The sequence below is a fragment of the Dendropsophus ebraccatus genome, chromosome 1 (genome assembly GCF_027789765.1).
Source record: "Dendropsophus ebraccatus isolate aDenEbr1 chromosome 1, aDenEbr1.pat, whole genome shotgun sequence".
NCBI lineage: Eukaryota > Metazoa > Chordata > Amphibia > Anura > Hylidae > Dendropsophus > Dendropsophus ebraccatus.
In genome coordinates, this window is record NC_091454.1 from 112,571,230 (window position 1) to 112,696,718 (window position 125,489).

Below are 125,489 nucleotides of genomic sequence, written 5' to 3' on the forward strand. Positions count from 1 at the left end.
CCCAAATGTGTTGATTTTACATTCCACTAGTTGGGTGCAGAGATGCATAGTATGACCAAACAACTTCTGGGGCCATGCAGTAAGCAACGGTGCATAGGGCACTGCTGCTTACTGTACAAGAGCTCAGACTCCCATCATGATGGTGGGAGTCCCTGCTCTCAAGAGTAGTCGGTATTAGATTCAGCAGGAAGCATACATATTTTGTCTTCTGCCCAGCCTGCCTTAATTTATTGTAAATATTTTTTTTTTTAGTTATCACACTTAGACACACTCTCCATAGACATATAATGGACACAGAAATCTGCTTCATCTAAAGTCATGGGGGAGCTAGGAAAACAGCTTTTTGAGTACAGAAGGAAACTCTTTTGGTAAATAAAACCTATTACAGAGTTTCTTAAAATCGCTTGTACTATAGATATTTATTGTTTTCAGAAAAATGCATTGATACAGCAACGATCTGCTGCCGTCGCTCCGTGGAATAGGAGTGTTGGCAGCAGACGCTGCTGTATCCTATGGGCTGCTCGGACGATCAGCAATCCCCTGGGCAGCCCCCTGTGCCCCCCCCCCCCCAGACTCACCCGCTCGCTGCTGGCGCGTGGAATAGCGGCAGCAGAAAGCGGGGAACGAGGAGCAAACGAGCGCTAATAGCGCTTGTTTGCTCCTGTCAGTTGGCACGTGAAAAGGGGCTTTACTTGTATCCAGGTCCCGTCTCCAGCTTTTAAGTCTTGTGGAAAAAAAAGAGACTAAAAGCAGGAAGCCCCAGTCTTCTGCACACTCACAAAGGAGTCATTTGATTGATGGACGCATTAAGCCATGACACTCTGTACTGGCCAGGACTTCCTGCGTTTAGTCTTTTTTTTTTTTTCAACCAGCACAAGAATGAAAAACTGCTTCTTATCAACTGTGAGCGGCAGATGTTCTCCTATAGATCATTATCCTCTGTTCTATAGTTTATTCACCTATACTCATTGTTATTGTTGTTTTTCGCTATGTATCTGAAAAAGCTAAAAGATCTCCTGTAATTGCTTACTTTGAAAAAAATAAAATACAGAATTGAAAAAAGAAAAGAATAAAAAGCTGCCTTCAGGAGACTGGACCTGAGTTTCAAGTAAGTATTGCTTTGTTTTACAGCATGATAAAAAAAAGTTAATTGCTGTTTGTACTAGATTTTCACTGCCCAACCTTTGGAGGGATAAGATGACACCAGAGCAGTCTCCAACCCCTAGAGTCTCCTAGAGGACACAAGAATGTTCAGTTGTGCTGGGAGGACAGGAGAAATAACTGTCAGCTGAAAGTTCATTTGGCCACCAGTTAGTGAAGGTATATAGGGGTGTTGGGGCCCCTGATAAATTAATTTACCCAAGACATTGTTAGTTTGGCACAGCACAACCACAGCATATAAATTTATATAAATAGGACACATGGGAAAACCACCATGGATGCTTATGTGCCAAATCACTAAAAAACAGGATCCGATATGTTACATGGTGGTTTGGCGTAGAACTAAGGTTATGCCCACAATGTAATGATGGAACTGCTTGTGTTTATTTAATCTCCACACCAAACAAGGGTCTCCGTTTGTAGGTGCGCTTCTTCAATCGGCAAGTTTAGCAATGGGTATTACAATATGTTGCCTGAGTCAACCAAAGAGGACAGCGCTAAATGTCTGGAAATAATGCTGTGAATTTTGCAATTGCCAGGTAAATGTACTACATGAACAATCAAATGGGCATCCATTTTTGTCAGCTGGTCTTTTTCTGGATATTGAAGCAGTTTTAATGCAAATGTCAATGTAACCTAAACAGTGGAAAACATGAGCTAAGGTCTCTAGCTGATATGGTATTACTAGCTGATACCTCCATGAGACTTCATTTTCTTATTTTCTATTTTAGCTGACTCTTTATTGTGACATTCCTTTAGTTAAGACTCTAAGATCTCTGTTCTAACACAGTACAGTGTTCGGTGGGAATTTTTATATGCTTGCTAGGGCAGAACTTCATTTTTTATGTCTATGACTCCTTTAGGACAAATACATGAAAGTCCCCAGGGAAAATCTTTCCTTTCTCACAGCATGACCTTTTCCTGGAACCAGCTAACTTGGATTTGAAAAATATTCTCATGAAAAGACTATTTACCAAGCATGCAAGGTGCACTAAATTATATCAGTGTTTCTCTTAGTCCTCCATGCAAAAGCACACAATGTTCTTAATCTACTGCACTTTGTATTATACATTGAGGATAAATCAGGAAAATGCCATGTCTGTGATTGTGTGTGTGTTTTACAGTCACATTTCTCTGCCTGTTTTCAGAACCCATTATAGCCTAAGGCCAGGGCTACTGCAACTAGCGCTACAAGATTTATGTTAACTATTGTATGACAACTGTAGTCCAAAGCAATACATTTAGTTGCATCCAGTTGTGTGCATTACAGCTGTAGCTCAATAGTTAAAGTCAATGTAGCACTACAAAAAGTTGTAGTGTAGCCTTGCCTCAAAAGATGAACATGCAGCACTTTAATTGATACATTAACTAATGTGTTTTGGTATTGCAATAAATATCTAGTAAAAAAAAAAATACTTTGGGTGGTCCAGAAGTAGGTGGACAGAAAATAATAACATTTATTTTGATTTAACCCCTTGACGACATCGGGCGTAAATTTACGCCCCCGCGCCCTGGTACTTAGCGCAAATGGACGTAAATTTACGCCCGATGTATTGCAGGCCATCTCTGCTCGTCGGCACGGGGGGTGATTACCCCCCCCCCCCCCCGTGCCGACGATCGCTGCTATCGGCTGATTAGCCGTTAGCAGCTGAATACAGCTTTCCGGGTCATCGGTGACCCGGAAAGCAATGGCAATTGGTGCTGTCCGGGACTGCACCAATCGCCATTAATGTCCCCAACAAAGATGGCGCCGGTGCCACCCCCACGATCGCCGTTATTGGCCGGCCAGTACCGGCCGGCCCATCACGGCGATCTAACAGTTAAAAAGTGTCCGGCCGGGTTCTGCACCCCTCAGCTAGGTAGCTGAGGGGTGCAGAACAGGTGTGTACTATATATAGTACTATATATAGTATAGTGCACTATAATTACCTGATCCTGGCCTCCGGAACTAAGATTTGTGGTCCCGCGCGTCCTCTTCTCCTCGTCGCCACTTCCGGGTTCGTTCGGTCTTCGTCGGGAATCTTCGGCTCTTCGGGCTTTTCCGTTGCCCCCATCTTCGGCCATCTCTGCCAGCTCCATTCTACTGCCCCCTAGCGGCTGATCAGTGTATATTATATACTGATCATTTGCTTTGGTGTAAAAAGATTTTTTATTTTTTTTCCAAATTTTTTTTTTTCTTTTTATTCGCCCTAACGCCGCTGAGTGCTGATCAGCGTCGCACGTAAGTGCGCTGCTGATCAGCAACTCCTCCTTTTTGGCGTAGGGGTGTTTTTCCCCCCTATATCCTATCGCCACTGTCTGCTGATAAGTGCCGCACATAAGTGCGGCATTTATCAGCAGCTTCTTTTTTGGCGTAGGTATATTTTTTCTTACTGTCAAAAAAAAAAACGTAAAAAACACTACATTACACCACACTACACAAAATAAAGTTTTACACTACACCAGAACACACTTACATACCCCATATACTATTCCCGGTATAAAGATGGCCCCCAGGGTGTCTTCGGCGTCGGACGCATATGTTATTATTGCCTCCAACACCGAAACAGCCAGTGAGGATGAATGGGGGGGGGGGGTCCTTCTTTCCTCCATTCACACTCATCATCCAGTGACGTGTCTGGGGGTAGCGTAGCGTACACTGCCCCCCAGACACGTCTTTTCCGCCAGTAACGTCCCAATAAGAGATGACGGTATGCCGTGAAATTCTACAAACTCTGTGAGAGTACCTCTGGGTACTTACAGATTTAGGGTACGTGCACACTGCAGAATGGCGAAGGATAACCCTTTGTGCATTCCGCAGCTGGCACCCACCAGCGGACTGATGCAGGCGTGTGTCTCCACCCGTGTCATAGACTCCATTCTGGATTCCATCGTCCATCCAAAGAATGAACACATTGGTCGGAGAGCGGAATCCGCCCGTGCATAAATTGGAGTCTATGACATGTGTGGAGACGGGCGCCTACATCAGTCCGCCGGTGGGTGCCAGCTGCGGAATGCGTGAAGGGTTATCTGTTGCGATTCCGTAGTGTGCACGTACCCTTAGAGTGTATGAAGGAAGGGACACCCGAATCCTGCATACCACCCCCCCCCCCTCCCATCCTCGGAGCTAGTGGGGAGATCATTCGGGAGCTGATTTCCCCACTGCTGGATAAAGGTTACCACCTGTACGGGGATAACTTTTATACCAGCACCCCCTCTTCTGGTCCCTCGCTGCCCGAGCTACTGTAGCTTGCGGCACGATCCGAAAATATCAGAAGCAGTAATACCAGCCCTAATATTTAGCAGCCATGGAGCGGACCCAGCACTTCTGGATATGAAGGACCCCGTATCGCACCAGGGCAACATTTTCCAGGTGACGTCCCCCACACTGGAGAACGGGAGACCCCAGAAGAAGTGCAGAGTGTGGCGTAACAGGGGGCCTCTGCATACTGGATTGCTTCAAGGCGTACCACACGTCACTGGAGTTCTACATTTTCTAAATTCTGTCCCTTATTCCTATTTCAGGGGTCACGTTGATCCAGGGATTATTCTGATCGCCATTATGGAGTCAGGAACTAATTTTTTCCCTGTGATGAGGCTACTGTCGTCTGCCTTACGAGGGTTTTTTGCCTTCCTCTGGATCAACACAGGTTGAATTTGATGGACACCTGTCATTTTCAACCTTATAAACTAATAATTGGCCTAATACCCCCAAATAAATTAGAATTGTCCCTTTTCCCCAGCTAAGTATGTATGGCCACCATTCCCATTAGAGGATGCCATGATGCAAATACAAAGCCTCTGTGCGGCCAGGACAGTAGAAACCCCCCCACAAGGGACCCCATGCTGGAAACTACACCCCATAAGGAATCTAACAAGGGGGGCAGCGGGGATATGGCCCCCTGGTGACGGCCATGGGAGGACGTGAAAATGAAAAAAATGGTATATTTTATTTTCCTGGCACATGTTCGACAAATTTGCCCGTCACTAGTGGGGTCCATATGCTCACTGCACCCCTTGTTAGATTCCTTATGGGGTGTAGTTTCCAGAATGGGGTCACTTGTGGGGGGTTTCTACTGTTCTGGAAGCACAGGAGCTTTGTAATTGCGACATGGCCTCCATCGTCCATTCCAGCCTCTAAATGGCACTCTGTCCCTTTGGTCGCTTGCCCTGTGCCCATATGGCACATAATGTCCACATGTGGGGTATTTTCGTACTCAGGGGAAATTACTCTACACGTTTTGTGTTCATTTTCTTTTTTAACCTCTTGTGGAAATGGGAAAAATCAAGGCTAGACCAACATTTAGAGTAAAAAATGCTTAATTTTTAAACTAAATCATTGATCTTGTCTTGATTTTTTCATTTTCACAAGGGGTTAAAAGATAAAAAAAAAAACACAAAAATGTGTAGAGCAATTTCCCCTGAGTACGAAAATACCCCACATGTGGACATAAAGCGCCATGCGGGTGCAGGGTAAGCCTCCAAAGGGAAGGAGCACCATTTGGTTTTTGGAGGCTGGATTTGGAATGGAATGGATTTCGAGGGGCCATGTTGCATTTAAAAGGCCCCTGTGTTGCCAAGACCGTTGAAACCCCCCACAAGTGACCCCATTATGGAAACTACATCCCTCAGGGAATGTAACAAGGGGTGTAGTGAGCATATGGACCGTTTGGATTTTGGAGTCTGGATTCGGCCAGAAAGGATGATGAACGCCATGTCGCATTTACAGAGCCCTCGTGCTGCCAAAACACTGGAAACCCCCCATAAGTGACCCCATTCTGGAAACTACACCCCTCAAGGAATCTAACAAGGGGTGCAGTGAGGATATGGACCCCTTGATGATGGGCACATTTGTGCCATGAAAGTGAAAAAATGAAAAATTTCCCTTTCACGTAACATTGTTCCACATTTGTGCCCGTCACCAGTGGGGTCCATATGCTCACTGCACCCCTTGTTAGATTCCTTGAGAGGTGGTTTCCAGAATGGGGTCACTTGTGGGGGGTTTCAAGTGTCTTGGCAGCACGAGGGCTCTGTAAATGCGACATGGCTCTTGAAATCCATTTCAGTGAAATTCATCTTCCAAAAGCCAATTGGCGCTCCTTCCCTTTGGAGGCTCGTCCTGCGCCCGCTTGGCACTTTATCTCCACATGTGGGGTATTTCTGTACTTGGGAGAAACTGCGCTTCACGCTTTGTGTTTTTTTTTCTTCCTTTTATCCCATTGTGAAAATGAAAAATTGAAGGCTAGAACAACGTTATAGTGTAAAAAATACATTTTTCTTTTTTCACGCCACATTGTTCTGAAAATCTGTGAAGCACCTGTGGGGTCCAAATGCTCACCGCACCGCAATAGGGCCACATATAGGGTATTTCTATAAACTGCAGAAACGGGGCAATCAATATTGGGGTGCATTTCTCTGGTAGTAGATTTATAATTATGAAAAATATTGGATTACAATAAAATCTCTGCACAGAAAATTAAAATTTTCAAATTTCTTGCACACTTAACTTTTATTTCTGTGACTCTCCTAAAGGGTTAAAAAAACTTTTTGGATGTGCTTTTGCAGAGTTTGGGGGGGTGCTGTTTCTGAAATGGGGTGTTTTGTGGGGCTTTCTAACATGCAGTCCCCTCAAATACACTTTAAACCTGAACAGGTCCCTAAAAATATCTAAATAATAATGTTTAAAGCTTTCTATTGTCTAAAAAAAAAAAGAAAAATAGTTTAATAAATACCGCCATCATAAAGTTAACATGTTGCTAATGCTATTTAATATATAATTTATGTGGCATAACCATTTTCTGTATAAGCAGAAAAGTTTCAAAGTTGGAAAAATGCATTTTTTCACAATTTATCACGTTATTTTGTTTTTTTTCATAAAGATTCGTTATAAGTATCGACTCCAATTTACCAGAAATGTAAAGTACAATATGTCACGAGAAAACAATCTCAGAATCAGCCCGATAGGTAAAAGCATCCCGAAGTTATTAATGAATAAAGTGACACAGGTCATATTCATAAAATTTGTCTCTGTCCTTAAGGGGTTAAACATAAAACTATATTTACTAACACAAGCATAACATGGACAATTAAATTTTATTCTAAACAATAATGTAAACTGTTTCCCATTACAACCAACCCAAAAGAAAGTCCTGCCTAAACAACATACAGTGCAACAAAACCATATAAAAAAAAACGAAGAAAATTGCACAATTATTTAGAAGTATAACAAAGTCCTTTATTTACATGTACAAAAAGACACAGATAACATAAGGCCAGAGGGGGAGAAAGATCTCAGTGTGGTAAACCAATGTAAAATTTGAAATTATAAGTGCTGCAATATTATGTGTACCAATTGCAACACTACCATCTAGTGGTCACTGAAATTATGGCAATGACAAGTGTTTAACCTGCAATGCAGTAACAACATAGATATAGTATAATATGATATAGTATAATGGAGGAGAGACTGTTTGTAACCCCTCAGCGGCTGGTCAGGTAATAAATAGAGCACCACAAGTAAGGCCCTACAGATTCCAATTCCTAAACGACCACACAAGTCAGACAAACCAACACTGAGATCTTACCCCCGTCCAGCCCACCAGCCCGACGTACGTTTCGCTCACTTCATCAGGAGCTGTTTCCCATTACAATTTGCACAGCTTTGAAGTCTGCCTCAAACATAAACTAACTATAAACTGTGTTTTTGACCACATACTTTGTCCTTGAGTACTCCCCAAAAGAAAAAATTCATTGGGGTCAAGTCTAGTGAACGTGCCAACCAATCAAGTGGGCCTCTTCAGCCAGTTCATTTATTAGGAAATGTTTCATCAAGATCCTTGCAGACTACTCTTGAATAATGTGGAGGGGCTCCATCTTGTTGGAAGTAAAGGTCATTTGAATTAGGCCATTTCTGTAACTGGGGAACAATATGATTCATTAGAATTTTGAGATACTTATCTCCTCTGATTGACAAGCAGAGAGGCCAGTAACGGACCTCCCTACCTATCAATCACCCCCTCCGAGCGCCTCTGCCTGCCGCGCACCTGGGTTACTACACTGCTTTTATGCTGCGATAAAGCTGCTGTTGCTGTTTATCCATGGATGCAGGGAGCCATATCAGCCAAAACAGGCTGATTGTTTCCCTTTAATATAACCGGATAATTTGAAAGAAGCTTCATCTAAAATTACTGGATTTTCTTCAATTTCTTCCCCTTCAAAACCATATTACACATACTGTTTACCTACTTTTGGACCACTCTGTGTACATATAATACAGTGGTGCCTTGGATTACGAACATTATTTATTACAGGACCATGCTTGTAATCAAAATCACTCTTAAATCAAAACAAATTTTCCCATAAGAAATTATTAAAATGCAGATAATTGTAAGGAGCTGGGGCGCCGATCTAGAGATGCCCCAGGGGGGGTAAAGGACAAGTTAATTTTAAATCGGAAAACCCCTTTAATGAAAATGGTAAACTGTGGGCCAGATTGGCATTGTAGTACTATGTGCTGTTAGTATTGTGGATGCCACTGTAAATGCCCCTTTCATACACAAGGTAACCTGAGAATCTGACACTTTATGCTGTGCTACTCACACATAATAGTTTATGAAGGTTATTATGTAGTGAATAGACCACACTAAACCCATAGCACAGTAAATGAAGCTGTCATGTCAGCGTGAATGTGCCTTTTTTCAGATGATGAATAATATAAATTATTAGGTGTTAACATATTTTATGCTTTCTGCCAGCAGCAAATGACTTTAGTTATTAAAAGCAATTCCATTTCCACGTGCAGCTTTGTAAGATGTCATTCTTAAGGTAGCAGCCATACCAATTTTTTAGCAGTTTACGTCTAGTGGGATTTCAGATTATTTTATCAGAGACCATGATAATCATTTAATGTGACCATAGAACAGGAAATAACTGCATTTAGCAAAAGCCAAGGGGAATGTTCTGAATCTGATTTTCTTTGATGCTGGACCAAGGTGACAGATATAGATTATTTTGTCATGGAAGAATAAGCATTGAGACAAACTGCTTTTAAATGGGTATTATTTATGGAAAATACACAGCAATGAATACTGGTGCAAAGAGAATCAGTGATATAGCTATAGGAATCACAGTGGTCCCAGCTGCATCTGAGCCCATAAATCCATCACCACTTTAGGGCTGACTGCTTATGCCTGACCTGCTAAAATTCTGCTTTAATGCTCAACAATATATGGAGATCTGTGCAGCAGCACTAACAGAAGCGTTACACAGGCTAGACACCAGTAAAGTCATAAAAGAAGAGCCTGCACTGACAGGAACAGAGGAGATAAAAACTGTGGGGGACATTTACTAAGATGCACCCCTGGTGTATGCCACAGATTTGCACCTTTCCCTAGGCATTCGCCAGGGGTACATCTTTTCCATGGCATATGTCAGGTGTGCATCCTAAATAGAAATAGATCTATGACATGTCAGACATTTTTACAAATGAAGTTACACTTTAAAAACAATGCATTTCGGGCTCCATTGGCCCAATCTTCAAGTCACTAGAAACAGCATCAGATGTGTGTAGCGCCTGATGCCAAGGATCATTATGAATACCAGCAAACATAGAGCTCTATATGATATGCTTGTTCTAGTTTTGTGTCTACACAACCAACTAGGGTGAGCCAGTATAACTGACCTAGTGAATTATCTATTGTTGTAAATGTACTTACCTAGTGATATGTCTCTGCTTTCTGTTTTAGCGGTATTGCATTTGGTAATGGGTAAAAGTATGGCTATATATTCAATATATAAGGTGACCATGAAAAACATTGTAATCAACCCCTTCCCCCCCCCCCCCCGAGAGGATCCCACCCTGAACTCAAGAGGAGGACATGATGTCCAATAAATAACTGATAACACAGAAGCTTAACCACTAAGCAGCTCACTGCGCAGAACAGGAAATAGCTAACCATTTATGGAATAACCAATCACAGTATTATATGTATACACTTTGTGACTTGAAACTCCGCCTATAATGAAGGAATATATAATCAATGTGAAACGGAATAAAGAGAGGGTATGTACTTCTATCTCGGCTGAGAGAGAAGGCAATACCAACTATTGGTGTCTGGTGTTATCTCCTCGTCGCTGGCACTCAGCTTTATTTAATTTGGACAGGGATAGTCATTTGGGAATGAGGATGATAAAAAGGTAAAATTCACCTTATCAAAAGCACATACAACATCATAATCTATGCAGTGCCTTTAGGATATAATAGCTCAATGCACACAGCACCTGACAGCAAGTCACACTTTTGTTGTCTAATTAGTATAGAATACACCAGAAAATTCCTGTATGCTTTCATTTCAGGACCTCCATCAATTCAACAGATTTATTATTGATAACAAAAAGTGGTGTAAATTTTAGCACACTTTTACACCTGCTCATAACAGGCATAGATTTAAAATATTTGCTAAAAAAGCCCAAGATGTGCAAAATCTGTTAGGCCCGTGCCTCTACACAAATATGTCACATCGTAATACAATACACTTTTAGGCTGGGATCACACTACGTATATTTCAGTCAGTATTGTGGTCCTCATATTGCAACCAAAACTAGGAGTGGATTAAAAACACAGAAAGGCTATGTTCACACAATGTTGAAATTGAGTGAATGGCCGCCATTTAATGGCAAATATTTGCTGTTATTTTAAAACAACGGCTGTTGTATTGAAATAATGGCCGTTATTTACTGCTATATGGCGGCCATCCACTCAATTTCAACATTGTGTGAACAGATCCTTTCTGTGTTTTTAATCCACTCCTGGTTTTGGTTGCAGGACCACAATACTGACTGAAATATACGTAGTGTGAACCCAGGCTAAGAGTAGTTTCACACATTACCATATTGCAGCAAATTTGATGGTGCGGATCCGCAGCAGATTTGATGTAACTAAACACAACATCAAATCTGCATTATCGGCTGTAGATCCTGCAAACCTGCTGCAGATCCTGTACATGTGAATGCACCCTAAGGCTATGTTCACAGAACGTAAAAGTATGGCCGTTGTTGCCATTGGCAACAACGGCCGTACTTTCCAAGGGTGAACAATACCTATTGTTCTATGGGATCCCGGCCGGAGCATACACAAATCGTATGCTCTCCGGCCGGGATCCTGCACGGGGCCGCAAATAACTGACATGTAAGTTTTCTGCGGCCGCAATTCAATGAATTGCGGCCGTAGGAAACCCTGTCAGTTCACACAGTGAAGCGAGCGGCCGGAGCTATGGAAGGTTCGGAGGCGGGTGTGCGCTGATGCGCCCGCATCAGAACACTGTGGTCGAAAGATCATCCGTGCAGATGATCCGTGCAGAGACCGGCCGTTCCATGACCCGGCCAGGGTCACGGAACGGCCGGTCTCTCACGACGTGTGAACATAGCCTAAAGCGTAACTGTCATTTAAATGTAATTTTTCAGAAATCAATAAATATCAACAGTACAAGCGATTTTAAACTCTGTAATAGGTTTTATTAATCAAAAGAGATTCTTACTGTACTGAAAAAGCTGTTTTCCTACCTCCCCCTCACTTCAGAAGAAGCAGGATTTCTGGGTCCATTATGCTCTATGGAGAGCGGAGGGGTCAAGGGGGTAAGTGAGCATGGAGAAGAGAAAAGGCAGCCCTGCAAAACACTGCATCCTGCAATCAACCTCACCAAGCTCCCAGATAAGCACTGACCTTTCTGACCTCTGAATCCAGCGTATTTCTCTGCTCTTCCATTCCCCTCAACCCCTCCCCCCTCCATAGGTTATAATGGACTTAGCAAACTTGTCTTATCTTTGCTCCTTTGTAATGAAGACGGCTTTGCTTGAAAATGCACATATAAGAAGTGAGGAGGGAGGGTGGAAAAGAATATACTAGAAAATGTACCCGGTGCTGTCAGTGTATAAAGTGTCAGTGTATTAATAAGATTTGTTCAAAGAGTGCCCAGGAGGCTAATCTGTACCCGTTTTTTGTTTTTTTGTTTAAGGGGAAATCGCCACAAGCCCTATATACCCGACAGTTCTGCACGGTTTATGTAAATTGTAGCTTATGCACATTAGAAATAAACTAAAAACTTTAAACATCCTAAATACCTAATAGCCAAACTGAGAGGTCACGTGATAAGACTGTATACATAGTTTGGTTATATACAACATTCTCAGTGTTGTATACAGCCTGGTTATATAGAACATTGGCAGTGTTATACAGGGCCTGGTTATATACAACATTGGCAGTGTTCTATACAGACTGGTTATGTGCAACATTGTCAGTGTTATTGCCAGATACATAGACAAAGATTTTTACCTGATACAACTCTGGAGCAGCAACATACAATTGTCCATGTGGAAAACATGCAGAATCCAGATTTATGCCGCCACCTGCAGTGATCAGAGCCTTGGGCCTTGTTTATCGTCTTTGCAAATGATGCTTAACAGGAAACTGCAATCCTCTAAAAGGGATTGTTTAATCTGAATTAATCAGTGGAATTAGTGTATACCTGTAGTGTATAATTGGAGGGGCTCTGTATACCTAAAGTGTATAGTTTTTAGGGGTCCTGTATACCTGTAGTGTATAGTTGGGGGGGCTGTATACCTGTACTGTATAGTTTGAGGGTCCTGGATACCTGTAGTTTGCAGTGTATAGTTTGGGGATATTGTATACCTGTAGGATATAGTTGGTGAAGGTGCTGTATACCTGTAGTGTATTGTTTAGGAGTCCTGTATACATGTAGTGTAGAGTTGGGGGGGGATCCTATACATCCGTACTGTATAGTTTCGGGATCCTGTATACCTGTAGTATATAGTTGATGGAGGTCCTGTATACCTGAAGTGTGTAGTGGGTGGAGGTCTTGTATACCTTTAGTGTATAGCTTGAGGGTCCTGTATACCTGTATTATATAGTTGGTGGAGGTCCTGTATACCTGTAGTGAATAGTTTGGTGGTCCTGCATACCTGTAGTATAGAGTCAGTGGAGCTGCTGTATACCTGTAGTATATAGTTATTGGAGGTCCTGTATACCTGTAGTGTATAGTTTTGGGGTCCTGTATACCTGTAGTATATAGTTGGTGGAGGTCCTGTATACCTGTAGTGTATAGTTTTGGGGATCCTGTACACCTGTACTGTATAGTTGGAGTAGGGGGAGTATCTGTTGTGAGCCAGCTGGCCCTAGCAACCAATCAGATTCCAGCTATCTTTGAAAATACAAGTAGTAATCATATTGGTTGCTAAGACTTCCAACTGCCATTACTGCTGGAGAGCTGCAGCACTAATTATGCCACCTTTGTGTGCAGTGTGGATATTTTTCCATTCTTTTCTATGGCGCTCTTACCCCTCCCCCCCCCCTGTACATCTGGCAAGGATGGTAAACAACTAAAAAGGGATGTAATTTGCAAAGGAAGGTCATAAGTAGTGAGTGTGTTAATTACTTGGACGGTCATAGTCAATTATTGCTGTTATTCTATATAGTGTGTACACTGCTGGTCAACCGCATTATTATATTGAAAATATGGCCATATCTTCACCTTAAAGTTTTCTTTTCTTTTATGATGATAACAGAGTGACCCAGCAGTAGGCAAGTCCAGGATTCTGCTCCATTAGGACATCTGTATGATGAAATTATGCTTGTTGAGTCATAGTAAAAATCAAATTAAAAAATTTTTATATCAGCAGCAAACCTTGCTATTTGCTGCCACCATGTGGTTACTTCTGGTGTTTATGTTTCTACTTCACACAATGTCATTTTTACAGTGTCAGCTGTTTGGAACCTGAATTACAGCTAACAGATTCCCTTCAAACAGAATGAAAACCTCAAATGACATAAAATCTGCAGAAATAGCTGAATGAACATTTATTAGAAAGTACTGTACCAAAATAAAAGACACATTTTGTTTATATTCAAAAAGGGCCGTGTGCAGCCTTTAGGGCAAATCCAATCTGAATACCAGATAAAAGGCATTTTCATCAAGTTGACAGAACTTGCTAGCCACAGTATCTTGAGTGTAGAGATGGAGTCCAATAACTTAAAATCATATTTAAAGTATATGTTAAATTGCTGTAGATCATAGATCTTCGTGCACGTCAATAGAATCTTCTGTTGCATTTGTTGTTATGTTCGGTTCACCAACCTCCTCTTCGTCTAAAGAGTAAACAGACAGTTATCAACTGGGTACTAATATCTTCACCTTGACACCGGACAGTACTTAGCCATATAAATGTATGGGTTTAGGGGTATGTCTTAGGCTATGTTTACGCGCCTTTTTAAAAAAAAAATTATTTAATTGCTGTTTTGTGTGGTCTTTTTTATTTATTTTTTTGGACAGCTGTCATCATGCCTCCAAAAAGTGTCTGATGGCCTGATTTGCATAAAACGGAAACATATTGACGCCAAAATGATAGACACCCAAAAAACGTCCACAAAACAGCCAAAAAAGACGTTGTGAGAATATAGCCTTAGGGTGCCTTCACACCTACCGTATCACAGCAGAAAATCCGCAGCGGATCCGCAGCAGATTTAACTAAAAGAATGAACACAGCATCAAATCCGCACTTACAAATCTGCTGCGGATCCGCAGCGGATTTGACAGTGCGTATTTAATGCGGTGTTCATTCATTTAGTTAAATCTGCTGCGGATCCGCAGCGGATTTTCTACTGTGATACGGTAGGTGTGAAGGCACCCTTAAAGTGAAATCCTTCTTTTAAAAATACTTTAAAGGAATACTAGAAGCATCTAACCCGATATGTCCCTATAACACACAGGGCAATGCAGATTAAGTTAAGTTTCTTACCTTCATCCTCAGTGCCATTTTCTTGATAAGTAGTTTATCCCCTACACTAGCGAGTTGTTTTGGCACACTGGGGGGGCGGGGCTACAGCCCCTAGTGCATTGATCCGCCCCCAGCCTGTCCCTCCTAATGAACATCAGCAGAGTGGGCTGGTGCACAGAGGGTGGTAGTCCCGCCCTCAGTGTAACAAAACACCTTATTGGCATAGGGAATAAACTACTTATACCACGAAAGCGGCGCAGAGGATGAAGGTAAGAAACTTACATTCATCCTCAGTACCACGTTTGCTATAGGGAGATATCAGCAGGTTAGACTCTTCTTTCTCTTTAAAGATTTTATTAAGCAATTAGGGAACTTCATAAACAGAGTGTACTATACTGTATACTTAGTATCTTACAAGTAAGATGCCATAGTTGCTCCCGACCACAGCATCTAGAGGTGTTAAACAGGTGTTAGATGGCGGCCCTTGCAGCAGAGAGTCAGCTTTCATAGTGACAATGTATGCATTGTACTTAAGTTTTAAAGTTATTTTATATACGGTATATGTGTGTGCTCTTTTCTATTTGCATTTTTTGCTAGTTCTAAGAAGTGTGTTCTATTTATTAGAAGCACCCCACATGTATTTTAGTTTTTTAATTGTACCCATCTTTTCAAGTAATATAAAAACAGTATGGATACTTTACATCACTGCATCGCCACATCTGACACAAAACAAATTAATTTATTCATTTTGCTTAGTAAATGCCCCTATTATTACTACCTTTCTTTTCTTCAATTTCTTCACATTTTCCATCCTTTTCTTGGAATCCTTCCATGCAAATACATTTATAGCTTCCAGGAATATTTATACAATTCTCATTGTCCCTTACACAAACCTTCTCGGAACTGTCACACTCATTGATATCTGGAAGGGAAAAACCATACACATACATTTATATAAAAAAAGTGATTTTATCAAGAGAGCCATTCTTATATGCCAGCTACTAATCACATCTTCTGTAATTGAATACTAACTAGCATCTATATCTTCACCATCATTTTTCATCAGGTCAACAGTTTTATTAATAAATTAATGGATCAAGCATTGTAACAATACATGTGTTGGTCTGCATGCAAGTGTGTATATGCATGGTTCAGGTCACACAAAAAGGTATAAGAAACATAACGTGGTAAAAACATTAAAAAAGGTCATGAGCAAAGAATATATAACAGATGTAAAAGAGAACAAATGTGCTGTTTTTACTAACGTAACTTACATCATTGTACTAACGTTAACTTTCTTGTTTCCTCTCTAAACTGTGTATAGACACTTTCCACAATCCCCTTACTGGCATGTAAAGTGAAAACCAACTGCTAGTACTAATGGGACAGATCAGGAGACTGCAACTGGACTGAGCATGAGGGACCCAAATTAGTGGATGCCCAAAGGCGGGTTATAGCCAAGGCAACAGGTTATCAAAACAAAGCAGGCACATGGGGGATTAGTAAGTCTATATATGTATATATATATATGTATATATATATATATGTAAGTAAATATGTATGTTTAACATAATGCATCAGTATAGACTGCACTTTCTCAGTGACACAACCCCTTTAATGTTCCTTCAATAGGTAGCAATATAACTTACCTGTACATTTGTCGTCTTCTAACAAATATCCAGTTGCACAGCCTTTACATTTATCTGGACCCTCACCAGAGCATCCTGTACAACTTTCATCACATCCTACCATAACAAAACAACTTATATTACTATTTATGAAACACAACTAATGTGTATACTCAAACTTAAAATCTTCTGAAAACTTAATATGAAGTAAATGAAATGTTGCATGAGTGGGCCTCTTTTTTATACAGTATACTGTAATTAGGAATATATTATCCTCAGCAATCTCAAAGACGATTGAGACAATGCGGCAGATTTATTAATGCAACACGATATTTGACATTCAGACTGAACACCACAGTCATGAAGTTACTGCTTCATTCCATGGCATGTATTAAACGGCAGTTCTGGGCAGGGGGATTTTTGTCGTCAGAGTGCTGGGGAGGAGAAGGAAGATGAAAAGAAACAACATGGACTTACCTCTCCTGCTCCAGCGCCAATGCCTTTATCCCGCAGCTCCAGATCCCCAGTCATTTTATGGTTACAGAGGGGAGTTGGGAATTGATGTGCCAGGCCCGCTCGGCCAGTCAGTTGCCGAAGTGGGACCCCGCTATGGCCGCTGACTGTCTGACCGGAGACCTGGCATGTCGGTTCCCAGGTCCCCTCTCTAACCATTAGGCAGCTGGGGACAGGGGGCCCAGAGCTGCAGGATATGTACATCAGCTCTGGATTGGGGGAAGGCAAGTCCATGTTATTTCTTTCACCCTCCCTGGCACTCTGACCAAAAAAAAAAAACCTGCCTGGTATTCTCCTTTAAAGGGGTAGCTACTACAAGACACAGCAACTGGCACTACGGGTGGACGAGTAAGTAGTAAATGCGGTCCTGAAGGTAATTTGGATGGCAGGAAAAATTGTGAACTAGGGGTGCACCTCACTCTTAGAAACCAAGTACATATGCAAATAGTTCACAAGTGAAGATATGAGGAGGGCACTCAATGTTTTGGTTCACGTAAACTTTATTTTCTTTCCATCAGAACAGATAAAAGTCCAATATTCGTATATGGTTACATCGGACAGCTTCCCACACCAACACCCTCTAGCTGATTGCTAGAGGGTGTTGCAATCAGCTAGAGGGTGTTGGTGTGGGAAGCTGTCCGATGTAACCATATACGATTATTGGACTTATCTGTTCTGATGGAAAGAAAATAAAGTTTACGTGAACCAAAACGGTGAGTGCCCTCCTCATATCTTCACTTGTAAACTTTACCCATCTGGGACATTTATGGCATATCCACAGGATATGCCATAAGTGTTCCCTAAATGCACGTCCTACCTCTGGAGCCCGCACCTAACTTCTTATCGTGGACTCCTCAGCCAACTCCAGCCTATTAACTGCAGTTGGAAGTGGTCAGGAAGCCAAAAATAGATGAATTTACGCAATACACTTTTAAAGGGGAAGTCGGGGCAAAATAATTTTAAGATATGTTATTGCCCAACAAAAGTTATGAAAATTACCAATAGACACTTATTATAGGACAATCACCTATAGTGCATTTTCCCTGCACTTACTACAGCATGGTGTGTTCAGGTCTCTGTAAAGTTGGTGATGTCACGTCACATAAACTGCCGACACCTGCTGCAGCGGTGGGACAGACTGGAGCAGCAGGAGTTGGCAGTTTATGTGACGTGACATCACCAACTTTACAGAGACCTGAACACGCCATGCTGTAGTAAGTGCAGAGAAAATGCACCATAGGTGCGTTTCCCATAATAAGTGTCTATTAGAAATTTTTATAACTTTTGTTGGGCAATAACAGATCTTAAAATGAGTTTGCCCGGACTTCCCCTTTAAATGTGTTTTCAAAGTCAAACTGCATTTATTAAAAATTTACAGTACTATAACAAGTAAAATGTCGGTAAATGATGCCAGGTCTGACCTAGATCTGTTTCAAGACATTTACCCACATTGACTTTAATGGACCACGACCCTGAGTCAGCCACATGTAGCACTCACCTTGGCTATACAAGAGTGGACAGATAACTTATTCCCATAATTATGTCCAATAGCATTCTTATATATGCACAAATATTCTAAATGGCTTCAGGATCAAATCTAATTATAGAAGGATGTTACAGAATAACACACTAGGAAAGGAGAAAATACTCACTTTTACATGAAAAAGAACCTTCTGTGTTCTCACAATATTGAGTTTCTTTACATGGAGGTTTTTCTGCTGCACATTCATTAACATCTAAAAGAACCAAACAATAAAAGTTTCAAAAAAAAAAATATATAGTGTAGAAAAGTCAATGCTCAATACCATCTTTTGGCTACTATTTTACATAATAAGCCTCCTAACTTATACAAATTTAATACATAAAAAGGGGTTGTTTTCCATACGCCTCTGAATATATAAATTCCTCCTTACTTTCCCTTACCTCTCTAGACAATCAAAGGACAGCACTTTCTCCTCTCATCTATGCCATGCACAGGACAAAACATGCTGCTGAGATATTTACAGGGCACTGACACCTTGCACCTCTGTTCATCAGCTTTTCAGCACCCACACTACACACTGAACTGGGTCAGAAGCAGTTGTCTCCATTTACTGTGTAGTGGATGGACCTAGTTACTGCAATGAACAGGAGCTGAGCTGGAGTAACGTACTGGCACTGCTACACAGTAAACAGAGACAACTGCTGCTGGCCCTATTCACTGTGAAGTGCAGTCAGAGGGGATGCTGTGCCGGCACCCCACCTATAAGTGACTGATGAGCTATCCAGTGGATGTTTTGCCCAGAAAACCTCTTTAAATTGTAGACTTAATTCTAGAGATTATCACAGTTTTAGCCCCCTTGCACATCCGCAATTGTAGACAGTATAGGACCACATGCACAGATCTGTGTTTTTCACTGATTCCTGTTAGGGCTGTAAACTGTTCAGCAAAAAAAAAAAAATGGGTGCAGATATTATTGGAAAATAGCCTTGTGGACAGAAGTCAATGGATCCACAAATATGGATTGAGGAGGAGGCCTTATAATAACAGCTTTACAGGCAGTCTTTCAAGGTTACTTAAAGGAGACCTGTCACCCCCGTGCCAGGGTGACAGGCTCCCGACCCCCGGTTAGATCCCCTTATACGTACCTCATCCCGCCAAGTCCCGCTGCCAAGACGGAGATATCCCAGTCAGAAGCCGGCGCGCGCGCTGTGGGGAGAAGTCCGGCATCCATAGAGAATGAATGGAGCCGGACTCATCTCTGCAGCGCGCGCACGGCTCCATTCATTCTCTATGGACGCCGGACGTCTCTCCAGAGCACGCGCATCGGCTTCTGACCGGGACATCTCCGTCCCGGGACTGGCTCCGGCAGCGGGACTTGGCGGGATGAGGTACGTATAAGGGGATCTAACTGGGGGTCGGGAGCCTGTCACTCCGACACGGGGGTGACAGGTCTCCTTTAATTAGCTTTAAATAGTGGAGTATAAATTCTCACTAACCTACACAGCCATCTTCTTCTTTGACCCATCCACTCTTACATTCTTTGCAGCCTTTATTAGATGGACCATCACACAATTTACATGATTCATGGCATTCTGCATAAAAGCAAAGATGAACATAAAACATATATAAACATTTATACATTATCAGAGGAAAAAATATTTTATTTTAAAAAAGCTTGCCTGTATGGTTCTGTATAGTTTTTTTTTGTGTTTCAGTTCCTGTCCATAACAGGGGAACCTCTAAAGAGAAGTCCAGCCAGATTTCCAACATTTTTTCCACTCTACAGTAGTACCTCTCATGTGTAACAGAGACCTGGTTATTGGCTTTTCAACAATACAGTTCCAAAATTGTAATTTGAGACTCCCCTCTTCCCATGCCCTTCCCTATCTTCTTGTCCCCAAAAATGATGTCAAGTTGTTTTGATGCTGCAAAAATGTAATAAAAACATTTAAAAAAAAGAAAGAAAAAAAAAAAAACATATCAAGTTTAGGAATCCTGGTCCATCCAGATTGCCCTCAGAATACATCATTATTATTTATATCCCATGTTTAAACTCACTGTGCATTTCCCAACAACATCTGAAGGAACTTTGTTGAAGGCATCTACTATTTCAGTAAAGTAATATTTTCGCATGTTGCTTCTAACATTCTCCCAGATTATGCCCAATCCCAGATAATGCCCGACCGCACGCTCCATTGTGTGCAGCGGTGAAATGAGATGTGGGCGCACACGGGTGCGCCAGCATCCGAATTCACCAGAAATGAAGATCATCTGGCCAGTGTTTTACAATGTGGGAACATGGCCTAAAGTACTATTACACAAAGTGATTATTGACCGTGCTTGGCCGATTACTGTACGTTCTGGCCGGTAATTGTTTTGTGTAACAGCTCAAGTTGAAAGGCAACAATCAGCCGACATGCATGATGTCAGCTGATTGTTGGCTTTCTGCATGAACCATTTTGCAGATAACGATAGCAACAGTCTGCTGGCTGTCGCTCCATGTAATAGGAGCAGTGGCAGCAGACCGCCGCTCTCTTCTATGGGATACCTGGACAATCTAAGTAACATCCAGGCAGCCCCTCCTGCAGCTTGCTGTTGGTGCATGCAATAGCACCAACAGTAAGCGGGAACTAGGAGCAAGCGAGTGCTGATCTGAAAGGTCGGTGCTCACTTGCTCCGAAATATTGGGCCGTCTGATAGGGCCCTCGGTGTCTATCAGTCCAGAGAAGCTAGCACGGGTATGCTGAGGTATACAATAGGCATACAGTTCTACTGATATGTTGCTGTATGAAGACAATGGAGGACATTTCTGATATGGTTTTTGGGCGCAGAGGGGCCAAATGCCCCTGCAATGTATGCGCACACGCTTGTTGCTTCTGCGCCACAGGGACATTTTTAAGCCAGGTGCTAAAAATGCTGGACTTAATATCCCCCAACGTGTGAAGAGGGATCTATCACTTCCTCTTAAGTTTTCCTATGTCATTTGAAAGAAAATATTGATACTAAATTAGCAGGAACAAACATGATTGCAAAAATCATACAGTAGGAATAGCAGTTACCAGTGCAAACAGCGTGGGTATCATTTTTTTCTAAGCTGTAATATCCATCAGCACATTCAAGGCATAATGGCCCAGTATATTCTGCCTTACAGAGACATGACCCATCTCCAGTTCTGGTGCCGTCACCACTACAATCTCCATTCCCGTGACATGGCCTTTCTGATCCACCGAGACAAGCTATAAAAATATAAAACAATGTATATGTAAGTATGTATGTATATATAATCACAGTTTGGTGGTAACGAATCCTAACACATTAAAGATTACACGAATGTTGTAATAACATATGGGTTCGTGTAAATCAAGCATTTTGGACATTTTATTAATATAAATATAATGCCAATGTATCAGCAATATTCCACCAGTGTCATCTCCAGTGCCCATAGTAGATAGTGGCGGTCTGCTGCCGCCACTCCTGTTCTGCGGAGCAACAGCAGCATAGCGCTGCTATCGTGATTGTTGTCTTTCAACACGGTAAAAAATCAACAATCAGCTGACATCAAGCATGTTACATGACACAAAGCGATTATCGGCCATAACTCTCGGTACTGGCTGATAATCGCTTTGTGTAATAGGGGTTCCAGAAAAATAAAGCAAAGCCACCCTCACCTGGTTCCCCAAGGAGCGACTCATGCTGGTACAGGTACAGAGCAGTACCAGCAGAGGGAATAGCGGTACTGACTACGACAGTTTGCCATCAGCCAGGAGTGAAAGAAATTGAGCGGTTGCTGTTTAACTCAAAGACAATGTCCTAAACCTAGACTAGCACACTGGTGAAAACTTACTGCTGTTAGCAGAACCAGATCAAGATGAGCCTTCATCCTATAAATATAAACAATGTTTCCATTTACCAGCAAGAAGATATTGGAAATCGTAAGAAACTAAAAATTAACAGTGTAACAGTGTAAAGTTTGTCGATTCACTAAAGGTAACACAGAAACATAGAATATTGTTGGCAGATGAAGACCACTGAGTCCATCTAGTCTGCCCTTTTAGTATTTCCTTTCTTATTATCTTCGAATAGACATATGTTTATCCCAGGCGTGTTTAAATTCTGTTGTTGTAGATTTATCAACACATCTGCTGGAAGTTTGTTCCAAGCTTCTACTACTCTTTCAGTAAAATAATATTTTCTCACGTTGCTTCTGATCTTTCCCCCAACTAACCTCTCACTGTGTCCTCTTGTTTTTGAGCTCAGTTTTTTTTACTAAAAACACTTCCCTCCTGAACCTTATTTAGTCCTTTAACATACTTAAAAGTTTTGATCATATCCCCCCTTTCCCTTCTTTCCTCCAGACTATACAGATTCAAATCCTTAAGTCTTTCCTGATATGGTTTATGTCGACACCCTCCACCATTTTTATAGCCAGTCTTTGGACCCGTTCTATTTTATCAATGTCCTTTTGTAGGTGAGGTCTCCAGAACTGGAGACAGTATTCCAGATGTGGCCTCACCAGAGCTCTATACAGCGGGATCACAATCTCTCTCTTCCTGCTGGTTATACCTCTAGCTATACAGCCCAGCACACGATTTGCTTTCCCCACCGCCTGGTTGCACTGGTGACTCATTTTAAGGCTGTCAGAAATCACTACCCCTAAATCCTTCTCTTCTGATGCCAATGTGATGCCAATGTGATACTCGGATAGAGGATTCCTCCTCCCCAAGTGCATTATTTTACATTTGGAAACATTGTACTTCAATTTTCAATGTTTGGACCACTTATCTAGCAAAGCTAAATCATTTTCCATATTACTGACACCTCCGGGAATATCAACCCTATTGCACACTTTTGTGTCGTCAGCAAACAGACAAACTTTACCTCCCAAACCTTCTCCTATATCACTTACAAACATATTAAAAAGGTAGGTTCACACTGCGTTTTTGCAGTCCGTTTAACGGATCCATTTTTAAATGGTTACTTTGAATGAACACAAAAACATGGTCAACAAATAGAAAAACTTGATCCATTTTTTCTTATATAATGGAAGTCAATAAAAAGACTGATCCTTATGGATACACACAACCACAAACATTTTTGCATCAATGTTTATGCTTCAAATGAAAATGTAAAAAAGATTTTAAAAATTAGGTACAAAGTGTGGGAACACACACACCTATATATATATATATATATTATATATATATATATATACACACACACACATACATATATACACACTGTGGTTCCTTGAGCGTTTTGGTTTAAGAGCTCACAGTTTTTCAAAATTGTGACTTGGTTTAAGAGCTCCCTGTACTGGTTGGGAGGGGGACTGGGGGAGGGGCATGATCTCTGCACAGTGGGGTCTACAGCACTGTACTCTGACTCAGGAAGTCTCCCTCACCTTTTAAATCATAGCTGTAACCCCTCTCTCCCCGGACAGAGAGTGCTGCATGTATGTGCCCACATCTGTCCTGCTCATTCCTTCATGCTCCCTGCAGTCTCTTTCAGTCCTGATTGGTCCATGCTGAGCACACACCCCTTTCCCACTGCTGTCATGTGACCACACAGACCTCTGACAGCAGCCTTGCTTCTCTGTTATAGCCTGTTGTACTACGCTACTGCATTATGGGGATCTCCAGTTCCATCCTGTATCTACAAACTGTGATGTTTTGCAGGTTTTTGCAGTTACTATACATTATACATCACATGCTGATGTCTATACTGTACAGTAACTTATAATATCACACATTCAGCTGTTTATAAATGTTTCTTTCATTTGTTTTACATGTTATTCAGAATAATAAATCATTATTTTTGGGGTGTGGAACCAATTGTCTGCCTTTTAAATGATTTCTTATTGGAAAATTTGCTTTGGTTTAACAGTAACAGGGCTCCAGACTAAAAAATTTACCTGGGAGCCATTGGCTCCTAACCTGAAAAATTTAGGCGCCAAATAGAATATTTGGTCGCCAACATTTTAAACCATGTAAAATTAATGTTATGTTAAATGGGACTTACTGTGTGCAGAGGCCACGGCAGCAGCCTCCTTTAGATTCTTTCTTTTCTTAGTTTGAAAACGTTCAACATGGAAACTTGCAACTTGACAACCATATACAGTCTGACTCAGTACTTCAGCTTCACTTGGCTAGCCTTTTAATGAGGCTTACTCTTCTGAACTTGAACTTAAAGGGAACCTGTCGACCCCCGTGCCGGGGTGACAGGCTCCCAACCCCCCTATACTCACCTCATCGCGCCGGGTCCCGCTTCTGAAGATGGCCGGGTCACGGAGATCTCAGCCGCTGCAGCCCGGCGCGCACACTGAGAGATGAGTCCAACGCTCATAGAGAATGACGGGAGAGTCCAGCGCTCCGTCATTCTGACATGACGGAGCGCTGGACTCTCCCGTCATTCTCTATGAGCGTTGGACTCCATCTCTCAGTGTGCGCGCCGGGCTGCAGCGGCTGAGATCTCCGTGACCCGGCCATCTTCAGAAGCGGGACCCGGTGCGATGAGGTGAGTATAGGTTCTAACGGGGGTTGGGAGCCTGTCACCCCATCACCGGGGGTGACAGGTTCCCTTTAAAAGCTTGCAACAGTCTATACATACTGAGCTAGACTTATGACTGCAGCCATAGTGACCCCCCACAAGATGTGTATATAAATAGATATATCTCTCACCTAGTGACTAATGCAAGTGACCCCCTACAATACAGACACCTGAGGGGCCCTGATAATAATAATTGTGCATATATCTATCTCCCAGTGTCTGCAGCCAGTTTGCCCTACACTTATAGATGGCCCCCTCCTTTTATAGATGACCCCCTCTACCCCCATTATAGATGCCCCCTCCTCCCCCCCATTATAGATGCCCCCTCTCCCCCCAATTATAGATGCCCCCTCTCCCCCCAATTATAGATACCCCCTCCCCTTATAGATGCCTCCTCTCCCCCCCCCATTATAGATGCCCCCTCTTCTCCCCCCCTTATAGATACCCCCTCCCCTTATAGATGGCACCCTCTCCCCCCCTTGAAGATGGCCCCTCTTCTCCCCCCATTATAGATGCCCCCCTTCTCTTCCCCCCATTATAGATGCCCCCCCTTTCCTCTATGCTAAGCTGTATTTAAAAAAAACAAACACACAAACTCACCTGACAACCCGCTCCCCCGGCGATCCTCTTCTTCTTCAGGTGCTGTCCCCGGCTGATGCGCGGCTGCCGGGGGTGTCCCGTCCTATCCCCGGCAGCGCGGCGCGTCAGTGAGCTCCCTGTACGCCGGGGCTGTGACTTCTGACACAGGAAGCGTCTCTGACGTGCGCTTCCTGTGCCGGAAGTCAGGGCCCCAGGCAGCTCACTGATGCGCCGCGCTGCCGCGCGCCGCAGCTGCGCATCAGCCGGGGGCCCGGACTTAAAGAGACAGCGCGCCGCCGCCGGGGCCAGTCGCAAATGGCGCCCAGATTAATAAATCTGGGCGCCATTTGCAAAATTTCAGTCGCATTGGCGACCATTTTGGTCGCCATCTGGAGCCCTGAGTAATATAATTATTGTTTGCACTGAACCTGGAAGCACTGCAAAACCAGGTCAATGCCGTAGAGGACAGAGCAAGCTCTGGTCGAGAAGCAATATACAGTGGTACCTCGGTTCTCAAACTGCTTGGAACTCAAACAGTATTTCCAAGAAAAGTTTGCTTTGGTTCTCAAACTCTTGCCCGGTTCTCAAACACTTTTCGGGCCCCCAGTCTTGAAGTACTCGGTATCTGAACGTTTTTGCAAGTGTGGATCGTCGGTTGTACATGGTGAATTTAGCACTAGTGAGGCTTCACATACAGTACAGTACTGTATAAGATTGCTGGAGTGAATATACAGTACAGTAGTAGTAGTACAGTCAGTGCACCACCATCTCCCATACTTTACAGTGGTGAGGTGGGGCTCTATACAGTAAAGGAGGAGTAAGAAGTTAGTGACTGCTGTACTATAATTGCTGGTTTTGTTGAATGTTTCTTGTGTATAATGTAATGTACAGTATAATGCTGTTCTGTCCTGTACTATAGGGATTATAGGGCACTACACAATGTAATATATGGATACTGTAGGTAATTATTGGTGGATGCTGGAACCAATTTAACACAATTGCATTATTTCCTATGGGAAGACACTGCTTGGTTCTCAAACTGCCTTCCGGAACCAATTAAGTTTGAGAACCGAGGTACCACTGTACATATTTTTTATAATCCGCTAACTCTTACCTAGGCAATCGGGTCCAAATGTACCAGGAGGACAACACACTTTAATAGTTTCTATACAAAACCATTTCAGTAAATCTGGATACTTCTTTCTCCTGCCAAGCACAAAAAAATATATATATTAATTTTAAAGACTATAGAGTAATAGAAAATTATTATTCTCTTTTTGGCTGTCTGAAATGATTATTATTTTCCTCTCCTTAACCTTTTCCCGCATGAGGACATAACTGTACATCCTCACGCTGGTGGGGGCGTTCAGAGCGGGGCCGTGCGGCAACCCCGCTCTGAACCGCCGGTCCCGGGTTCCACATGTAGCCCATGGCCGCGGCTATTAGCGGGCACGGTCCGATCGCTGTGCCCGCTAATTAAGTCTTCAGATGCAGCTGTCAAAGTTGACAGCTGTATCTGAAGACTTCAGAGCAGCTTTTCCCTGGTGTCTAGTGGGTAGATCGATGCCCCGTGCTGTTGTCACGGAGGAGCGCTCTCAGAGACTGGTGCAGGCCGGGGCCTGCGCCGTAATGGCGCTGATCCCAGCTCGGCACTCGGTTGCAGCAGCCTTAAGCAATAGAGTGCCTATCCCATTGATCTATGCAGCATAGATCTGTATGAGAGATCAGAGTGCTTATACTAGAAGTCCCCAAAGGTGGCTTCTAGTATAAGTGTAAAAGAAAAAGAAAAAAAAGTGTTGTTATTAATAAAAAATCCCCCTCCCCTAATAAAAGTCAGAATCACCCCCCTTTTCCAATGTTTTAAATAAAAATAAATAATAAATAAACAAACTTGTTTGGTATCGCCACGTGTGTAATCGCCTGAACTATTAATCACATTCCTGATTTCGCACGGTAAACGGCGCAAGCGCAAAAAAATCCCAAATTGCAAAATTGCACATTTTTGGTCGCATCAAATCCAGAAAAATTGTAATAAAAAGCGATCAAAAAGTGGCATATGCGCAATCAAGGTACCGATAGAAAGATCACATCATGGAGCAAAAAATGACACCTCACACAGCCCCATAGACCAAAGGATAAAAGCGCTATAAGCCTGGGAATGGAGCGATTTTAAAGGTACATATATTTGTTAACATTGGTTTGAATTTTTTACAGGCCATCAGATACAAAAAAAGTTATACATGTTACATATCGTTGTAATCGTAACGATTTGAGGAACATATGTAACAAGTCAGTTTTTCCATAGGACACATGGCGTAAAAACAAAGGCCCCCCACCCCCAAACAAAAAAAGAATTGTGTTTTTTTTTCAATTTCACCGAGCATATAATTTTTTTCTGGTTTGGCAGCATATTTTATGCAAAAATTCAGCCTGTCTTTGCAAAGTACAATAAGTGACGCAAAAAATAAGGGCTCATGCGGGTCTGTAGGTGTAAAAATGCAACTGCTATGGCCTTTTAAGCACAAGAAGGAAAAAACAAAAATTAGCATGGTCCTGAAGGGGTTAGAGGGAATGTATGCATGTGTTTTTTGTTTGTTTGTTTTTTACCGATTTAAAACAAGATACTGATGAACTGTATCTGTTTTTATTTTCTGACAGTATTTTTATCCACTTTTTCAATACACAAATATGGTGCAGCCATCTCGCCTGAGATGCTGTTAACAGCATCTAGACATATGCTTAATAGCAGCTAAATGGAACACATATTGTGCTCCATGCTGTCACCTCTGTCTTTGCCAGGAACTGTCAAGAACAGTAGAGTTTAACTATGGAGATTTGCTACAGCTCAGAAGAGTCCCCGACACAGACAAACATGGCAGCAGGAAGCACCTTGTCAGAGGGGAAAGACTACACCTCTTCCTGCAGGGTATACAGCAGCTGATGAGTACTGGAAGGCTTTTTTGTAAATAAAAGTCATTTACAAATCTGTTTGACTTTCTGTCACCAGTTTGTTTGGTTCCCCCCCCCCAATCTCTGGAATACCCCATTAAGGCACAAAGACCATCTTACTGGTATCACTTTAAATGCAAATAACTGTGTGGCCATTTAAATTATCCAAGTGATTCTGAGAAAGTTTTTGTGACATATTGTACATTATGTTAGTGCTAATTTTTGGTTGATACCTTTAGCGATTTAGTGAAGGTTAATATTCTCTGTTTATAAGAACGATAGTCATCTCACATGAATGAGCTAATAATTCACATTTAGATGAGGTGTACTTTAGGTAGGCATCAATTGTTAAAGAGTCACTGTCGTATTTTATTTTTTTGGGGGCAGAAATCAATAGTCCAGGCGATTTTAAGAAACTTTGTAATTGGGTTTATTAGCCAAATATGCCATTATCGGCATTTAAAAAGCCTTTTTCCAGGTCCCCACCCCTCCTTTCGCTTTTCCATCCACCGCAAAAAAATAAATCAGGAAATTGTGACTTGTTGCATCAGACGTACCCAGTCTGTTTTAGGGAGAGGGGAGGGGGGAGGAGGGAGTTAGCCGACAGCAGAAAGCAGATAACAGAGGATTGCAGGCACAGAGCTGGGTGACAGCTGTAATCAGAGCTCAGAGAGGTCAGTGGTGACTGTCAGAGGAGATAAAGGGTGAGGTATTTGTAGATTAACTCTTTGTTGTCCTGTTTTGGTCTTTTATTTAGCTCTCTCCATAGGAGAACAATGAAGACAGGGGGGAGAGCGTCAAACTGCTTTTTCATGATAAAAATACAACTTTCGGCTAATAACCCCAATTACAAAGTTTCTTAAAATTGCCTGGACTATTGAGTCCTGCAAAAAAAAAAAAAAATTCACGACAGTAACACTTTAACGTCTTAAAGAAGTAAAAGAAGGTTTAGACGTTTAATAGAAAAATTAAACATTTTCATGAAAATTTCCATAATCAATTTTAAAGAAACCAATTCATTTCTGAAGTAGATTGGATGGAGCTATAAGTTAGAAGCCTGCATAAAGTACCTCATTTTAAAAACTTCTCTGCCTGAAAGTAAATTACAAACCCATCAGTTAAAATTAGGGCTCTTTCTAGGTTTTTCTTCCAAAACAATTACAGAGTTTTACCCACAATACTATAATCTGTTGGTTTTGTGCAAAATCACTGCATTTTTTGCAGATAATAGTATGTGTATATATTATAATCATATTATAGTATGTGTTTGGAATCCTAGAGCAGTTTGGGCTCTACACAGCACATGGGATATTAGTTTTTTTTTTAATTATTTTATTTATACATAAAAGTTGAACACAATCTCTTTGAGTGCACACCTAGTATAATAGCACATAGGATGTAAGTATTCCTGGGTCTTCTATCTGTAAGGATATGTAAGGTTATGCGTGTGTGTGTGCACTATGGCTGCAGCCGGCTGTGAGTGGGTGTGTGTGCTATGGCTGCAGCAGGCTGTGTGTGTAGGTGTATGCTATGGCTGCAGCAGACTGTGAGTGGGTGTGTGTGCTATGGCTGCAGCAGGCTGTGTGTGTGGATGTATGCTATGGCTGCAGCAGGCTGTGTGTGTGGATGTATGCTATGGCTGCAGCAGGCTGTGTGTGTGGATGTATGCTATGGCTGCAGCAGGCTGTGTGTGTGTGTGTGTGTGTGTGTGCTATGGCTGCAGCAGGCTGTGTGTGTGGATGTATGCTATGGCTGCAGCAGGCTGTGTGTGTGTGTGTGCTATGGCTGCAGCAGGCTGTGTGTGTGGATGTATGCTATGGCTGCAGCAGGCTGTGAGTGGGTGTGTGTGCTATGGCTGCAGCAGGCTGTGAGTGGGTGTGTGTGCTATGGCTGCAGCATGCTGTGTTTGTGTGGTATGGCTGCATGTATGTGTGCTATGGCTGCAGCAGGCTGTGTGTGTGTGTATGTTAGAGAGAGGCAGAAATTAAAGAGGTATTCTAGGAAACATTGAAAAATCCAGGGGGGATAGGGGGATAATAATAAAGAAGTCCTATTTACCCATCCATGTACCCCTGTAGTGCAGTATCACAGCTCATGGTCCCCCGATTCTGTGAAATGCTCCGGATCCTGTGAAATGCCCACTCAGCCAAACAGTGAGTGAGGAGGGACACAGCTGAAGTCACTGACTGGCTGGGCTGGTAGTTCCTGTGTAGCAGGAATGATTCAGAAGCGCAGATGCTGACAGAGAGCTGATAAATCTGAGCCTATGCCTGATACCTATATCACATCTATTTGGCATTGTTAGCAGTGTTTCTTTGTGTATGGTGACTATTTAAAGACCTCCTGTTCCATATAGTCTAGTTCTGAGTTGTTCAGGACATGGAGGCTGGAGACTAGCTGCCTCCACTGCGCACACACGAGAATCTGCTTTAGATCTTTGCCTTATTCACTCAGACGTCACCCCAGGACCATGTAGGACATTAGGAAGAAGCTGTTGGGACAGATCTACTTTACACCAGTGTGATAAATAACTCCCCTGGTGTCTGATTGGCCAGTTATGAAGGAGCAGGAGTCGGTTCCTGATAAAATTCAGGAGTCAGTCGGAGCTGCAGCTTACCGACTCCACAGCCCTGATATGATCGCCTCACTATAACTTCATGAATGCAGATTATTTTTAAGCGGAATATGAAACAGGAAAATTACTGTTAAAAATCACACAAGACTTACATTTTAAACCACCATCTCTCAATTTGCTCCTCATGTTCTTCTACCATGATATTGCACTCAAAGTCGCTGCTGTCACACAGATTTTCAATAATCTCTACAAGGCGTATCTCACTGCAAGAAAAATATACAACCAATATTAGCCTAATATAAAATTAAAAATAAAGTGAAGGAGGACAGCACTGTTTACAGATTATAGTTCCAATTGAATAATCCCCCATTTCTGAGGAAGACACATAAATGTTTGTCTTTCAAGCTCATAAATAAAATGACAGAACTGAAAAACTTACAGATTTTTTTGTTGTACTTACAATATCTGAGCATGAGGTATACCACTCTGGGTTAACCGCATTTTGTTTCTCTCTTTTTTCCGTGTTTTGCACTCCTCCTGGTGAGACCCACATGACCGCAATTAGCAGGAGACACCTGAGTGCTTATGGTTTTAATCCCTCTTGTCTTTTCCCATTCTGTCTGCATCAGCTATGGTGAGCGCAATACCTCATCCAGGCTGTTTGGGGGCGACCTTCTCTGCCGGCGGTGCTGGCCGGGTTCTGGTGTGGTGTTGTTGCAGCTGCAGTGAGGCTCCCAGCTCCGGTCCCGCTCAGCTGATCTGAGCGGGACTGGAGCCGGCAGCCTCACTGCAGCCGCGCAGGTACTGTATGCTCTCGGCGGCGGGATGCGGGCGGAGGGCTGGGGGTGGGCTGATGGGGGGATGCGACGGCGGGGCTGCGGGCACCAGAGAGTTAAAGCACATATTCACAGCGAGATGTCAATCCCGCTGCGAATATGTGCTATCATAGGGGTGAATTGATACCGGATCCGCAGCGGTTCTCGCTTCGAATCCGCAGAAGTGAGATCCGCTGTGGATCCGGTAGGTGTGAAGGCACCCTAAAGGGAAAATTTTAACCAAAGATTGAACTGATGTTGGTCTCTAGACAGTTAAGTTACCCCTGGACCAACACATTTGGGTTTAGAGATTAAACTATATCTGAGGGTTTCTTTCAAACATAAACTGCCTACAGAGGACCGATCTGCAATCAGACACACTGGCTGACAGCTGAGCGAGCAGGAGGTCAGGCAGCATTGATTGTTCATGAAGAAGTGGGAGGAGCAAGGAGTAGTGAGGCATCCAGAGTGTGGCACAAACAACTCCTCTTTCACGCTTCATTACAGTAGGAGACCAGAGATTATGCATAATCGACTGCGCGGACAAATTACCAAAAGGCACCATGCTTACTAGGGGACTGCCAGCTACAGCACAGTCAGCACCTCAGGTAGAGCCCAGGTGCTGACACATTCCCTTTAAATATTCATGGAAACTCAAGCATATCAGGGAAAATGCTCATTGCTGGGCCATAGTAATCAGGTCTTCCTTCTAGAATTTTCTGCACTTGTTTGCTGGGTGCTTCCACCTACTACTAAAAGAACAAAGTTTGCTGTCCCTGTGACCATCTGACCTCACCTTTCCCTAGCCACTGGTTTCCACAGAAAACATGCAAAGACTATAATTTAACAACTCTATGCAGTCCTCCTGCCGTAATTAATAGCTACATACAGTGACTTCTGAGGAGGATCGCACTAAACATACTGCAAGCAGTTTATGTAAACCGTGGCTTATTGGAGTTTCTGCTGTCTCCTACTTTGGATAATTAGCCCTGAAGCAGGAGGTAAATGAATCTATTTATCCACTACATATTATTCAGTAATATACTTAAATATTGGAGTACCTAGCTTCATATTTGGATAACGTTTTTTCCTCCCAGGCAGTATTTCCTCCTCCAAAATTCTTCTTTGATGTTTCTTCTAGTCCCTGCAAAAATAAGACATAAATGTAAAAATTACATTAAAACGGTGATGAAAACAAAAAACTTACATGAACAACTAATCACTAATGTTGCTGCTGGTTGCGTCTCTCAACAGATGTTTACAATCGCTGGTGGAAGAGGCAGCAAAAATATTTCTTGAAGGAGAAGTGGTCGTAACATTTAGGGTACAAACCCACTTGACGTATTTGCTGCATGAATCAGTCTTAAAAATAAGCAGGCAAAACGCAGGTTGGCTTTATACAATTGTTCTGCGTTAAAATACGCAATTGCGTATTTTTGAAGCGTGAAGCTTGTTGTTAGCAAAGCATCAGTTGTTAACAACCTGTGCGAAAAAAGGCATGTAGCTTCACGCTTCAAAAATACGCAATTGCGTATTTTAACGCAGAACAATTGTATAAAGCCAACCTGCGTTTTGCCTGCTTATTTTTAAGACTGATTCACGCAGCAAATACGTCAAGTGGGTTTGTACCCTACGGGTACAAACACAGACAGAAGATACGCAGCAGATTTGATACCGTGTTCAGTTATTTAGATCTAATCTGCTGCGTATCGCAGCAGTAAATACGCAGCGTATAAGCCGTGTGTGTTTGTACCCTTAGAGACAGAACCCAAGTAGATCACAGCCCTGTTCTATAACATTGTGTCAATAGATTAGATACTTTTTAAAAATAAAATCTTCCAGCTGCTATAAAAAGGCATCTACTCACCCTCTAAATGACCTGCTGTTCTGGCATGATGGTGCCTTCCCTCCTCCTCTCAGGTTCTAGGAACATGGCTGCAGTAAGGACATGCAGGGTGTAGCTACAGGTGGTGGTGGCTGCAGCCAACCATGTGTCATCCCTCTGTGTGTATATTGTACAAGCAGCAAACTCCAGGATGGGGGAACAGAATACTAAGGGGGAGATTAACAAACTGTTTCCCCCCCCCCCCCCCCCCCCAATTCTCTCTAGTCTAATCTGACAGCTGTGCCAATACATGGAGCTCCCACAACGCTGCCCACTTACACAAGGCAGTCTGTACATATTGCTAAGATGCCATTGGTACAAGTCCAGTAATGAGATGTACAATTGCAGCCACACTGCTGCTGGCAAAGTTCACTGCACATTTTATGTGATCAGACACACTCACCTACATAGCATGGTGGTGAACAGAAACAGACAAGTGTGCCACACTACTGAGTGACAGCCACCACTAGGAACAATCTCTGACAACTACTGCTTGAAGTGCCCAGTGGGTACAGAAGTGCCCAAAGATGTGGTGCCCAGTGGGTGCAGAGGTGCCCAGTGATGTGGTGCCCATTGGGTGCAGAGGTGCCCAGTGATGTGGTGCCCAGTGGGTGCAGAGGTGCCCAGTGATGTGGTGCCCATTGGGTGCAGAGGTGCCCAGTGATGTGTTGCCCAGTGGGTGCAGAGGTGCCCAGTGATGTGGTGCCCATTGGGTGCAGAGGTGCCCAGTGATGTGGTGCCCAGTGGGTGCAGAGGTGCCCAGTGATGTGGTGCCCAGTGGGTGCAGAGGTGCCCAGTGATGTGGTGCCCAGTGGGTGCAGAGGTGTCTAGTGATGTGGTGCCCAGTGGGTGCAGAGGTGTCTAGTGATGTGGTGCCCATTGGGTGCAAAGGTGTCTAGTGATGTGGTGCCCATTGGGTGCAGAAGTGTCTAGTGATGTGGTGCCCTTACCTTGTGGAACCTGTTCACCAGCTCACTGCATGTGTCACACGGGTTCTTCTTTAGAGCGGTGGATGGAACGGAGCAGCAGAGCATAAGCAGCCAGAGCAGCCAGGGGAAAGAGACAGCAGCGGCTATGCTGGGCATGATGGGAGGAGAGCGGCTGCCGCTCACGTATCGGGATACATACACAGAGACGGGCTGAGAACCGCTACCAGCGCCGGACTCAACCACATCACATTCATTCCAAGCGGCATCCCAGCCTCTCACTTCCGCGTCCTGCTTGCGTTCCCTGATTGGCTGCTTCATCTAGTCAGTCATGATGTGGACCAATCGCAGTTCGCCACGCTCGGGCCAATCGGCTCTCCACGCGTACTGAGATGATGCTGGGCTTAGAGAGCCGAGCTCGTCGTCCCAACATGCTGTGCGAGCCCACAACTTCACTGACTGAACTATAACATGTGAGCTGGTGAATGGAGGCCGTACTGCGCTTACAGTAACCACTAGCTGACACACGCGTATAAGTATAGTACAGACAATGGACGGAGGTTGCAGCTGCCACTCTCCTCCAGCAGGGGACGCTGTCACATAAGGTAACTGCACCGGCATCCAAACAGCATGCCAAGGGGCGTGCCCTGCCCTCTAATATGGCGGCGAAGCGGGTATCTAGGAGACAGGATCTCCTGCTGCTCCTGTGGGTGTCGGTGGCGACAGTGCACCTGCTTATATGTCCCTACACCAAGGTGGAAGAGAGCTTCAACCTGCAGGCGGCGCATGACGTGCTGTACCACCGGCTGGAGCTGGAGCAGGTGGGCGCCCTCCATAGAGAGCTGTGTGCTGCCGACAGCCGCCCCGGGTGTGCAGGGTAACCGTGTGCTTGTGTTCTCTCCGCAGTACGACCACCACCAGTTCCCCGGGGTGGTCCCCAGGACGTGTCTTGGAGCCGTCTTCCTCGCTGCTGTCTCTGCCCCTGGAGCCTTCCTGCTCTCCCTCCTGGAGGTGCCCAAGTTCTACTCGCAGCTCTTAGGTATGGCGTATCCCGTGCCCATGGCGTATCCCGTGCCCATGGCGTATCCTGTGCCCATGGCGTATCCCGTGCCCATGGCGTATCCCGTGCCCATGGCGTATCCCGTGCCCATGGCGTATCCCGTGCCCATGGCGTATCCCGTGCCCATGGCGTATCCCGTGCCCATGGCGTATCCCGTGCCCATGGCTTATCCCGTGCCCATGGCGTATCCCGTGCCCATGGCTTATCCCACTGTCCTCCTCACACTGGAGGTACAGTCCTGTCTGCAGGAGCAAACCTGCTATGGAGCTGAGCACAGTCAGGATATTCATATCACCTTAATGGGATTATCCAGTGAAAAACTTTCTTTCAAATCAACTGGTCTAAGAAAGTTATATACATTTGTAATTTACTTCTATTAAAAAAATCTCAAGTCTTCCCATACTTATTAGCTACTGTATGTCATGCAGGAAGTGTTGTTTTATTTTTAGTCTGACACTGCTCTCTGCTGACATCTCTGGCTGAGACAGGAACTCTGTCTCGTTTTCTTTGGGAATCCCAGGGCCGTTTTAATACATTGGTGGGCCCAGTGCACAGCCCTCAAGAGTGGGCCCCCCCTTACCTTTCTGCACATTGTATAATGTACTGAATTTGCCCCCACACTGTATCAAGAGCCCCAATACATACAGTAGTTACCTTATAACACTATTTCCACCATTCAGTGATTACATATTACATAAAAACTGCACTAAACAAAACAGAAAGATATCACCATTGATACCATTACATAATACCGCCACACCATGACCCCTATCAGTACAAGCCTATAACAGAGTGCAGTTACATCCAGTGACTCACCGGAGGCGTCTTCTCCGATCAGAGTCTGTCACCTTTTCTTTTTCTCTCCATCCAGCCTGGGCCACCATGAAGTCTTCTCCTGGCTGTGAATCTTCTCTCCAGAATCTGCCAGACAAATATTTTAGGCTCCAACACATACAGTAGTTAGGTCCCTTGTACCCCTATACAGTAGTTACACCCCTCTGTACTCCTACATAGTTACACCCCTCTGTGCCTCCATAGTTTTAAGGTGTCCCTGTAGTATATAGACCCTCATGTGCTCCTCCAGTTATATACAGCCCTCCTGTGCGCTCCCCCATTAGTATATAGCCCCCCTGTGCACTCTCCCCAGTAGTATATAGCCCCCCTGTGCTCTCCCACAATAGTATATAGCCCCCCTGTGCTCTCCCACAATAGTATATAGCCCCCCTGTGCTCTCCCCCAATAGTATATAGCCCCCCTATGCTCTCCCACAATAGTATATAGCCCCCCTGTGCTCTCCCACAATAGTATATAGCCCCCCTGTGCTCTCCCCCAATAGTATATAGCCCCCCTGTGCTCCCCCTCAATAGTATATAGCCCCCCTGTGCTCTCCATAATATATAGCCCCCTGTGCTCTCCCCCATAGTATATAGACCCCTGTGCTCCCCAATAGTATATAGCTCCCCTGTGCTCCCCAATAGTATATAGCCCCTGTGCTCCCCAATAGTATATAGCTAACCTGTGCTCCCCAATAGTATATAACCCCCTGTGCTCCCCCATAGTATATAGCCCCCTGTGCTCCCCCATAGTATATAGCCCCCTGTGCTCCCCAGTAGTATATAGCCCCCTGTGCTCCCCATAGTATATAGCTCCCCTGTGCTCCCCCATAGTATATAGCTCCCCTGTGCTCCCCCATAGTATATAGCCCCCTGTGCTCCCCCAAAGTATATAGCTCCCCTGTGCTCCCCCATAGTATATAGCTCCCCTGTGCTCCCCAATAGTATATAGCCCCCTGTGCTTCCCAATAGTATATAGCTCCCCTGTGCTCCCCAATAGTATATAGCTCCCCTGTGCTCCCCCATAGTGTATAGCCCCCTGTGCTCCCCCATAGTATATAGCTCCCCTGTGCTCTCCCATAGTATATAGCCCCCTGTGCTCCCCCATAGTATATAGCCCCCTGTGCTCCCCAATAGTATATAGCCCCCGTTCTCCCCCATAGTGTATAGCCCCCTGTGCTCCCCCATAGTATATAGCTCCCCTGTGCTCCCCCATAGTATATAGCTCCCCTGTGCTCCCCCATAGTATATAGCCCCCTGTGCTCCCCCATAGTATATAGCCCCCTGTGCTCCCCCATAGTATATAGCCCCCTGTGCTCCCCCATAGTATATAGCCCCCTGTGCTCCCCCATAGTATATAGCCCCCTGTGCTCCCCCATAGTATATAGCCCCCTGTGCTCCCCCAAAGTATATAGCCCCCTGTGCTCCCCCATAGTATATAACTCCCCTGTGCTCCCCAATAGTATATAGCCCCCTGTGCTTCCCAATAGTATATAGCTCCCCTGTGCTCCCCAATAGTATATAGCTCCCCTGTGCTCCCCCATAGTGTATAGCCCCCTGTGCTCCCCCATAGTATATAGCTCCCCTGTGCTCCCCCATAGTATATAGCCCCCTGTGCTCCCCAATAGTATATAGCCCCCGTTCTCCCCCATAGTATATAGCCCCCTGTGCTCCCCAATAGTATATAGCCCCCGTTCTCCCCCATAGTATATAGCCCCCCTGTGCTCCCCAATAGTATATAGCCCCCGTTCTCCCCCATAGTATATAGCCCCCCTGTGCTCCCCAATAGTATATAGCCCCCGTTCTCCCCCATAGTATATAGCCCCCCTGTGCTCCCCAATAGTATATAGCTCCCCCTCCCATATAACATTGAAAAAAACAAACACTTTTACTCACCTAGGTCCATGCGTTCCTCTTCTCTTCCCTCCTGTGGCCGCACTTCCTGCAGTCACAAGAGGCTGCACTCCCCTTACCCTCGCGCCGACGTTCCAGTGACGTCGGGCGCTAGAGGGAGAGCGCGGCCTCTTGTGACCGCAGGAAGTGCGGCCACAAGAGTGACTGACAGGGAGGGAGCCAATGGCTCTCTCTCTGTCAGTGTCGCTGCTGCTGCAGCGCTGAAGCGCCGCAGCAGCAGCGGACGGGGGCGGCGGCGGACGGGGGGGCCCTGCAGGGGGCGCCATGGAGGGGTAAGTAGATTACCCATCCATGGCGCTCCCCCCTGACAGGCTGGTGGCCGGAGCCCTGTGCGACCGCACTGGTCGCACATAGCAACGGCCGGCCTGCTCGGGGGGGCCCCTTTAACCAGTGGGCCCGGTGCACGTGCACCATGTGCCCTCTGGTTAAAGCGGCCCTGGGGAATCCCCATAGAAAACCTTTCCTGCTCTGGACAGTTCCGGTCTCCGCCAGAGATTTCAGCAGAGAGCAGTGTGTCAGACTGAAAATAAAATAACACTTCCTGCATGACATACAGCAGCTGATAAGTATGGGAAGACTTGAGATTTTTTATTAGAAGTAAATTACAAATCTATTTAAGTGACTGTACCACCAGGCCCAGGCTGAAGCACTGGAGGCGGGCCGACCCACCCTTAGTGGGAGGAAACTCCAGCCCCTCCATGATAGGGTTCCATTGATTCTAATGGAGTTACGTCATGGAGGGGCTGGGGTTTCTTCCCACTGGGGGTGGGTCGGCCCGCCTCCAGTGCTTCAGCCTGGGCCTGGTGGTACAGTCACTTTAAACTTTCTGATACCAGTTGATTTGAAAGAGTTTTTCGATGGACAACCCCTTTCAGTCTGTGCTTTTCCATAGACCATTTTCCTGGAGACCATGGACACCTCGGTAATATCCGTAGCTCTCCACATGCTCTTGGTCCTTTTACGTTTGAAAGAAATTTAGTTTCCTGCATTTTTCTTTACAGTCCGCGGCTCTTTGGGTCTGACTGTGATATTTGCGCTATGGCAGCTGCAGAAGGAAGTGAAGAAGCAGTTTGGATCTCATGTATCTATGTATTTCTGCCTGATAACAGCCACTCAGTTCCACTTGATGTTTTATTGCACTCGCACCCTTCCTAATATATTTGCCCTCCCTGTAGGTAAGTACAGTATTATTTGTGCAATGCATAGTTGCCACATAGGTTCTCTTTAATTTCTGTCATGCTTTATATGCTGTTTGGATTGCCAAGAATACCATTGGTGAATTTAGGGTAAGAAAAACCCCAGGTGGACATGCTAGAGATTCTCCACAGCAAAATTTTCCAAGCAAAAAAACTGGCCCACTTACAGAAGCAGCACAAGTAGATGATAGATAGATAGATAGATAGATATAAATCCAGCCACATGCTGTACAAAAAATGGTGCTAGGTGTTAAAGAGTGACTGTCGTATTTTATTTTTTTTTTGCAGAAATCAATAGTCCAGGCGATTTTAAGAAACATTGTAATTGGGTTTATTAGCCAAATCTGCCATTATCTGCATGTAAAAAGCCTTTTCCCAGGTCCCCCCCTCCTTCCTCTTTTTCATCCACTCTGAAAAATCTGAAAATTGTGACTTGTTGCAGGAGACGTACCCTGTCTGTTCTAGGGAGAGGGGAGGGGGGAGGAGGAAGGAGGGAGTTAGCCGGCAGCAGAAAGCAGATAACAGAGGATTACAGGCACGGAGCTGGGTGACAGCTGTAATCCGAGCTCAGACAGGTCACTGGTGACTGTCACAGGAGATATCCCGTGAGGGATTTGTAGATTAACTCTTTGTTGTCCTGTTTTGGTCTTTTCTTTAGCTCTCTCCATAGGAGAACAATGAAGACAGGGGGGAGAGCTTCAAACTGATTTTTCATGATAAAAATGCATTTTTCGGATAATAAACCCAATTACAAAGTTTCTTAAAATCGCCTGGACTATTGATTTCTGCAAAAAAAAAAAATTCATGACAGTGACACTTTAAAGTAAAGGAAAGTAAAAATTTGCAGTAAATCTACTGTTGCAAAATTTTACTGTGGAAATGCTAGGGATCTTTAAAGAAATTATGTCACAAAGAAAACTAAATCTATACTGATGGATTATGTTACTTAAACATATTTAAATATTATATGTACATGCTTTTCTTTAAAATGTATAATTTGAGAGAGAGACTCACTAATCCCGCCATGTGCCTGTTTTGGTAGCGTAGAAAGATGGCACTCTGCTGGTCATTGGTGCACGAGGTGGAGAGATCCAGTAGTATGTATAGAAGGAACCTGGCACTAACCAGATGAATAAGATAATTTATTTAGTGCACCACGCATCACGTTACATCGAGTAGGCATTTTGGCCAGACCTGGCCTTCATCAGCTTGCTTGCAGAAACACGTTCTTGATGTAACGTGATGCATAATGCACTGAATAAATAATCTCATTCATCCGGTGAGTGCCGGGTTCCTTCTATACATGCATTGTTTTCATAACCTGTTGCTCTTGGTTACGGCACAGTGGGCATTCACTACATATTCTATACACATTTTATTTTTTATTTTACCTTCTTAATCTTTTATTTGCTTCAATTTAGTTCCCATATTCCTTGCCAGAATCCATTTAGCATACAAACCACATTAAAATCGGCACAATTTGGTGTGTATTTCCTCCTGCAAATTCTAGTAAATAACATTTACACTTTATGCTGTGTACAACTATTGATATTGATTTCCACAGCTCTTATACTACATGTGAACATACTCTAAGCTATAGCTTTTTCAGCAATTTGAACTACAGCGGAGGTTCTGTACAATCTGTACTCTGCTTCTAAGGGACATAAGCAAGCCTTGGGCTCTCATGACTGTCACTGGCTCTCCAGTTGACTTTCTTGGATCACTTTTGTTAGGAACGTTTAACAAGTCCTGCCTTCTGGGGAAGCTCGGACCTAGACATCTAACCTTTGCAATTTGGCTCTTGCATTTTTTTTTTTTTCTGCTTCCAACAAATAACGCCAAGAACTGATACACTTGCTGCATTATTTATTATACCTTGACAAGGGTCATTGTCACTATATAATCAATATTATTCACTTTAATGTTACATCAGATGGGTGTATGTCTACTGATTCTTTTGCCTCGTTTCTTGTCTTTATCAGTCTTGCTTGCTGTCACCTTCTGGATGAAGCAGAAACCTGGACCATTTATCTGGCTTTCCGCTTTTGCAATTATAGTCTTCAGATCTGAGCTATGTATACTGATGGGGTTTATGCTTCTGCTTTCCCTTAAGAAGGGAAGCATCTCGTTTCTTACGATTCTGTTGCATGCAGTCCCGGCTGGAACTTTATGGCTAAGTAAGTGTTTTTTTTTTTTTTTTTTTTTTTTTTTTTTTTTTTTTTTTTAGTTGCCTTTGTTTAAACTACATACATTACTTATCCACGTTCCAGGGTTGCTGCTGCGGTCTTCTTCTCCACGGGTCCCGCGTGCTCTAACTTCAGAGTGGCCTGTCAGCTAACAGGCTGCTCAGCCAATCACAGGCCGGGACCGCCGAGGCCTGTGATTGGCCGGGCGGCCTGTCAGCTGACAGGCCACTCTGAAGCTAGAGCGGGCAGGACCCGGGGAGAAGACCGCAGCAGCAGCCCTGGAACGTGGATAGGTAATGTATATCGTCAGTCGCCAGCCACGCACCACTATTACATGTAGCGGTGCGCGATCGGCGCCTGACGAAAATCTGTCCAAACCTATATCAACGATCAGCCAATCGTCATCGGCTGATCGTTATATTTATTACATGGAGCAATAATCCGAATAAACCGATTATCGTTCCGTGTAATAGTACCCTTAATTGAAGCAGGATTCTGATGCAACCCAATATTACCCAGCCTGGAAACACAAGAAGCCCTGGAAATAAAATAAAATTAAAAAAAAGAGAACATACCCAAAAAGTCAATGCGTTGTTAGTTTCTTAAAAAGTCCTGGAAACACAATTTAAATCATACATGTGACATATTCATACTTGCCCTTATATTATGTAGTGTTTTGGTCACATGACACAGAGCCAGGGGAGAACTACTTCTAGCAGTCACTATTTAAGTGGTCAGTGACATTAGCAATGCTAATAATGGTCTCACATAAAAAAAAGTTTGTTTTTTTTTAGTCTTGGAGCCCCTTATGGTATGTTTAGACAGAGAGATTATCTGACAGATTTTTAAAGCCAAAGCCAGGAACAGACTATAAACAGAGAACAGGTCATAAAGGAAAGACTGAGATTTCTCCTTTTCAGATCCATTCCTGGTTTTGGCTTTCAAAATCTGTCAGATAAATCTCTCTGTGTAAACGCACCATGCTAAAAATATTTGGCGAGGTAGCTTTGTTATACATCACAACACAGTAGAGTACTATAACAGCTCTGCTAACAGCTTGGCTTTTCTAGATCCTTACATGACTTGACATTTAAATTGCAATAGCCATGTGCAGTTAGTACTGTACAAGTAAACAATGAAGGTTCTGTTCTGCAGCAGCCAAAAAAGACTGTCTTAGTATGTGTGTGTGTGTGTATATGTGTGTGTATATATATATATATATATATATATATATATATATATATATATGTATATATGTATGTATGTGTGTGTATATATATATATGTATGATAAGGGCAAATATAAGATGTGACCCTGCCCCCCCAATAGAATTACTTTAATATAACATGAATTTCATACTTTAGGATTGTATTCATATTTTCAGTTTTCTAAAGGCATATTCTAGTCAGGTAAAAATACTGAGTCACAGAAAGGGGGTTTCTGAAGGCTAACAATTCTTTCCATTCTTCTTACCTTTTCTTTCTCCTTCCTCCAGTTTTAGGGCTGCAAAAAAAAGTGTGAGCTGCTCCCCCTCCCCAATCCAAGATGGCTCATGTAAACAGAGCCCTGGCCTGCTCTCTCTGTACTATATAATGCTGGGAGGTTTTCTGAGGTCATGTTGGTGACCTCACTGTGATTAACCCTACTGGCATTACAGTGCAGAGACAGCCATCTCAGGAGGGGGGAGGAGGGGGTTCAGAGCGGACAGAGTAAACAGTTTACACACAGTTTTCTGTGGCTTCAGCAGAAATCAGCAGGCTAAGAATTGGAGAAAAGGTAATGACAAGTCTGGAATGAATTATTAGTCTCCGGGGGGGGGGGGGGGGGGGACACATAGAGAGACATGTGAAAAGTTTTGACTTAATTGGGAGAGGACCTAGATAAGCGCGGTCCTCTCCCAGATCTGAGTCACTTGATCAGATAGGCTCATAATGTAAGTCTGCACTATTGACCGGGCTGTCATCGGCCCGTCTAATAGGACCCTTATAATCCAAGAGAGGCCATTCCTAGTATAGGGATCAACTCTCTGGGGTTCACCTTGACATTGTGGGTTGGTGCATTCTACTTGATCAAATGGTTTGCAAAGAACTTCGTGTTTTATATTACAGGAAAACATCAGGTTTTTATGTGTACGCTCGAGGGAATATATGCGGTTCTGACACTTGCTGGTTGCTGCAACATTTTTCAGTTCTTTGTCTACATGTTAGCCACGGCAGTGTGCAGACTGCACAGTGTGAACAAGTGTTAGTGAGTTGCTGGCTATTTGTTTGCTGTTTGGATTGTTCAACCTGTATTTTACGTGACCAGATAACCCCTTGAAGTGCAGTTATTAAACACAAAGCCAAGAACAGATCATAAGATTAAGGATATGTATAAGGAAATACTGGACTTTCGCTTTTCAAATCCATTCCTGTCTTTGCATTTAGTAATTGCAATTAAAAGCTTGAACGTATGAATATACCCAGCACAAGGAGATATTTATCCAGATGTTTCTGTAACACATTGCATGTAAATTTATCAGTGTTTTTCTGTCTTCTTGATAATATTAGGTTTAACCATAACAGTTGACTCCTATTTCTGGAAACAACTTCTTTGGCCTGAAGGAGAAGTTCTGTGGTATAATACTATTCTGAATAAAAGTTCAAACTGGGGCGTATCCTTTTTAAGGAGTATGGGTCTTGCCGTATTAGCTGTCTTGATTTTTTTTTTTTTTTTTTTATTTTTTGCATAATTTTAATATATTTTAAAATTGGTCTTTAGGGTGCCTTCACACCTACCGACTTGCAGCATTAATAACCCTGCAAGTTGGCTAGGTCCTGGCAGATCACTGTCAGTACATACACGCAGCGGTCTGAACGACCACTGCGTGTATGTAAATCTGCCGGACGCTTAACCCCTTCTGATGCCGGCCGTCTCACGCTCCGCTCTGTATACATACCTCCTCGCTCCACCGGGTCCCGGCTTCCTGCTCTCGCGCCCGGCCAATCAGTGTGTTGCCCTGCGGCAGCCATTGATTGGCCGGGTGGGAGAGCAGGACGCCGGGACCCCGTGGAGCGAGGAGGTATGTATACAGAGCGGAGCATGAGGCGGCCGGCAGATTTACATACACGCAGCGGTCGTTCAGACCGCTGCGTGTATGTACTGACAGTGATCTGCCAGGACCTAGCCGACTCGCAGCGTTATTAACGGGAAAACTATTAGCAGGTTAGATTTGTCTGCTGATAGCAACCTTAAGTGCCTGTGCACCGTAACGCCCCCCCCCCCCCCCCCCCCTACACGGGGGGTTTGCAGGATCTCTGCTGTCAGAGCAGCGACCCGGACGTCATACTATCAGGAACAGAGAAACCTCAGTTCCTGATTAACTCTTTACATTCCGTGGTCAGATCGTGACCACAACATTCAAAGAGTATGAAGCAGGAGATATGCTGCATACTTACCAATTGTTAAGTATCTCTGACCCACGTGTCTCCATGGCAGCTGGGGGGGGGGCTTCTGAAGGGCCCCCAGGGCTGCCATGCTTGTGTACCCTTCCATATCTGCAGCACGGCCGGGTACATTACCTGTGCCAATAGATGCTGATGGTAAATAGATGCTCTAATATACTGCACTAGATCACTAATGCAATGTACTACAGTAGTGATCTGCTAATCACTGTAATAATCCCCTTGTTGGACATAAGAAAGTTAAAAAAAAATAAAAAGTTAAAAGTGCAAAAAATAAAATGTAATAAAATACACTCAATACCCAATGAACTGTACTTTTTACTCTTTCTATATAAAAAAAATAAACCAACGAAACACAGTAATCACTGAACTCAAGGAGAACAGCGAAAAAAACTCCAATGAAGTACTCAATCAAGAATCTCCACTGATGCCCCCAAAAATTTAAATATGCAAAACAAGAGTCCGTGGAGCCTCGGTTGCGAGTCTCAAAACACGGGATAGTTAGATATCTCTAGCCTGTTGCCACGGGGTGCCTCCATGATGGGGAGAGCACCACACCACCCTGATAAATAGCCCCTTAAGTCCCACTCGGTTGCGAGTATTGGAACACAAACGGAAATACCGGGGTGGCCCCTTTTTGTCAATGTCTAACTCAAGATACGAGTATTGCGATCATGACAAGGGCTTGCCAAGGCAGGCCTCCATCCACAGACAGCCGTTTCGGGGTATTTGCCCCTCGTCAGTGTGGAGTAGGATTCTGGCTGGTTGGGGCAATAACAAAACAACCAACAAAACACAGTAATCGCTGAACTCAAGGAGAACAGCGAAAAAAACTCCAATGAAGTACTCAATCAAGAGTCTCCACTGATGCCCCCAAAAATTTAAATATGCAAAACAAGAGTCCGCGGAGTCTCAAAACACGGGATAGCCAGATATCTCTAGCCTGTTGCCACGGGGTGCCTCCATGATGGGGAGAGTACTTCATTGGAGTTTTTTTCACCCCGAAACGGCTGTCTGTGGATGGAGGCCTGCCTTGGCAAGCCCTTGTCATGATCGCAATACCTGTATCTTGAGTTAGACATTGACAAAAAGGGCCACCCTGGTATTTCCGTTTGTGTTCCAATACTCGCAACCGAGTGGGACTTAAGGGGCTATATATCAGGGTGGTGTGGTGCTCTCCCCATCATGGAGGCACCCCACGGCAACAGGCTAGAGATATCTATATAAAAAAATAAAAATACACATTAGCTATTGCCGCATCCTTTCTGACCCCCCCCCAGTCACCCTCCCCAAAACCGCTTGTACCGTCAGATAGCTGCTTTTAATCCAAAATTTGTCCTGGGGTCTGTTCGGCAGGTGATGCAGTTTTTGTCCTAAAAAACAACTTTTAGAGTTGTGGCCCTGTGTCAAATTGCCGTGGCCTAGAGTGTGTGTGCCCTAGGACTAAGACACCACTCCATCCCTCCTCTCCACCCTCTTCATCATTAGGAGGATTTTACCTATTCCTCACCTGTCTGAACAGTGCACAGGTGCCTTAACAATCCAGCACATGTGCAGTGTTCAGACAGGTGATGCATAGCAGAAATTGTTCTAGGGGCATTCCTACTGATGAAGGGGTGTCACAATCCTAGGACATGGGTACTCTAGGCCATGCCAATTTGACACAGGGCTAAAAGTTGAAAAGTTGGTTTCTAGGACAATAACTGCATCGTCTTCCGAACGGACCCCAGGACAGATATTGGATTAAAAGCAGCTATCTGTGGGTACAGAGTCACTTTAACGACCTGTACAATAAAATTATCTGCTTTTATCACGGACCATGAACACAGTAGGGGGAAAAAGGCTACACTGCTTGGGAGGCAACCATGAAAAAACAAAAATAATGATCTGGGCATTAAGGCCACAATGTTTGACAGGGGAAGGGGTTAAAGCAACCCCTATGGCATCGGTCCGCTAGGGGGATTCAGAGAGGGTCGTACCGTGACTGTACTCTTAAAGGGGTATTCTGGGATTTTTTTTTTTTTTAAATTAACTATGTCAGAAAGTTGGATTTGTAATTTACTTTTATTTAAAAATCCCAAGCCTTCCAATACTTCTCAGCTGCCATATGTCCTGCAGGAAGTGGTGTATTCTATAGAGCAGTGATTCTCAATTCCAGTCCTCAGGCCTCACCAACAGGTCATGTTTTGATGATATCCCATACAAAGAACACCTGTGCTAATACCTGATGCACTGAGTATAAATATATCACCTGTGAAATACTAAGGAAATCCTCAAAACATGACCTGTTGGTGAGGCCTGAGGATTGGAATTGAGAATCACTGCTATAGAGCACCGCATCAGAATAGAAAGAATACACCACTTCTTGCAGGACAGACAGCAGCTGATAAGTACTTGAAAACCTGAGATTTTTAAATAGAAGTAAATTACAAATCTATATAACTTTCTGACACCAGTTGATTTGAAAGAAAAATGTTTAAGTGTACTCTTGTCTGATAGTTGGCTTCGGCATATGGGTAGCATGTCTGTGATGCTCCGAGCGGGGGAACTGTATAAATATGCGCCGCGCTGTAATGAAGTAGCCACATATTCATACAGTTCACCCTCTCCCCTCTTACAGGCATTCTAGGCAATGCAGTCTTAGCTTTTATTCATTTGTGGCAAGAAGCTTTTCTTTAACTAGCTCTTAAGACTTCACCATTCCTGTGGTATTTCTATTCAGCAGTGCCGCGAGCAATGGCATTTAGTGTCGTCTTTCTACCGTTTGGCCTCTTTGATAAAAGGATGCGCCTACTGATCACTCCAGTTGTGGCTTTCATATTTGTGTACTCCTTCCTTCCTCACAAAGAACTTCGCTTTATCATTTACACATTTCCTCTGTTAAACATAGTGGCTTCTAAAGGATGTTCATATATGTAAGTATGAAGCATGTGCATGACTAACAGTATCTGAGCAACAGTGTCTGTATTATAATAAACTATTTAGTTTAGCTATGCTTTTTGTTGATTTATATACTTGCTTCTCTACACCTTTGCAGACTTCAGAATTATCAGAAATCCTGGATATTCAAGTTTGGTACCTTGTTTGTCATAGCCCATCTTTTTGGAAATGCAGCATACTCTGCCGCCTCTTTGTACGTGTCCCATCTTAATTACCCTGGAGGTACTGCAATGACTGAACTTCATAAACTGGTGGACCCATCTACAGGTGGTACTTTTATATGTTTCTCTTATCACACTGTCTTTTTGCTGCATGACTTGTGTTTTTTTTTTTGTTTTTTTTTTTTTTATAACTTATGGCCATTCTTTATTGTTCTATCCATTACTGTCAACAACACTGCCAACAATATTTTTGATGTTCTGTTGTACAGTTAAAGGCCATTATTCAGCCTGTTTAGTTTCCCAGTTATAAATCATCTAGGCCAGGACCAAACCTTAATGCTAATGTTGTTTGAATAAGAGAATAACTGCATAACTGTAGTTTAGCAGACTAAGCGTTAAAACGTCTATCTTTTAGATGTGTCTATCCACATAGATGTGGCAGCTGCACAAACGGGAGTGTCACGCTTTTTACAGTCTCATTCACATTGGAGGTAGGTTTGAAAGGTTATTTCATTCCTTTTGTTTCTCACCTGCTGGTGTCCATGATATTTCTCTTTCATTAGCCTCTTCACAATAAATTTGTATATGATGATTCAGTTTGTATGTTGTTGTTTTTATATAGGAGAAATCTATAAGAGGTTTTTTTTTTCATTGTGTATTTCTTTTCCCAACTGCGTTAATTTAGTGAATGGTAAAGGTTGAAAAAAATGGTTAATAAGGTTGAAAAAAAAGAGTCCATAAAGTTCAAACTATAACCCTGCTGTGGGCTATTGATCTAGGCAGTCAGCCCACCACAGCCAGTAAGTGAATACCCTACTTGCTATCACACACTTCATTAGGAAACCCCTTGAAGACCAGGCCAGTGTTGACATTTAAAGGTGTTATCCAGCGCCACAAAAACATGGCCACTTTCTTCCAGAGACAACATGACTTTTGTCTCCAGTTCAGTTGTGGTTTGCTTCAATGTAACTGAATTACAAAACCCCGCCCAAACTGGAGTCCAAGAGAGGGGCTGTCTCTGGAGCAAAGTGGCCATGTTTTTATAGTGCTGGATAACTCCTTTAAAGGGGAACTCCGCATAAGGAAAACATGTTTTCTATTAAAAGTACATTAAAAGTTATATAGATGTGTCTATACAAAGTATTACCATACCTGCACGGTTCTGCCACACTGGTAGTTGATAGAAATCCAGGAAGTGAAGAAAAGGGCCTCTGTGCCAATCCACATTGTCTCCTGCTCCTGCTGCTATGCCCCCCCCTAGGAGACAAATATTCCAGGCCTCTGTCTCACATTGTGTGTGTTTGCTGAATGCAGACAGGGGGCAGGGCGTGATGTCACAGGAGGTTTGGCTGGATCCCCCAATCCCCTGAGTGATTCACCATCTCTGACCGTCTAGAAGCAGCTGCTGCAACTTCACTGTGCAAAAGTCTGCAGTGATATTAGGGCTATGTTCACACATTTTGGCGTTTGATTGCAGTACAAAAATGATGCAGTAACACAATGGAATGATGCTAAATGGCACAGAGGATTAGAGCTGGCACTGCCAATCCTACCTGGAGAAAAAACGAGGCATAAACAGTATTTCCTATGTAAGATAATATCGGATAAAGTCCTTATTGTGGGGCTCAACCTCAAAGATAACAGATGCTTGATCATAATATGTGCGTGGAGATGAAAAGAAAAAAAAAATTCTAAAAGTTCTTTATTCCAATATCAGCGTTACATGTAGTAACTGTGCGCTGTGGGGGTAGGACTACAAGGAAGTGATAGTGATGCAAATCATTCAGTAACACAATGAAACTGCAATGTGTGAACACAGCCCAGATGTTCTGCAACAGCTTTGTGCGAGGAATAAGCAGGGTGGGGGACTGTGAGGAACAGCTGAGGGAAAACATTGCATGGAACCTGTAGTACTGAGTACGACTGCTCAACCAGGAATTACAGACACACAATACAGAACAAAACCCCCCAAACAAATGGATTATTTGTAGTTTCAAAACTGGGATAGATAGGAAAGTAATGCTGTATGCTTCTGCCGAAGGTTCATTTTTTTCCCCCTCTACCTTGAGTTCCCCTTTAGGGGTTGTCCAGGCTTACAACATGGCTGCCTTCTTCCAGAAACAGCACCACTCTTGTCTTCAGTTTGTCTGTTTTTTCCCAGCTCAGCTATTGAAGTGAATGGCGCTAAATTCAAATATCCCAGACAGCCTGATGACCGGGTTAGTAAGGTTTTCTGCAAGACAGTTTAAGTGCAGCCACTGTTTAGAGGGTTGTGGCACTGAGGTGTTTATCGCTAATGTATATTATACTGTTTATCTATTGGTATTGGCTGTGTGTATTATTTGTGGGGGTTAATAGATAGGAGAGTGGATTGGTGTACCCCAGACCTTACATGGTTGGGTGTATGAATTTCTATTGTTTTTAAGTGTCTTGTTCTGGTTGTGTAATAATTAAAGCTTTTTTTTTTTTTATATATATATATATATATATATAATTATGTGTGTTTGAGGTGAAGCCCATTTCTTACCAGCTTCCCTTCTGTGTCTTGTATGTATTGTGCTTTGAGGTTGGGGGCTGGCACTCAATGTGTAACATTTTGGTGATGCCTACAAGGATATATTCTACATTGGTATGAGTTGTCACGTGTAATTAAACTTGTATCTGGCTTGTTCAATGTTTGTATACACTGATGATATAAAAAAACAGAGATCCTCTAAACAGGAATTTGCATTAACACACTGTGTAGGGGAGCGTGTATGAAAGGCACAATAGCCTAAATGGGTTCTAGCAGGAAACTACACCACCAATATAGAGAGAAAAAAAGCTGAACCACTCAAATACAGAAAAATAGAAATAATTTAATTTAAATCATGAAAACATGAATATCCTAAATACCATTAAGAATGGTCTGTGACTGCTGACAAATAAAACAGAAAAGGCAGTGTGGGCAGTGTTCATCATGTGACTGCACATCCTCAGGTGATGGTTCACATGACTCCGGACCCGGAACTCCTGGCAGCTGTAGACACCGCCCACACTGCCTTTTCTTTGTGTCAGCAGTTGCAGACCATTGTTTATGGTATTTGCATATTCATGTTTTAATAAGAAAATTCTATTTTTCTGTGTTTGAGTTATTCACCTTTTTTTTTTTTTTTTTTAATTTCCTCTCTATTGGTGGTGGTCAGTGTGTGTTCATGTGGCTCGAAATAAGTGCACATTGTGTCGACAGAAACGTCACTGCTTTGTTGCACTAGCAAACTACTGAAATTTCATTTTGGAGTGCTTCTACTTTTTGGATTTCAAATCGGGTTCTAAAGTTTCTTATTCCTTCTTACTGTACAAACATTTAGAGACAGATTGACTAAAGTGGAAGTAACATCCTGCACCATGCTGCTCCATTTAATGTCTATGGGACTGACAAACATTTGAGCCATGTATTATCCTGCAGATTGTGGACAACCCATGCAATTGAAAGCAGCGCTTGGTATACTTTGTTGTATAAGTAGATCATGAAGAGGTTAAATCCCTATTGCCTGGCTATACTGATACTCATTTCTTGACAAAAGGCTACATTGGCTATGAGCATACGTCTCCCATTAATGGTGCGTTTGCACAAAGTGATTTATCTGACAGGTTTTGAAAGCCAAAGCCAGGGATGGATTTGAAAAGAAAAGAAATCTATGTATTTCCTTTATGAGCTGTTCTCTGTTAATAGTCTGTTCCTGGCTTTGGTTCAAAAAATCTGTCAGATAAATCTCTGTGAAAACGCACCATTACTGTGATCATTGATCAGTAAGTTTGATTGACTTACCAATGGCTGTTTTTATTTCTTCACAGATATGATAAAAGAGAAGACTTTTCACCTGAAGAAAAAGCAAGGGCTTCCTACACCTATATTATTATGGAATATGAAGCTTCAAGTTTGCTGCACTACAAAAATACTTACAAAATATTGAAAGAAATACCTGGATTTGATGGGTTCGGTTTCAATGCTTCTTTCCCACCAGTATATCTCAGATTAGCAACAAAATTGCTAATTTTACAAAAAACTCACTCTACATGATTCACAATTTCAGAACAATTTTTTTTGTAACTTCTCTTTATTGGTTTATTGTGCACAAGTCCATAAAACAATCTGTACCAGAAATCTTAAAACAAACCATTTCTACACTAAAATTTAAAGTAAGGGTTAGGGCAGTGACCTGCGGCTTTCTAGTTGCAAAACTCCCAGTATGCCTGGACGGCAAACAGCTGTATAGTTGCAGTGGCTGAAAGTTCACATTTTGAAGATCATTGGGTTAGGTATATTCACACAGATGTGTTGAAAAAAAAATCTGTGTCAAAATCTGTTTGATACACCTCAGTGGGGTTGCAGTAAGAGAATAGATTTATTGTACAAATGGGAGTCGTATACTTTGGACAGTCTCTTCCAATCACCACTCAGCTTTTGTTTAACCAGAGCTGAACTGTGATTTGTTTCTATGGGCAACTATCTTTATTTTTGTAAATTAAATAAATATATAATTTTGTTAATCTTCCTTTGTTTTATGATAATGGTACCTACCAACTCACTCCCCCCCAAAAAATAGGTGGCTACAAAAAGGAAGCATATAACATGAATAAAACATATCTTTTGTAGCCATTCATCGAAATCAGGAATCTGCCACACCTACCATATGTCTCATTTCAGCCTTAAAGCGATATTCCAAAATAAAGCTAACTTGTTCACTATCCACAGGATAGGGGACTTCTGCACCCTCCCAGTGTTCTCCATATTGTCCCACAGCACCTCTGTTTTGAATAGAACTGTGGGGACAGCACGTTACCCGCAGCTCTCTTCATTCTCTACGGAGCCACCGAAAAGAGCTAAGTGCTATACTTGGTGCGCTCTGGCCTCCCTATTAAGCCACCACTGGCTCCATAGAGAATGGATAGAGCCGCAGGCTGATATGGAGATCGCCGGGGGGTGCTCCTTCTAATGAATATCAGCAAACTGGGCAGCCCAGGGTGCTGGCTTGCAGAGATGGATTGGTGCACTGGGGTTGGTAGTCCTACCCCCAGTGCACCTGCACCAAAACGTCTTATTAGCCTAAAGATTTAATTACAAACTGCATGGAAACAGCATTGAGGCTAAAGGTAACACACTTATTATCCTCCTAATGCACAATAGGGAGATTAGCAGGTTACAACTGCTGATAGTTTCCCTTTAAGGGTAGCTTCACACACAACTTATCCGCAGCAGATTTCTGCTGATCCGCTGCGGATACTTGCCAATTCACTTCAATGGGCTGACATACTTGTAGCGGGATTGTCATCCCGCTACGAGTATGTCAAAGTGAGCGCCATTAACCCCCGCGGCCTGGGAGCATACATTACCTGCTTCATGCTTCAGGGGCTCTCGGCGCTCAGCCAATCAATGCCGCCTAATAATAAACCTGAAACCTTTGAACAGCGACTCAAGATAAAGTCTAACACTCTACTCAATCGTCTCTATAGACTTCCAATATGTTTTACCACATACCGATCAATCATCACTCTATATCTACAATAAACAAGATGATCCATCACTATCAGTTCACAGCCCTCCTTTTTTGGGATTTCATCCGCACCCAGGGTATTCAGTGTGATGACAGAAGTAATATCTTTTCTTCTTTAGGGTGTGAACATAGTGGCATACCTAGATGATCTCCTATTAGTGGCACAGTCCTTTCAGAAATTCCCCAGGACTTACAAACCTTCTGCACCTACTAGAGAGTTTAGGTTGGATAGTGAACAAACAAAAATCACACTTTGTACCATCCTCCAAGAAAGTCTTTCTAGGGATTCTACCAAATCTAAATCTACCAGAGGAGAAATTGAGTCTTATAACAAAAATCTGAAAGTTCAATAGGAAAAATAAATTGCACTATAAAGGGAGGCAATGTTAGTCTTGGGGTTAATGATAGAATGCATACCAGCAGTGCCTTGGAGTCAGGCACATTCAAGGACTTCACAGAACCAGATTCTAAAGGTCTGGAACAAAAATAAGTATGGCTTAGGGTATATTCACACGGTCGGGCTCGCAGCGAGATTCTCGCTGCGAGCCCGGCAGGTCCTGGCAGTTCCCATACACTACATACTCGCTGCGGTCTAAACGACCGCAGCGAGTATGTAATTATACCGCCCTTAACCCCTTCTGCTCCCGCCGGCTCCCCTGCTGTAAGCAGCATACATTACCTGTCCTCGCTGCACGGGTCCGGCGTCCTGCTCTCCCGCCCGGCCAATCAGTGGCTGCGGCTGGGCAACACACTAATTGGCCGGACGGGAGAGCAGGACGCCGGACCCGTGCAGCAAGGACAGGCAATGTATGCTGCTTACAGCGGGGGAGCCGGCGGGAGCAGAAGGGGTTAAGGGCGGTATAATTACATACTCGCTGCGGTCGTTTAGACCGCAGCGAGTATGTAGTGTATGGGAACTGCCAGGACCTGCCGGGCTCGCAGCGAGAATCTCGCTGCGAGCCCGCCCATGTGAATATACCCTTAGACAGGATATTTGGTTCTCTATGTTGCTGGTTAGATCCAGTAGACTTGGAGAGAGAAGTCAGTTACAATCCTCAACAGAGGATAATCATAAAAACAGATGCATGCCAGACAGGTTGAGGAGTACAAATAGGTTCAAGTTACATCCAGGGGACCTGGTCCCCTCACAGTGTGGCCCAGTCTTCAAACATCAGGGACCTCAAGACGGTCAAGATACCCTTAAAGGGGTAGTCCAGCAAAAAGATTATTCCCAGTAATTGAAACACATTACAAAGTTATATAACTTTGTAATATGCTTCAATCACCTATCTGCCCCCCTTTCCTATCTCCCCCCCCCCCCCCTCAATCCCCCAACAGGAAGTGAAGAAAACTCATTCTTACCTAATGACTGTTGACCCCAGGCTGCTCTGTGGCAGCCATTTTGTGACAATGACATCATCAAGAGGGAGGCGGGTCTAAGCCCTGTTAAGCCAACCTCCCGTTGTCAGATGACACAGGTTGCTCAGCTCTGATTGGCTGAATAAGATGTAAGCCATCTAACAGTTTTACAGAGTCAGTTAGATGTCGCAGGAGACAAAGTGCATCATGGGAAAGCCCAAACCAGGAAGCAAAGAAAAAATGAAGCCGCCAACTGGAGCTTCAGGGACCTGCAAACAGTGGGAAATTCAAATGGAGACAGACTCCAGAGGGATGGTAAATGTAAAACTATGTTTGATTGTTTTGTTTTGTTTTTATCAGCGTCGGAGTACCCCTTTAAGGAAGGCAGAAGGTATTTAGAAGTGAAGAATTGCCATATACATGTACTTTCCAACAACATCACAACAGTTGGACATTTAATACATCAGGGAAGTACCAAAAACAATTCTCTCCAACTTATTTCTAAACACATATTACCATGGGCCACACTTAACCCCTTCGTGCTGCAGCTAGTTTGGGCCTTAATGACCAGGCTAATTTTTCAAAATCTGACCTGTCTCACTTTATGCTCTTATAGCTCAGTGATGCTTTAACGTATGCTAGCGATTCTGAGATTGTTTTTTCGTCACATATGGCACTTTATGTTAGTGGCAAAATTTGGTCACTACTTTGTGTGTTTTTTGTGAAAAACATCAAAATATCATGAAAAATTTTTAAAATTTGCATTTTATGAACTTTGAAATTCTCTGCTTCTAAAAAAAGAAAGTCGTAGCACATAAATTAGTTACTAAGTCACATTACCAATATGTCTTCTTTATTCTGGCATAATTTGGTAAACATATTTTACTTTTTTAGGGTGTTACGGGGCTTAGAAATTCATCAGCAAATTATCACATTTTCGTGAAAGTTTCCAAAACTGATTTTTTTAGGGACCAGTTCTTTTTTTAAATGGATTTAGAAGTCTGGTATCCTGAAAACCCCCATAAGTGACCCCATTTTGGAAACTAGACACCTTAAAGAATTAATCTAGGGGTATAATGAGCATTTTAACCCTACAGGGGCTGGAGGAAAGTATTCACAATTAGGCAGTAAAAAAATGGAAAATTAAAATTTTCCAATAATATATACGTTTAGATTAAAGTTTCTCATTTTCAAAAGGAAAATGAGAGAAAAAGCACCCCAAAATTTGTAACGCAGGTTCTCTTGAGTACAACGGTATCCCATATGTGGGCGTAAACCACTGTATGGGCACACAGCAGGGCTCAGAAGGAAGGGAGCGCCAATTAGCTTTTCCAATGCAGATTTTGCTGAAGAAGTTTCTGAGTGCCAGATGCGTTTGCAGTGCCCCTGTAGTGTCAGCAGAGAGAAAACCCCCCATAAGTCACCCCATTTTGGAAAGTGCACCCCTCAAATAATTCATCTTGGTGTGAGGTGAGCATTTTGACCCCACAGGTATTACAGGAAAGTATTTAAAAGAAGACAGTAAAAATGAAAAACTCGAATTCTTCCAATAATATGTTTGTTTAGTTTGAAATTTCTCAATTTCACGAGGAACAAGAGAAAAAAAGTACCCCAAAATTTGTAACGCAGGTTCTCCTGAGTACAATGGTACCCCATATGTGGGCGTAAACCACTATGGGCACACAGGAGGGCTCAGAAGGGAAGGAGCGCCAATTAGCTTTTTCAATGCAGATTTTGCTGCAGAAGTTTCCGAGCGCCAGGTGCGTTTGCAGCGCCCCTGTAGTGCCATCAAAGTAAAATCTCGCCATAAGTCACCCCATTTTGGAAAGTGCACCCCTCAAAGAATTCATTTTGGGGTGTGGTAAGCATTTTGACCCCATAGGTATTAGAGGAAAGTATTCAAAATTAGACAGTAAAAATGAAAAACTCAATTTTTTCCAATATTATGTTCTTTTAGTTAGAAATTTCTCAATTTGAAGAGGAACAGGAGAGAAAACGTACCCCAAAATCTGTAACACAGGTTCTCCTGAGTAAAACGGTACCCCATATGTGGGCATAAACCACTGTATGGGCACACAGCAGGGCTCAGAAGGGAAGGAGCGCCAATTTGCTGGAGCAAAACCTCAGCTAGTAATGGTAATTAGAATAGCGCAGTTACTAAAATAAAATAAAAAAAATGAGATTACAGGTAATGTGGGGTGGTTACGGGCAGTCTGGGGTGGTTATGGGCAACCTGAGGTAGTTACAGGTAATCTGGGGTGGTTACGGACAACATGGGGTGGTCACGGGCAACCTGCTGTGGTTACGGCAACCTGGGGTGGTTACGGGCAACCTGCAGTGCTTACAGACAATCTGGGGTGGTTACGGGCAACGTGGGGTGGTTACGGATAAACTGAAGTGCTTATAGGTAATCTCGGGTGGGTACCTGTAATCTGGCATGGTTACCGCAATCTGGAGAGGGTCATTGGCAATTTGGGGTGGTCAGAGGCAACATGCAGTGGTCAGAGGCAACCTGCAGTGGTCAGAGGCGACGTGGCGTGGTCAGAGGCAACGTGCGGTGGTCAGAGGCAACCTGCGGTGGTCAGAGGCGACGTGAGGTGGTCAGAGGCAATGTGGGGTGGTTACGGGCAACGTGGGCTGGTTACAGGCAACCTGCTGTGCTTACAGACAATCTGGGGTGGTTACGGGCAACCTGCAGTGTTTACAGACAATCTGGGGTGGATACGGGCAACGTGGGGTGGTTACGGATAAACTGAAGTGCTTATAGGTAATCTCGGGTGGGTACCTGTAATCTGGCATAGTTACCGCAATCTGGAGAGGGTCATTGGCAATTTGGGGTGGTCAGAGGCAACATGCAGTGGTCAGAGGCAACCTGCGGTGGTCAGAGGCAACGTGCGGTGGTCAGAGGCGACGTGAGGTGGTCAGAGGCAATGTGGGGTGGTTACGGGCAAAGTGGGCTGGTTACAGGCAACCTGCTGTGCTTACAGACAATCTGGGGTGGTTACAGGCAACGTGGGGTGGTTACGGGCAACCTGCAGTGTTTACAGACAATCTGGGGTGGATACGGGCAACGTGGGGTGGTTACAGATAAACTGAAGTTCTCATAGGCAATCTGGGGTGGATGCCTGTAATCTGGCATGGGCACCGCAATCTGGAGGGGGTCATTGGCAATTTGGGGTGGTCAGAGGCAACGTGCGGTGGTCAGAGGCATCGTGGCGTGGTCAGAGGCAACGTGCAGTGGTTACGTGCAATCTGGGGGGTTACATGTAATCTGGCGTGATTACGAGAAACCTGGGGGGGTTATGTGCAACCTGGAAGGGTTACAGACAATCTGGGATTGTTACTGCTAAACTGAAGTGCTTATAGGTAATCTGGGGTTGGTAAATGTAATTTGGGGTGGTTACGGGCAATCTGGAGGGGGTCACTGGCAATTTGGGGTGGTTACGGGCAATGTGCAGTGGTTACGGGCAACGTGCGGTGGTTACGGGCATCGTGCTGTGGTTACGGGCATCGTGCGGTGGTTACGGGCAACGTGCGGTGGTTACGGGCAACGTGCGGTGGTTACGGGTAATCTGGGGTAGGGTTAGGGGTAATTTGGGAGTAAACTGCAATTATTACTATAATAAAAAGTGTGTGTTTTATTTTTTTGTATGTTTGTCACTTTTTGTACTTTACACATTCATTTTCACTGTATTACTATGATTACTGTGATATTTTCTATCACAGTAAACATAGTTCAGTGACAGAGACCAAATTGGTCTCTGTCACTTTAAATTTTCCAGAGTTGGCTGGTTGTGAAGCGCATGCGCACTTCATAACCAGCCAGGACGTCGAGGAGGACGGAGCTCCAGGAGCAGTTGAGTATATGGGGAAGGGGGGGGGGGGTGACTGGGGGATGGGGGTGACAGGGGGGTGGGGGGCGACTTGGGGGGTGGGGGGACATCACTTTTTATTCCCTGTCACCAATCATTTATGGTGACAGGGGATAAAAAGTGCAGGCGTAGTAGTATATACCGCTGATCGCTTGTACCGGGACCCCACAGGGGGGTCCCTGATGACTGCCCCATGCTCTCCGCTACCTCAGGTGGCGAAGAGCATGGGGCTTTCATTCATTTAAACTTTTCCATCCCTGCGAACAAACATCGTTTGTTCGCAGGGATGGCGGTGGCCATCTTGGAAATGATGGCCGCTGGGGGAGGGGGGTTAGTGATTCCCTACTAGGGGGGGCTGATCTGGGGTCTAAGGGGACACTTATTTCTTCTCCCCCCGCCGTGGATTCACGGCGGGGTGAGATGAAAAGCAGCGGCGGCACCGGTAATCCCCTTTACCGACGGCCGCCGCTAACGTTAACGTTAATAGCGGCAATCGTCGGTAAGGGGGGGGGGCCGGGACGGACCCCACACACTGCCCCAACCCCTCAGCTACCTCCGGTAGCTGGGAGGATGGGGTGGGGGCCGTCCCGGCCACGCAGCCTTATTCTCTGCCATCGCCGTAAAAAGCTGATGGCAGCAGAATAAGGACCCTTAGTGACCGCCATAAAAAGCCGTATCGGCGGTTACTAAGGGGTTAGAGCGTAACTGTCATGTTTTTTTTTTTTTTTTTTATTGCAGAAATCAGTAGTATAAGCGATTTTAAGAAACTCTGTAATAGGTTTTATCAGCCAAGAAAGCCTCCTTCTGTACTCAAGAAGCAATTTCCCAGCCTCCCCCCCTGACTTCTTATCTGTGCATTATCAGGCAAACACGTCTTCATTACAGAGAAGCCAGTGAAGACTGGTTCTGCTCTCTCCATTGTAAGCCTATGAAGAAGGGAGGGGCTGGGGGAGATGAGTGAGCAGGAAGAGGTGACATGAAGGTCAGCTGTTTGTAGACTCTCTGGGCACCTAAAACGCTAAATTCAGGTGTCAGAAAGGTCAGTGCTTATCTATGAACTTACTGAGAGAAGATTGCAGGGTGTTGTGCTGTGCAGGACTGTTTCGTGCTCAGTCACATCTAACAGCCCCTCCCCTCTCCATAGCCACATAATGGAGACAGAAATCCTGCTTCATCTGATGTGAGGGGGGAGGCTGGGAGATTGCTTTTTCAGTCCAGAAGGAAACTCTTTTAGTACATAAAACCTATTACAGAGTTTCTTAAAATCGCTTGTACTGTTGATATTTAATGTTTTCAGAAAAATGACCCTGAAATGACAGTTACGCTTTAATCTTTCTTTTCTGTCAGTGACACAACTGAAAGGACAGAGAATGTCCAAGAAGACTTCTAAGTTGGAACAAGATCCACCCAAAGGGAATGGTGTCTGAAAGAGGACATGTTCCCCCAACTGACCATCCACTAGGAAGTTCCAGAAGTGGATCTCTTTGCCACAAGACAAAACTGCAAGGTAGCAAAGCTTTTTTTTCCCTAAATCCCAAGGACCAGCCATCTGCGGTAAATGCGTTGACCTTCCCTCCAATTCTCAAGATCCAATAAAAAAAATCTCAGTGGAAAACAGTGGAGTCATTCTAGTAGTGCCTTATTGGCTGAGGAGGGGATGGTGTGACAATCTTATCCATCTACCTCTACTAGAAGATCTGCTACTGTATATCAGGAACCATTCTTCCATTCTGATTGGCAGAAACTCAAACTATCTGCCTAGATCCTGAATAGTAAGTAATTCTCGTTTTCATGTCCTCCAGTTCCTAGGAGGGCAAGTTTTAAGTATAATTTTAACCAGAGTTGAGCGAATATACAGTATTCCGCTCATCGGGCTGCGGAGCTTTCAAGTGTGCTCCGCTCAGTGCCGCTTCTTCCCAGGTGCTTGAAAAAAGATGGATCCATCTTCCACGCTCTGGGAAAAGATTCCCAGGACGGGCCCCTAGCGCCACTTAGCCCCGCCCCATCGGTGGCATCATCGCCACATAGGCCCCGCCTCCTCATTGGCCATTAGTGGGAAAATCTAGGGGGGTGGGGCCTAGAGCTTTGGGCTGGCCCTTCCAATGGCTGCTGAGGGGGCGGGGCCTATGCGGCAATGACGTTACAGATGGGGCAGGGCTAAGTGGCGCTAGGGGCAGAGTGATGTGGCACAAAGGCAGCGAGACCCCGCCCACATATACCAATCCACAGGTGATAAAAACAACTTTATACCAGAACAAGCACCATGAGGTATAATATAAAGTAAGTAATAAAAGCTGTAACATTTACCCTTTACACCTGTGGAAAGCAGTCAAAATGCAAAAAGGGGGTGACAGTGTCACTTTTAGTTACTCTTTATTTATGCTCCTTTTCATTTTGCTCTAGTCTGCTGGCACGTACATGTGCTGCTGTGACCTAAGCTATACTGGTAGACCATGGGGTGCGGGCTCTGGATCTTAATTGGCCTCTCTGTGTTAATTGGTGTGCACCAGTATTCACATTATGCAATTTACATACGTTAATTACACATTGCTTATTATGTTCTATTAACCTAAGATGGCTATAACTGAGGGTGCGTTTACACAGAAAGATTTATCTTACAGATTTTGGAAGCCAAAGCCAGGAATGGATTTGAAAAGAGGATAGATCCCAATCTTTCCTTTATGACCTGATCCCTGTTTATAGTCTGTTCCTGGTTTTGGCTTCATAGATCTGTCAAATAAATATGTCTGTGTAAACACACCCTAAGTTGAAACACTTGTCATTTTAATTTTCTTTCCATTTATTCCCCTTTATTTGTAAATTTTTTGATATATTGTGTTGATTGACATTGTCCTCCGTTTCCTCGCAAAAGTTGTGTTACTCGTGCATGCGCAGACTCACTGAAACGCACTCTGTTGGGTCCATATCTCAGTCTGCGTTCTACCAGAAGGTCTCCCTACGGAGGTGTGCTCTGGGTTACGTCACAGAGTTTTTGCCTATGTCCATGGGTTGGCGTACAACACTCATCAGGTGCTCCAAATGATCTTCTATTATCCAATTGTAAATATATAGTTTTTCATGTTTATTTACTGGCACTTCACATATCTTTTCACTACTAATCTATAGAATCATGTATCCCTTGTCATTCAATTGTCCTAAACATAATTGTCATAAACAGACAGCCCTGGCACACCCACATAACCAAACAACTAAGGCGAGTGTCCAGAGCTGCTGAGCGGCGCTGGAAGAAGTCTCACTCCGAGGAACACTTCCAGACATACAGGCGAGCTCTCCTTGATTTCAAATCTGGTCTCACCTCTGCTAAACAGGACTACTTTACTTCCCTCATATCCTCCTTATCTCACAACCCTAGGCAACTGTTTAACACCTTCAACTCTCTTCTCCGCCCCCCACATCTCTTATTTCTGCTGAGGACTTTGCTACATTCTTCAAGCAGAAAATCGTTGACATCAGAGTAAGCTTCACCTTGCTGTCCCCTTAGCCCCCCCTCATGCCCGTCCAGTGCTCTTCCCCACTAACTCACCTCTCCACCATCACGGAAGGACATCTCACCACCTGCGCACTTGACCCAATACCATCCCACCTTATCCCCAACCTCTCCTCAACACTTGTCCCAGCACTAACACATCTCTTCAATCTATCACTAACTTCTGGAATCTTCCCATCTCCATATAAACATGCAACCATCACACCCATCCTTAAAAAGCCATCCCTTGACCCTACTTCCTTATCCAGCTATCGCCCCATCCCGCTTCTCCCTTTTGCCACAAAACTCCTAGAACAGCATGTCTACTATGAACTAGCCTCCCACCTTGCATCCAACTCACTTTTTGACTCCCTGCAATCTGGCTTCCGCCCCCACCACTCCACAGAAACTGCCTTAACCAAAGTGGTCAATGACCTGCTAACTGCCAAAACCTCATGCCAATACTCTGTGCTCCTTCTCCTTGACCTATCTTCTGCCTTCGACACAGTCGACCATTCTCTCCTCTTACAAATTCTTTCATCCCTTGGCGTCACTTGCTCAGCCCTCTCCTGGATCTCCTCTTACCTATCCAACCGCACTTTTAGTGTCTCTTATTCTCAGACCACCTCTTCTCCTCGTTCGCTCACAGTTGGTGTTCCCCAAGGATCTGTACTTGGGCCTCTTCTCTTCTCCATCTATACTTCTGGCCTGGGACATATCAGTCCCATGGCTTCAACTACCACCTCTACGCCGATGACACCCAGATCTACCTCTCTGGTCCGGATGTCACCTCTTTGCTATCTAGGATTCCAGAGTGTCTGTCGGCCATATCCTCCTTCTTCTCCTTCCGCTTTCTAAAACTCAACATGGAGTTTCTATGTTCTCTCCGTGTTTGCGTGGGTTTCCTTCGTGTACTCCGGTTTCCTCCCACACCCAAAAACAAACATTAAATAAATATATTAAAAAAAACAAAAACTCAACATGGACAAAACGGAACTTATAATTTTTCCCCCATCCCGCTCTACCCTGCCGTCTAATCTGTCAATTTCTATCAATGGCTGCACTCTGTCCCCTGCCTTGGGGTCACCTTTGACCCTGTCTTTTAAACCGCATATTCAGGCCCTGACCACCTCCTGCCGCTTTCACCTCAAAAACATTTACAGAATCCGCTCTTTTCTCACCCCTGACTCCACCAAACTGCTGGTCCATGCTCTCATTATTTCCCGCTTGGACTACTGTAACATCCTCCTCTCTGGCCTTCCAACTCCCTTACTCCCCTCCAGTCTGTCCTTAACTCTGCCGCCCGACTAATCCACTTTTCCTCTTGCTTTGCCTCTGCCTCTCCCCTCTGCCAATCCCTCCACTGGCTGCCCATTGCCCAACGTATTCACTTTAAATTATTTACCATTACTTACCAGGACATCCACAACCTGTCCCCTCCGTACATCTCCGACCTGATATCTCGCTACCATCCCTCACGCAACCTTCGATCCTCCAGTGACCTCAGTCTGCGCTCCCCCCTTGTTCGTACCTCACACAACCGCCTCCAAGACTTTGCCCGAGCCTCCCCCATACTCTGGAACTCGCTACCCCGACACATCCGGCTCTCATCCACCATCAAGTCCTTCAAAAGTGACCTGAAAACCCACCTCTTCAAACAAGGCTACAACCTACAATAGCTCTGCATCACACTTGAATGGCTGCACTTTACCTCCTGTTTCTCTCCCATTACCTTATAGATTGTAAGCCCTCACGGGCAGGGTCCTCTTCCCCATGTATCAGTCTGCCATCTGCCTTCATGTAATGTGTTTTGATCTTGTAATGTTCTTGTTTGTTACCCTTGTCGCCTGTATAGCGCTCTGGAATTAAGTGCGCTTTATAATTAAATAATACTACTAATGGCACACACTTATTTTTGAAGTATTTTGATTGTACATTCTGATTGACATCACTGTTAATTACGTGTTGTGTGTGTATGCCTATTCACTGTATGCCTATTCACTGTGTGTTTACTTTAGCTAGAAAAAAAAAAAAAAGACCATGGATCAGGTTCAGGAGCTGATACCCAATTTCCTTGCTGTTGTGCTGTGGACTTTTTTGGGGGAAAACTTTTTTTTTTTTTTTTTCCTTTTATAAAGGAAGTCAATATAAAAATAGATGCACACACTTTTTTTTTTTTTTTTTTTTTTGCAAAAACGTAGTGTGAACCCAGCCTTAATCTTACTGGTAATGGTATGTTCACACAGATTTGACAGATTTTTGAAGCCATGACGTCTATAGTCTGTTCCTGGCTTTGGCTTCAAAAATCTTTCAGATAAATCTCTAAACACACCCAAGGACATCACCAGCATCCCTTTCCTAGTATATATTATGTAGCATACTCATGTCACCTATGCTTGTTATAATGTACTGGTGTTAGGGTGAAGGGAAGGGGCCTTTAACCTTAATTTTTTTTTTTTTTTTCCCCTCCTGGCCCTAGGGTACATTCTAGCTCCTGTAGATTGTAGGTAAGGGCATTTATAGTTAACCTCAATCCTATACTTGTGAGCTGCACCAACCCTCTTACTCATTTTCATTTTAGCTCCTATGGTACCATAGTAAAGGTTTGAAAAAAAAAAAGTAAGATTGATCCTATTTTCATAACTTATTGCACCATTGGAAACTACTAAATTTATTTAAGATGCAACAAATAGAGGGGGGAGGGTTCTTTGTAATTTGTAGTTTACTTTGGGGGAATGTGTCTTTGGGAGAGAAATCAGTTTCTTTTTTTCCACAGTGGGAAAATATTTGCCCTCATGTTTGTGTTTTTTTTTTTAATGTAATTTTTGTTGTTGTTACATTTAACCCCTTAAGGTATAAACACTGTATATGCAGCGATACACAGCAGATTAGATCTAAATAACTGAACACAGCATCAAATCTGCAGCGTATACGGTGTGTGTGTGTGTTTGTACCCTTACACAGCTTTTTACAGAGGTTAGTAATGGGCCGTGGAGATTCAAACTGTTTCCCCTCTCCTGGCATGATATGGATACATCATGGCAGGCAGGGAAAGAGTCCAGGACAGGGATTCTAAGTATGTGTCATCCATGCTACACGGAGCAAGCACAGATTGTGTGAATGCAGCCTTACAGATTTTCTGTACGGTGTGTTTGTGGTGCAAATAACGGCCACTATTGCAAAACAATGGTTGTTATTAATGTTCATTTACAATAATGGCTGTTATTTGCCTTTTTTTTTTTTTACATTGCTGGAACATATCCAAAAAAAAGTTTAGCTCACCTCTGCTCTACATGGTATATCTCCTAGCTGTACAGCATAGATCCTAGTCCTGAATCAGGACACTGATAATTTAAAATGAATTTAAAGATTCTGCATGTAGTAAACAGGCAGTAGGACATCAGACTTTATTAAATTTGATACAAAAAACATTTACATCTTCACATCATTCGTGCAGGAAACCAACACATTATGACTGCATCTTGGCATCAAGAGGTAAAATGCAGTTTCCTGCACAAATCAGGCTGCATTCACATGACCGTAGATTTTGCAGACCTACATCATCATCATGCCGGAAGTGGGGAAAGTGTTAGAATCTGCACAGCTCTGTCACTACACGTTATAGTGACACCCGGCCAACGGCTGATGACAGTGTAAACACAAAAAACTTTATACATCGGTGGGGAGATTTATCAAACATGGTGTTAAGTGAAACTGGCTCAGTTGCCCCTAGCAACCAGATTCCACCTTTCATTTTCTAAAGAGTGTGAGGAATGAAAGGTGGAATCTGATTGGTTGCTAGGGGCAACTGAGCCAGTTTCACTTTACACCATGTTTGATAAATCTCCCCCAGGGTGTCCATGTGTTCTTCTAGCTTCTGCCCTCAGCCACCACCAGAACTTCTTGGATGGTCTCTGAAGTGACAGGCCCTTCAGCCAATCACTGGCCGAGATGGGACAGTGCTGGGGTCAGTGATTGGCTGAGGGGCCTGTCATTTCAGAGAGCGGCTGTTAAGTTCCAGTGGTGGGTGCGGGGAGCAGGAGGAAGTTAGAACACTGGGAGAAAGGACAGGTATGTTTAAAGTTTGACTTTACACTGAAGGCAAGGGCTACACAGACATCGCCAATTGCTGCACAATTATCGATCTACTAGATCGGCGTTCGATTAGGCTTCTCATTGGCCATGTAAGATTGCTCTTAAGGCCATATTTAATAGGTTTGGCAAGCGAGCACTGATCAGACAGCTTGAAAATCATGTGGCTGGGGGAACATCCTTAGCAATGTTCCACCAGCCCTTTCCTTTAATTAGCAGTCTGCCATGCACCTCCTGTTAGAAGAGGTGTGGCCGATGAGTAAACGATTGCTCGCTCCTTGGCTGATCGTTGTCTGTATTAGACAGGGTGATCTCCCGAATAAGCAGATTAAAAATCGACCTGCGTAATAGCACCTTTACCAAGGCTGTGTAATTGAAATAACAAGTATGCTTATGATATGCACTGAGCAAGCACATCACACATCCTTGCAGTAAGCAAGAATGCATAGCATGATGTTAGCATAATGGAGTTACTGATTAAAAAAAACAAAAAAAAAAAAAAAACACACCAATTGCTATGAATTAGACCAAAATGCTGTAAATAATGGTTTAATTTCAGAAACATCTGTTGACCATTTATAAATACACTAATACATTGATGTAAAAAATTAGGACTGCAGTACATCATGAACAAAAATTACAGTTAATGTAATATATCATACAGCAACAAAATTACAGGGGAAAGAAAAAAAAAAAAAAACAACCAGTGAGACTTGGATCCAAGGGTAGCAAAGAATCACTCATTTAGATTTGTAGATTTAAGTGGAAAAGTAGCTTTAAAAAATAAAACAGAGTTGATTTAATCACCCATATGTACAACCATAACATTTACATAATTTTAAAAGGAAAAGATATAATAAAATGTAAAAGGAGTGTCCCGGGCGCTTGTTGATATGTTTTGGATACAGAAGTAGATTTCTGTGAGTTAGCCAGTGGCACAGCATTAAAAGTTAGTCCACAATAACTGAAATCTGACATCTAATATTAAATAGAACAGTTACAAATTTCCCAGTAGGATAATGTTAATATCAAATAGTCTCATCTCCTACACAGTGTGTTCCACAAATTGTAGCTGTTTACATTGACATTTGTGTAACAGACTAAATAATGCACAAGAGACTAAAAGACAGAAAACTGTAAACATTATTTCTCTATTACAAACCAAAGACTGACAGCGCCAATGGATGGCATTCCAATCTTACGGAAGTTTTCTATTCTATAAAAACGCAAACAGCTGCTATAGACTACAATAAATTAGCACCTATTATGGAAACAAAACATGATATATAAATGCCGCTTTATTCATAAACACACATTTAATAAAAGGAAAAAAAAAAAACTATTAAAAGAACCATGACTAAAATACAGTACCTTTCCATTTTGTACATACTTGAAGTTAAAACTACATGATAAAATTGTTTACATCTTTTCTCCCCAGTCTAACAAATGTATTCACTTTTTTACATATGTATTTACAATTTTGAAGACAAACAGAATTTTCTACGTTTGACAAGACTAGCTTCTGTAGAGTGATAGAAAAAAAAAAATTATACAAGATCTGGCTGCCTGAAGAACTGAGTAAGGCACATGAAGACAAGATTTAAAGCAAACCATTGTGACACAATAGAAAATTACAGTCACTTCTTAAAATGTCATACATGGCCCCAACTGGAGCAATTTACCATACATACAAAATTCAGTTATTCAGAAAGCAACATGAAATTTCACCTGACTATTTTCAATACTGAAAGTAAATCAATGGGAGATTAGCCTTTAAAAATATTAGCTGCTCAAAGTGTTCCATCATTAACCTCGACTGATTAAAATTGCCACTGTCATTTGAGGTGTTAAAGAGTTTCTCGGAAGGAATAACACTTGGCGGGCAGCCAAGAAAACGAACTGCCAATTTTGACAAAACTGGCCAAGATGATTTCTTCAAGTTCCAATATGTTAGTGGATCACAGTTATGTTCAAGCACTTCTTCTTCTAAATAAGCCAACACAATGTCTTCGGGTAATTTCTCTTTTAAGTTCTTAGACTTTTTAATATTGGCCATAAGTGACCAGATATTGTCGTCTTTATGGTTGGGTGGTGAATGCTTGTTACACCCATTGATAACAGGTGCATCATCTGAGGTAGAATTTAGTATTTCCAGTTCCCTGATTAATCCAAGTTTATATTCCTCAGCTTCTTCTTCAGCAAATAAAGATGCTTTGTACCGAGGGTCCAAAAGAGTGGCAAAAACATATCTTGGATCGTGAAGTGTTGATGACAGACGACAAACCATAGCCTCTTTCAGAGACTTAAGCATGGTATCTATGCCCATTGTTTCCTCAAATAGCATTTCAATCTTTCGGTTTAGAATGTGAACCATTGGAATTACCTGACTTAAGGTAGCTGTGTGCATGCTCATTTCTTTACTGGCAGCCTCAAAAGGTTTTAAAGCATGGCACACAGACTGCATTACTTCCCACTGATCACAACTTATTAATTCCCTGAAGTTACACTCTATTGACATCTCATCAATGGCTCTTTTTTGTTCAATTAAACGTTCCAACATGTGAAATGAAGTATTCCACTTTGAAGGGACATCTTGAATTAATTGATGTTGAGGCAATCCATATTCTTTTTGCAATTCTGCCAGTTTCTCCTTTGCTTTTGTTGATCTGTGAACACGTTCACAAATTTTTCGCGCAATGCTCAAAAGGTTTTGAACCATTCTTTGACTCTTAATAGCTTCATTTACAATTAAGTCAACTGTGTGTCCAAAACAGTCGACACTTGAATGATCACTTTCATTTAGGGTTTTTCCTATGCTATGATTATCTGTTACAGTGATGCCTATCTGAAGGCCGAATGAGGTTATCCAAGATTCCCACAAGTATTCTAGATGCTTTTGAACACTCAGGCCATTATAATCACAATCAATCTGGGAGACGTGTAGAAGTGCGGAACAGTGGTAGTCTTCGCTGTGTGGCTTGAATGAAGAATCGAATGTAACCCAGTGAGCAGTAAGTGTTAAGTATTCCCGTGTCTGACTGCTCATCCAGATTCCTGCAGTAAAATGTATCACACCACTTTCAGCTTCTTTTAGGTGGGAGACAATTATGTGCTTCACATTTTCATACATATCTGGGATTGCCGTCCTAGAAAAGTATGTTGGAGATGGTAAGGAATATTGAGGTTGTAGGTATTCAAGAAGTCTATTAAAACCAACATTATCTACAAAAGAGTATGGTTGAAGATCAAGTGCAATCATTTCAGCTACAAGACTTGTAATTTTTTTGGCAACAGGATGAGTGTCACTGAATTTGTCATTGGTTTCATCAAAAGAGGAGGCTGCTAAACCAGTGTTTACTGGCACATGTATATCAGCAGATGGTAAGGCTTCTGAAACACCATTGTTCTGCAAAACATTGCTGTGAAATCTCTGCAGGTGCCTCAGGAGACAACTTGTGCCTAAATTTGTTGGCTTTTTCCCTCTACTTATTGTGCGCCCACAGTGCATACATATGACTTTAGTTGAATCTGCAGAACAAATTGAGAAGTGATTCCACAGTTTTGAGGTCTTTTTGCTATTTGAAGGAAAAACAATTTGATTATCATGAGGTGCAGCAGTTGACAGCTCAATATCTTTTGAGGATGAGCATTCGGCAGATGCTAAGGTAGCATAAGGAGAATTTGCAAGACTAACGTCAAAGCTTTTTTGGTTTAAAACAATTTCTGGATGTCTCCTGTAAAGGTGTCTCATTAGGCAACTGGTTCCTAAATCGCCCTTTTTACCTCTACTTATCATACAATTACAATATCTACAAACAGCCTTTAGGTTATCAGTAGGCGATAACGTAAAATGATGCCAAACCTCAGACTTTAATCGTTTCATCGCCTTCTTACTTTGCTGAAAGGAAAGTGGAGAGTCATAGGCTTTGTGACAGTCACTAGGTTTTTCAGGAGAAGATACTGACGCTTCACCAATATTTTCTGAAGAATGCAAAACTGCTGCACAGTTGTCAATCACCAATTCATCATTAGGGACACTGTACTGCAAGTCTTCTGAAACTCTTTCAGGAGATGAGGGCACAGAAATCATTTCCTTCCCATTTTTTCCTGGAGAAACTGCAGTGGAAACAACTTCACCATCTGTTGATAAGAGGGACGGCAACAGAGTAGGAGGAATTGAATATGGAGGTGGTAAGCTTGTGCCACCACTGTTTTCTTGCAAAACAATTGACCGATGAGCTCTCCACATATGCCTTATCAGGCAGCTGGTACCAAGATCTTTTCCATTCTTTCCTCGGCTAAATTCATTCATGCAGTGGATGCAAACAGCTTTAGAATTATCCAGTGGAGACAAATAAAAGTGTTTCCAAACAGCAGATCTTCTCCTAGAACCAGATGAATTTTTTTGAATTGACATTTGCTTTTCTGTGACATTTTCAACAGCTTCATCGCTCTGATTATTTGGTAAAGATATAGGAGAAACTGTAACATCTTCTCTGGCATTCTTTTCAGATATTGACAAGTCTGAGGATACTTCGTCAGAAGAAAGCACAGATGAAGGTTCCTCCACAATTTTTTCTGGAGGAGATATTTTAAGTTTCCTCGTTTTTGTTGGGGTAGCATTGGTATCCACAACATCAGGAGGCTGCAGAGGTAGTACTAAGGTAGGAGGAGAGTATGTGGATATGCTTGGCATATTTCCATTTTCAGAGGCAAGAACTCTAGGGTGTGCTCTTCTTACATGTCTCATCAAACAGCTGGTACTAAGATCTTTTTCATTCTTGCCTCTGCTAAACTCTTTCATGCAGTACATGCATATAGCTTTGGTACTATCCCGAGGGGAAATGAAGAAATGATTCCAAGCTGGGGACTTTTTTCGGTTACTAATATTTTTGTTTGTAATTATACTCTGTGTAACAGCCTCCATTGCTGCATCATACAGGGTGGTAGTATACTGCGAAAAAAGGACACCATAATCTTCCTCATTTTCATTCGATGATAATGGATGCGAGGTATCAACACAATGTTGTTCTTTATCTTCTTGTTCATCGCTGCTTTCAGCTTGTTTAATGCCATCTGCCTCCATCTTGATCTGTGCTTGATCAACATCACCAGTCATTTCATCATCATCATCTTCTACTTTTATATTACTTATTTTTTCCATTGCAAGTTTATGTTCAACTTTTATTACTGAGCCCTCCTTTGTCATTACTGTAAACTGAAAAGTATTCTAGGAAACTTATAAACAAGACAGTAGGTTTTTGTCATCCAATTTCAACAGAATGTTGCAATGAATTTGGTCCATACAGACATCCTTTTAGTCTTGCTACGTTGAAGTATCATCTGATATTTTTCTCCATGAGTACTTTTGCCATTTGCAGAATTCCAATAACCCTACCTGGAAAATGAGAAACAAGCAGATAAAGGGTTAAATAAAGAACCACCTTTAAAAAAACAACAATTTATCCAACTCCCTAGTTACCTGCTATAAGTACTTTTAAAACTAAACAAGGGCAAAAGCAGGGAATGGAATGCTTGTTTGAATCAGTGTCTGTGCTATGCTCCTAGGACTTTATCTGGCAAGTTTCTCTATCTTTTAATATTTTTTAAGGGGCTATTCGATAAATATTTTTTTAAGCAGTGATAGATTTGGTTTAGTTGGACCTTTTGATAAATAATTTTTTTCTCTCCAATATATATGTCAGCAAAAAACAATTGTTATATTTTATATTTATGCTACCCCAACAAGGGCAAAGTGGGTATATATTAATTTTTATGAAGGCCTTTTTTAATTTTTAAAATCTTTTATAATTTTTTTTTTAATACTTAAGTTACCCTAGATAACATTTAAAATCAGTCTTTAGCTTGCTTTTACTGATCAGTGCTATGTTATTGCATTGATCAGTTAGATTGGTGCTCTGCTAATAGAGGCTGCCTAAAGCAGACAGTCCCCATGGCTGCTAGTAAAGGCCTCCACCTGGCATACTAACTGATCAGAATGCCCTCCGCAATGGCATTGCGGAGGTGCCGATTGCCCGCCAGACACCCACAAGACAGTTCCCAATAGTTCACGGCATTTAAGCGGTTAAACAAATATCAGCATGATCACTTAGGGTATAAATACAAGTACCGGATTCGCATCGGATTTCTCACTACAAATTTGCAGTAAAATCCCCTGCAGATCCCTTGCCTGTCAGTTTCTTTGAGAATCCATACTCAGTGGGATTGTAAGCGACAGTATGCAAGTGACAGCCCCCTTAACCCCCTGCCAGCCGGAGCATATCAGTGCATTGCCCTGCCACAGCGCACTGATTGGCTGAGCTGGGTGTCCAGACCAGGGCTGTGGAGTCGCAGCTAGTTTTGGCTGGAGTCGGAAAAAATTTACCGACTCCAGCTTTAAATATAATCTTAGAACAATTTAGAATTGAGTTTGGTCATTAATATATATTATGAGCAACATTCTAATAGGACACTGGCCCTATTAGATAAGGATGGTAATGGAATATATCAGTAGCAGGACACTGGCCCTATTACATAAGGGTGGTCGGGGAAAAGTTGTCAGTCACTATTTGGCAGTTTCTGATGTATATGAGCAGCAGTGTAATATGAAGATATCCTGTGTAATATAGAGGAGGAGGAGAAGACATAAGTAGTGCAGCAGTAACCTCTGTCCTCAATGTGGTCTTTTTCTTCAGTGTTCTATGGCTACAGCTGTGTGTGCGCTCTATGGTTGCAGGTGTGTGTGTGTGTGTGTGTGTGTACTATGGTTTCAGCAGGCTGTGTATGTGTGCGCCATGGGTGCAGCAGGCTGTGTATGCGCTCTATGCCGTTCCCCCACACCCACAGTGACCCCTCTATATCCCTATGGCTGACCTCTATCACAGGGATCTGGCATTGTTAGCAGTGTTTCTGTGTGTATGGTGAATATGTAGTTAGAAACAGAAGATTGTCAGCAGGAAAAGACCACCTGCTCCATCTAGTCTAGTTGTGAGTAGTTCAGGACATGGAGGCTGTAGACTGGCTGCATCCACTGCGCACACACAGGAATATCTTCTTTATCTCTTTCCTCATTCCTTTAGAAATCTCCCCAGGATCATGTAAGACATTAGGGAGAAGCTGCTGAGCCAGTGTGATAAATAACTCCCCCTGGTATATGACTGGCCATTTATGACGGAGCAGGAGCAGAAGTCGGACCAGATAAAATTCAGGAGTAAGAGTTGAAGCTGGGGCTTACCGACTCCACAGCCCTGGTCCAGGCGCCTGGAGCCCCCGAAGGTACAGTACGCTCTGGCCTGCGTGCGGGGGATGAGGTAAAGGGGGCTGTCACTTACATATGAATAGTATGAATTCTCACAGAAACTGACAGGCAAGGGTTCTGAAGCGGATTCCGTTGCGAATTCACTGCGGTTCCGGCATCTGTGTTTGTACCCTTAGGATGTGTTTACAGACAGATTAGCAATTATTGAGGCCAAAGCCAGAAACAGAGTAAGTAGAGAACCGGTCATAAGGGAATGATTTCTTCACTGCATTTGACATTCTAAAATGCTGACAATGTTACATAGCTGTCCGTTCAAGAAGACATATGGTACCTTCTCATATCTATTTGTGCTTCCATTACACATTCACATGCTCCATAGATCCCGGATGCTATGGTGAATAAAGCTGCTGGCCTAATAATGCCAGGAGCTACAAACCTGTTTAAACATTTATAAATGATACATGTTGCCAACCCACAGCTGGTGTGGGCGAGGGGGGGGGGGGGGCGACAGAATGCAGAAGCCGCTCTGACACTTGGTACCAAAGGATACAAACAAGCATTTTTCAATGTTCTGAAAGCACAGCTGGATATAAAAAGGGTACCATGTCTCTAACAGTAATCCAACAGTGCCAGCAGCTGCAAGTGTGAATTACAATTAACAGGGTCCCTTTAACCCCTTAGCGACCCATGACGTATCTGATAAGTCATGGTGCCGCGGGGGGTGTTCAGAGCGGGGTCCCGCCGGGACCCCGCTCTGAATGGCGCTGATCCCGGCTGACATGTGCAGCAGGGCAGTGCCTCTATTAGCTGGCGTGGGTCCCGTTGCCGCGCCGGCTAATTAAGCCTTTAACTGCACTTAGATGCTGTGCTCTCCGTGTCCCTGGTGTCTAGTGGGACGGATCTCCCCCCCCCCGCGATGCGATCGTGGGGGGGGGGGGGGGGATCCGTTCTTCTGCCCGTGCCGGGCCTCAGCGTCGTAATGACACTGATTCCGGCTCGGCAATAGATTGCTGTGGCCTGCAGCAGGCCATAGCAATCTATGACCGATCTGATGGATCTTTGCTGTGTATATACACAGCATTGATCTCTATGAGAGATCAGTGCTGTTTATATACCTGTGCTGTTTAAATCCCCTCCCCCATTAAAAGTCCAAATCACCCCCCTTTTCCTATTTTTTAGTATCGTCGCGCGCGTAATCGCCCGAACTATTAATCACATTCCTGATCTCGCACGGTAAACGGCGTAAGCGTAAAAAAATTCCAAAGTGCAAAATTGTGCATTTTTGGTTGCATTAAATCCAGAACAAATGTAATAAAAAGTGATCAAAAAGTTGCATATGCGCAATCAAGGTACTGATAGAAAGTACATGTCATGGCGCAAAAAATGACACCTCACACAGCCCCATAGACCAAAGGATAAAAGCGCTATAAGCCTGGGAATAGAGCGATTTTAAGGATCATATATTTAATAACAATGGTTTGAATTTTTTACAGGCCATCAGATACAAGAAAAGTTATACATGTTACATATCGTTGTAATCGTAACGACATGAGGAACATGCATAACAAGTCAGTTTTACCATAGGGCGAACGGCGTAAATGCAAAACTCCCCGAAATCAAAACAAATTCCTTTTTTTTTCAATTTGACAGTGCAAATGATTTTTTTCCAGTTTCGCAGCATATGTTACGGAAAAATAATGCCTGTCATTGCAAAGTACAATTGGTTTCGCAAAAAATAAGGGCTTATGTGGGTCTCTAGGTGAAAAAATGCAAGTGCTATGGACTTTTAAACATAAAGTGAAAAAAGCAAAAGTGCAAAAACGAAAATTGGCTTTGACCTTAAGGGGTTAAAGTACTAGCACAATTCTATGTAAATATGGACATATTTAGAAGATCTATGTACCTGAAACACACTTTTCTTCAGTACATGTAATAACTGAAAGACTCTTCCATGCTTGCCAGAAGTGTCACCTAAAATAAAGAAAACATACAATTTACCCTCAGGATGTACACACAAAATACAGAAATGTTACTCTTCACAAATACATGAATTTCAACTTTCTTTATGTTTAGCATGCTAAAGTAAAACTGGCAGAATGGTTCAAAGAGAGCCTATAAATTTGTGTAGATCGGAACTACTGATCACTTTTTATAATTTTTTTTATATATAAAATGTAACTAAAATAAAGTAAATCAATCAACAATGCTCGCATTTTTACTGCTTTTTGTTCACGTCGTTCACCGTGCGAGAATAATATGGTTGTATTTAATAGATCGGACAATTACGCACGTTACAACATATATGTTAATTTAATTTATTATTTTTATGTGTTTTATAAAATGGGGGGGGGGGGGGATTTAGACTTATTGGGGGAGGGGCATAGAAATGTTTTTTAAAACTTATTTAGCATAGCAGGGACCAGTGTTATCTGTGATCTTCAGATCAGAAGACTGAAGGTTGGACTACATGGAGGACCAGCAGTCAGGCAATCTGATCGGTAAGTGACAGGAGCTGCTCCTGTCACTTTAACACTGTGGTTGCCATGTTTAAAGCGAATGTACCCTCGGGTACAATCGCTTTAACATGACCCAAGGATAGATTGGCCGGTGCCGTGGTCCATTTTTCGAACAGTGGCCGTCCCCAGTGGGAGGCTTCCCCCCCTCTAGGACGCAGCTCCATTGATTCTAACAGAGCAGTGTCATAGAGGGGCGGGGATTCTTTCCACTGGGGGCGGGCTGGCTCGCCTCCAGTGCTTCAGCCCCAGCCCGGTACCTGTGTATAGTGGTTCAAAAAAATGGACTGCGACACCGGCACTTATCTATCCGCGGGTCATGTTAAAGTGAATGTACCTGATGGTACATTCGCTTTAATGGGTAATGGCGGGCAGCTCAGCTCTGGTACCCTGGCCCGTTTGCGCCAAGGCCCAAGCTGCGGGGGCATAAATGTACACCAGTTTTCGTCAAGGGGTTGAATATTAAGTATGTTAAAGGCCTTAAAGAGGTTGTCCAGGCAAAATTAACAAGTAAGAGACCACAGGGTGCAGTATACCTTTGTCTTAAATAATGATAACTATTTAAAAATAAATTCAGCAAATTTCAAACATGCTTTATTTCATGTTCCATTGATTTAGATTAAAAAAAAACAAACAGATAAACTGATGTATTTATGTGCTAGAGTGCCATTGCAAAGTACAGTTGGTAGTACGACAAAAAAAAACAAAAAAAAACCCACTAATGTCAGGAGGAAAAAATGAAAATGCGACTGATCCTGAAGAGGTTAATGCCTCTAAATTATCAGAAGACATGCACAACAAGGAGGTCAATGTCCATTAACTGTAATTGTGTAAGAATAATAAAAAAGCAGGAACAAGACGGAAGAAAACTTGCAAACACAGATTTGTTAGGTAATAACAAGTGTTGTCTCATCAAGACCAAGTCTTTACATATAAAAGCTAATCAGTCATCCCTGACTGCCTAGCCAGCTGGGGGCACTACTAGATAGATATCAATAAAATTATTCAGAACATACCTTTGTTGTCTCTATTCTCATAAAAACACCTTTATTTGGGTCATGAATATTGTCAATGAGGCAGGACCTATCATTCCATGGGCCCTACCACTGCTATGCCTCATTGAACAATATGGCCACCCCTGTACACATTAGGCTAGGTTCACACTGCATTTTTGCAATCCATTTTTTTTTCATCCATTGTTTTGCAAAAACGGATGCATTAGTGTGCATCCGTTTTTCCATTGACTTCCAATATAAAAAAAACAAAAAACAAAAAAAAAACACTGCTTTTCTGTATGTAAAAAAAAAAAAACTGATCCGTTTTGATCTTTTTTTTTTATAATGGAAGTCAATGGAGAAACGGATGCACACAAATGCATCCTTTTTTTGCAAAAATCAGTTTGCAAAAACGCAGTGTGAACCCACCCTTACACAGATGTAGTAATGCTAGGGATGAGAGAATGATGCCCAGACAGAATCAAGGTATGTTCTAAATGCTTTTATTGCTATCTATCCAGCAGTGCCACCAGCTCAGTAGACAGTCAGGGGATGAAAGATTAATTTAAGGGATGGCTGCACAAACTATATTTACTCCATTCACATTGGGGCTTTTTGATGTATTTACAGTTTTGGTTTGCATGCATTTGTTTTTTTAATCCCTTCATGACACAGCCTATTTTGGCCTTGATGACAAAGCCATTTTTAACTTGTTTTCATTTTTCCCTCTTTGTCTTTAATTTTCCATGTACAGAGTGGTACAGTGCAGTTTTTTTTCCCACAGTTAACGGTAAAACCATCATTCTGTATGTCAGTCCGTTTACAACGGTACCCATGTTTACACAGCTTTTGCGTTTTAACACTTTGAGTTTTTAAGTTGTCCTATTCTAACTTTTTTTTCTCTCTCTTCTCACCAATGGGGCTGTCTGATGACTATTTGTGCCCTGCAGTATTGCTCTTTGGTGTAGATGGGACTATGCTTATTTTGTCACATCATATGCTCGATTTTTTTATTTTTTATTTTTAACGCCATTTACTGTACAGAATAAACATTTTTATAGAATGGACTTTTTTTTTATATGTAAAAGAAAAGGGTGTGATTTGAATTTTTATTAAGGGGCGTTTTATCTTTAAAAACTTTAACACTCTCCTTTTTACATCTCATTTAGGGGTTATTACAAGCAGTCATTAGATTGCTTATATTTGGTAAAGACTATCAATGAAGTGGGAGGGCTGGATGACTTTGGGGGCGGGGCAGCAACACATAGCCCCCTATAGCGCTTGGGACACTGAGGAAGGTATCAGCAGGTTAGACGAATCTAACCTGCTAATTGCCCCCTATAGCGCTTTAAATACAACATGCTTTAAGTCTAGCATTTTTCTTTTTAAATCGCTATACTCTCTATAGGACTTTGATAAGACAAGTAAAGAATGTCAAATAATACACAAGTTTAAACATGTTAAAATACTCAATTACTGACTTGATTAACAGCCTGAGTGTAAGTTTTTTTCTGCATTTAGGTTGTCAATCTGCCCACTTCCTTGTGAATGGATACCAATTACACTCACTGTGTCCTCCTCCCACCAGATCAGATTGATTAAATGCCTAGGTGCAGAGAAAAGCCCTGCACTCAGGCTGTAAAACCGAAGTGGGTGGAAAAAGGCCAGGGTGTGCATAACTGAAGCCACCATCACCCCCCCCCCCCCCCCTTAACCAAGACTGTCTGCTGTTTAAAGTTATTTTTTTACATTATGTGGCATAATGCTTTTCTCCTTGCAGTCAGGTCCCGGGGTCTATCTTTGAGGTATCAAGGTCCAGGTTCTCTTTAAAGTGACTCTGTACCCACAATCTGACCCCCCCAAACCACTTGTACCTTCAGATAGCTGCTTTTATTCCAAGATCTGTCCTGAAGTCCGTTCGGCAGGGGATGCAGTTATTGTGCTAAAGAATTACTATTAAAATGACAGCCCCATTCCCTACGGGAGTGGCCTGGATTGTGTATGTATTAGGCTGGCACACCCTCCCTGTCCCTCCTTCCCACCCTCCCCATCATTAGGAATGCTCCAGGCAGATTGCCTCCTATTCCCAACCTGTTTAGCCCGGCACATGGGCTGGATTGTTAAGGCACCTGTGCAATTTTCAGCATGGACAGATACTCCCGTAGGGCACGGGGTTGTAAGTTTAAGGGTACAAACCCACTTGCCGGATCTGCAGCGAGTCTCCTTGCTGCGTTTTTGCAGCGAGACTCGCTGCAGATCCCAGCCCTATACTCTCATTAGCAGAGAAACTCGCAGCAGGGATGTACATCCCTGCTGCGATTTTGTCTGCAGCCCTCCCCATTAACCCCCTAGCCGCCGGACATTATACATTACCGTGTCCCCGTTCCTGCTTGCTTCGGGGCTCCCGGTGTCTTCACGGCCCGCCCGGCCAATCAGTGCGCTGCGGCAGGGCAGCGCACTGATTGGCCGGGCAGAACATGCCGGGAGCCGCCAAAGCAAGCAGGAGCGGGGACCTGGTAATGTATATCCTGCCCACCCCCCCTGCAGCCCCGATCGCATGATCGCCCCCCGCACCCCCCCGGCCGTACGATCGCCCCCCCGCAGCCCCAGGCCGCATGATCGCCCCCCGCACCCCCTGGCCGCACGATCGCCCCCCGCGGCCGGGGGGTGCGGGGGGCGGCAGGGGGGGTGCGGGGGGCGATCATGCGGCCTGGGGCTGCGGGGGGGGCGATCGTACGGCCGGGGGGTGCGGGGGCCGATCATGCGATCGGGGCTGCAGGGGGGGTGGGCAGGATATAGTGGGCCGCAGCGCACTGATTGGCCGGGCGGGCCGTGAAGACACCGGGAGCCCCGAAGCAAGCAGGGTCGGGGACCCGGTAATGTATAATGTCCAGCGGCTAGGGGGTTAATGCGGCGGGCTGCAGACAAAATCGCCGCAGGGATGTACATCCCTGCTGCAAGTTTCTCTGCTAATGAAAGTATAGGGCTGGGATCTGCAGCGAGTCTCGCTGCAAAAACGCAGCAAGGAGACTCGCTGCAGACCCGCCAAGTGGGTTTGTAGCCTAAAAGTTGTTTTTTAGACAATAACTGCATCACATGCCAAACGCAGCTATCCAAAGGTACAAGTGGTTTGGGGGGTGAGGGGCAGATTGTGGGTACAGAGTCCCTTTAATAAGGTTTTCCTGGCAAAACAGACTGATCAGCTGTTCGGCACCCATAGTACACAATAAACAGTGTTTGTCACTGTTCATGGAATAGAAATAGTGACCTGTAACTGCAGCTCAGCTACAGTTCACTTGAACGGGAGCGAAGCTGCATTCACAGATTCTCACTGCTATCCTGTGGATAGCTCATCAGTCTGTTTTGCTGTTAAACCCCTCTAAGCATGTCACACGTCGAGTGCTTTTTATTTTTATTTTAAACTGATCTAGTAAAATATAATGTGTTCTAATTTGCGCTATAGGTAACAGTTATTTCCAGAAAATGTTTACAGGGCCCAAAGAATATTGCTCCTGTAAGCTATAACTACTACTACTTAGCACGAGTGCCAACATCTTTTACAGCACTTTACAATTTTACTGCATTCCTGAAGGGAATGCTTCATCGGATGATATTTGTTCTTTATTTTCCATGTGCCTAGCTATATTAGAGAAATCTCAAAATAGGCTGACCCATCCAGTTGCGTAGAGATCACTTTTCAGCATTCATCTCATTAACACAGACAGGATTACAACGAAAGGTGACACTTCTGTATAGATAACACAGGATCCACCACTAACAGGTGACGGTCACCTCCTTTACCCCCCCCCCTGCAGTGACCTCTGCACAGGTCAATATGACTAGATCAGTCTCCTATAAATGTAGATAATGAAAATATGTTTACAATAATAAAAACTGATGAAAAATGAGTTAAAGCATATAAATTTTTCACCACTAAAATATGAATTTCCAAACAAACTTGACTTGTTCACCAAAAGACGCATGGCTTATGCATAACAAACCTTATCTGGGGCACAAACACTGTTCACTGTTTTACACATTTCATGGAAACTTTCACTTAATTCTCTACTGTGAATAAATAAGTTTTCAATAAAAATATTCCTAGTTTGTTAGTATGTTTAAAGAGAACTGGTCACCCTAGGGAGATCGGGATGAGCCCACCCCTGGATAGAGCCCTCCATACTTACCCCCTCCTGACAGTGCCACTCCTCTGCGTGCTCACTATGCAAATGAGCAGAGATGACTGATGCCCATAGGAAATCAATGCTCCAGAGGACCGACGGGAGCAGCAAAAGGGGGTAAGTATGGTGGGCTCTGTCCGCTCTCCATGGGTGACAGGTTCCCTTTAACAGTTTTGTGAAAAGGTGAAATTTCGTTTTCACAAGACCCCGGCCTGTGACATCAGCAGCACATGCACAGACCAGGAAGATGGCACAATCATGCATGAGGTTGGGTAGTGAAGAATATTCATGGAGGAGGATGAAGGAGTAGTGAGCGTGCCAGAGTGCTGCACAAGTGCCTCACCATGACTCCTCTTTGAGTAAGTTACAGAATAGCCACAGGTAACCTGATAACTGATGTAATACCACCAACAGCACATTGTCAGCAGCTCGGGTTGGATCCAGGTGCTGACAGATTCCCTTTAACATGTACATTAAAAGGATAAAAATGGATAGTAAAAATGGATGCTATTGTATGCCATACTGAAGAATCAGTTTCCACTGACTTACATCATATTTATTTTAATACACAAAGATGTGGTTGGCCATTACATTAAAATTAAACCTACTGAAACAGACACATAGGAGAATGCAGCTGGAAACTTAGGGTGCGTTCACACATGCAGGATCTGCAGTAGATTTAGTGGCGCAGATTTGAAGTTGCAAAAGATTTAACCATCAGCATCAACGCGGGTTCTTTACTGTAGGAGCGGTATGACTGTGGAACTCTCTGCCACATGATTTTGTCATGGCCAATTTATTAAATAAGTTCAAGGGAGACCTGGATACATTTCTTGAATAATATAATATTACAAGTTATGGGCATTAGGTTTCTGTTGATATGTTGATCCAGGGATTGTTCTGGTTGCCATTGGAGTCAGGAAGGAATTTTCTCCCTGTGGTGGGGCGATTGTTATCTGCCTCATGGTGGTTTTTGCCTTCCCCTGGATTAACACAGTAGGGTTTCCCTAGGTTGAACCTTATGGACTCTTGTTGTCTTTCAACCTTATTAACTATATTACTATGACTCAAAACAAATCTGCACCATCAAATCTGCTGCAAATCCTGTTATTGTGAACCCATCCTTAAGCCCCTATTCCACGGGCCGTCTAGAGGAGCAAACGAGCGCTCTCAGCGCTCGTTTGCTCCTCATTCCCCGCCACCGCTATTCAATGTGGCGGCAGCGAGCGGGTGAGTGCGGGGGGGCATATTATTATTAATAATAATTTATTATTATTATATCGGGATTTAAACTGGGAATTGTCCATAATGTTTAAAATCTTGATTTTTTTTTTTTTTTGGCCATACCACCCCAGTCCTAGTACAAAGTTTCTTTTCCTTAAGGTGAGAAATCTTTTAAACACCTTTCTTGTACAAGAATTTATTTTTATTTTACTGAATTTATATTTTGTCATATTGAGGGAAAATGTAAAAAAAAAAGGGAAATAAGTGTCTGTTTATTTTTATTTTTTAATTAATAGGAGGCTGCATTAAAGTTACTGTACCACCAGGCCCAGGCTGAAGCACTGGAGGTGGGCCGACCCACCCTTAGTGGGAGGAAACTCCAGCCCCTCCATGACGTGACTCCATTAGATACAATGGGACCCTATCATAGAGGGGCTAGGGTTTCCTCTCACTAAGGGTGGGTTGGCCCGCCTCCAGTGCTTCAGCCTGGGCCTGGTGGTACAGTCACTTTAAAATACTTTTATAAGTTGTTTCCCTTTTGCATTACAGCCATTTGACTGCAGGGACATGGCCATATTTTTTTTCCAATTTTATTTTAATACATATTGCAGAGACCTAATACACCATCCCTGTCTTCTTGGAAAGCCTGGACACCAGTTACAGGAGGCTCTTGCAGATCTGTGACACTGCAAACTCTTCAAGAACACTTTAAAACACAGTTCATAGTTAGCCACTTGGATGCTTAAAGTGACTGTACCACCAGGCCCAGGCTGAAGCACTGGAGGCAGGCCGACCCACCCCCAGTGGGAAGAAACCCCAGCCCCTTAATGACATGACTCCATTAGAATCAATGGAACCTATCAGAGAGGGGCAGGGGTTTCTCCCACTAAGGGTGGGTCAGCCCGCCTCCAGTGCTTCTGCCTGGGCCTGGTGGTAGTCCCTTTATAGGGGTTATCAAGCGCTACAAAAACATGGCCACTTTCCCCCTACTGTTGTCTCCAGTTTGGGTGGGGTTTTGAAACTCAGTTCCATTGAAGTAAATGGAGCTTAATTGCAAACTGCACCTGAACTGCAGACAACAGTAGGGGGAAAAGTGGCCATGTTTTTATAATGCTGGATAACCCTTTTAAAATCAACTGAGTGGTGCCAAATAGATATAAACTTAGCACTCAGCTGAACACTGCTGCCTGTTCATTTTAAGGACTAGTGAGGGACCTGACAAAAAACTCCCTACTGACATGCAGTTACGGCTGCCAAGGGACGATCAGGTTGCCATGGATACCTCCCATGCTGCCTGAGTGCCGCATACAAGCCTTATTCTAATTAATGAGACTGGTGCATGAAACTCACCTGTCATGGGATGTACCAACATTAGAGATGAGCGAACCTTGAGCATGCTTGAGTCCATCCGAACCCGAACGTTCGGCATTTGATTAGCGGTGGCTGCTGAAGTTGGATAAAGCCCTAAGGCTATGTGGGAAACATGGATATAGTCATTGGCTGTATCCATGTTTTCCAGACAACCTTAGAGCTTTATCCAAGTTCAGCAGCCCCCGCTAATCAAATACTGAACGATCGGGTTCGGATGGACTCTAACCCGAACCCAGTTCGCTCACCTCTAACCAACATCAACGCGATCTTCCATCAGAAGCTACTACTGCATGCCAATCAGGACTAAGCAGCATTGTAACAGGTCAACATAATGGCAGGAGGTGGCGTAGTCTGCATTTCTGTCAGTTTCAATCACACTTGAAGGGAAACTATCAGGAGGTTAGACACATCTAACTTGCCGATATCTCCCTATAGTGCTCGGGGCGCTGAGGATGAAAAAGTCTCTTACCTTTATCCTCAGCACTGTTTCTGTGCTCTTTGTATTTTAATGCAGCATCTAGTAAGGCTGTTTGGAGCACTGGGGGTGGGGCTATGGCTCCTAGAGCAACAATCTGACCCGCCCCCAGTCGGCTTTTAAAGGTGCCTTTACACAGAGACTTATCTGACAGGAGTGGATTTGAGAAGGAGAAATCTCAGTCTTTCCTTTATGTCCTGTTCCCTGTCTATAGTTGTTCTTGGCTTTGGCTTCAAAAATCTGTCATAAATCTCTGTGTAAAGGCACCCTAAGTGTCCTATTACATGGAGCGAATTTAGCAATTAACAACTAACGATCGCAAACTAGATTGTTTATCATTAACCTGAAATTGCTCACCATATCTACAGAACGATGGTCGTTTGTTACAATCGTTACTATGATCTTTTAGGGTCCATTTACACAGAAAGATTATCTGACAGAGTATCTGCCAAAGATTTGAAGCCAAAGCCAGGCATGGATTTGAAAAGAGGAGACATCTCAGGCTTTCCTTTATGACCTGATCTCTGTTTATAGTTTGTTTCTGACTTTGGCTTCAAATCTTTGGCAGATAATCTTTGTGTAAATGTACCCTTAAGGCCCTATTCCACCAACAGATCTGACGACAGATTATCTGCCAAAGATTTGAAGCCAAACCCAGGAGTGGATTTGAAAAGAGCAGAAATCCAGTCTTTCCTTTATGACCTGTTCTCTGATTATAGTCTGTTCCTGGGTTTGGCTTCAAATCTTTGGCAGATAATCTATCGTCAGATCTGTTGGTGGAATAGGGCCTTTACTCCTTCTGATCCCAGCAAAACAATGTGCAATTACACTGAACGATTAGTGAATAAATGTGGGACTTGAGCAAACGAATGTGGAATTACAGCAAACGGTTAGGGATAATTTTAGGTTCAGATCTAAATCAACGATCAATGACGTACGAACGATTTTTCGATTGTTGTCTGCAATTCCACAGAATAATTATCGCTTAAATTTGACCGATAATCATCCCGTGTAATAGTGCCTTAAGGCTGTTAGGAGATTATCCAACCTTGTGACATGATGTCACAGTAAAGTCTCATCCACAGAGACACAAGGTGGGCAGCCACTGATCATGTGACACAGCATCACTATGGGCAACACATTCCATGGTGAATGAGTTGGGGGAGCTGCAGAACATGGCAGTGCATAGGTGAGTGTAGTAGAATAGCTGATAGAGGTGGTGTAAGTATTACCCACCCCAGTCAGTGTGCTCTGTGCTGGTCCCGGATGAGGCAGGCACAGCCTCCATGGAGGACAGAGCCTGCAGCAGCTAATCCGATCAGGCAGATCAGCGCTCCGGGAATCCTACCTGTAAGCTGCTATGGATGACCCCTGAGCACACGCACAACTCGTGCTCAGCACACTAGATGCCTCGGCTGCCATGTGTGATATATGACAGCACTTCCCTCATTCACACTGGCCATCCGCGTCCATGCGGCACCTGTGCTGCTAACCTGCCCCACTGCCCTCAAAGTGCAGCAAGTCCGGGGCGGCGCACAATGGAGGGTGACCACAGCCCGGGTTGTAGGTCAGTGTGTGCGGCCAGGCCTTACCTCACTACCCCTCCTCATACCGGAACTCGAGCCATCTCCTGACTCCGGGCACACCAATGTCCGCCCCCGGGTCACTTACCTGGCAGCTAGGCGCCTCGGCTGGGGCTCAGGGGCCGTTCGGTATCTGCAGGCCGGCCTGTGCTCTCTCTGCCCCCATTCATTAGTTTAATGCTTTGTCTCCCTCCCGTTCCCGCGACGCTCCGTCCGACGGCGAGATGAAGACGAGAGGCGGAGCACGACTTGCGTGGGGCTACGTCACCGAGTCAAAGGTTCTCAAAATGGCCGCTTCCTGCGGACGGCTGCCCCATGTCGTCAGCACAGCGGTGGGCGTGGTGATAGGGCGAATCGTTGGCTCCGCCCCTCAGCTTCCATGTCCACAGACAGCCAGCAGCGGCCACGCCTTCCCGCCTCCCTGCCCGCGTCGCGTTTGTTTTGGCAGATGGCAGTCGCCCTGGTGTACGGGGTTTCCGGAGCACTTGTGGCCTGCAGCCAGGGTGGGGTGAGCTGGAACAACAGCCGCAGCGGCTCATTCATAACCAGGAGGAGGGAAGACAACAGGGCCAGGGCTTTTGTTCTGAGGAGACAAACGTGAAGTTCAGTTTCTAGCAGAGAGGAAGTCTGTTGGGGGTTATAACCTTTTATTCCACGTGATTGAAAACATTACAAATACAGTGTACACAATTCACTGAAGGTTTGTTCACACACCGCTCTCTTGTAGGGGTTTCACAGACTGCTTTGCTTTTATGTAACATTATTATTTAATAGTTATGGAGCAGTGTAGCAGCTTCACACAGGATGGATTGCAGCCGAAATCTCGCTGTGAGATCCGTTACGATCCAAGGCCCTGTCTGTTCCAATGTGAATGCACACTTGCAGCAGTTCTTTCAGGCTACAAACACACTCGGCGTATCCGCAGCGAGTTCCTCGCTGCGAATTTGCAGCAAAACTTGCTGCGGATCCCGGCCCTGTGTAGTCAGTGGCAGACAGAATCGCAGCTGGGATGCAGGGTAGTTTCTAGGTCATTTCGGCAACGGGGTGAATCTTGATAAACTCAGTTTAGCCCTGGGGAAGGAAGGGGGGCTTTTATCAAGATTTGGGTTATTACAAAGAAGCAGTGTGTGTATTGCAGCATAGAACAGTGTTCCACCCCTGCCAAACAGGGCCGGGACAAGAAGTTTTGGTGCCCTAGGCAGAGAAGGCAAATGGCGCCCCCCGATCCCAGTGTTATCAGAATTGGTGCGCCACAGACAGTATAGTGCCCTGAAAGTGCCCCCACACCATATTATGAGCCCCAATACACACAGTAGTATTTGCAGTGGGTATCCAGAAGCTGTAACCTTGGTGTCTGAACACCTTAATACAACCTGACAGTTCTCCCCCCGATTTTCTGAAAGCAATGTTCCAGTACCGAACAAAACTTCAGAGGGAAATGTGTTTCGAATACCTAGGTGTTACTCTATATACAATAGCATAGTCACCTATATTACTGTATATACAATAACAGTCACCTAAATTACTGTATATACAATAGCATAGTCACTTATTACTGTATATACAATAGTAGCACAGTCACCTATATTAGGTGACTATGCTATTGTATATACAGTAATATAGGTGACTGTGCTACTATTGTATCTACAGTAATAAGTGACTATGCTATTGTATATACAGTAATATAGGTGACTATGCTAGTGTATATACAGTAATATACGTGACTGCTATTGTATATACCAGGGGTCCTCAACTGGCGGACAGCTAACCGGACCCCTGGTCAGACCTCCTAACCGTCCCGGGGAAGTTAGGAGGTCCCGCTCCCCACCGCACTGCCTCCCGCCCCATAGGCGTACTGTCCTTAGATGTCAGTACGCCTGTGGGGCTGGGGGCAGTGTCGGTCCGGCCCCCGGCTGATACGCGCTCTCTGGGGACGTCGCGGTGATTCCCTAGCAGAGCGCGCACCACAGACCTCAGTGTACGCTGCCGGCCTGAACTTCCTGGAAGTACAGGCCGGCAGCGTACACTGAGGTGACTGGTGCGCGCTCTGCTGGGGAATCCCCGGCACAACCCTAGAGAGCGCGTATCAGCCGGGGGCCGGACCAGGAGAGGAGAAGAAGACAGGCGCGGAGGGGGAGCGAGGTGATAGGTGAGTTGTGGTTGGTTTGTTTTTTTTGACTGGGGGCCATCTATAAGGGGAGAGCGCACAGGGGGTGGCTATATACTACAGGGGGGACTTCACAGGGGGGCTATATACTACTGGGGGGAGCTCACAGGGGGGCAATATACTACTGGGGGGAGCTCACAGGGGGGCAATATACTACTGGGGGGAGCTCACAGGGGCTATATACTACTGGGGGGAGCTCACAGGGGGCTATATACTACAGGGGGAGAGCACAGGGGGGCTATATACTACTGCGGGGACCTCACAGGGAGCTATATACTACAGGGGGAGAGCACAGGGGCTATATACTACTGTCCGGAGCTCACAGAGGGCTATATACACTACAGGGGGGCTACATACTACTGGGGGGAGCTCACAGGGGGCTATATTCTATGGGGGGAGAGCGCACGGGGTGGCTATATACTACAGGGGGACAGCACAGGGGGGCTATATACTACTGTGGGAAGCTCACAGGGGGCTATATACTAAAAGGGGAGAGCACAGGGGGCTATATACTACTGTGGGAAGCTCACAGGGGGCTATATACTAAAAGGGGAGAGCACAGGGGGCTATATACTACTGGGGGGGAGCTCACAGGGGGCTATATACTACAGGGGGAGAGCACAGGGGGAGAGCACAGGGGGGCTATATACTACCGGGGGAGCTCACATGGGGGCTATATACTACAGGGGGAGAGCACAGGGTGGCTATATACTACTGGGGGGAGCACATAGGGGGGCTATATACTACTGGGGGAGAGCTCACAGGGGGGCTATATACTACTGGGGGGAGCTCACAGGGGGCTATATACTACTGGGGGGAGCTCGCAGGGGGCTATATACTACTGGGGGACAGCGCACAGGGGGCTATATACTACAGGGGGTGAGCGCACAGGGGGGCTATATACTACTGGGAGAAGCTCACAGGGGACTATATACTACAGGGGTAGAGCACATGGGGGGCTATATACTACAGGGGGAGAGCACAGGGGGCTATATACTACTGGGGGGAGCACATAGGGGGGCTATATACTACTGGGGGAGAGCTCACAGGGGGGCTATATACTACTGGGGGGAGCTCACAGGGGGCTATATACTACTGGGGGGAGCTCGCAGGGGGCTATATACTACTGGGGGACAGCGCACAGGGGGCTATATACTACAGGGGGTGAGCGCACAGGGGGGCTATATACTACTGGGGGAGAGCGCACACGGGGGCTATATACTACTGGGGGAGAGCGCACAGGGGGGCTATACACTACTGGGGGAGCGCGCACAGGGGGGCTATACACTACTGGGGGAGCAACAGGGGGACTATACACTATTGGGGGAGCAACAGGGGGGCTATATACTACCAGAGCAGTCACCCCCTTTGTACCTAATATCAAAGGGCTGGAGAGAGAGAAAAAATGCCAGTTTTCCCCACTAATAAGCAGCAATTCTGTACGTAAATAGTTGAACGTTTGTGAAAAGTAACAAAACACGTTTCCTACTGATGTTCAGCTCGGACCTTCACCTGACAATAGACCCCGGTAAGCGGACCTTCACTAAAAGTTGTTGAGTACCCCTGGTATATACAGTAATATAGGTGACTATGCTACTGTATATACAGTAACATAGGTGACTATGCTATTGTATATAAAGTGTATATACAATAGCATAGTCACCTATGCTACTGTATATACACTAGCATAGTCTCCTATATTACTGTATATACAATAGCAGTCACCTATATTTCTGTATATACAATAGCATAGTCACCTATATTACTGTATATACAATAGCAGTCACCTATATTTCTGTATATACAATAGCATAGTCACCTATATTACTGTATATACAATAGCATAGTCACCTATATTACTGTATATACAATAGCATAGTCACCTACGCTTTTCTATTCAAACTGTGAAACATGAACACAAAATGCAGTGTGAACCTGAGCTTATACATACCTTCCAGTAATATACATAGACAAAAAACTACATACTGTATACAGACATGTTTATGTATATACACACAGACACACATTTATGTATACACACTTATGTATGCGAATACATTTATGCATATACATACACTTTTATGTACAGTATATATACACACACAGGCACACATATATGTATACAGACAGGCAGTATATATACATGTATACACACACACACACACACAGATACACACATTTATGTACAATATATATTTATATATATACGCACACACACACACACACAACAGCTACCTCTCATCTAGGTGTGTGGCGCTTGCACCTTCTTTCCATTCTGGGACTGTCATGGAGGGGTCTACTGGTGATGAAGACAACAATGCAGATGAGAGGCCCAGGACAGACAGAGCTGCAGACACTTCCTGGTCACTATGTGCTGTGTCTGCAGGCTGCCATTCTTCACCTCCTCCTCTCTGGCCCGACAGCTGAGCAGCTCCCACAGGCAGGCAGATGTGCAGCAGGGGATGAGTAATGCTGCACATTCCCCCATGCTGCCGTCCTGCACCAAGTCAGACGCCTCCTGGGAGTGGGAGCTCAGCCACAGCAGTGTCCTCAGCAGGAGGCCGCCCCTCCCCCCTCCTATGTACAGCAGCAGCTGAAGACTCACAGGCTGTGAATCTCCCGACATGGGGCTGATGTAATCAGCTCCTGTATACTGCTTCCGGGTTCGGCCTGGTGGCGCCCCCTGCTGTTTGGCGCCCTAGGCCATCGCCTACCCCTGCCTACTCTTTGTCCCGGCTCTGCTGCCAAATAATGTTCCACTGAATACAAAATCATTATACAGTGACTCACAGGTCACGTCTTCTTTGATCTGACAGGTCCCTTTTCCTCTCCATCCGGCCTCGGCCTCCATGACGGTTTCTTGCAGCTACAATTCATCTCTTTAGGACCTGCCAGACAGACATCTTAGGCTCCGCACTCACTTCCAGCAACTTCCTTCCCCTTTTCCCACTTATAAGGTCCCAAACTGTATGCTGGGAAAGCTGGTGACCTCCATTATACACTGACATACAGGATGCTGGGAGAGCTGGGTGACCTCCATTATACACTGACATACAGGATACTGGGAAAGCTGTGTGACCTCAATTACACTGACATACAGGATACTGGGAGAGCTGTGTGACCTCCATTATACTGACATACAGGATGCTGGGAAAGCTGTGTGACCTGCACCATCACTTGGACTTCTACAACTGTTTGAGATGACTTACCAGTAGGAGGGCGTTATAACCTGGACTCTGCTGCTCCCTGGACTATATATATCCCCGAACTGATACTTGGTGATCCCTGCTACTCCTATTTACAACATGTACCAATGTTCTTGCTCTTGGCTTGTTACCTTTTCATCTTCTCTTTGTCTGTGTAATAACTTTTCTTTATATGAAAAAATCTCTTCCAATAAAACCTTTGAAACATTAAAGCAAATGTACCATCAGGTACATTCGCTCTAAGATTTGGCCATGGATAGAATGGTGTCGGCGTGGGGAAGCTGATGTCGCAGTCCTTTTTTTTTTTTTTTTTTTAAACTGCGGCACGGTTCCTATGTACAGCGCCATTCTATTCATGGGCACCAGCCAGGGGTGAAACACTGGAGGCGAGCTGGCCCAACCCCACTGGGAGGAAACTCCCGCCCCTCGGTGACGTGGCTCCACTGATTCTAACGCTGGCGTCGTTCTATCCATGGGCAATCTTAAAGGGAATGTACCTTACTGGGAACTGCTCTATGGAGGCACAGAAAGGACTACTACTATATGGCTGGCACACAGAGGCCGAATTACTATATAGGGAGCACAGAGGGGGCTTATTTACTATATGAGGGAACAAATGAGGGCCTTTCTACTATATGAGGGCATTCAGGTGGCCTAAAAACTATATAGTGGCACTATTACAGTGTGGAGCAATACGGCTGGGGAGTTTATATAGAAGTGAGGATGGTGCTAGAGTAAAGAGTCTAAAATGTTTGTCAGATTTTGCAGAGATGATGTGTCACCTGGAGAAGTCCTCATGATGTCCCGGCCAGATGTAGAAAAAAAAGTGAACGAGTCCATGGATGTAACTGCTATGTTGTAACCTATATGGTGTGCAGAGCCTGTGGACCATTGGTATTTACTGTTCATTAAATTGCCATTGTTTTAACACCTTGACGATCTAGGGCATACATGTATGCCCTGGGTCGAGTAGGAGAGTTCAGAGGGGGTTCATGCTGTGATCCCGCTCTGAACCGCCGGCAGTTAGCAGACACAGTCTGATTGCCATGCCAGCTAATTAGACATTTAAATGGAGCTGACAGCTGCATTTCCATACCTGTTTTCCTCCATACCTGGTGGTCTAGCGGCGGGGCCGCCCTGCCTCGCGGAGGAGCGGTCTCTGCTTATTGCTATTAAATTATTGCATTCCTGATCATGCACGGTAAACTGCGTAACCGCAAAAAATGCCAAAGTGCAAAATTGATGATTTTTTGTCACATCAAATCGAAAAAAATAATGTAATAAAAAGTGATCAAAAAGTCGCATATACAAGCAAAGTACTGATAGTAAGTATAGATCATGGCGCAAAAAATCTCACACAGCCCCATAGACCAAAGGATAAAAGCATTATAAGGATGGTAATAGAGTAATTTTAAGAACATTTAAGGGGAGATTTATCAAACTTGTGTAAAGTAGAATTTTCTTAGATACTCCTAGCAACCAATCAAATTCCACCTTTCATTTTTCAAAGAATCAGTGAGGAAAGAAAAGTGGAATCTGACTGGTTGCTAGGGGCGACTAAAGCAATTTTACTTTACACCAGTTTGATAAATCTCCCCCTTAGTTGTTTTTTTTTTTAGTTTTAATTTTTTAAAAGCCGTCAAATAAAATGAAATTTCTATAAGCTACATATTGTTGTGATCGAATTGACTTAAGGGACATATATAATATGTCGGTTATAGAAATCCCCCGAAATAAAAATTATTATTTTTTTCAATTTCACCATACAAACAATGTGGTCCCAGCTTGGCAGCATATTTTATGCAAAAATTAAGTACAATTGGTATTGCAAAAAAAGGAGAGTTCATGTGGGTCTGTAGGTGAAAAATTATGGAGTAACCAGTCTCTCTGCCTGTCAATCATCCCTGCAGAGCGCACTGACAGGCAGAGAGTTGTGACTAGTCACGGGTGGCTCCGGGCCTAGATGACTAGTTGCCGTCCCTCTCCTGTCCTTGTGCAGCGTAGAGGGGAGTAGGCAAGATGGAAGGACTGTGGTTAGGCATAGCAATGGATTCTGGGGTTTATGGTACTGACTAACTGCTTAATCAGGAAGTACAACCACCAAATGCAAAACAAATAGATAGAAAAAAAATGTACCACAAAACTCCCTTCCACACATACACTACCCCACCAGACCCCCATCCCTCCCCATACACTACCCTACCTGACATTTCCACACACAGTAACCCACCTGACCCCCATCCCGACACACACACACAATACCCCACCTGGCCCATCCCTCCCCACACACACTTACAATATTGCTGCGGTCCAGGATGCGGGCTGTGGCACCAGGAAATGACGCTTGAGTGCAGCACCGCTTCGGCCGGCCATACGCAGCTATTGTGCCGGGTGATGTCACAATAGCTGCGTCCGGGCGGTACGTGGCGTTGGGCCGCACTGTAAGGCCGCTGGACTGCCTTGGAGCTTGCATGTGGCCACATACTTTTCTGTATGCGGCTGCATGTCAGCGACTATGGCTACGTGGGTCAGTGCTGACACGCGTGTCATAGGTTCGCCATCAGGGGCTTAGGCCATTTACCATGTGAAATCAGGAATGGGTTAATTTAATGTTTTGGGCAATTCTGTATACAACAATACCAAATATGTTTATTATTTTTTAGTTACATTTTACTTCTTTAAAAAATAGGAAACTGCAGTAGTGATTAAACTTTTAATATGTCTTGGCTGCACTAACAACAAATCAGCTCCTCATAATCTCGCTGCCGGGAGCTGATACAGACCACTGAACACCAATGAAGGTATGTTAAGGCCGTTCAAATGCTTTAACAATAGTTAAAGGGGTTATTCAGCGCTACAAAAACAAGGCCACTTTCTTTCAGAGACAGCCCCACTCTTGTCCCCAGCTTGGGCGGGGTTTAGCTGCTCAGTTCCATTGAAGTGAATGGAGCTTAATTGCAAACCGCACCTGAACTGGAGACAAGAGTCGTGTTGTCTCTGAAAGAAAGTGGCCATGTTTTTGTAGCACTGGATAACCCCTTTAAATAGCCAGGACAGGTGATCAGTCCATCTATGACAGCTAGTAACGGTTGCCCCTAGCTGCTAATAACAGCTGGGATCCACCGGGCATAGAAAGGGCTTGAATCGCTCTCTCTATACCCACCATATTGGCAACATGATGTACCTGTATGCCATGGTGCCTTAAAGCGTAACTGTCATGTTTTATTTTATTGCAGAAATCAATAGTATAAGTGATTTTAAGAAACTCTGTAATAGGTTTCATCAGCCAAAAAAGCCTCCTTCTGTACTCAAGAAGCAATCTCCCAGCCTCCCCCCCTGACTTCTTATCTGTGCATTATCAGGCAAACACGTCTTCATTACAGAGAAGCCAGTGAAGACGGGTTCTGCTCTCTCCATTCTATCCTTATGGAGGGGGGGAGGGGCTGGGGGAGATGAGGGAGCAGGAAGAGGTGACATGAAGGTCAGCTGTTTGTAGACTCTCTGGGCACCTAAAACGCAGGATTCTGGGCTCAGAAAGGTCAGTGCTTATCTATGAACTTACTGAGAGAAGATTGCAGGATGTTGTGCTGTGCAGGAATCCTCCGTGCTCAGTCACTCCTAACAGCCCCTCCCCTCTCCATAGCCACATAATGGACACAGAAATCCTGCTTCATTTGATGTGAGGCGGGAGGCTGGGAGATTGCTTTTTCAGTCCAGAAGGAAACTCTTTTAGTACATAAAACCTATTACAGAGTTTCTTAAAATCGCTTGAACTGTTGATATTTAATGTTTTCTGAAAAATGGCCCTGAAATGACAGTTTAAGGGTACAAACCCACTTGACGTATTTGCTGCGTGAATCAGTCTTAAAAATAAGCAGGCAAAACGCAGGTTGGTTTTATACAATTGTTCTGCGTTAAAATACGCAATTGCGTATTTTTGAAGCGTGAAGCTACATGCGTTTTTCGCACAGGTTGTTAACAACTGATGCTTTGCTAACAACAAGCTTCATGCTTCAAAAATACGCAATTGCGTATTTTAATGCAGAACAATTGTATAAAGCCAACCTGCGTGTTGCCTGCTTATTTTTAAGACTGATTCATGCAGCAAATACGTCAAGTGGGTTTGTACCCTAAGGCTGGGTTCACACTATGTATATTTGAGGCTGTATTTGGTCCGCATGTCAGGTCCTCATAGCAACCAAAACCAGGAGTGGATTGAAAACACAGAAAGGATCTGTTCACATAATGTTGTAATTGAGTGGATGGCCGCCATATAACGGTAAATAACTTCCATTATTTCAATACAACAGCCGTTGATTTAAAATAACAGCACATATTTGCCATTAAATAACGGCCATCCACTCAATTACAACATTATGTGAACAGAGCCTTTTTTGTGTTTTCAATCCACTCCTGGTTTTGGTTGCTATACAGCCTCAAACATACAGCCTCAAATATACGTAGTGTGAACATAGCCTAAAGGTGTATTCTCACTTCAATAAATATAGTAAATCTTGTAGGGTTTGTCAAGTTATATATTTTTGCAAATACATTAATTTTGCAAACTTGCCTCCTCCTGATGTTCTGCTCTTTTCATCCTATTGTTAGCAGCTAATTCTGTAGGTTACGGACCAACACTTTGCTCAAAAACAGTGTTCTGGCTGTGGTATATATAGATACATATTCCTCACTATGGGTGACTGGTTCACCCAACACAGGCATTTTCCAACTCTATGTACAATGGGTGGACCTTTTCCAACTAAAGCACTTACTGCCTCTTGTCCCCTCCAGTCCTCCTAGTTTGTAAGCTTTTGTGAGCAGGTCCCTCACTCCTTTTGTATTTTTATTTAAATTATTAACCCCTGTATCATAAAAAAGGAAGTAAAAAAGGAAGAAAAAAGGAATATAAAGTGCTGTGGAATATGTTGACGCTATACAAAATACAAATCGACATTATTATTTATATGCTGCTCAAAAAAAATAAAAGGAACACTAAAACACCACATCCTAAATGTCAATAAATGAAATATTTCAGTTGCAAATCTTCATTGATTAGATTGTGGAATGTGTTGAGGACAATAAAACATAAAAATAATCAATGTAAATCAAAATTAATATCACATAATAACTCATAAAGGTTTGGATTTGAAATGATACTTAACCCTTTCTGGACCAGGCTAATTTTCGTTTTTGCATTTTTGTTTTTTCCTCCTTGTGCTTAAAAGGCCATAGCAGTGGCATTTTTACACTTACAAACCCACATGAGCCCTTATTTTTGGCGTCACTAATTGTACTTTGCAATGACAGGCTGAATTTTTGCATAAAATATGCTGCGAAACTAGAAAAAAAGTATATGCGTGGTGAAATAGAAAAAAAAAAATCTTTTTCTTTCAGGGGGTTTCGATTTTACGCCGTGTGTCCTATGGAAAAACTGATATGTTATATATGTTCCTCAAGTCGGTACGATTAAAACGATATGTAACATGTATAACTTTTATTTTATTTGATGGCTTGTAAAAAAATCAAACCATTGTTAACAAATATATGTTCCTTAAAATCGCTCCATTCCCAGGCTTATAGCGCTTTTATCCTTTGGTCTATGGGGCTGTGTGAGGTGTCATTTTTTGCGCCATGATGTGTTCTTTCTATTGGTACCTTGATTGTGCATATGCGACTTTTTGATTGCTTTTTATTACAATTTTTATGGGTTTGATGCGACCAAAAATTAGCAATTTTGCACTTTGGGATTTTTTTGCGCTTACGCTGTTTACCGTGTGAGATCAGGAATGGGATTAATTAATAGTTCGGGCGAATACGCACGCGGCAATAGCAAACATGTTTATTTATTTTTATTTGTAACATGGGAAAAGGGGGTGATTCTGACTTTTATTAGGGGAGGGGGCTTTTTCTTAATAATAACACTTTTTTTTTTTTATACATATACTAGAAGCCCTGATGGACTTCTAGTATATGCACACTCATCTCTCATAGAATATACAGCATAGATCAATTAGATCAGTGTTCTATTGCTTTTGGCTGCAGCCAAAAGCAATAGAATGCCGAGCTGGGATCAGCGCCATTACGGCAATCGGACCGTGCCCGCTAATAGTCCTGGGCTACATGCGGCACCCGGGACCACGGCGGTTCAGAGCAGGGTCGCCGCGCGGCCCCGCTCTGAACTCCCCCACCCGTACGGGAAGGGGTTAAAATAAAAAATCAATGGTGCAACGTGGCGTTGGTTGGTTGATTACTTTGTGTTTGCTGATGGCCTTTTCCAAAGTTATAAAATTGCATTTTTCCTTGCAAATTGCAAAAACTAGAAAATTTTACAATCCTTTATATTCAAAATTCTCTTTTTCTGAGAAAAATTATGTCACATAAACTAATTATTACTGCAACATCTACAACATGTCTACTTTATGGTGACGTCGTTTGGTGAACGTCCTTTTACTTTTTAGGTTGTTAGAGGGCTTCTAAATTTTGCAGGAAAATTTCAAATTCAGATTTTATTAGGGACCAGTTCAGTTCTGAAGTGGATTTGTGGGGCCTGTATGTTAGTTACCCCCATAAATCTCTTCACTGTAAAAACTGAACCACTCAAAGTATTCAGATTAACATTTCATAAGTGTATTAACCCTTTAGGTGTTTCACTGAAATTTAAGCAAGTTACAGGGGAAATTTGAAATTTTCATTTTTTTTGGCAGATATTCCATTTTAATACATTTTTTCCTCTAACACAGCAAATACTAAATGAGAAATGGAACTCACTATTTATTCCTCATGTTTCAATGTTTTTTTTAGAAATCCCCCATATGTGGCAGCAGTGCGTCACCTGACTCAACCACAGGCATCAGACATGACAGAAGCCTTGTGTATTTTTGGGGTATTTTCTTATTTCAGGTTTTTTATAGCTATTATATGATGTCACAGAGGCCTTGTGGTTCCAAAATATTTGTGTAAGACAAGTTGACATTTCTATCTGTACCATTCTGGGAGACATGTGACACCCTGATCATTTTGTATTTAATTTTTTGTGAGGTGGTACGAATAAAAAACACAATTTAGCAGCTGTTTTTCATCATTTTTGTGCACGCCTTTTACTATACGTAACATTTGACATGTTAACATTTTTCATCACGTCGGTATGATTACATTGATATCCATTTTATATAGCTTTTGTTTTAGTTTATGGCATTTATATTATAAATACTGTTTGTGTCTTGCATATTGTAAGACGTGAACTATTTACATTTTTTCGTCTATAGAGTTATGTGAGGGATGTTCTTTTTTGCGGCATAAGCTGACATTTTTAGTGGTACACCTTTTGGGTACATGTGCCGTTTTGATGCCTTTTTTCTATATTTTTTAGTGGGCGGGATTACAAAAAAAAAGTGTTACACATTGACTGCTCATTTAAACGATCAGACCCCTGGGGGAGAACGGGGAGGAAGATCCCCGGGGGGGGGGGGAGAATGCACAGATCCAGAAAGGGAGATCTCCTCCTGCTGCCTGATCTCACTTAGAGACAGCGGAGGCAGGCAGGTAAAGCATGATGTTTGGGAAATGTCATGTTGCAGGAACTACCTGCTTTACATGACATTTCCCAAACGTCATTTTGCGGCAAGGGGTTAAGGGGTTAAAACACAAACTTTTTTTCTCACAAACATTGCTTAAATATGATTACAAATTAATAAAAATTATTAAAAATAAACTTTTTATGTTTCCATTGTTATTGATATATAATGTAACAAAATATCTGCAATTCTGGCGTGTTTTTTTCTTCCTCTTTTCGTTTTCCCTGTGTACCTTAAGGGAACAATATCAATATATGGTGGGGGTTCCCACACCTGCAGAGCATCAGTAAGACAGTGTTACGTCTTATTAAGGAGATCACATTTTCTATCCTTATTCTTGTCTATTTTCTTTTTATCTTTGTTGCTCAACATTAAACTTTACAGTTGTTTACAATAACAATAAGATGAATCCAGCAGTTTGAGTGGTCACCTATTTTGAAAAATGATTTAAGCCACCTCTTTGATGGATTTTTGTCCCATGACCCATTTTCTTTCAGTTCTGAAGCTAAAATTTAGTATGTGAATGTGTTTTCCATTTAGCCAATTAGCAGTACAAACCATGGAGTGTTTCCGCCCCTTGCGAGCCATTAAGACAATAGGAACTTTTAATAAACAGAAAAATTCATCTGGATAGTCCCCTCCCCCTTGGGTATATAGTACCCACTAGCCCACAACACTACATTATAAAGTACAGAAAAAACAAGGGTGAAAGTCTTTTGCTGCTAATGGGCTAAGGGAAAACACATTGAGGGTGCCTTCACATGTAACTGATCCGCAGCGTGAATTCACAGTACACGGCAGCACTGATTGGCTGAGCGGGACCGGAGCCGGGAGCCTCACATGCAGCCGCGGCGCCGAGCAAGTAATGTATGCTCTCGGCTACATGCGGCGGGGGGTTAACTCACATACTCACAGCAGGATGTCAATCCCACTGCGAGTATGTTTTCTCATAGGGATGAATGGCATTGGATCAGCAGGGGATTTCGCTTTGAATTTGCAGTGTGAAATCCACTTCTGATATGTTACGTGTGAAGGCACCCTAACATACTAAATGTTAGCTTCCCTATTGCCCATTAGCAGCACAAACCAAGGAAATTTAGCAAGTAGAAGCAATATGTGGTGAGCCATCCTACACAACTGAATTTAAAATAAATCTGGCAAAAGCAGTTTGCCAATAATGCTTAAAGAGTCACTGTCGTATTTTTTTTTTTTGCAGAAATCAATAGTCCAGGCGATTTTAAGAAACTTTGTAATTGGGTTTATTAGCCAAATCTGCCATTATCTGCATGTAAAAAGCCTTTTCCCAGGTCCCCCCCTCCTTCCTCTTTTTCATCCACTCTGAAAAATCTGAAAATTGTGACTTGTTGCAGGAGTCGTACCCTGTCTGCTCTAGGGAGAGGGGAGGGGGGAGGAGGAAGGAGGGAGTTAGCCGGCAGCAGAAAGCAGATAACAGAGGATTACAGGCAGGGAGCTGGGTGACAGCTGTAATCCGAGCTCAGACAGGTCACTGGTGACTGTCACAGGAGATATCCCGTGAGGGATTTGTAGATTAACTCTTTGTTGTCCTGTTTTGGTCTTTTCTTTAGCTCTCTCCATAGGAGAACAATGAAGACAGGGGGGAGAGCTTCAAACTGCTTTTTCATGATAAAAATGCATTTTTCGGATAATAAACCCAATTACAAAGTTTCTTAAAATCGCCTGGACTATTGATTTCTGCAAAAAAAATTTCACGACAGTGACACTTTAACAAAAGTCAAAGGCACTGACATCTGTTCCAACATAATAAAACACCTCTCTGCCCGAAATTGCTTCAGTAGAGTGGGCTGTGGTAAAATTTTGAGGTTGAAGCTCAGCTGTAGAGTAGCTTGTATGTATACAATCACAAATTCACCCAAATATTGATGTTTTGGAGGCTTTCTTTCCTTTGGTCCAACCCTAGAAACAAAGAAGATGATTTTCATCTTTACGGAAACCTTGTCTTGAGACAAGAGACTACATCCAAAAAAAGCAAAGTTCATTTCTTTTCCCAAAGAATTCTGGGGAGAAAAACAGGTAGACCAAAAGAGATATAAATTTATATCAATAAAGGATGCATACTTTGGTAAAAAAAAAAATGAAGGATCACTCTATCTTCCAGAAAAGATATGTAAGGCTCTTTGGAGACCAGGGCCTGTAGCTTACCTACTCTCTTAGCAGTAGTAGCTAAAAGAAAAGCCAATTTTATAGTTAGAAATTTGATGGACTACTCTTGCACCAGCTCAAAGGAAGGTACACGTAACTGTTTGAGTACTAATGACAAGTCCCAGCTCATTAGTGGTTTAATGATCTTGGGCCTAATGGTCCCTTTACACTGAGCGATTATCATTACAATTTTCGCGATAACGATCGTATTTGAGCAGTAATCGTTCATTGTGATCTTTTAACATGTTCTAAAATCGTCGTTGGTTGTTCGCAGAAAATTAGCAGATCGCTTTGTCTAAACAGTCTTTCAAACATTTACCCTATGTGTGAGATAGGCTTAAGCGATCTTAAAACAATCGCAATAATGATTTTTTTAAAACAATTTATCGTTCCATTTAAACACTGATCGTTATATAAAACACATTGTTACCAGAGATTCTTCTCTAATTGTAATTTCTGAATACCCCTCTTCTGCCGCATCCTGAGCAGTCTTGCAACATGATACTGTATCATTTCAAGGTCTATCTCTTGTAAAACGCATGTTATACTTATATTTTCACAGCGTCCTCATGACAGCACCACAATGGAGGACGTCACCCTTGACCCTATCAGGAACAGGAAATCACAGAGGTTAAAAGGGCACTTCCCACCACTCCCCTCAGTGTTTTTCCTGTTCCTGACAGGATTAAGGAACACGGAGGTTACCTGTGATCCTGTGCGGTCATGGGTCCTGGGGCGAGGCGTGGAACGGCCCGTTGGTCCTTCCGGAATACATCCGCCTGTCGGTCGCAATCCTTTTGAGGTGCCTCCGGTCCCCCTGCTCCCCTGCGGCGCTCCCAGAGTTAATGCAGGGGAGCTTAAAGTCGCCGCGGCCCTCGGGATCCATGGCGGGTCTCCTGCGGCCTTTCCTCAGAGTAAGGAGCGTCTGCGCATGCGCGCGCTCCTCACATAACGTACGCGCTGACGTAGGCGCGTGCGTGCGTGGCGTGCGTCGCTGCGTCATGTACGCAGTGACGTCACGCGCTCATGGGGAAGTCCACATGACCAGAAGAGCGGCGCGGAAATGGCGCCAAATTTGATTTCCTGCGGCCTCTCAACTATATAAACTGGTGAGTAACCACTACATGTCTCTTGAGTCCTGTATGTGTATACCATGGATTTTCCTGAGACCGAATGTGGGGAGGCTGCAGAGAGATCGCCTACTGCTGGCTTTGTGAGTTAACCTAAAGGTTTTTCTCTTACCTTTTTGTGATAGCTACTCCTTTTTAAGTGATTCCCTATCATATTTCTTTTTTGGTGTCTCTCTATCCTTAGGTAGAGAAAGAGAAACCAAAACGGAGTATGGATAAGAAGTGTGTAGGATGTAATGCCAGTCTGCCGGATATTTACAACAGGATGCTGTGTACAAATTGCCTAGAAAGACTTAATCCTCCGACTCGGGTGTCTGTTTCTGAGGAATTACGTACCCTTATACGTCAGGAAATCCAAGCATCTATATCTGGGATAATTCCCGTGGCTCCTACACAAAGTACTACCATGTTGGTACCTACACCCACTCCAGGGTCCTCGACTTCTATTGTGCATTCTCCCCCTTCGAAAAAGCGTAAAGCTTGGGTGATATCTGACTCTGAATCAGAACATGACCAAGGGGATAATGCTGAAGCTGAAGATAACTTGGAGGATGGCACAATAGAAACCCCTATAATTGCTACCAATAAAGAACCAACTAAATTTTGTTTTTCCTCAGAAAATTCAGAGACTCTAATTAGAGCTGTTCGAGCAGTAATGGAGTTAGATGACACTGAGGAAACATTGTCGGCACAAGATGCCATGTTTGCAGGTCTTAAACCAAAAAAGAAAAAGGTCTTTCCTATTCATGAAAATATCAGAGATTTGATACTTTCAGAATGGAAGGAACCTGAAAAAAGACTGCAAATTCCTAAAGAATTTAAATCTAGATTTGTGTTTGATGAGACAGAATCTGAATGTTGGTCTACAACCCCTAAAGTAGATATTTCAGTTACTAGAATAATCAAAAAAACATCATTGCCTTTTGAAGACGCCTCACAATTAAAAGACTCCATGGATAGGAAAATGGAGGGACTCCTAAGAAAATCTTGGGAAGCGTCCACGGCGATCCTAAATCCCAACATAGCAGCCACAAGTGTAGCAAGATCCCTACATATTTGGCTAGAACAATTGGAGGCTCACATTGGTGGTAAAACATCTAGAGAGGACTTACTTTCCACCATACCAATGCTTAAAATGGCAGCTGGGTTTTTGGCTGACGCCTCAGCAGAATCCATACGTATGGCCGCTAAATCCGCAGCGTTATCTAATGCTACTAGAAGAGCTCTCTGGGTTAAGCATTGGCAAGGGGATGTATCTTCAAAGAATAAAGTCTGTCAATTACCTTTCCAGGGCAAGCTCCTGTTTGGTCAAGACTTGGAGGAATTCCTGGAGAAAGCTGCAGACAGGAAAAAGGGGTTTCCCGAGTCAAAACAGCAGAAAGGTAAAAAACCTTTTCGTCCCTATACTCAAAAGAGACAGGACTTCAAAGGTAAAGGCAAGACGGGCCGTTGGTCCTATCCCAAAGGTGGTAAGGGAAGAGGATTTCTCCTTAACCCTTCCTCCGAAGGGAAAGATAAATGACTCTATCAAGGTGGGGGGAAGACTTTCTCATTTCATAACACAGTGGGAGAAAGTCACACAAAACAAATTTATTCTAAACATCCTGAGAGAAGGATACCTCTTGGATTTCTCCTCTCTTCCCCCCCCCAAAATTTCAGGTTACCCAAAATCAGTCAGACAAAATGAGAGACCAACTGATGGACGGTGTGAAAGAGCTGCTAAATCTTGGAGCGGTAGTTCCAGTTCCCCTAGAGGAAAAAAGACTAGGACATTACTCCAGTCTATTTCTGGTTCCCAAACCCAATGGGACATTCAGAACTATAATAAACTTGAAATTTCTGAACAAATACTTGAAGTACAAAAAATTCAAGATGGAAACCATAAAAACCATCATTCCGCTAATTTACCAAGATGCAGCCCTAGCTACGATCGATCTAAAAGATGCATATTTTCACATACCCATACACCCGTCACATCAAAAATATCTCCGGTTTGCAATTCAGACATCACAAACAATCCTTCACTTCCAATTTACAGCACTCCCATTCGGGATATCCTCAGCCCCTTGGCTATTCACAAAAGTGATGCTGGAACCAGTGGCAGACCTGAGACTGAAGGACATTACACTAGTCCCCTACCTAGACGACCTTCTACTTATTGCTCCATCCCCATCCATCCTTTTAAGCCACATACAGCTGGTCCTGGATTACCTTCAGAACTTAGGATGGATAATAAACTACTCCAAGTCAGATCTTGTCCCCTCTCACAGGAAAAAATTTCTTGGCATGATACTGGATTCCAGAATCCAGATGACATCCCTCCCGGAAGAGAAGGTCTCGGCAATAATATCGAAGGTAGAGGACTTCAGAAGGAAGTCAGTAATATCAATAAGGAAAGCTATGTCCCTCCTAGGTCTGATGACATCGTGCATTCCGGCAGTGCCATGGTGTCAGCATCACTCCCGGACTCTTCAGGCCAGTATCCTTCGAGTATGGGACAGATCTCATCTGTCCATAGACAAAAAGATAATTATTCCTTTAAGGGTCAAGTCCTCCCTAGTATGGTGGAAGACGAGGCAGAACTTGACCAAAGGAATTCAGTGGAATCCGGAATCACCAATACAAATTACCACGGATGCCAGTCTTTGGGGATGGGGTGCGCATGTTCAGGGTCTTCACCTTCAGGGTCAGTGGCAGGAAGTTTACAGAAAACAATCCTCAAACTACAGAGAGTTGAGGGCAGTATGGGAAGCCCTGAAGGCAGCCGAATTCCTTCTGACCCACAAGGATATCAAAATACTCTCAGACAATTCAACAGTGGTGGCGTATCTCAGACACCAAGGAGGCACAAGATCCTCTCAACTTCAAAATCTGTCAGCAAAAATATTCTGCTGGGCAGAACAGAGAGTGTTGTCGGTTTCCGCAATTCATCTAAAGGGTACGGACAACGTACTAGCAGACTACTTAAGTCGCCATCATGTCTATCCGGGAGAGTGGGAGTTAAATACCCAGATATTCTACAGCTTAGCAGAAAAATGGGGTCATCCAGAGATCGACCTATTTGCCTCGAGGTCCAACAGGAAGGCGCAAAAGTTCTTCTCCCTGAATCCCCGGGATCATCCAGAGGCGCTAGATGCCCTTCAACAAAATTGGGATTTCAAACTGGCATATGCGTTTCCCCCCTTTCCATTGATCGCGAGAGCTCTCCAGAAGATTCGTCAGAATCAAACCTTGGTGATATTCATAGCTCCGGTATGGCCCAAGAGGGCATGGTTCAGTCTCCTCAAATCCCTAGTCATCCAGGGCCCAGTGGTGCTTCCTCTGCAGGAGGACTTGTTAATCCAAGGTCCTCTACGCCATCCAAATCTAGCCAGTTTACACTTAGCGGCGTGGCTTTTAAAAAGTCCCTCCTTTCAGCTAGAGGGTTATCTGACAAGGTAATAGAGACTTTGCTAAAAAACAAAAAAGAAGTCACCTCTGCTATCTATTTGAAACAATGGAAGAAGTTCTATTCCTGGTGTGGTGACTCTCCACTGGATATGCTGTATCCCAACATCCCCAGAATCCTGGACTTCTTGCAAGATGGTCTGGATAAAGGATTATCCATTAGCACTCTCAAAGTACAAGTATCAGCCTTAGGTTGTATATACGATACACAGATAGCAGATCATAGGTGGATAAGACGTTTCTTCAAGGCAGTAGCCAGGATGAAGCCCAAGATCAAAAACCTGGCTCCCCCATGGGATTTAAATTTAGTTTTGGCTGGTCTCTCCAAGGAGCCTTTCGAACCAATAAAAGAAATTTCCCTAAAACTTCTCACGATTAAAACCGCTTTTTTAATAGCCATTACTACGGCCCGAAGAGTTGGGGAACTTCAGGCATTATCTATTATGGATCCTTTCTGTACTATTTTAGACGATAGGATAATATTCAAACTTAATCCCTCATTTCTTCCTAAAGTAGTCACAGACTTCCATAGATCTCAAGACATTGTGGTTCCATCCTTCTATAATAACCCGAAGAATGAAGGAGAAAGACTGTTTCATAACCTAGATGTAAGAAGAGCTATTATCCAGTACCTGGAAACTACTAAAGACAATAGGAAGGATGAAAACCTGCTACTACAATTTCAAGGCCCCAACAAGGGCAAAAAAGCGACAAAAAGCTCCATCGCAAGATGGATCAAGACTGCTATTTGCGAAGCCTATACTGCCATGGGAAAGGATCCCCCTTCAGGCTTAAAAGCACACTCTACTAGAGCCACAGCAACTTCATGGGCAGCTAGATCAGCCTCCCTCGAACAAATTTGCAAGGCGGCCACGTGGTCTTCACCCCATACGTTCTTCAGGCACTATCGTATGCATATTGGCACTTCTCAAGATTTGGCTTTTGGTAGAAAAGTGCTCCAAGCGGTGGTCCCTCCCTGAAAGTCTAAGTTGGTATGTCTCCATTGTGGTGCTGTCATGAGGACGCTGTGAAAAGCAAGAATTATTACTCACCGATAATTCACTTTTCATGAGTTCCTCATGACAGCACCCTTAGATTCCCGCCCTAGTTAGTGTATGATCCTGTATGGTTTCGTTATAATTACACTGAGGGGAGTGGTGGGAAGTGCCCTTTTAACCTCTGTGATTTCCTGTTCCTGATAGGGTCAAGGGTGACGTCCTCCATTGTGGTGCTGTCATGAGGAACTCATGAAAAGTGAATTATCGGTGAGTAATAATTCTTGCTTTTCTCTCTATTGGGAGTGACCTGTACATATCTCTGTATATTTTACTTATGACCACCTGTCCTGCTGTCACTGATTACTTGTTATTGGAATAAAATATTTAAAAAACAAAAAACAACAGATTGTTACTTCGAAATCGTTAATCGTTCAATTGCGCAAATTATCGCTCTGTGTAATGGGAACATAAGCCTTCAAATAGCCTCAACAAAATCCTTTACCTCTTCTATTTGTATTAGTCTTCTTTGCAGCCAGGTTATTAATGCTGCGATCTGTACCTTGATAGAGTTGGGACTAATTCCCTTGTCAAACCCATCCTGTAAAAATTGAAGAATCTGGGGTACAGAAGGGTCTTCAGACCCCAACCCCTTGGATATACACCAGGCTTGGAATATCTTCCTGATCCTTGAATAGGAAGTTTGTCGGCTGACTTCTGAAGTGCGATAGAGTGTCCAACACTTGCTGCGAGAACCCTCGGGATCTCAATAGAGACTTGTCAACCTCCAAGCTTGACTGCCTTACGACATCAGATCCTGTATGGGAGCAACTTCCAGTATCTACATCGACTCATGAGTTGGGAGAACCAAGATCTCTTTGGCTAAAATGTATTATGGCAATCACTGAGGCTTGATCTTGGTGAATATTCCATACCCTTGGTATTGTGGAAGTTGGCAGGAAGACATAGGCCAGATTGAAATGATCTTTGAGAGAAACAGTGTATGTCATATAAAGCTAAGCACACAGCAATTGGTAGAGAAAATAGTAAATCCTTTATTTAACAAATAACATACAACAGAATAAGCAGTACCCTAATCTGATTAAAAAAAAAAATTAAAATTCCCATACTGGAGAGCCCATGATGAAGTTTCGGGACGTAACGCGTAGGGTAGCTTTGGGCCACATACAGCCAGGTAACACACCACATTGTAATATCCTTACAGCCTTTCACTAGCACTCTTTAATTCTTGCATTTGGTTTTCATATATGTCTTTGCACCTTTCCTATGCTGCTAGCTGTTTACTGTTTGACCATGCACTTTGTTGTATCGGGATACTTAAAGGGGTATTCCGGGGAAAATCAATAAATTAGCAATGGAAAGGGTTAACCAAGGTTAACCCTTTCCTAATATACTTTTTTTTTTTTTTTTTAACTGTTCAAATTTCTTTTATTTTTCCAAAAACAAAACCACTAACAAATACATTAACCCATTAAATAAAGAAGTCAGAGGAAATAACATATACTATCATCCACACCCTCTCTAGTTGGTGTTACCTCCTTTTCAGTATATTCATTTGTTTGAGAACCTAGGCAAGGCTATCCAACAATTACCATTCAACAGTTCCCAAAAGGCAGGTCTGGTTTCACCGCTCCTACACACCCTTTATTATATTACTGGACTCTGTACCAACTTTATTCTGCCACCCTGCTCCTTGCCATATTCTACTTTAAAGGACAACTTCCACAAAATTTTTTTTTAGCATATTTAACACACATTACAAAGTTAAATAATTTTGTAATGTGGTTAAAGTGACACTGTCACCCCCTTTGTGCATTCTGACATCTCTACACAGGTGTAAAGGGTAAATTTCGCGTTTTTCATACCTTATTTCATATCATACGTCATGGTGTTTGTTCAAGTAAAAAGTGTCCTTTTATCAACTGCAGATTGTATTAAGTGGGCGTGGCCTCGCGGCATTAGGCCCACTTAGCCCCGCCCACAACGGCACCGTTGGCCCCGCCCCCTCGCCGGCCATTGGAACAGGCTGGCCGAAAAGTCTAGACCCCACCCCCTTTATGTCGGCCAACCAAGGGGGCAGAATCAACAGCCCCCATTGTGGGCGGGGCTAAGTGACGCTAATGTCGCAAGGCCACGCCCACGCCACATACAATCTGCAGTTGATAAAAGGACACTTTTTACTTAAACAAGCACCATGACGTATGATATGAAATAAGGTATGAAAAACGCGAAATTTACCCTTTACACCTGTATAGAGATGTCAGAATGCACAAAGGGGGTGATAGTGTCACTTTAAATACCCGGTGTGGCCCACTTTCGGACCCCCCCGGAAGTTAAAGAATGTATACATTACCTAATATGATCGTCACAGTCCTCTTCTCCCGGGCGGCATCTGGTGACGACCACGTCAGAGCCGGGGGGGGCGGTGCGGGTCTTCTTCCTCCTCGGCGTCTTCATAGAAAGTGAATGGGATGGAAAAGGCTGCTGGTGCACATGCGCACCAGCAGCCTTTTCATTGGCTGGAGCGCATCACATGGCTTTCAGCTTGCTCAGCCCTGATTGGCTGAGGTTGCTGGAAGCCATGTGATGCGCTCCAGCCAATGAAAAGGCTGCCTTTTCCATCCCCAGGACCCGGAAGTCAGAGACATCGCTGGACGGCGGCGACGGAGAGGCGGACGGTGGGCAAATCGAGTGGCGATCGTCACCGGAGGGATGGTGAATATGGTGTCTGTGTGTGTCTGTGTTTTTTTTTTTTTTTTTTTTTTGGGGGGGGGGGGGGTGTCCTGTGGGAGTTGTCCTTTAACTCTCAATGGGTGCCCCTTTTTATCTATCAGTTTACAAGGGAAGAAGCGAAATGACCAAAACAGGGTCATCACCATCCATTCTTCAGATTCATTCCTCCACATCCCATTATATAAATATATATACATATATATATATATACTTTTTTTTTTTCCTTTTTCCTATGTAACTTTTAGCCTCCCATTCATATTTCACCTTCTTGACCCAGGACAAAGTTACAGGCCTCCCACCTGGACCCCCCTCGACCTATCGACAGGCAATCTTGATGAGTACCCCCAACTCTTCCCATTCCACATCCAAAAGGACCCCACCATTCTCCACTTAATTGCAGCCCGCGTAGGGTACCTAACTGGAATTCCCATTCGACTCCACAGGTCCATATATAATGGAACCCCATGAGCCGAGCAGGTCCCCCAGTCCATACATTCTGAGGCTTCCCTATCTTTGGGTATAAACCCACACACCGTATATGCAGCGTATTTACTGCTGCGATACGCAGCAAAATCGCAGCAGATTAGATCTAAATAACTGAACACAGCATCAAATCTGTACCAACAAATCTGCTGCGTATTTGTTGCATATCTGCTGCATATATGGTGTGTGGGTTTATACCCTTTGTCTTTAGATTAGGTTATTGCGTACCCGCTCTTAATCATCATCAGATACTACTATCCATCATTCATACATCCTGTCGTTCACAATCTACCCTGTTCACCACTCCGGCCCTCTCTTTCCCTTACCTACCTACTGCTACTTCCTACTATTTTCTGAGGCTTATGTCTCCTAATTAATTTCCCCTCATTTATATTAATATAAATCCGGTTCCACCAATCCTGCCCTCTGTTTACATCTATTACTTTAACCTTGCTTAATTCCTTTGTCCATATACCTTCTGACTTTTTAATTCCCTCAAACTAGACCGATTTCTCTATTAAACATCTTTTACAATGTTCACTTCCTTAAGTGCCCCATTTAACAAAATCCCTGTGTAATACAGTCTGGCCGCCGCGGTCCCGGCCTGTGATTGGCTGAGCACTCCGTCAGCTGACCCGGCCATTCAGAAGATAGAGTGCGCGGGACCCGGGGATGAAGACCTGACAGGTAATGTATGCTGCGCTTCTGAAATCGTTCGTCGCCCACCGCGCACCGCCATTCAAACGTAGCGATGCGCGGTGGGGAAACGATGATTTTAGGTATGGCCCTAAATGAACGATCAGCCGATGACACGATCATCAGCTGATCGTTCTCTCTATTTCACCGAACGATAATCGTCCGAATCGGGCCAAATGAGGCAGATTATCGTTACTGTGGAATAGGGCCCTTAGTATTCTCTCTCACATTCATAACCCGTGAAAGTGCTTGTGATTGCTCCACCACTTACTCCTGGCTTCCTCTGGAGGCATCTAGTGCTGTCCTTAGCTGTCTGTATCTCAACCACATGATATTTTTTCCTGCTATTTCATTTAATTCTTCCAGTTTTTTAATACTTCCAGCCTCACAAACTTGAGAGATTTTTGTCAATCCCACACTTATCCAATATTCCAGCTCCTCTATCTTCTGGACTTCCAGCAAGTTGGCATTTGCTATTAATGGTGTACATTCTAGGGCCCCAGTAACTCCCGTTATTTTCCTTATCCGCCTCCAACCTCTTACCAACCTGGGGTCCCCTGGGGTATTATCCGCCTTTCTCAACTCCATTAACTCAAAGATGTCCTTTATTCCTCCTTTCTGCATTTCCACCACATACTTCAAATAATCTGAATCCCTCCATTTAACCATCCATGCCAGGCCATTTGCAAGGAAATAACCAAACATATTTGGTATAGATAACCCACCCTTTTCTGGGGGTAGTGTGAGAATTTCCAGTTTCATTCTGACCCTTTTTCGGTTCCACACCAGTTCATTTAAGAGTCTATCCATTTTTTTAAAAATACCCTCCGCAATCCATATTGGGGAATTAGTAATTACATAGAGCACCTGAGGTAGTAATATCATTTTTATTAACCCGATCTTATCTGCCCGATAAATAGGAAGTTTATTCCAGATATTAATTTGTTGCTTCATTTTACTCAATAATGGAGAAATATTCAGTTCTGCATATCTGTTAGGGTCTGCAGATATCCAGATTCCTAAATATTTCATAGCGCCCCCTTCCTCCACCACTGGCACTCCCTGTATACCCTCCTCCTGCTTATTCAATGCCAGACAAGACGATTTATTCCAGTTTATACTGAACCCTGAGTATGATCCAAATTGGTCAATTTCTTTTATGACCTCTCTTACCGCCACCACTGGTTCCTTTAAAAATAAAAGCAAATCATCTGCATAAAGAGTGATTTTGTCCTCTGTCCCCCTTGCTCCAAACCCCCCTCTATCATTGAGTTCTTCCTAATCTTATGGGCCAAAGGTTCCACCGCCAGGGCAAAGAGCAAGGGGGAGAGAGGACACCCCTGCCTTGTACCCCTCTGTAACGCAAAATACTCAGAGTTAACCCCATTAAGAAACACCCTTGCCCGTGGTTTTGTTGTAGCGGGATACTTAACCCCTTGCCGCAAAATGACGTTTGGGGAACGTCATGTAAAACAAGTAGTTCCCGCAAAATGACGTTCCCCAAACGTCATGTCTTCCCTGCCTCCCCCCGCTGTCCCTGACGGTGATCGGGCAGCGGGAGGAGGCTATGTCACATAGCATCCCCCCGCTGCCTGTGCCCGCAGCGTCTATGGGGAGATTTGTGTTCTCCCGCCGATCGGGCGGTGGGAGGAGGTTGCAGAACGTTGCCTCCTCCCGCCGCCACATCTGATGTGTCCCCCGCCCCCCCCTCGTCCCCAGATACCGGCGGATCGCCGCTATTACCGTTATTGCGGCGATCCGCCGGTACCAAACATTACCGGTGCCGCTGACAGCTTTCATCTCCCCCCACCGTGAATCCACGGTGGGGGGAGATGAAAATGTATCCCCCAGACCCCAGATCAGCCCCCCTAGTGGCCGATCACTAACCCTCTCCCCTCCCCGGGCGGCCATCACATCCAAGATGGCCGCCCCCATCCCTGCGAACAAACGATGTTTGTTCGCAGGGATGGAAATGAATAAATGATCAAAACCCCATGCTCTCCGCCACCGGAGGTAGCGGAGAGCATGGGGCATTGATCGGGGACCCCCCCCCCCGTGGGGTCCCGGAGCAGGTGATCGGCGGTATATACTATATACCGCTGATCGCCTGTTCCCAGTGCTGCCGGCACTTTTTACCCCGTCACCATAAATCATTGGCGACAGGGGATAAAAAGTGATATAGTGTCGCCCCCCAAGTCCCACCCCCCCTGTCACCCCCGTCCCCCAGTCACCCCCCCTTCCCCATATACGTTACCTGATCCTGCAGCTCCTTCCTCCTTCACAACCAGCCAGCTCTGAAAATTTAAAGTGACAGAGACCAATTTGGTCTCTGTCACTGAACTATGATTACTGTGATAGAAAATATCACAGTAATCATAGTAATACAGTAAAAATGAATGTGTGAAAGTACAAAAAGTGACAAACATACAAAAAAATAAAACACACACTTTTCATTATAGTAATAATTGCAGTTTACTCCCAAATTACCCCTAACCCCCCCAGATTACCCGTAACCACCGCAGGTTGCCCATATCCGCCCCAGGTTGCCCGTAATCACGCCAGATTGCACGTAATCACCGCACGTTGCCTCTAACCACCGCACGTTGCCTCTCACCACCGCACGTTGCCTCTAACCACCGCACGTTGCCCATAACCACCGCACGTTGCCTCTGACCACCGCACGTTGCCTCTGACCACCGCACGTTGCCTCTAACCACCCCAAATTGCCAGTGACCCTCTCCAGATTGCCCGTAACCACGCCAGATTGCCTGTAACGACCCCAAATTACAGGTACCCATCCCAGATTACCTATAAGCACTTCAGTTTATCCGTAACAACCCCATGTTGATGTTACCACCCCACGTTGCCCGTAACCACCCCAGATTGTCTGTAACCACCGCAGGTTGCCCATAACCACCCCAGGTTGCCCGTGACCTCACCACATTACCTGCAATCTAATTTTTTATTGTATTTTAGTAACTGGGCTATTCTAATAACTATTACTAGCTGCGGTTTTGCTCCAGCAAATTGGCGCTCCCTTCCTTCTGAGCCCTGCTGTGTGCCCATACAGTGGTTTATGCCCACATATGGGGTACCGTTTTACTCAGAAGAAGCTGTGTTACAGATTTTGGGGTACGTTTTTTCTCCCATTCCTCGTGAAATTAAGAAATTTTAAACTAAACAAACATATTATTGGAAAAATTCGAGTTTTTCATTTTTACTGTCTTATTTTGAATACTTTCCTCTAATACCTGTGGGGTCAAACCGCTCACTGCACCCCAAGATGAGTTCTTTGAGGGGTGCACTTTCCTAAATGGGGTGACTTTTGGTGGGGTTCTATTCTGCTGACACTATAGGGGCGCTGCAAAAGCACCTGGCGCTCAGCATTTCCAGTTCAGATTTTTCCGAAGAAGTTTCTAATTGGCGCTCCTTTCCTTCTGAGCCCGGCTGGGTGCCCATACAGTGGTTTATGCCCACATATGGGGTACCGTTCTACTCAGGAGAACCTGCGTTACAGATTTTGGCATGCAGCTTCTCCCCTGTTCCTAGTGAAATTGAGAAATTTCAAACTAAGAGTACAAACCCACTTGGCGGGTCTGCAGCGAGTCTCCATGCTGCGTTTTTGCAGCGAGACTCGCTGCAGATCCCGGCCCTATACTTTTAATGGCAGACAAACACGCAGCAGGGATGTACATCCCTGCTGCGAGTTTGTCTGCAGCCCGCCCCATTAACCCCCCGGCCGCCGGAGCTGATACTTCACCTGATCCCGGCTCCGGCGGTTCCCGATGTCTTCAGCAAGCCGGAGCGGGGACCAGGTGAGGTATATGCTCCAGCCAGCCGCCCGCAGCCCCGGCTGCCCGATCGCCCCCCCGCAGCCCCGGCCGCCCCCCCGCAGCCCCGGCCGCCTGATCGCCCCCCCGCAGCACCGATCGCACGCCCCCCCGCAGCACCGATCGCTTACACGCCCCCCTGCAGCCCCGGCCGCTCGATCGGGTGGGCGTGCGATTGGTGCTGCGGGGGGGCGTGCGATCGGTGCTGCCGGGGGGGGGGGGCTGGGGGGCGATCGGGCGGCCGGGGCTGCGGGGGGGCGTGCGATCGGTGCTGCGGGGGGGGGGGGCGATCGGGCGGCCGGGGCTGCGGGGGGGCGATCGGGCGGCCGGGGCTGCGGGCGGCTGCCTGAAGCATATACTTCACCTGGTCCCCGCTCCGGCTTGCTGAAGACATCGGGAACCGCCGGAGCCGGGATCAGGTGAAGTATCAGCTCCGGCGGCCGGGGGGTTAATGGGGCGGGCTGCAGACAAACTCGCAGCAGGGATGTACATCCCTGCTGCGTGTTTGTCTGCCATTAAAAGTATAGGGCCGGGATCTGCAGCGAGTCTCGCTGCAAAAACGCAGCATGGAGTCTCGCTGCAGATCCGCCAAGTGGGTTTGTACCCTAAACGAACATATTATTGGAAAAATTATAGTTTTTCAATTTTACTGTCTTATTTTGAATACTTTCCTCTAATACCTGTGGGGTCAAAATGGTCACCACACCCCAAGATGAATTCTTTGAGGGGTGTACTTTCCAAAATGGGGTGACTTTTGGGGGGGTTCTCTTCTGCGGACACTACAGGGGCACTACAAACGCACCTGGTGCTCAGAAACTTCTTCAGCAAAATCTGAACTGAAAATGCTAATTGGCGCTCCCTTCCTTCTCAGAATCGCTAGCATACGTTAAAGCATCACTGAGCTATAAACGCATAAAGTGAGACAGGTCAGATTTTGAAAAATGAGCCTGGTCATTAAGGCCAAAACAGGCTTTAGAGGCAAGGGGTTAAAGGGGTATTCCCCCAAAAAATTATTTTTGCATTAATACGCTGCCCACCCGTAGCTTTCAATCTTTCCAATATACAGTTATTATGGATTCAGCACAGTTTTGGCGTTATCCAGCTGCATTCACCCCCACGGATTGCATAGAATCATCAGACCTCAGTCCAACCCGACACGCTTCCTGCTCCTGGCCCCCACCCTCGGAGTCGGCACCATGTGTTCTCAGTCCCAGCACAGTGAAGTGACTGAGAACACTGATGGGGTGGCTGCTGTTAGAAAGGGAGACAGTGATCAGCACAGCTGTCACTGTCTCTCTAACAGGAGCCACCCGGTCACCCCCAGCCCAGAGCTCACCCCCTGTGTCCAGAGCCTCCCAGCGCACCGTCCAGCACTCACCTGCAGCACACAGCCCCCCGCCCCACAACCAACCGCCCCCCCCCATCACCCGTGGCATCCCTCACTCACCCGCGGCATAGCCTCCTCCGCACTCACCCGCTGCAAGCTCCGCCCCCGCAATCGCCTGCGACAAGCTCCGCCCCCACAATCGCCACGGCAAGCTCCGCCCCCCCCCCCCGCATTAGCCCGCGACAAGCTCCTCCCCCCGCAATCGCCCTCGACAAGCTCCGCCCTCCGCAATCGCCCGCTGCAAGCTCCGCCCCCCGCAATCGCCCGCGTCAAGCTCCGCTCAGCTCTACTACACTGTCACCACCAACTCAGCTCTGCTACACCGCCAACTCAGCTCTGCTACACCGTCACCGCCAACTCAGCTCTGCTACACCGTCACCGCCAACTCAGCTCTGCTACACCGTCACCGCCAACTCAGCTCTCCTACACCATCACCGCCAACTCAGCTCTGCTACACAGTCACTTCCAACTCAGCTTTGCTACACCGACACCGCCATCTCAGCTCTGCTACACTGTCATCATCTCCTTCATTGTTTCAGCTCTGCTACTTCACCATCATCAGACAGAAGCATTGCATGATGGGAAATGTAGTTTCCTATCTTGGATATAGATTGGCTTTTAGAAAAACTTGTAACTCAGGAACGGCAGCAGCTAGAAAGATGGGAGACGTCTCAAAATACTCAGGGGGACTTGGTGAGTAAGACCAGCTAGGTTAGGGAGCATTACATTTTTTTAGCTCTTGGGGGGAATACCCCTTTAAAGGGGTATTCCGGGGAAAATCAATAAATTAGCAATGGAAAGGTTTAACCAAGGTTAACCCTTTCCTAATATACTTACCTGTCCTTTATTGGCCCCCCAAGGAAATCTTCGGTCCCGTCACGTAATGGTCCAGGCTGCGACTTGCGGATCCTCTTCTCCTTCCAGTCCGGTGACATCGGCATACCCGGCCGGCGTCTGGCTCTCTTTCTTATTAGCAGTAGAGAACTGAACCCTGACTGGCATGGTAGCATGTAGCCAATCAGGGTTAAGTGCTCTGCGTCCCCCCACTTGCTGTACCAAGTTAGGCGAGTGCTGATCCCCCCAGGCCCCCTCCTTCCTGTATCACTACCCCGATCCTCCTGGCCCCCCTCCCTGTGCTATAAGCCCGATCCTCCCGGCTCCCCTCCCTGTGCTATAAGCCCGATCCTCCTGGCTCCCCTACCTGTGCTATAAGCCCGATCCTCCCGGCTTCCCTCCCTGTGCTATAAGCCCGATCCTCTCGGCTTCCCTCCCTGTGCTATAAGCCCGATCCTCCCAGCCCCCGGAGCAAGCTAGAACTCTCTCCTGCCTCACACACACACAGCGCCTGTCAGCTGAGAACAGCTGTTTACAATAGGTGCCGATACGTGGGGCCAGCGCCGCAGCACAGTTATACCGGGGTGGTACGGGTGAGCGATCTTTGAATATGACAGATTACATAGGAAGGAGGGGGGCGGGGAGTATCGGGCTTATAGCACAGGGAGGGGGGCAGGAGGATCGGGCTTATAGCACAGGCAGGGGGGCCGGGAGGATGGGGGTAGTGATACAGAAAGGAGGGGGCCTGGGGGGATCAGCACCCGGCTAACTTCGTACAGCAGGTGGGGGGACGCACAGCACTAAACCCTGATTGGCTACACGCTACCAAGCCAGTCAGGGTTCAGTTCTCTGCTGCTAATAAGAAAGAGAGCCAGATGCCGGCCGGCTATGGTGACGTCACCGGACTGGAAGGAGAAGAGGATCCGCGAGTCGCAGCCTGGACCATCACGTGACCGGACCGGAGATCTCCTTGGGGGGCCAATAAAAGACAGGTAAGTATATCAGGAAAGGGTTCACCTTGGTTAACCCTTTCCATTGCTAATTTATTGATTTTCCCCAGAATACCCCTTTAAGTTTACCAAGGTTGAGTTACATCTCTATCAGTTCTCTTTCAGTTATTGTCTGTCTACGGTATGTCAGTCTATGAACACCCGGCACATGGCTGTGCAGCTTCCTTTGCTTAGTTTCTTTTTTGGTGTCTGAATTCTCTTTCCTCTGGGGATAAATACAGTTTCATTTGAAAAGAATCTACGATAAATCCTAGAAATGTTTTGGTCGATAAATCCGATTTCTCTGACGAGCAATCCCAGATCTTGTAACAGAGAAAGAATGATGTGAAGTTGTGACAACAGGAAACTGGCAGATGTGGCTAGAGCTAAGCAGTTGTCTGAATACAGAATGAACCATATACCCTGAAGTCTCAAAACTGCTCCTACAGCAGAGACTAGTTTGGTAAAAACCAGGGGAGTGGAGATGATCCCGAATAGAAGCACTGAAAACTGTAGGGGGTTCCTTTAAGCGGAAGGGCAATTTTCAGTTATCTCTGCTTAGCAGGCAAGATCAGAATATGGAAATAAGCTGTCCTGGAGATCTAATGACACCATAAAATCCCCCCTGAGCAGAGTGGATTTTACAGATTTTATCATTTCGATCCAAAAACTTTTTTAGCATGTATTTCTTGAGATATCTTAAGTGTAGCTCCCTTTGCCTGACTGCTTTAGTACCAGAAAAACTGGTGAGTAAACTCCCAATTCCCTCACTTCCTCTAGTGCTGCAATATCCATGAGGTGTAAGATCTCTTTTTCCAGCAACTGTTTCTTTGGAGACCTGGGAACAGAAAAGACAAGAAACCTTAGAGGGGGTAGAGGGTTTAATGGTAAGACGTAGCCTGTTCTTAAAGTGTCACTGTCATTAAAATTTTTATTGCAGAAATCAATAGTCCAGGCAATTTTAAGAAACTTTGTAATTGGTTTTATTAGCCGAAAAATGACTTTTTATCATGAAAAAGCAGTTTGAAGCTCTCCCCCCTGTCTTCATGATTTTTCTATGGAGAGAGAAAATAAAAGCAGCAAAACAGGATAACAAAGAGTTAATTTACATTCACATCCCAAGGTCTCTCCTTTGACAGGCACCATGGACCTCTCTGACCTCTAATTAGGGCTCTGAATAGCTCCCCTGCTGTGTTATCCTTGGTTCTGGCTCTCTGCTGCTCACTAATCTGCTCCTTCCCCCTCCCCCCTCCCCTCTTCATAGACCAGACAGATCAGACTGATGAAAAACCAGTCGAGATTTTCTGATTCTGAGGAGTGGACAGCAGAAAGGAGAGGAGGGGGGACCTGGGAAAAGGCTTTTTACATGCAGATAATGGCAGATTTGGCTAATAATTCCAATTACAAAGTTTCTTAAAATCGCCTGGACTATTGATTTCTGCAAAAAATTTGAACGACAGTGACTCTTTAAAGTATTTACAACCCAGTCGTCCTTAATGTTGTTTTTCTAAGCCTCTAGAAAAAAACAACAGACAACACCCCTATTGGCAAGGAGTCAAAAATGAGCCTTCTTGGCTTGGTCCTTGCTGGTTTGTCTACTGGGGCCTCTATGTCTATTGTGTTTTTTTCTTTTCCAAAGAGTCTAAACACAGGAAGTCCCGTGTTTCCCAGGTCATCTGTGAGCTCAGAGAGAAAGCAGTCATGTGATTGATGGACATATCGAGCCGAGACACTCTGTACAGGTCAGACATCATGTGTTTAGTCTCTTTTTTTCATTCAGCACAAGACTAAAAAAAACCTTTAGGAGACGACTTGGATTTCTGGTAAGTATACCTTTGTTGTACAGCATGATAAAAAAATGTACAGTATATTGCAAAACTTTCTTTATTTTGCATATACTGCTTATTTACATTTTAAAGGTTATAATGATAGGTACACTTTAACCCCTTAAGGTCAAAGCCAATTTTCGTTTTTGCGCTTTTGCTTTTTCCATTTTATGTTTAAAAGTCCATAGCGCTTGCATTTTTTCACCAAGAGACTTATATGAGCGCTTATTTTTTGCGTAACCAATTGTACTTTGCAAGGACCGGCATTATTTTTCCATAAAATATGCTGCGAAACCGGAAAAAAATAATTTGCGCTGTCAAATTGAAAACAAAAACGAATTTGTTTTGATTTCGGGGAGTTTTGCATTTACGCCGTTCGCCCTATGGTAAAACTGACTTGTTATGCATGTTCCTCAAGTCGTCACGATTACAACGATATATAACATGTATAACTTTTATTGTATCTGATGGCTTTTAAAAAAATCAAAACATTGTTAACAAATACACGTTCCTTAAAACCGCTCCATTCCCAGGCTTATAGCGCTTTTATCCTTTGGTCTATGGGGCTGTGTCAGGTGTCATTTTTTGCGCCATGATGTGTTCTTTCTATCGGTACCTTGATTGCGCATATACGACTTTTTGATCACTTTTTATTACATTTTTTCTGGATTTGATGTGACCAAAAATGTGCAATTTTGCACTTTGGAATTTTTTTGCGCTGACGCCGTTTCCCGTGGGAGATCAGGAATGTGATTAATTAATAGTTCGGGCGATTACGCGCGCGGCGATACTAAATATGTTTATTTATTTATATATTTATTAATTTATATTTATAAAATGGGAAAAGGGGGGTGATTGGACTTTTATTAGGGGAGGGGATTTTTTATTAATAAAAACACTTTTTTACTTTTTTTTTACATGGACTAGAAGCCCCCCTGGGGGGCTTGTATATACATAGCACTGATCTCTCATAGAGATCAATGCTGTGTATATACACAGCAAAGATCAATTAGATTGGTCATAGATTGCTATGGCCTGCTGCAGGCCATAGCAATCTATTGCCGAGTCGGGATCAGCGTCATTCCGACGCTGAGGCCCGCCACGGACAGAAGAACGGATCTCCCCCCCGCGATCGCATCGCGGGGGGGGGGAGGAAATCCGACCCACTAGACACCAGGGATAGTGTGCATAAAGCACTTCAATGCAGCTGTCAGGTTTGACAGCTGCATTGAAGTGCTTAATTAGCCGGCGCGGCAACGGGACCCGCGCCGGCTAACAGAGGCACTGCCCGGCTGCACGTGTCAGCCAGGATCAGCGCTGTTCAGAGCGGGGTCCCAGCGGGATCCCGCTCTGAACACCCCCCACGGCACCATGACGTATCAGACACGTCATGGGTCGCTAAGGGGTTAAAGAGACTCTGTCAGCATATTTATGCTATCCTATCTAAGGGTAGCATCAACTAGTGAAAGAGAGGCTGAACAGAATGATGGTTGTATCACTTACATTGTTCTGTGCAGTCGATCCAGAGATATCCTCCTTGATAACATGGAGAATAAGTAGTCCTCTCCATTACAAGCGTCAGTCCTCATTATTCATGAGAAGCAGAAAACTCTGTCCACAAGCTGATGATTGGCAGTTATCTTATCCATGCTGTGTATAGGCAGTCAGCTGTCAATCAGCAACTGGAGGACGGGGAAGGGGTGTGGCAAGAATCCTATTCTTCTGCATATTAGGAAAATGGCTGAACAAAATGGTGTAAGTAATGCACCGATCTGTTCAGCATTTCTGCCACTAGTTAATGCTGCCCTCATTTAAGGCACCATAAACGTAGTGACAGATTCCCTTTAAGATTACATAAAGGATACTTTGAAAGGTTATCCCTCGACCATAGCCTAAGTCATAAAAATCTTCTACCAGAGACATCAACCTTGAAGCCAGCTTAAAGTGACTGTACCACCAGGTCCAGGCTGAAGCACTGGAGGCGGGCCGACTCACCCTTAGTGGGAGGAAACTCCAGCCCCTCCATGATAGGGTTCCATTGATTCTAATGGAGTTACGTCATGGAGGGGCTGGGGTTTCTTCCCACTAAGGGTGGGTCGGCCCGCCTCCAGTGCTTCAGCCAGGGCCTGGTGGTACAGTCACTTTAATTTGTTAGGAGATCACACAAAATAATCTGTTGCTAAAGTTCACATTCTTGAAGTATGCAAGGTTGTCCTTTCTTTTGACTCTGGATTCCATGTCATCCTGGATACAGTTAAGCGACTTTTTCAGGTTTCTTGACACTCCACTAGCTGATATAGCCACAGAATTGCGGCCATGGCTGAATAACCCCTCTTAAGGGCCACCTTGGTACACCTATTAGAGATAAGCGAACCTCGAGCATGCTCGAGTCGATCCGAACCCAAACTTTCGGCATTTGATTAGCGGTGGCTGCTGAAGTTGGATAAAGCCCTAAGGCTATGTGGAAAACATGTATATAGTCATTGGATGTATCCATGTTTTCCGCACAACCTTAGAGCTTTATCCAAGTTCAGCAGCCCCCGCTAATCAAATGCCAAAGGTTCGGGTTCGGATGGACTCAAACCCGAACCCGGTTCGCTCATCTCTAACACCTATCCATTGGTTACTTAAAGTGACACTGTCACCCCCTTTGTGCATGCTGACATCTCTACACAGGTGTAAAGGGTAAATTTAGCATTTTTCATACATTACTTCATATCATACGTCATGGTGTTTGTTCAAGTAAAAAGTGTCCTTTTATCAACTGCAGATTGTATTAAGTGGGCGTGGCCTCGCGGCATTAGCGCCACTAAGCCCCGTTGGCCACACCCCCTTTGCGCCCATTGGTTGTCCGTCATAAAGGGGGTGGGGTCTAGACCTTTCAGCCAGCCTGTTCCAATGGCCGGCGAGAGGGCGGGGCCAACTGTGGCGTTGTGGGCGGGGCTAAGTTGCACTAATGCCTACACAGGTTTAATGGCTAAATTTAGCAGTTTTTATAGCTTATTATATATCAAGTAAAAAGTGATCTTTTATCAACTGCAGATTGTGCTAAGTGAGCGCCCTCCGTGACGTCATTGGCATAAGGGCCCGCCCCCTCGATGCCCATTGGTGGGACAACCTAGAGGGGGTGGGGCCTAGACCTTTAGGCCAGCCTGTTCCAATGGCCGGCTAGGGGCGGGCCTTATGTGTCTATGACGTAATGGAGGGGCAGGGCCAACGGTGGCGCTGTGGGCGGGGCTAAGCGGTGCTAATGCCCACTTAACGCAATCTGCAGTTGATAAAAGATGACTTTTTACTTGAACAAGCACCATGACGTATAATATAAAATAAGGTATGAAAACCGCTAAATTTACCCTTTACACCTGTGTAGAGATGTCAGAATGCAATTGACCCTTAGGCGACCCTGGACGTACCCTTACGTCCAGGGCCGCCTACATGTGTTCAGAGCGGGGCTGCATGGCGGCCGCGCTCTGGACCGCTGCTGTCCCAGGTGCCGCTCGTAGCCCGGGGCCGCAGCTATTAGTGAGCATGGTCCGATCGCCGTGCCCGCTAATAAAGTAATCGGATGCAGCTGTCAAAAGTTGACCGATGCATCAGATTGCTTGAATGCAGCCATCCCTGGTGTCTAGTGGATCACTCCTCCGGGATGTTGTCCTGGAGGAGCGATCCACACATCCTCCTTCGTCCGGGATCAGCGCCGTAATAGCGCTGATCCCGGCTTGGCACTCGATTGCTTCCGGCTGCAGCAGCTGGAAGCAATCAAAGTGCCTATCTCATCGGATTTGTGCTGCATATCTATGCAGCATAGATCTCAATGAGAGATCAGAGTACTTATACTAGAAGTCCCCCAGGGGGAATAACCCTAACCCTAGGGGGAATAGCCCTAACCCCAGGGGGGCTTCTAGAATAAGTGTAAGGGTGCCTTCACACCTACCGTATTGCAGTAGAAAATCCGCTGCGGATCCGCAGCAGATTTAACAAAATGAATGAACACAGCATTAAATACGCACTGTCAAATCCGCAGCGGATCCGCAGCAGATTTGTAAGTGCGGATTTAATGCTGTGTTCATTCATTTAGTTAAATCCGCTACGGATCTGTTGCGGATCCGCAGCGGATTTTCTACTGCGATACGGTAGGTGTGAAGGCACCCTTAAAGTAAAAAAAAAAGTTTTATTATTAATAAAAAAAAATCTCCCTTAATAAAAGTGTGAAATACCGCCCCTTTTCCCATGTTATATATAAATAAAAAAATAAACATGTTTGTTATCGCCGCATACGTAATCGCCCGAACTATTAATTAATCACATTCCCGATCTCCCAAAGTGCAAAATTGTGCATTTTTGGTCGCATCAAATCCAGAAAAAGTTATAATAAAAAGCGATCAAAAAGTTGCATATGCGCAATCAAGGTACCGATAGAAAGAACACATCATGGGGCAAAAAAATGACACCTAACACAGCCCCATAGACCAAAGGATAAAAGCGCTATAAGCATAGGAATAGAGCGATTTTAAGGAACATATATTTGTTAACAATGGTTTGAATTTTTTACAGGCCATCAGATACAATAAAAGTTATACATGTTACATATTGTTGTAATCGTAACGACTTGAGGAACATATTTAACAAGTCAGTTTACCCCAGGGGGAACGGCTTAAAAACGAAAAACCCCTAAATAAAAGAAATGCGTTTTTTTTTTTCAATTTCACCACACATTGAATTTTTTCTGGTTTCGCAGTGTACTTTATGAAAAACTCAGCCTATCACTGCAAAGTATAATTAATGGTGCAAAAAATAAGGGCTCATGTGGGTTTCTAGGTGAAAAAATGCACGTGCTATGGCCTTTTAAACACAAGAAGGGAAAAACAAAAACGCAAAAAATGAAATTGACCGGGTTCTTTAAAGAGGATGTACCACCAGGTACATCCTCTTTAACCTGAAGCCACAGATCGAACAGCACCGGCAAGGGGTAGCCAGTGCCGCGGTCCGTTTTCTGGACCGAGGCCCAGTTCCCATGCACGGCGCCATTCTATGCACCGGAACCGGCCGATGCTCAAGCACTGGAGGTAGGCCGGGCCACCCCCAGTGGGAGGGAATTCCCTCCCCTGTATTATGCGGCTCCATTCATTCTAAGGGAGCCGCGTCATGGAGGGGAGGGAATTCCCTCCCACTGGGGGCGGCCTGGCCTACCTCCATTGCTTAAGCTTCGGCCAGTTCTGGTGCATAGAACGGGGCCGTGCACGGGAATCGGGCCTCAGTCCGGAAAAACGGACCTCGGCATCGGCTACCCCGTGCCGGCGCTGTTTGATCCGTGGCTTCAGGTTAAAGAGGATGTACCTGGTGGTACATCCTCTTTAAGGGTTAATTGCTATTAGGCCATTATTCTGACAAACAGATAGAAACAAGAGCTTACCATCCTCTTGTCGCGCCTCAGGAGCTTTAGTTTATTGACCTGTTGTAAATAGCAGACCCTGTGTATATTA

General features: G+C 44.1%; 3 protein-coding genes across 4 annotated transcripts; 1 reads left to right on the forward strand and 2 right to left on the reverse strand.

Annotated features, from left to right (window-relative positions):
• Positions 1-13,988: 13,988 nt before the first annotated feature.
• CRELD2 (cysteine rich with EGF like domains 2) lies at positions 13,989-35,202 on the reverse strand. The gene is made up of 10 exons (XM_069976920.1): positions 34,852-35,202; positions 33,078-33,160; positions 31,354-31,464; positions 26,792-26,883; positions 21,612-21,788; positions 20,049-20,144; positions 18,722-18,805; positions 16,578-16,673; positions 15,707-15,850; positions 13,989-14,299 (listed from the first exon to the last, which is right to left on the reverse strand). Exons 1-10 carry the CDS (start codon positions 35,146-35,148, stop codon positions 14,223-14,225), a joined length of 1,257 nt encoding a protein of 418 aa, XP_069833021.1. The 5' UTR covers positions 35,149-35,202; the 3' UTR covers positions 13,989-14,222.
• Positions 35,203-35,440: 238 nt separating this feature from the next.
• On the forward strand, positions 35,441-53,093 carry ALG12 (ALG12 alpha-1,6-mannosyltransferase). 2 transcript variants are annotated; one of them, XM_069976914.1, is made up of 10 exons: positions 35,441-35,648; positions 35,734-35,866; positions 39,636-39,809; positions 41,813-42,007; positions 44,566-44,669; positions 48,151-48,374; positions 48,497-48,666; positions 48,976-49,051; positions 50,722-50,779; positions 52,398-52,454. In XM_069976914.1, the coding sequence occupies exons 1-10, from the start codon at positions 35,487-35,489 to the stop codon at positions 52,401-52,403; spliced, it is 1,302 nt and encodes a 433-aa protein (XP_069833015.1). In that variant the 5' UTR covers positions 35,441-35,486; the 3' UTR covers positions 52,404-52,454. The 2 variants fall into 2 exon arrangements, with proteins under 2 accessions (XP_069833015.1, XP_069833009.1); XM_069976908.1 differs by lacking the exon at positions 50,722-50,779 and having other exon boundaries at positions 52,398-53,093.
• Positions 53,094-67,429: 14,336 nt separating this feature from the next.
• On the reverse strand, positions 67,430-86,838 carry ZBED4 (zinc finger BED-type containing 4). The gene is made up of 3 exons (XM_069976930.1): positions 86,596-86,838; positions 76,069-76,136; positions 67,430-72,305 (listed from the first exon to the last, which is right to left on the reverse strand). Exon 3 carries the CDS (start codon positions 72,114-72,116, stop codon positions 68,646-68,648), a length of 3,471 nt encoding a protein of 1,156 aa, XP_069833031.1. The 5' UTR covers positions 72,117-72,305; positions 76,069-76,136; positions 86,596-86,838; the 3' UTR covers positions 67,430-68,645.
• Between the last annotated feature and the right edge of the window lie 38,651 nt (positions 86,839-125,489).

Bases quoted from the DNA above. Each gene is read 5' to 3' on its own strand.
- CRELD2 (XM_069976920.1), bottom strand. From the start codon at position 35,148: ATGAAGCAGCCAATCAGGGAACGCAAGCAGGACGCGGAAGTGAGAGGC. The intron at 20,145-21,611 runs GTAACTGCTATT...GCTTTTATGCAG, and splicing joins TACCCACGCTGTTTGCACTG to AATGCCATGAATCATGTAAA. The intron at 18,806-20,048 runs GTTAGTGAGAAT...TGGTTCTTTTAG, and splicing joins AGAAGAAGATGGCTGTGTAG to ATGTTAATGAATGTGCAGCA.
- ALG12 (XM_069976908.1), top strand. From the start codon at position 35,487: ATGGCGGCGAAGCGGGTATCTAGGAGACAGGATCTCCTGCTGCTCCTG. The intron at 35,649-35,733 runs GTGGGCGCCCTC...TTCTCTCCGCAG, and splicing joins ACCGGCTGGAGCTGGAGCAG to TACGACCACCACCAGTTCCC. The intron at 44,670-48,150 runs GTATCCTTTTTA...CTAGCTCTTAAG, and splicing joins ATAAAAGTTCAAACTGGGGC to ACTTCACCATTCCTGTGGTA.
- ZBED4 (XM_069976930.1), bottom strand. From the start codon at position 72,116: ATGACAAAGGAGGGCTCAGTAATAAAAGTTGAACATAAACTTGCAATG.